Here is a 134,283-nt window from a genome sequence, read left to right as displayed (position 1 = left end):
GTCCACAGGGTCTAAGGAGAGACACAACTAAAAATTACAAAATGTGCCAGGCACTTTGCTAAGTACCTGGGATACAAAGAAATACAAAAAGCCAAAGGAGATTGCATTGTATCCTGAGGGCACTGGGGAATCACAGAAAAATCTTGAGCAAGACAGTGACATGCTCAGACCTGGAGTGGGGGAAGGGAGAGTGGAAAGGAAACAGAAGCATCTTACAAACAAGTGCAATCTGGACTACAGGTGGAGGTGCAAGTGGTCAAGTTAGTAAGTACTCTGTGATGGCAACAACCTCACCACAGATCTAAATGGAAGTAATTGACTAGGAGCTTCTCTCCCTTTCCTTTACCTAACAGCCCTTGATGGGTAAAAGTCACCAGGCCCAGATTAACTCCATTCCAAGTTACCTAAAGAAATGTTAGATATGGGGCAGCTAGGTGGAACAGCAGAAAGAGCAGCCCTGGAGTCAGGAGGACCTGAGTCAAAGTCTGGCCTCAGACACTAGCTGTGTGACCCTGGGCAAGTCACTTAACCCCATTGCCTAGCTAAAAAAAAAAAAGAAGAAGAAGAAGAAAGAAATGTTAGATATGATTGCTGAGCCACAGGTGATATTAAAAAGATCTTGGAGAACAGAAAGAGATAACAAAGGAACATAGGCCAGTGAGTTTGACTTTGACTCCAGGCAAAATTCTAAAAGGTATTATTAAAAGGATGGTTAGTGGACAAGTAGAAAAGGAAACCACAGTCACAAAGAGGTAGCATGGCTCAAGAATAGGTCATGCCAGACTAAGGCAAAATTTTTTTTTCCTTTTCTGACAGCTTTACAAAACTTCAGGATGAGGGGAATGATGAGTTTAGAATCTGGCAAAGAGCTTCACAAAGTGTCTCCTATTCTGCTTAAGGAAAAGATGGAGAGATAAAGGATGGATTATAGTATAATTAGATGGACTCAGACCTGAACAAATAGACAGACCTCAAGTAGTTAGTTGTAAATGGCTTGAGGTCAGCCTTGAGGTCAACCCTAGAGAGTGCCCCAGGAAATCTATACTCAGGCCAAACTATCTGAGACATGTTATCAATGACTTGGATACAGTCATAACTGGCATATTTACCAAGTGTGAAGCTGACACAAGGCTCAAAGGGATAATTAACACAGATTCAGTATCCAAAGAACAGAGAGCCAAATTAAGTAAAGATAATGTTTCATGGGGGGAAACATCTGCTCCTGGGCCCTTTGCTGGATCTTCATCCAGGTCATGCCTACTAACTGTGAGATCTGACACGATTCTGTCATTGGCCTCGTTCTCTTTCTCCCTCAATCCTTTACTTGGTGATCTCATCAGCTCCCGTGGATTTAATCATCCTCTATATATTGATGATTCTCAAATCTACCTATCCTGCCCTCACTTCTCTGCTGGCTTCCAATCTCTCATCTCCAGCTGCCTTTCAGACATCTCACATCAATGTCCAGTAGACATCTTAAACTCAACGTGAACTCATTATCTTCTACTCTCAAACCTTCCCCTCTTCCTACCTTCGCTATTACTGCTGAGGGCACCACCATTCTCCCAGTCCTCCAGGCTCACAACTTGAGTGTCATCCTGGACTCCTTACTCTCTCTCTTCCCCTCCCCCCCATATCCAATCTGTTTGCAAAGCCTACGGATTTTGCCTTCAAAACATCTCTTATAACATCCTCTGACCCTGCCGCCACACTGGCACAGGCCCTCATCACCTCACACCTGGACTACTGAAATAGCTGGGGGTGGGTCTCTGCCTCAAGTCTTTTCCTATTCTAGTCCCTAGCCCATCCTTTACTCAGCTTTCAAAGTGATCTTCCTAAAGCACGTCACCACCATCCCCTTCTCAATAAACTCCAGTGGCTCCCTATTACCTCCAGGATCAAATATTATTTTTTATTTTTTTTAATGAATAAAAATCTGTTTTCCCTCCCTCCTATCTACTCTGTCACTGCGGGGGAAAAAACCCAAAAAACCAAAACCTTTGTAATAAATACTCATAGATAAGCAAAGCAAATTCTCACATTGGCCATGTCCAAAATGGTCTCATTTTGCACTGTGAGCCCATCACCTCTCTCTCAGGAGATGGGTACCATGCTTCATCACTGGTCCTCTGAAATTGTGCCTGGTCATCATGTTCATCAGAGTTCTTAAGTCTTTCCAAGCTGTTTGTCTTCACAATGTTGATGTTATTGAATAAATTGTTCTCCTCGTTCTGTTTACTTCGCTCTGCATTAGTTCATACAACTCTTCCTAGGTTTCTCTCAAATTGTCCGCTTCATTATCTTTGGCTACACAGTGATATTCCATTATACTTATATGCCCTAATTTGTTTAGCTATTCCCCTCAGTTTCCAGGTTTTTGCCATCACAAAAAAGAACAGCTATAAATATTTTTGTACATGTGGGTCTTTTCCCACTTTCTTTGATCTTTTGAGGATCTAGGCATAGTAGCGGGATTGGTAGGTTAAAGGGGAATTTGTCAGATACGTCGTAGAGAGAATGATTGGTCAGATAAGGGCTGGGTGGACTTGATGCCCTCTGAGACCAACTCCAGCTCTGAGATTGTGAGAGTAGACAGTTTTCTAAGAAAATCTGAGAAAAGAGAACACACCATACTACGGTGCTAAGGATTGTTGTTTCATCATTTTCAGTCGTGTCCAACTCCTCCTGACCCCATTGGGGGTTTTCTTGGCAAAGATACTGGAGTGGTTTGCCAATTCCTTCTCCAGGTCATTTTACAGATGAGGAAACTGAGGCACACAGGATGAAGTGACTCGTCCAGGATCACACAGCTAGGAAGCATCTGAGGTCACATTTAAACTCCAGGCCTGGCACTCTACACACTGTGCCACCTAACTCTAACCTTTGTTTCTACCTTCAGGGAGCTCGAAGCCCTTTGTCACTGAATGGGTGTTGCCTCAGACAAATGAAGACCTGAGAAAGACCTTAATTGAGAAAGGCCAAGGTCACCCCCTGCATCCCAGACCTTCACCGGTCATCTTGACTTTTGTCCTGCCCCGAACCTCTGTTGATTCTGAAGGAGAGAGTGAGGCTGAGGACTGTGCAGCTCTGCCTCATTTAAATCCAATTGACTTGTATTACAATTGACTTAAATCACCCTCATGATGTCACTGGCACTCTTCAAGACTGAAGAAGGAACAATTCTATTTGGGGGGAAACAATGTGTAAACAGAAAAGTAAATATGAAATTTAGACAATAGTTAAAAGGTCTAGCAGACTCTACCCCTACCCTTATCCCTCCCCTGCAAATTCATCCCTGTTAGGTAACTTGGTTGCCAATGACCCCCTTACCTTGCTTAGTAGTCCTTAGATGACACATTGTTTCTCCAAGCCTTTCCTGCTTGGTAGGGCTTGTCAGAAGCTGACAGCTTTCAGTGGCCCAGTGTCAGCCCTTCCATGAATTGGTGGGAGATGGTACGGTATAGTAGATGGAGCTGTGGGTTTGGAGTTCAAGGACCTGAGCAAAAAAAAAAAAAACACTACAACAACCACAACCACAACCCTGACTCTGCTAGTTATCACCTGAGTGGCCTTGGGCAAATCATCCTCTAGGCTTGTTTTCTCTTCTATACAAAGAACATTTGGGGTCAGATAACTTCTAAGGCCCCTTCCAGCTCTAAACCTATGATGCTAGGGTGAGGCATGGGAGCAGTGTGTCAGCAGAGAAATGGAACACCAGTGAGCTGTAAAACAAAACAAAACCCTAAAACAATTAATAAAAGTTGACATTTATACGGCGTCTTAAGGTTTGCTTTAAACCACCATGTGCATTTAAATGCTGATTGATTGATTGTTTCAAGGTTCACCTTATCCTATTTGATCCTCATAAGCACCCAGGGAGGAGTTATAATAGGGTGTCCCCAAAGTCTTAGCTCGCTTTTAAGCTATTAAAACTATGAAGACTTTTGGGGCAGCTAGGTGGCACCATCGACAGAGCTCTGGCCTTGGAGTCAGGAGGATATGAGTTCAAATCCAGTCTCAGACACATGACACTTACTAGCTGTGTGACCCTGGCCAAGTCACTTAACCCTGATTGCCTCACCAAAAAGCAACAAAAACAAAAACACCAACTATTAAGACTTTTGAGACACCTTATATCACCCTCATTTTACAGGTGAGGAAACTGACTTGTCCAGGGTTACATAGCAAAAGTCTAAAGTGAGATTTGAATGTAGTTTCAAGTCCAGCAGACTTTATCTATTACACCAGAATCACAGAATTTAAGAATTCAAAAGAATTTCTAAGGCTAGAGTCCAAGCCATACTTGAACAAAAATCCCCACAAATAATAGATGGCATTTATATAGTGTTTTGAGGTTTACAAAGCACTTTCCAAATATTATCTCATTTGATCCTCAGAACAACCCTGGGAGGGAGGTGTTATTATTATTTCCATTTTATGGATGAATAAACTGAAGAAAGAGGAATAGAGGAAAGGGAACAAACATTTATGTGTATATATACATATATGTAGTACATATGTGTGTATAGACACACACATATATATTATATATATATAAAACACTTACTAGGCACTGGGCTATGCTAAGCACTTTCCAAATATTATCTCATTTGATCCTCACAACCATCTTGGAAGGTAGATGCTATTATCATCCCCATTTTACAGTGAGGAAACTGAGGCAGCCAGTGGTTAAGTGACTTGGGCAGGGTCACTAAGCTAGCAATTGTCTATGGCTGCATTTAAACTCAGGTGTTCCTGATTCTAGGTTCAATGCTCTATTCACTTTGACCCCCATAGCCCTCTTCTCCCCTGCTCCATTACAAACCAGGCCAGTGGTCATCCAGCCTCCTTGAAGACCTGCATGGGCAGGGTTGGGGTAGAGAGGTTTCCAAGACAACCCACCCCATTTCTTGACAGCTCTAATTATTAGGAAGCTTTTCCTGCTATCAACACTAAATTTGTCCTTTTTTTTGACTCCTACCAATAGGTTCCGGTTTTCCTCTCTGCGGCCAGACAGAACAAGTCCAGATCCTTCTCTTCAGCCTGTCCCCCATTTCTATTCCCTCCTTTGGATGCTCTCATACAGCTACTCAAGCGGAGAAGAGCCCCTGCCTTGGTGCCCCAGCCTTGGCACCCCTGCCTTGGCACCCCTCCTTTGGCACCCGGGCCTTGGCACCCTGGCCTTCCCATTCACTGTGTGACCTTGGGCAATTCCCCCAACCTTTCTGGGCATCGGGTTCTCCCTCTCTAACACGAAGGAACGGAACCACAGGATTTCTGAGGTCTCTTCTAGCCACGATCTGAAAGGAAGACATGCAAAGTCAAATAAAATGATGCAAATTTCTAAGTATGACACGTGCTTTGTCAACAATGATATAAAATAACAGCAACAAAACTTTGAAACAAGAACAAAAAGGGAACGGGGGGGGGGGGGGGGGGAAGCCAACCACATAGTTACTGTTACCGTTTGGTTGTTGGGTTGATCTTGGTCTAGACTCCTTTTAATTTGGTATTAAGGAAGCTCCTTCACTGACGCAGCTCAGCAACCCATCAACCAACAAGCAATCGGTAAGCACCTACTATGTGCTGGGCACTACAAATAAAATAAAAATAAAGAAAACTAAGGGATTTAAGGGCAGCTAGGTGGTGCAGTAGTTGGAGCACTGGGCCTGGAGTAAGGAAGACTCATCTTCCTGAGTTCAAATCTGGCCTCAGACACTTCCTAGCTGAGTGACCCTGGGCAAGTCACTTAACTCTGCCTTAATTTCCTTATCTGTCAAATAAGCCCAGAGAAGGAAATGGCAAACCAGTCCAGTGTCTTTGCCAAGAAAACCCCCAAACAGGGTCATGGAGAGTTGGACATGACCAAAGCAATTGAACAACAGGAGATATTTAAAAAATAAATACCCGTTAACCCTAGGTAGCTATTGCCTCCTCCCAAAATCCATCCTCGTCAGGCAACCCGGTTGCTGAAGACCCCTTTCTCTATTCTTAGCTTGGTCAGTCCTCCGATGACAGGCATATGGTATGCTGTTCCAAGCCTTTCTTGATTGATAGGGCTTGTCAGAAGCTGACACAGCTTTCAAAAGCTTCAATAAAATTTTAAAAGAAAACTAGGGATTCTGAGAGGTGAAGGTGAGATCATCGGTTCGTAAATCTGAAACTAGAAAGGCCTTTAGAGAACATCCAGTCCACACTCTATTTTGGCAGATAAGGAAACTGAGGCATAGACTGATTAAGTGACTTACCAAGGGTCACACAACTAGTATCTGAAGCAGGATTATTTGTTTCAAGTCAAAATGCCTCTAGTTTGATGAATGTGATGGAATACTATTGTGCCATCAGAAATGATGAAAGGGATGGTTTCAGAGAAACTCTGGAAGTTTTGTATGAACTGATACAGAGTGAAAGTGAGCAGAACCTGGAGAACAATTTCTGTAATTGTAGCGTTGTAACAAAACAAACAACAAAACTAGGAAAGCCTCAGGAACTCTGATTCACCATTCCAGAGGACTAATCATGAAACACACGGCTCACCTCCTGAGACAGAGAAGTGACAGACTTAAAGTGCAGACTCAGATATACATTTGGATGTGGCCAATGTGAGAATTTGTTTGCTCGACTGTCACAAGAGTTGTGGCTTTCTTTTTCCTTTTAAAAAATTTTTCCATTAGGATGGGAAAGTAGAAGGGAGAGAAAATAAATGCTTGTTATTTAGGGAGGGGGGATAATTTATAGTTTTGAATTTATTTACTTTAGTTGGGATTGCATTCTTCATTCTGTTTTTTTCGATTAATGGCTGCCGTTTGTTGAGATCTATTATTGAGCTGATAATAAAAATAATTTCCCTAAAATAGGGTTCCCCTCTGCCTGGAATGTCTGCTCTACTCATCTCTGTCTTTGGGATTCTTCTTCGTTCCAGGTAACACCTACTCTGAATAGCCCTCCCTGTCCCATCCCCCCCCACTTCTCTTTCTCTGCACTTGTTCCTTAGAACATTTTGTCTGATCTTTCTTTGGCCCACTTAAGTAATAGCTAACATTTATGTGATACTTTAAGACGTGCACTTTGCATATATCATCTCATTTGAGATCATCCCAAGTCTCATTAAATTTAATTCGACAAGCATTTTTTAAGCCCCTGTTATGTGCCAGGCATTGGCAGTTAAAAAAAAAAAAACCAACCAACCTCAAACCAAAACTAAGGGGTCCTTGCCTTCAGGGAGCTCACATTCTACTTGAGGGGATATGACATGTGCATGGGCAAATAAAACAGGTGAAGGGCATTGTCCTAGCCAAAGTGGACCACTCACTGATCACCACCAACTGTGCCCCTTCTCTTGGCCTCCCATGACTTTCTTGTATCCTTCCTCCTCTCTTCCATCCGCACTTTGGCCTTTGTTGCCCCAGGTTCCCAAGAGAGACCCGTTAAGAGTGTCTGTTGAGTGGGGGGATTTCTGCCCTGGGAGTAAATTTGTTCAGGCTTAGCCCAGTGGCTGACACATGCTCGGTACTGGCCGCTTGTTTGGTATGACTTGGAGGGGTTGGAGACATGGAGTGGGGGGGGGAAGGCGAAGGCTTGGTGAGGCGCCTTACGCCAGAACTCTCCTAGCTCAACCCAATCACTTACTGGACAGGGAAAGTGAGACTTACAGGGAGAAGAGGAGATGGGGTGCCTCTTCCAAGGTCCTCTGACTTCCTAACCCAAGGCTTTCTGTTTATGATACTATCTGGCTTCTCCTGCCTACAAATGGTGTGGGCTTAATTCCAGGGGCCACGACTGGGGCAGCCACTGTAGGGAGGGGGTACCCTTTGGGCTGTGGTTAAAAGTGAGTCATAGTCCAGCTCGGCCCATTCCCCAGATGGGGGAGGAGAGGCCGGGTCGAAGGCCTAGGATTCCAACCAAGAGCCATGGCCCTGCCCCCTCCCTTCTGGGAGAAACAGCTGGAGGGGAGTGAGCTGGGAGGGAGTTAGCAGCCCCAGGCGTTGCCAGGCAACGTGGAGGGAAGCCCCAGATGGGAGGGGAAGGGGGGGGAGAGCTGGGAGAGGCTCTGAATAGAGGCGTGGGTGACACTTAGAGGAAGCCAGCTGAGAACAGCTTCCTACAGGCGGCCCCCCTCCCCCTTCCCCTCCCAGCCTGGCCACAGCTGGGCCTCCTCATACCGCCCCTGGCACTGCCCAGCCAGGAGGCAGCGTAACAGATAACAAAGGACTGGGAGCAAGGGCGCCAGATTATGTTAGGGTGGGCTTGAGGGCCCACTCTGCTCCTTCACTGTGCTATTGGCTAAGGTCCTTTTGCCTTCTGAGACTCCATTTCCTCATCTCTAAGACAAGGGGGTTAGACGAAGGTCCTGCTCAACCCTAACAATCTAAGTCTACATTGACCACCTTCTCTTCCCCCCCCCCCGGTCCCCAGAGCCAATGGGGACCACCTGGGGAAATATATCAAGGGGGTGTCACCTACTGAGGATGAGGTTTCCCCCTCATCTTAATTAACCCTCATTTTAAAATGGCAGCTTCATGGCTACCTCCTTTGTGGAAAAAGAAATGTATCCCTTCCCATGATTTTGAGCTAGCAAGGGACCTGGCAGCTAGCTTGTCTGATGGCCTCATTCCACCAACGAGAGAGGGCTCTTACTTACCCTGGACACCAAACACCCTCAGTTGGCATTCTTCACACTCCTTCACCAGGAGGTAGCAGCAGGGGAGAAGCCAGCAGCAACTCATATGCCCTCGTAACCAGAGTGGGGGGCTGGTGCCCTGAAAGGAGAAGCCTTGTCCATCTCTTCCCACCCCACTAAGCACAGGAAGCAATTAAGGAATGAAACCTTGGGACTTAGTGATCTCCCTTCAAGCCTGAGGATCTCCAGGCCATAAGATTCTGGATTCCCTGCCACTATCAGCTGTGGGACCCCAGCGAAATCTTTTCATCCCTCTCTCTGGACAATGAGAATTGGACTAAATCAGGGGCTTCTCATCTTTTTGATGTCAAGAGCCCCTTCTCACAATAATGTTTTCAAATGCATAAAATGCATAGTATTTCAAAGGAAACCAAAAGTCAAGTAAGGTCCCTTCCAGCTCTGACATTTTGATGTGTGGATAACAGTGAGGGCAGATAAGGCAAGCAGATATGGCAAGCCTAACTCACAAACTCCAGACCAGTCAGAAATGAGATTTAAAAAAATTTTTATTTAAATACATCAATGATACCATGCTTCCCTCCCGCCCCCCCCTTCAGTCTGTCCCTCCCCCCACCCCCCACCCCTCTCTTCCAACAGGGAGGCCCTGAAGGATGAGCGATTTACACACACTCAGAGACACCCACACAAGCACACCCACCCACAATTGCAAAGGAAAAAGAAAATTCTGCTCCCGGGTGACTCTTGCTAAAAGGAGGTCTTTTTGCTGGGGCAAGGCTTCAGCCCCACTCCCTAGGGATCCCTGTCACCAGACTGGGTCCATTGTAGCTGGATTTAGGGAGCCAAGACTCATTCAATACCAGGTCCCAGTCTTGGGCAGGCCCCTTACCCCTGAGCCTTAGCTTCCTCCTCCATAAGATGGGGGGGCGGTGGGGGAGGAATCTCAAAGGTCCATTCGCAATGACATGTTATCACTCTGAAGGCCCAGTCTGGCTTCAGTGTTGGGTAGCATCCCCACCCCAACCAGCCACTGCTGAGGCGCCTGTGGCCTCCCTCCAAGTTTCTTTCCAGTTCCTCTTTCCAGACCACAGCCCCAAACTAGGCTTCTCCCCTCATCCCTGAAATCTTCCCCACCCCCACCTACTAGCCTAGTCCTAGAGAAGGCCCTTCTCTAGAATCTTATCCTGAGTGTGGAATTCACCCCCTAAAGCTATTCTAAAAGCCCAGGAGGACAGAGGGCTTTAGGACTATCTGGGTGTGTGTTTGGGAGGGGGGATGGCGGATATCCCACCCCTCACTTTATAGCCCACAGACAAGTTCATTCCAACCAAGCTGAAATTCAGGGACACTAAAAAATGAGCCCCATTATCTCTCATTTATCCCACTATCAAGACCTGATTAGTACTGGTACAGACAAGGCTAGATTTGGGTTCTGATCCTGCCTCAGACACCTACTAGTAGTGACCCTGGGCAAGTCATTTCACCTCAGTTTCCAAAAAATGAGGAGGTAAGAGAGTAACTTCTAAGAACATTACCAATTCTCAATCTATGGGCCTCTGATCTCTCAGAACCTAGTAAATTCCCAGTGACTGAAAGAGAATTCAGTTCACAAACCCAAATGGGCCACTCCTCACCCCACTCAATCCCCCATGGCCAACTTTAGGAAAGAATTCTGGCTGAGCTAAGCCACATGGGGACTGACTGATAGGGGGAGCTGGAGAGGAAGAGAACATTTACTATTATCCCCTCTTTGCCCCACAGTGGGCAGGCAGCATGGTATATAGCAGAAAAGACAATAAAACTGTAAGTTGGAAGATCTGGCTTAGAATCCAGCTTCTGCCACTAACTCCCTACGTGGGGAGCTGGGGCGTGTCTCCTGACCTCTCACAATACTAGGGACTCTCAATTACCTGTTGTTATCATGTAGGAAGGCAGGGTTTAAAATGCTCAATGGGGAGTTGCAGGTTAGGGGAACAGCAGAGACCTTACCCTGTCACAGGGGGCGGGGGGGAGTTACAATATTAAAGGGTGCCAGGCACTCCAACTCATCCCTGGCCATGGCTTAAGTGGAGGGGTGAAAGGGAGGCTTGGGTTCCCCGCTCCCAAAACACACACACACACACACACACACACACACACACACACATATATACATACACACACTCGCTGTCTCTCACTCACTCTCCAACCCCCACTTTGTGGAAGACAGAGATTCACTAGGGAAGGCAGGGAGAAAAGATGGGGGGCCACAGTGGAGAAGGAAGTGTGGCATATCCTGTCTTTTGACAACTTTAGTCTTCCACCAGTAAGACAGGTCACCTGGGAAGGCTTCCACTCCAAAGCAAGGTCCTGCCCTTGCCTTCAAATCCCCCTTTCCCCTGCCCTGGGATGCTAACAAATCTTAGGATTTTAGGGCCCGGTACAATTTGCTCTTCCAAGAGCTTATGTCAAATTCCTCGAGAAAGTGGGTGGGTGGGTAGGGGGACAGAAAACAATAAGTTACCCGACAGAACCACAATTACAAAGCATACACACACACATACACACCCCTTCCCTACCCCCTTACTCTCCCCCATAAGACACCAGGCCAACAGCTGGCCCAAGGACTTGGGTGAGGGGGATGGAGGGGGTCAAAAAAAAAGAGAGAGTCCATTTTTACAAAATAATCTATTCTGTCCCAAATCCCCAGGCTCTTATGGAATATTGAAAAAGTCAGTGTTGTCCTGCCTCAACCTCTAGCGACTAAACTCTCCATAAGAAAAAGGCCTTTTCGTCAAGCCCAGCAGCCACACTGTCTGAAAGAAAGCCACAAAGCCGAGCAGCTCGGAAGCAGACGGTGGGGAACTGGATGGAAGAGAAGAGGAAAGGCAGGGGATTATCTGGGGGTGTCGTAGAGCAACTAAGAAGGATGGGGGTGGGGTGGGGTGACCTGCCTTGGAGTCAGGAGACTGACTGTGTTACCTTGGGCAAGCCAAGCCCCTTCATGGCTCAGGACCTCAGTTTCCCCCCAATCTATAAAATGAAGGCACTGGGGCTCAGTAGTCTCCAGGATCCACTTGCATTCTGGGTATTCTTTAATTGAGGACAGTCCTACCTAGTGGAAAGAATGCTGGATTTGAAGTTCAGAGGCTCAGATTAAAATCGACCTCTGACACTTAGGAACTTTGTGACCTCAGACAAGTCACCTAACTTAACCTCTCTGGGCCTTCTTCCTCTGCAAGATGAGAAGACGGACTCAACACTTCTTCCAAAGGTCCCTTTCTAGCTCTAAAACCTTAGGATTCTCAGGGCCCGGTTGAAGTTGGTGACTTTCGGGTCTGGACCTGATCCTAGAAATACAGTAAGATGCTCCCTGACCCAGCCATCTTTCCCCACTACTGTGGGGATTTTTATTGGACTATACGTTAAAACCTTAATATAGCTAACAAGGAGATCCCAGCCTCCCCCAAATAGGTAGGAGGGGAATTTACCATTTGGGGAAGGGAAAGGAGTGACCTGGGCAAGCTAGGGGGGAGGAGGGAGGGGGGAGAGAGAGAGAGAGAGAGAGAAGAGAGAGAGAGAGAGAAGAGAGAGAGAGAGAGGGAGAGAGAGAGAGGAGAAGGAGAGAGGAGAGAGGAGAGAGGAGAGAGAGAGAGAGAGAGAGAGAGAGAAGGAGAGAGAGAGAGAGAGAGAGAGAGGGGAGGGGAGAGGGAGAGAGAGAGAGAGAGGAGAAGAGAGAGGAGAGAGAGAGAGAGAGAGAGAGAGAGAGAGAGAGAGAGAGAGAGAGAGAGAGAGAGGGGCTTTGAAGCAAAGGTGCAGCTTCCAGACATGATTGGCTGTCGCAAGACCATGAGTAGGAAGGAGGCTAAAAGAGCCTTCAGGAAGGGGCAGGGTGGAAGTCAGGGCATGATCCCTGCCCCCCCCATCATGGTTAGCTCCTACCCCCATGCATACCAAGAACAGGGAGGAGCCTGGAAAGACTGAAGATAAGGGGGCAACCATAGGCTCATGCCCTACCAGCACACTGCCTGAGACAGGTAGAAAAAGGAAGAAAAAATCCAGCTGTCTCACCCTCTGCCAACCCTGGGGAAGTGACTTGGGCAAAGGGCATGGGCTCCCATTTAATATAAGCCCTCAGACCCAGGCCTGACTTTGAATCGTTAGTTCTTTGGAAGAAGCCACAGTCGTACCCCGAGTCCATCCTCTCCATAGTTCCCTTCCCCCCTCCCCCCAAGAGATACAGACAGCTTCAGAAATAAAGCCATCAGCCCCCTTGTGGGGGAGGAGGCCAGAGCTGCTGCACATAAACAAAACCTACACAGACACCTGAGATTGCCTGGGGGTGGGGGGGCTGCCCTCCCCCTGCTCCCAAACCCCCATTTCCCTGAACATCTCCAATGGCTTCCCTTGGGCATTTGACCTACCCCAGCCAACCCCAGGATAAGGAGGTGAAGGAAGAATCTGGCAACAGATGCTGCCCAGAGGCCCAGCCCCTGCCCACCAAGTCATTTCACCAGCTATATCACCTACAGGCCTGATGGGTGTTCTCGACATCATCAGTGAGCTAGCTCGAATCAAGGGGCCTGCACCAAGCTAGCTTTGGGGAGTGCTGGCAGGGGGAACCATCCCAGGCCATTCAAGTGACTAGCTGTTTGACCTTGGGCAAGTCATTTTTCCCCTCTCCAAGCTTTAGTTCCCCAAATGTTAAATGAGGGTATTAAGACCCCTTTCCAACACTATGATCCACATCAGCAGGATAAAAACCAGAGGCTGGCAAGGGCTCTCCTCCAAGGACGACGAGTTGGAGTATGTGGATGGTTCCACAAGCAGCAACGGCCTCCCTGCACCCCCAAAATTCAACCCTGAGCCACTGTCCTACCCGCAACAGACAGATAAGAGAGGTGACCCAAAGTGGGTCAGGCTCCCAGATCCTCAGTCCAATAAACCTCTTCCTAGGCACCAAAGGGCTTGGAAAAAGCCCCTACACCTTAGCAAAACCCTGAGGTCTGGTAGTCCAAACTCTCCCGTTCCCCAGCTTGGGAAGACACTATGACTGGATGGGTCTCCAAGCTCTGCTCTGACCCTTAGGGCCGAATTTCTGGCTAGATTTGTCCCAAGAGGCTCCATCCTTGACAAGACTCCTTGGGGGCAGTGGGCTGGGCATGGAAGGCTGGACCACGGCAAAAGTTATGTGCTCTATGCAATGTTACATACACACACTTACAGACTTCAACCTTCTGGGCTGAACCAGTCCACACACCTCCTGCCCAGTCCCCGGGCCTCCATGCTGAGACATCTGAGACACCCTGCCAGCAGAGAGGCACTGTAGGGGTACAGGGGGAGGAAAGGAATGGCCTTGTGTGTCTGCCTCTCACCAAACCTGGATTCCACATTTAATCAATATTAAAAAAAATATTATTAATAATAATAATCATCATCACTATGTACAGAAATAGAAAGCATTATTTTCTGTCTCCAATGTTGCCAGCTGCCTTCAAGGCTCGGGCATGGAGGGGGTGCCCCTCTGCCCCCACCAACCTGGGATGTGTGCTCTGCTTGGGGGCTCGCCTTGGGGAGAGTCCATGGAGCCTCCACAGGTTTAAAAAGGAAAAAAAAAAAGAATATCCACAGAGGCCCAAGAATTCTGACCCTAAAACCTCAATCCCAGAGCCCTTTCCCTCCAAAGGGAAGGGAGGAGAAAGTCCTTCTTTTAAGGACGCAGAAAAACCAGCTGACAACTGGGGTTCTAGTTTTGCTATTCCCCATCACCCAGCCACCCACATGCCGTCACCCCTCAGGGAATCCCTGGGGCAAAGCAGTGGCCCAAATGGATGGCAGAGACCCTGGAGGGGTGGGTGCTGGGAGCAACCCCAGCTTCCCCCCCTCCCAGGCAAATGCTGGTGCTATTCTCTGTCCCCAGCCCCCAGTGGTCCGATATACCCACCCTCCCACCCTCCCATCAGCATGATGGTTAAAAATATAAAATCATGTGGCCCCAGGGGGAAGGAAAGTCCTTGGTGTCCCAGTCTGTGCCCTGAAAGGGGCACAGGGAGGGCCCCCTCCATCTGGTGAGGCAGCCAGCTTCAGGAGACGCAGAAGGTCCAGGGGGAGATGGCTCTTCAGGGAGGCCCAAGGTGGGGTGAGGGGAGATGTTGGAAGAACAAGGGGTAGTGGCAGCAGCTTCCTAGGCCCTTCCCCCTAGAGGAAGGCAGCAGGGCTGGGGGCTGGGCTGGGGCTGGGGCTGCCCGCCAGGCTGCAGGGGGCAGAGGCCAGCGAATCGCTGGGGGAGACACTGCGGGCCCCCTGACGCTTGATCATGCTGGGGTGGAAGGTGGGGTGACGGCGAGCGTGCTTGGTCAGGTGGTCACTTCGCATGAAACGCTTGGTGCAGATGGGGCAGGAGAAACGTTTCTCGCCAGTGTGTGTCCGGTAGTGCCGGGCCAGCTCATCTGAACGTGCAAACTTCTTAACGCAGCCTAACCACGTGCAAGGGAAAGGACGCTCACCTGTGGGGAGAAGGCACAGATGTGTCAGTGAGACCAGCTGCCCAGGTTAGCTCTCAGCCACCAGGGCAGTATCCACCTTCACCCCTCCACATCCCCAAACCTTCACCCCTGGAGAGGCCCTCAGAGGGCATCCTGGCCGATGCTATCTATCAATGCAAGACGCTGAACAACCATACAAGATGTGGCATTTTCCCTCTGAAGTCCTCTGAGAGGATGGGCTGGAAGAGATGATTTCTAGTCCCTCCGACATTCTATTTTCTAAGGTCACTTCCAAACCTACCTGGAGGTAGGGACCTGCCTCCATCTGAACCCCAACTCAGTACAGCCCTGGAAAGTGAATCAGAAACTATTACCACCCTCACCTGACAGGGGAGTGTCAGTTCCTCCTGTAAAACTCCCAAGTGCTGCCTGAACTAGATTAAAATGTAACGAGGAAATGTTTAACAAAATAAATAAAAACACAACACAATGTATTTTGTGGTTTGCTAAGTTAACATGAGGAATGCCTTTCTTTTGAGTTTGACACCACTGACTTAAAGGAAAGAGCACTGAATTTAGAGTTGGAAAGCCTGGGTTCAAATCCTAACTCAGTTTACTATCTGTCCCACTTTTGGAGCTCATTTTCATCTTCTATGAAACGGAGAGGGGGGGGTGGCACTGCACAATTATAAGTGAGCTCTAAATTCCCTTAAGGTAACGATCTTCTGTACCTCCCCCAAGAAGCTGGCTTTTCCCAGCCGCAGTTCTCCCCTTCCCTTCTCAAAGGGTCAAAGGGGGAGAACAAGGCTGATGGCAGTAATGATGGTGGTGGTGGCGGCAGCGGCGGCGGCAGCAGCAGCAGCTGCAGCTCCCAAAGATTAGGAATGAGGATTTCCCAGAGGCCAGATGGCCAAGGTTGCTGAGCCAGACAGGTCTTCAGAGTGGGGAGGGAGGAAGGAGAGTATCAGGCAGAAGGGGTATAGTGGGGAGTGAGGGTGCTCAGGAACAGAGGACACAGAGCTGCAGTTGGCATCTCATGCTTCAAACCTCCCTGTATCACCTCCCATGCCCCACTTACCCCAAAATGGGTCCTGCCTCTGATCATTGGATGGATATGTTCCCTATGGTTGGGGAAAAGCCAGGGCCATCAAGGTGCTGAAGAGATAGACGAGTCCTTAATGCCCACTGCTCCTTTCCTCAGGGTTACTGGAACAGAGCTGAGCCCATCTTCCCCACAAAATACCAGAGCAAACAGCCACAGCAGCCCACGCAGACGCAACGTACGTACAACCCCTGGAGCCCTCCCAGCCCCACTGTACCCCCAAAGAGCCACAATGAGGAGGACGGGAAAGAACCAGGATCACAGGGACAAGATGCCTAACATGACCAATTCAATTTCCTTCATACCCCAGGCCTAGATTAGTCCTTGCTTTCCAAGAGGGATATGGGGGAGGAGAAAGGAAGGGTGTGTGTGTGTGTGTATGTGTGAGTGTGTGTGGGGAGAGTGGGGGGGGAAGAGAGGGGGAGAGAGAGAGGAGGGGAGAGAGAGAAAGAGAGAGAGAGAGAGAGAGAGAGAAGAGAGAGAGAGAGAGAGAGAGAAGGGGGGAGAGAAGAGAAGAGAGGGAGAGACAAGAGAGAGAGAGAGAAGAGAGAGGAAGAGGAGGAGAGGGAGAGAGAGAGAGAAAGGGAGGAGGAGAGGGAGACAGGGGAAGAAAGGGGGGTGGGGGGAGAGGGAGAGAGAGGAGAGGGAGGGAGAGAAAGGGGGAGGGAAGGGGGAGAGAGAAGGAGAAGAGGGGAGAGAGGGAGAAAGGGGGGAGGGAGGGAGAGGGAGAGGGAAAGAGAAGCTCCCAAGCAGTGGGACTTGGGTTACTTTACCAGCACCCTTTGCCTCACTTCCTCCCTAAGCAGCTTCCCTCTGGGACTGCAAAGTGCTCAGATCCCCAAACAAAAGAGAATGTGGAATTAGCCACCTAGGACCCCATATCCATTGGCTGCCCAGAGAATCTGAGAAGCTGCTATCTGCACCATTGAAGAGACCCACACAAACATAATCACTAAATCACTGGTCCTCAAGAGAATGGAATACAGCAGCACTGTGACTAATAGTTCTCTAACGAGGATTCCTCCCATGCCTCATCCTGGAGGCCTGGGCCTCTGAAGGAGGCACTAGCAGAGGCCCAGGTATAGCTGGGCTCCCCAAGTTGAAAAAGCTTCGAGCATTGGTCCAGGAAGACCTATCCCCATGGGCATGGTCTGCCCTCTGACAGACAGCCCAGCCTGCCTATCTCTGGGGCTCAGCATTAGGTTCTGGCCACAGGAAGTCACAAAGGCTTAGTAACAACCACTCCATTCCAACAATCCTGGGTGAGTGAAGTGCTACTGGAATAGTTCCCATTTTCACAGAAGAGAAAACTCAGGCTCCAGTCACAGAGGAAAGTTAGGGCCAGAGGCAGGATTTGAAGCCAGAACTTCTTGACCATAGGTCCAGCTCATATGGCTCTCTGCTCCACAAAGGAGGGATGTGGAGAGAGGAGCAGAAGAAACGAGAGATATTTTTGAAATCAACATGCTCAATAGTATTCAGGTCTGCTGCCACTTCAAGGTCCCAGGAATGGGAGTCAAGGGTCCTGTGCTCTCCAAGAGCTGCATTTGACAAGTCTTGTGACCCTGGACAAGTCACTTGACCTCTCTCTGAAGTTTTCTATGTCTTTAAAATGGGGATATTACTCCCAAAATGGGGGGTGGGGTGGCAAAAAGCATTATAGATGGCTGCCAATGGCCATCAGAATAGGAGGTGTTTTCTTCTTCCCTTGGAATGTGCATTCTCCCGCCCTTCCTGCTCCTAGCCCATGAAAATCCTACGCATCCTTGAGGGTTTAGCTTAAGGACCGCCTTTCCTGAAAAGCTTCTCCTGGCAATCCCAGCCCCAGAACAGGACATCATGTCTTGAGGTAGAATAATCAGAATACCAGAATCTCAGAGCTGGAAGGGGCTAGCCCTCAGAAGAGCTCCCATCCAAGCCATACCCCAGCAAGACATTCACTCCAACACACAAGGGGGTCAGTGGGGAATCTTCATGGTCCTGCCCACTTTCCTACAATATCTCACTGTTGATTCATGTTGAGTTTGTCCTAACTCCACAAATATCCCTAGATCTTGCTCAGATGAACAGCTGTCTGGCCACTGCTTCTCCACATCGTGCTTAGGGAGTTGATATTTGGAACCCAAGTGTGGACACTCGACACATTTATCACTACACTTAATATCACCTAAGTAGATTTGTTCTAGGCCAGCCAGGGCTTCTTAGGTGGGGGGGAGGGGTGCGGGCACCTAGGAGGGGTGTGGTTTCATGAAAAATTTTTTTTAACATCTGGATAACTGTATTTCACTATATTTGATTTCCTTTGCAATCTTATGTATTTGATCTTGTTTATTTAACTTGATTCTGAGAAAGGGACCAGGACATGCAAAAAGGCTCCTGTGTTCTAAGCTACCCAGAGCCTCTTGGATTCTTCCAGTCAGCCAGACTAGTGTCATCTGCAAATAGGGCAGGTGTATGCATCACCTCTGCTCTGAATGACTGAGAAAAATGTAGAATGGCCCCCAGCCCAGCAGAGACCTCTCAGGTATGCCAAGGGAGACCTCTTTCCAAAAGGGCATCAAACTAATAACTCACTCTCTCCAGTATTTAACCAGTTTCAAATCTACCTAATTGCTCTAGGCCACTTGTCTACCATCTTCTCCCTGAGAACAGCACGGGATTTTGTCAAATGCTTTGCTAAAATCGAGGTAACTCTATCTACAGAGTTCATCTCATCTATTAAGTCCTATAACCCAGCCGTGAGAGGAAATAAGGTTAATCCTGACATGACCTGTTCTTTAAAAGAACAAGTTATCATCAATGCTTTTATCACTGTCCTTTCCCAAAGAAAGGCTCTCCAACTCCCTGACCCCTTGCTGAATAGAACTTTCCCCTGGAATAAGTCAGGTACAATAGATGATAATAATAACACTGAACATTTACAGAATGCCAGGTGCTGGGCACTGTGCTAAGTGCTTTATAATTATTATCTCATATGATTCTCACAACCACCTTGGGAAGCAGGTGCTATTTTAGCCTCATTTTACAGGTGAGGAAACAGGCAGACAGGGGTTAAGTGACTTGCCCAGGACCACACAGTTAAGAAGTGTCTGAGGCTGAATTTGAACTCAAATCTTCCTGACTGCAGGCCCAGCTCTCTACCCACTGTACCACCTAGCTGGTTGTCAAGCAAAAAATAAACACACTGGCAGAGTCTGAAAATGTGAGGCATCTCTGACCTTTATTAAAGGCAGGTCCTGCCGCTTCCATTTATGCTGGGCAACACAGTACTTCCTGAGCTTCTTTGGATTCTCCATTTCTTACAGTGTAGCACAATTTGTTCAGCCATCCCCCAATGGATGGACAAGTACTTTCTTGCCAGTTCTTTGCAACTATGAAAAGTGTCACTAAAAATGTCTGTATAGAGAGGCTCTTTCCCTGTGTCTTTGACCTCTCCCTGAACTAGATGCCTAGTATTTGCTGAGCCAAAGTATTTATGTATATGTGTGTGTCTATTTATATAGACACACATATATTTATAGATTGTGTGTCTACACACACAGAGAAATAATTTCAAAAAGCATTAATTACAAATTTTCTTTCCAGAACGGCTGGACAAGTTAACAGCTCTACCAACAGGAAACTAATGTGCCTGTTTTCCCACAGCCTCACCAACATTTATCAGTTTTATCTTTTCTCACCTCTGCCAATGTCATGGGTATTAAGTAAAACCTTAATTTTCATTTCTCTTCTTAGAGATTTAGAGCATTCTTCTATATGATTCTTCATTTTTTTTCTTTTTAGGCAATTGGGGTTAAGTGACTTGCCCAGGGTCACACAGCTAATAAGTGTCAAGTGTTTGGTCTGAGGCCAGATTTGAACTCAAGTCCTCCTGACTTCAGGGCCAGTGTTCTATCCACTGCACCACCTAGCTGCCCCTTCTATATGATTCTTTCACCTATTCTACTGTGTTCACTGATCATCCCTTTAATAACATGTTCTACAATGCTGCTGGGAACTGGAGTCAAATTTCTGGCCAATAGTTTGTAGACTGTATCATTTTCCCAGGTTGGGAGGTGGGGAGGGGAGATATTAGGACAGGAAGAGAAGAAACAGAGACATCTGCCCTTCTCCAATTTTTTGTTGACTTCAGTTCACAAGCTTTCAAACCATCACAAACAATGGCTTTGCTACTCAAATCCACTAGATAGCTGAGGAAGGAAGTGGCAGCTCTGGGCCTGGTGACTGACTCGAGATGCTCTCTTAGGATCTCATTTGGGGCTGCCCCTTTTCCCCTTCTTTGCCATGTGGTATAGGTGACCCTTAGAGTGAAGACACTTGGGAATGAATGAGGTCTGACACCTAATAAGCTGAGTAACTGTGGGCAAGTCATTGGCCTCCAATGGGCTGAAGTCAATAAGATGAAATTTAATAGAACAAATGTAAAACTCTGCCCCTGGGTTTAAATAGTCAACTTTACCAACAGAGGATGGATGAAGATATTAATTAAATAACAGTTCCAACTCTGGAGATTTTAGTGAGTCAAGAGTGTGACAGGTAAAGCTTTAAAAAAAAAAAAGGTTAATGCTACCCTAGGTTTCCCACTCAGAAGCCATGGGATTTTGGGCAAGTCACTTGACTTTCCTGAGCCTCAAGGGAAGGGCAGTGTCTGGAGGTGGGGGATCCCTTGTGTCCTCTTCAAACCACATCTCGAGCCCGGGGAAGCAAACAGCATGTGAACCTGGAATCAGAATGATCTAAACCTACTTTGGACACTTCCTAGTAGGTCGTGTGACCTTGGGTTAAGTCACTTCAATTCTCTCTGAGCCTGTTTCCTAAGCCTAAAGAAGAGGGGTGGGCAGAAGAGGTTAGGATGTGAGAACTTTATTCCAGAAGGAGGATCTGAAGACCCTCAGAGGGCAAAACTAGGAGCCGTCAGAGACTGATTTAGGGTCAATGGAAGGAAAACCTCCTGAACAATAAGAGCTATCCATCACTCAGAAAGTACTGAGACCTGGCCACGGCTTTGCAAAGGATTATCCAGGAGAGGTTATGAGTCGCCATTTAGGGCAATGCTGTTAAACCAATTCTTGGGCCAGGTATGGACTTAGACTAGATGATCTCTAAGGCTCCTTCAAAGATATTCTGAAGTCATTGAGTCACTCTGATCCCTCAGTTTCTTCAACTGTTAAATGGTCATAACAATTCTCACATTAATGATACTAACAGCTACCATTTACATAAATCTTTTAAGGTTTGCAAAGCACTTTACGAATGTTATCTCATTTGATTCTCCCAACAACCCTGAAAAGCAAATGATATTATGACTCCCATTTTATAGATGGGGAAACGGAGGCAGACAGAGGTCAAGTGAGCAGCTCAGGGTCCCACAGCTCGTAGGTGCCTGAGGCTGATTCTGCACTTAGTTATTCCTGACTCCAGGTCAGCTGCTCTATCCACTGAGCCATCTAGTTGCTTCTAGGTTACCTGGGTAAACATACACACACACACACACACACACACACACACACACACACACACACACACACACAACCTCTCTCTCTCCTTTTCCCAGAGGCTCCTTCATCCCCTCTTTTCAAAGGGATCCACAAGGAACCTGCTTATTTGCCTGCTCAGCTCTCTCACCTGAGCTCAGAAAAGGAAGCAGGGTAAAAACTTCAGTCCCAGAACTAGGGCAGTGGCATAAGTACATAAACTTGGCCTTGGCCACAGCTGCAGCTGAGGGCAAGGTGGACCTGTGAGGATTGGCAGGGTCCTCCCCTCCGTCTCTCCAACATTTGCACAAGCAAACACTCACTCAAGTTGGGGTGTGGGGTGAAGAAGGGACATGGGGGGGGAGCCCAGGCCAGGCCATACTTGCATTTTCACTTTCATTTTGACGAGGCTAGCTACTTCCCTGTTCCCAGGCCTGGTTTGTGATGGGGGACGGGGAAAGAGGAACACTCTTTGGAGGCTATCCACGGGCTCCCCAGGTGGGGGCTGTGCCATAGCACCCCCTGTTCCTGGCTGAAACCAGCAGCAGGCTCTATCTCCGAGATAGGCCCTCTCCAGCTGGGTCAGGTAGCAAGAGGCAGAGAGTCAAGGAGAGGAGGAAGGGGAGGGGAGAGACACTGGGGGACAGGATGTGTGAGGGTTTCAAGTTGGGAACAAGGCCCGGCTGGGAACAGAGCAGCAGCACGTACGTGAGCAGACAAAACAGGGAGAATGTCCCGTGGTCGTCGCCCCCCCCCCCCCCCAGCCCCCTGCCTCCTGCCCCTCCTCCTACCTCCAGGCTCACGTTTTCCCCCATGCTCTGGAAGCAGGGGCCCAGCACAGTCTAAACAAACCAGTAGTTCCTGCACCCCCTCCCCTGCTCCCTAGGCCTTCCAGTCTAGGCTCAAAGGGAAGAGTCCCTGGAAACATAGCCATCCTCTCCTCTCCAGCTCCTAGCTCCCAGAGGCTAACCCAACCAGGTCCCCCCCCCCAATCCACAACCAACTGCCATTTAAGGAGGAAATGGTGGGCTAGAGCTCAGACAGAGCTAAGTTAGGACACAGATGGACATCAGCCCCTGCAGAAGAAGGGGCGTCTGGACAAGGGCCCTGGACGTCCAGAAAAGGAGTCACTCCACACTTTGGCAAAATCACTTTCCCTGTCTGAGCCTCAGTTTCCTCATCTATAAGAAGAGTGATTGGAGAATAGATTTGAGTCAGGTGATGTGACAGTACTTTAGAACTGCTTCATCGTGATAACACAAACCCAGGAGTCTTGAAGGAAGGAGGAGGGAGAAAGGGGGACCTTGACATTGCCCTCAAGGGCAGAGATCTAAGCTTAGACCAAGGGATAGACAGAAGGAGCAGAGGGAGATTTCCACTCAAATAACAAAAACAAACCCTCTATCAGAGTACTAAGGAAGAAAGAGAAAGGGCTCTTTCTGGAGGTAGTGAGCTCCCCACCGAGGGCTGAGAAACCATCAGGAATGTTGTGGAGGTGGGGAAGGAGCAAGATCTTCAGGTCCAGGTGGACAAGATGTCCTCTCAGGCCTCTTACATCTGTGGGAGATGAGCCGTTAAGTCCAGATTCTTCTGCTTGAATAAAGTCTCAGCTCCATGATGGAGACCCTCATTCCCTTTACACTTTCCTCATCTTAAGATCATAGGAATTTGGTGACCCCTTCTACAGAGGGGTAAAAAGGAGGCCCAAGGAGGACTGCCCAGCTGCTAAGGGGCAACATCTAGATTCAAACATGGGCCAACCAGAACTCTACATTCCAAGACCCCAACTTCCAAAAAATAGATAGCCCTCCCCTTCACTTCATACCACATAGCCTGTGTGTATGGGGGGGGGGGGAAGAGGAAGACCTGCCTCAGGAAGCTTGAGGAAAAGGCCTAGGATTTGACTAAGTGTCACTCCAAGATCTTCCATGGCTCCTAACTGCCAAAGGAATCAAATGCAGACTTGTTTTGGCTTGGCATTCAGGGCCTTCCACAATCTAGTACCACCTCCCATTTCCAGCTTCCTCTCTTGCTCTGACCCCCTTTCCTAGGCCTGATGTCCCAGCCAACGTCATTGATTCTGGTTAACTGTCTTCCATCCTCAGAACTCACCACCCTCTCATTAACACAGTTCCTTGGGCCTGGAATACTCTCTTCCCTCCTCACCTACAAAATTCTCACCAGTTCTCCAAAAGCCTCACTCAAATTCCGTCTTGTCCAGGAAACCACCTTGTCCCTGTGGGTATGGTCTTGTCCACCCCACCCCACCCCCATATCCCTTGGTCTGCCACTTCAATATGTGCCTTTTATGCAGCACTATGCATGACAGTTTCATCCTGCTACTGGACTGTAAGCTCCATGAGGACAGGAACTCTATCGAATGAGAATGCTAACAGCTGGCATTGATACTGTGCTTTTAAAGTTTACAAAGCATTTTAAATCTATTTTCTCATTTGACCCTAATCATGATCCCATGAGGAATGTGAAATTTTTATTTCTAAGTTTACAAAGGGCCTCAGCATGATAGAAGGTGACCTACCCAGGGTCACACAGCTAGCAAGGATCAGAGATAGGCTTTAAACTCAGATATTCCTGATTCCAAGGCCATGCCCTGCTACTGTGTTATCCAAAGGCAGGAGATGTAGGAATGGCCTAATCTCACAAGTTTAGGCTTTTAAAAGAGGAAAGTGCTTTGTACAGCTTAAAGTGGTACTTAAGCCTCAGTTTCCCCAAGTGAACACTGAAGCAGTTGGATTAGCCGGTCTCTAAACTATAAGGTGGTGATTTTATGATGGGGGGCTTCCTGGGAATACAGGCCAAACTTATACCAAGTAGATGAAAAACAGGGGGACACCCTGAAGCGGAAGGGGCCCTTCCGGACCACCATATGAGTGTCAGGTACAAGCCATTCCCCAAGGGCCACACACTGGGAGGAGTCAGGCCCCAATATCTCAACCTAGCTCAGCAGAGAGATAATCAGATTGGGGTAGAAAAGGAGGGGTTTTATTCCCTCTACCCATTTTCCCCAGGTGCAGTCCTTGTGGTCAACTTAACCCAGGACAGGCAGCAAAGGCCAGTGAAGGAAGCGCTGAGCTCAGCCTTCTGTGACCCGGGACAAATAACCTTTCTGGGTCTCAGTCTCCTCATCTGTAAAGTGGGCAGAAGTGGGGAATCTCCTAAGTTTCATAGAAAATTTCTTCTTCAAGAAAGTCTCTCCTTTTGAAAAGGGGATTACAGACTCTTAACTCTAGAGGAAAGTGAACCGTAGTTCCCCTTTTGTCTTTTAGAAGCAGCTGGTGATGCAGTGGATAGAAAACTGGGCCTTCAGTCATCAGACACTTCCTAGCTGTGTGATCCTAGGGAAGTCTTTAAACTTCTGCCTGCCTCGATTTTCTCAACTGTAAAAATGGGGCTAATAATAGTACCAACGTCTTGGGGGTTTTTGTGAGGATAAAATGAGATATTTGTATAAGTACTTACTGCAATGCCTGGCAGGCACTAGAAAAATGCTCATTCCTTTCCCTTTGCAGGAAGGTGAGGGGCAGGAGTGGAGGGAGCCTGTGACCTTATTCAATAGAGGGAAAAAGGCTATCTAGAATACAAGGTCTCCTACTTCCTAAACACTCCCTTTCTCATTCTCCCACCAAGACCCTGCCTAGTTTCTGGAGAATTTGAAGGGACTCCAGAAATGAATCCATGGGCTACCCTAATGACGCTCTGTTATTAAAAGCAGCTGCTCACTCCCCTCCACCCCCCCCCCCCCGTCTTATCAGGGAAGCTCAGTATAAAGAAAAAGAGAGGACTTATCTCCCCCATTTAGAGGATGGCAAGACACTCCCAAGTCCAAAGAAACATGCCAATCACCACCTACCCCTCCAAGAAACTAATGAACAAACCCGAAAAACAGACTGTCAGAGACCTTTTCCATTCATCCACTAATTCATTCAACCTGCATTTACAACAAAGAGCTGAGCAGAAGCAGAGTGATAGCTGCCCCCACTTAGAGTACAAAGCATACTCAAAATAAGCAGTGGGAGTAGGACTAGTCCCATTTTACAGGTATGGAAACTGAGGCTCAGAAGTTAAGTGATGGTCCAACTAGTCAATAACAGAAGTGGGCCAGGCACCTAGGCCTTCTATTTATCAGGCACCTGCTAGTGCCCTAAGATGGCACAGCTCATCACTCCCAACTTTCTACACCCAAAATTCAAGTTTTGAGGGAGGGAGGGGAGAAAGCATTTACAACTGCCTAGATGGGCGGAAGATGACCAACTAGCTATTCTCTGGCAGGGCCTCCACCCATCCCAGACACCCACCCTGATTAGGGCCTCAGCTTCAGCTCAGCCTGGCACTGCCCCCAGAACATTCAGGCCCCACCTTGGAGAATCGATATCAGTACCTGGCCTTGCCTGGCCTGAACCTCTGCCCTGAGGACTGAAGGCACTTCAGGAGCCATGGGAATCTGGGGCCAATGAGAGAAGGGCACCAGGCTCCCAAAGCCCGAGTACCAGGCCCAACTTCTCTCTCCAGAGACAGCCAAGCAGGACCCGGGCCTGGAGGAGAGGCAGGGCTGTCCCAAATAGGGGACTAGGCTGAAGCCTGAGTCTAGCCTCACTTGCCTAAATCCTAAGATGATGATGATAATGATGACAATAATAATAAAAGTAATTGTACATAGATAGCCCTTTAAGGTGTGTAAAGCACTTTACACAGAATATCTCACTCGATCCTCACAACAAACCCTGAGACGGGTGGTTGTTATGATACAATCACAAGCCCCATTTTTACAGACCGTGAAACTCGGCCTTCCAGGAGGCCTCAGCCTCTACCACCACCCTGACTTCCAGAAAAGGCCTGGTAGGGAGGACCCTCAGAAACCACCAACCCTAGTGCTGCTCCACCATTACATTTCCCGGATGAGGAAAAGAAGCTAAGCAGCTGTCCAAGGTCAAACTGTATGGGGGGCAGAGCTAGGGAGTCCACCCCTGGGCTCTAGCCCCTAGTCCTAGAGCAGCAGGAGCCAAAAAGGAGCAGACACCCAGGAGAACTAGAGCCCAGCAAACAGACAGAACACTGGACCTGGAGTGAGGAAGCTGAGGAAGCCTGTCTCCAGCATTCATTAACTGTGAGACCTTGGGCAAGTCACTTAACCTCTCAGTTTAACTTGACAGATGGGGAAACTGAGGCTCAGAAAGTGGGAGACTTGCCCAAGGTCACAGAGATCTTTCTGATGCTGTATCTGGAGTTCTTTCCACTACCTATCTGGAAGGGTTGCTGTGAAGCCCAAATGAGATAATATTTGCAAACCTTAAGGTGCTATCTAGATGCTAGCTTCTTCCTCTTCTCTACTATGGGGATCACAGTTTCTTAGATTTAAGGTTGGAAGAGACCTTAGAGGTCCATCTGATCTGACCTTCTCCTTGTTTTTCAGAGAGGACAAGTAATTTGTCCAAGGACACACAGGTAGCAAGAGGGAATGGAAGGATGTGAACCCAGGTTTCTTGCTGCCTCTCTAGAAATAGTGAAGAGTAACTGATAGATGCTGGGGTGGGCAGTGCGTAAGTTAATACCCTCACAAGGTGGGAAAAAAACTGTTCAACTGCAAATCAGGTCTCAGATATGGGCAAGTCACCTAACCACTCTGAGCCTCAGTTTCTTCAGCTTCAAAATGGGGTAACAATGCTTACACAGCCTTCTTGGGGGGGGGGTCCTAAGGCAGGTTGCTGAGGCAAAATCTAACTGAAAAGCTGCTATGAAATGTGAGCTATGGTTTGTCAAGTCAAGGAAGGCCAGCTGACTGAACCCAAGGACCCCTCCCCGCTGACACAGGGTGCTCTCTAGGACAAACCTGTTCCTTCATCAAGCGTCACAACATCCATTCTTACCTAACATCCTCCACCCACCCACCCCTCTAATCCTTCCTCGGGAACTCCCAGACCCTCCATGACTAGCCTCCCAGCCTCCCTCCCTAGAGCTCCCCTCTTAGGCATCCAGACAGGCCTGCAAAGCCAGACACAAACAAATAAGGGGGTCTAGCACTTCCCCCACTTCCCAATGGCAATTAACCCAATTATCTCCCCCCCCTTTACCCCTCCTGCAGGGGCCCTAGAAGAAACCACCTGGTGGGGGAGAGGGGAAGAAAAAAAAGGGGAAAAAAATTTCCCTCTAAACTGTACAATTTTCCTTCCGGGTCTTAAAGCCAGTCTCACCTCCAGGCAGGCAGTACTTAACTTGGTGGGGTATTGGCACTTGGTCAATATGGAACAGAACTAGGAGTCAGTGCACCATGAAAGGTCTCTGAGCCCCAGGGAGGCTGCAGGTGGTGGGTGGAGGAAGGAGAGAGAAGAATATCTTTCAGGAGGCCCAGGTACCCTTCAATCTTGTGAGGTAGGAAGGGAAAGGGTTATCATTGGCCCCACTGTACAGATAAGGAAACTGACAAAGAGAAGTGACCTCCTCAATCATACAAGCTGCCAAGCGTCAGACCCAGGAACGGATCTTAGCATCCTGCCTGCCAAAAGAAACAACAGCCCCAGTCCAAAATGGAGGTTGGAGACACAGGCCTGGGATCTACTCCAGGATTGGCCATTAACTCCCAGGGGACGAATCCCCTTCCCTTCTTAGGGCCTGCTTTCTCCTCAGTCAAGTGGTGTAGGGGCCCAGAGGTATTAGGTTAAACGGTCTGAGGTCCCCTGTAGGATTCGATCTGTGTAACCTCAGGCAATGGTCAAGTGAAGTTTAGGCCATTTGGTTTTCCCTATAAAATAGAGAGGTCGGGCCAGATGATCTTGTGGACTTCCCCAAGGTCACATTAATGGCCAAGCCAGGACTGAAACTCTGGTCTCCTGACTCAGAGTCCAGGAATCCATTCAGCTATATTCTGAGGGGCCCTGAAATTTCCTTAGGGCCCTGGCAGTTCACCCCCACCCAGGCTGGGCTCCTGATGCACACTGCTAAAGAAAGCTAGAAAACACAACACACACACACACACACACACACACACACACACACTCACACTCACTCTCTCTCTCTCTCTCTCTCTCTTCTCTCTCTCTCTCTCTCTCTCTCTCTCTCTCTCTCTCTCTCTCTACTCTCTCTCTCCTTACAAGAGGGAAAAAAAGAAAACCAACTCAACACCCAAAGATCACTGAACTGGGGAAAGTGAGGCCTAGAAAGTAATGAGGTGATGAGTAAGTGATCACAGTACAAGGAAAAGCAAGCTGGATTTGCAGTTTGCAAGCCTGGGGTTCAAATCCCAACCCTGTCAACTCAGGGAACTTGGGCAAGTCATTTCACCCCCATCTATAAGAGGAAGGGGGTTGGATTAGGGCAGGAAATTCTTAACCTTTTTTGAATCAGGACCACCTTGGGCAGGCTGATGAAGTATAGGGACCCCTTCTCAGCATGATGTCTTTCAATGCCTTTTTTAAAAATTGTTAGATTACAAAGGAAACCAATTATACTGAAATAATTATCAATTTTTTAAAAAAAATTCAGTCTCCCCAAGTTAAGAACCCCTGGCCTAGATGGTCTTTAAGGTCCCTCTCAGCCTTAAAATTCTACGAGCCTGTGGGCTGGATGCCAGCTAGGAGCTCATTCCTGCCCTCCCAACCCCACCCCCAAGAGCCCATCTCCTCTATCCCTGAAGCCAAGATGCCAGGGATACCAGTCTCACCTGATGCAAAAGAAAAAAAGAACATTCTCTACTCTTGATCTACATAGGGTATATCATCTGGACTCATGGACAATTGGCAAAGGACTGTTAACACTACTAAGGGAATCTGAGCTGAAAGGGGATGGGAACTCTCTCTGGTCTCTAGTGGTTTTTCACTCATAGCTCTTTGTGACCCCATTGGGGGTTTTCTTGGCAAAGATACTGGAGTGGTTTGTCATTTCCTTCTCTAGCTCATTTTTACAGATGAAGAAACTGAGGCAAACAGGGTAAAGTGACTTTCCCAGGGTCACACAGCTAGGATGTTTGAGGCCAGATTTGAACTCAGGAAGAAGTCTTCCTGATCACAGCCCATCACTCTATCATGCACCACCTCGATGCCCAAAGGGAGGTAGAAAACAAGCTACAACAAAGCCTCATCTTTCAACTAAGGGGATCATGGCATTTAGAGCTGGAAGGGCCCTTAGAGACCTTCTACCATGGTCCTAAGAGTCCAACACCTCTCATTTATAAATAGGCAACTGAGGCTTGAAAGGGAAGAGACTTGCCCAAGGTCATGAAGGTCTTCAGATTGCATAACTGGAGTTCTTTCCACCACAACACAACGCAAAGGAAGGCTCCCTCTCTCCCTTTCATCCCACCTTTTCTCTTGTCCATCTAGAATCCAAAGGGCCCTCAGCAGCCATCCAGTCTAATGTCTCCTCATTTCACTGATGAAGGGATTGAGGCCCAAAGAAGCTGATTCACCTGCCCAAGGTCCCCCAGCTAGGGGATGGCAGAAGGGGAATCTAAACTCATTGCATCTGGCTCCCAATAGTCCAGAACTCTTCTGTCACCCCAGACTATGTATCTACTGAAGCAAGTTTCACTCTGGGCCTCTATAAAGTGCAAATGGGGGGAACTCAGAGAGTCATCCCTGACTCACACGTGTTTCCATTTGCTGCCATAAGCAGCTCTAGCCCTCCACATCCTACAGGGAGAAGGTGGGAAAGACCCTTCCCGAAGCCCTCACAAACAACATTCTAGAGAGGAGAGGGAGGATCAGGCAGGAGCAGTACCACCTTTTCATTGCAGCCCAACTTGACACCTTTCCAACTCAGTGAGTGTGTGTATGTGGTGTGTGTGTGGGGGGTGATCTTACTCTTCTGAGCCCCATATGGCACCATTTAACACCAGAGTGTAGTGGTAAGGGCACAGACTTTCCAGCAAGGCTTCTGCCTGACCCAGGTAACTATGAACAAGTACTCTGCTTCTACTAGGAGGTATAGTAAATAACACATCGAAACTCAGTCATGGAGACCTGGATTCAAATCCTGTCTTAGAGACTTACTAGCTGTATGACCTTGGGCAAGTCACTTAAAACCTCTGCAACTCAGCTCCCTCCCTCATCTGTAAATCGAGGGAGCTGGACTCACTGACCTCAAAGGCCCTTTCCATCTCTAAACCTATGATTCTAGGAGCCACGACTGGCCCTTCTATGAAACGGTAGAAGACTCCCTGCCTCCTTCATTAGAGTTTCATAATTTTGTACACTAAGAGATGGACGAGACCTTACAGATTACCTAGTTCAATCTACTCATTTTATAGATGAAGAAACCAGAGAGGTTAAGTAACAATTATGGTCACCCAGGCAGGATTCTGCCCAATATAGATGCATGACTTATCATCTTTCATCTGGGTGTTACTAGAGATAACCTCACTATTCAATGTTACTTTCCTCCCAAGACTGTAAGTGAGGGCTGGCTGAAGGGAGAACAGGAAGGCAGACCCTAAAGTCAGGCCAAGTTCATGGCAGAGCCCTTCCCCTCCCGTCCCAACTTCTTTACCTCTCTTCCACGCTACGAACAGGGAAGTCAAAAGAGAACAAGGGAAAGGCAGTAGCAGTGGGCAGAAAGCCTAAGGGACCTCCAAGTCAGGAGGATGGAGGTCCAGGGTGTGCCTTTGCGATCCTGAGGTTGATTGCAGCTTCTCAGGGACCCACTTCCAACTCTTGAGGGTTTGAGTGCCCTCCACCAAAGAACTCGTATATCTACACCCCCCCTAAGGGGGGGAGGTTCTATTAGCCCCCTCCCTTTTTTTATTGTCCCTGGATGTTCTTAGGAGAAATTGGGGAGGTCCCTGCGTCCTCACTGCCAAAGAAGGAAAAGGATTTGCTCAAACTTGATCACTAACCTTGTGACCCTAGGCAAGTCCTTTCCCTTCTAAGGGCCTCAGTTTCCCCATTTATAAAATGATGAGAGTGTCCAGGGTCCCATTTAAGCTCTCCCAACATTCAGCATTCTTTGTTCTAAAGGCCTTTGGGGGGGCAGCTAGGTGGCACAGTGGATAGAGAACCGGCCCTGAAGTAAGGAGGACCTGAGTTTAAATGTGGCCTCAGACCAAACACTTGACACTTACTAGCTGTGTGACCCTGGGCAAGTCACTTAACCCCAATCGCCCAAACAAACAAATAAATAAATAAAATAAAAGCCCTGGGGAAAAAACTATGTTCACTTAAACTCTTAAGTGTCTACTCTATGAATAAGCAAGCATGTAAGCATCTACTATGTGCCCAGGCACTGGGGATCATCCCGAGACCAAAATGAAACAATCCCTGCAAGGGAGTATCCATTCCATTTCTCCAGATTATTGAGAAAGAGATGAAGTTTAACCAAGAGGCAGGAGGCTGCCCTCATGGAGCTGATTCTCTTGTAGGGGGAAATATGCAGAGGCAGGTTAAGTATGCTAAGATCCCAAGATAAAATCAAAACCTTAAGGGGAAGGGTGGAAAGGAAAAAAAAAATTCCCCATAAGATTAGTTTTGGAGTCAGAGGGCGTGGGTTCAAATCCGGTCCGTGATTACTTACTAGCCAGTGTGAGCTTGACCAAGTCACAACCCCTCAGGCCTCAGCTTCCCCAACTATAAAGTAAGAAGGTTGGACTGAAAACAAGGTCTAGTTCTAGCACTAAATCTATGACGCTGTAGTTGTCACTAATAAAGGACCGATATAGAACAGTGCCCCGCCAGTGACACTGTGTGACCCTGGGCAAGTCACCAGCTCTCTCTGGGCCTAGACTTCCTTCAATTTCTACTATATTCAAAGCATTGTAAGGGATTATGGACAAGATACAGAAAGAGAAGTCAGGTCCTTGGCTTAGGGAGTTCATAGTCTATTGGGAGGATATGCCACACAAGTAAATGCAACAGGAAACGATTCCATCAACACACATGTAAGATGCTAGGTAGCCTAGTACAGATGGAAGGGCAATGAATTTGGGGGTCAAAGGGCCTAGGGCAAATTCCTCCCTTTCCCTCCGGGACTGAATCCTCACCTGTAAAACGAAGGCCCTACCAGATGGATCTCAAAGCTCCCTTCCAGGGCTCAGGTTCTACACCAGCCGCCTCATCCCCCACCCCCAACTCCCCCAGCCCCTAAGTCAAACATTCTCCACCTGGTGTCTCCCAGGCTGCTCAGCCCCACCCAAACAAGATCACCACATATTTGAAAAGACACAATCCGAGAAGGCTTAAAATGTAAAATGGGTTTTGGGTTAACCCCCCCCAACTTCAGGCAGCAGTTTCAGATCCTCCCCCAGCCTCCATGGCCCCACCCCTCCATTCCCGCTCCCCCACCAGCCCGAAGGACCTAGTGAGGAGGGGAGGGAAAAGGAGGCGGGGAGGGGCCGCAGGCTGAGCGGATCAGCTGGGAGGACAGGCGTCCCACGCCCCCCCCCGCCCCCAGTACAGACTCTGGAGTCCACCGCCTCCCAGCCTCCCCTTCCCCACTCAAGTGCTGCCCGCCCGCCTGCCAGCCCGCCCGCCGCCCCCCCCCGGCCCCGCGCAGGGCGCTGTGCCAACCTCGCGCTCCCAGCCGGCTCCCTGGGCGCCGCCCACCCGAGTCCCCTCCCCTCCCCTCGACTCGGCGGGCAGCAGCGGGGGCGGGGGTCGCGCCAATCGCACCCACGTAACAAACTTATTAGTGTCCCCCCCCATACACACATATACATTAATCTGAGCAAAGAGACCCCCCCCAATCCCGCGTCTCAGGAAACGCTAGAAGGGGGGAACCGCGTGGGGGCGGGGTCCCCACCCACGCCCACACAAAGCCGGGGCCACGCGAGCCCGCGGGGGCCACACTGGGTACCCACCGCCACCTAACCCGGGCTCCCCGCCCCCAGAAGACCGAACTGTGCCCGCCCCCGCAGGGAGGGGGGTTGGGAGGGAGGAGAGTAGAAGCCGCGTGGAAAATCACCAATCCCGCCTCCCGACCTTTCTCCCTCCCCCCCAAACCGCCCCCACCCAGCCCCCAGCTGGCGGGGAACAAAGGCGGGGGACCCCCGAGGGAGAGGAGGGTCAGGGAGCCGGGAAGGGGTGGTTCGGAGGGGGGGAGGGGAAGCAATGGTGCTAGGGGGAGGGCGGACAGGGGGAATCGAGGGCCCAGGATGGGGGGGCGGGGGCATAGACCGAGGGGCGCGAAGGCGAACTGAACTGGGGTGATGGGACTGCCAGCGGCGGGGTGCACGGAGAGAGGGTGGCGACAAGCGAACCTGCGGAGAAGAGGGGAGGGAATGGATATGAGGGAGAGAGCGCCGAGCGGAGCCCAGGGGCCAGCCGGGTGCAGCGGGGCAGCAGGTCCCAGGCCAAGGGGGGAGGAGAGCCTAGGGGAAGGCGAACATGCGGGGATGGCAAGTGACTAGATAGGCGGGGGTGGGGGGGCGGCTCTCACCTGTGTGCGTCCGCATGTGCGCCTTGAGGTGGGAGGACTTCCCGTAAACTTTGCAGCAGCCCTCGAAGCGGCACGGGTGGCGCTTGCTGGGAGGTGAAGGGCTGTGGCAGCGGCGGGAGGCGGCGTGGGCGGCGGCCGTGGGGGCGGGCGGGCCGGCCGGGGGGGCGCCGTCGGGGTCCCCGTTGCAGGAGCAGGACGAGGACGAGGAGGAGGTGCTGCTGCCGCTCTCCGAGTGAGCCGAGGCGGGGCGCGGCCCGCGCAGGTCCGTCAGGATGTTAGCCACCGCCAGCAAGTTGGGGGGCTCGGCGGGGCCGGGGCCCGGGGCCGGGGAGCCCCCGCGCGCCGCGGCCGCCTGCAGAGCCTCGCGCACCTCCAGGTCCTCCCGGCTGCAGTCCCCCGGGGCCGGCGGATCCGGGGCTGGCGGGGCCGGGGGCGGGGGTTCGGGCCGGGGCAGGGCCGCCGGGTGCACCACGGCACCCGTGGAGATGGACATCAGGCACTCGGCGGCGAAGTAATCCACGCAGGCCACGGCCGACATGCCGGCCCCTGGGCGCCAGGCAGGCGGGGAGACCGAGGGTGAGAGAGGGAGACCCGAGCTAAAGCCCTCGCGCTGTCGCCGCTGCTGCCCACGCCTGTCCCTGCCGCCGCCGGCCGGTCCCTCCTTCTCTCCCTCCGGCTCCGCGCTCCGCTCTCTCCGGCTCCGCCCGCCCCGCGCGCTCACTCACTGACGCGCCCCTGACGCACCGGAGACCGCGGGGGCGGGGAGGGGACCCGCCCAGAGGGAGGGGGGCCGGGCCACCGCGTGCGCCCCCTCTGGTGGGGGGAGGCGAGGGGAGGGGCGACCCCGCCCCCCTACGCGCGTCCCACTCCCGCTGCGGCGGCACAATGGCCCCCAGGGGAAGGGGGAAGAGAGGGGGAAACGCCCCCGACCTCGGGTCGCTACTGGCCGCCCCGCCCCCCTCGGCCCCCTCTCCACGTGGGCCCGGGAAGGGGTAACGCCCCTCCCCCCATAATTTCCCTCCTCCAGAGGCCATGCCCCACCCCCTCGCTGGGCACTGCCCCTCCCCCTTTGTGGGGCGGTGCCCCTTCCCCTCCCCCCTGCCTCCCTCTTGGCTTGTAGGGCGGTGTCCCCCTCCCCCCCTCGTCCCCTGGGCACTGGCCCTTCCCCCTTCTCAGGCTGGCACCTCCACCCCTTAACTGCTCCTCCTCTCCACTTCATCGGGCTTATTCCCTCTCTGTTCCCCTCCTCCACTCAGGCCATCCCCCACCATCTCAATTCAGACCCCAGCCTGGCTCTGACCTCCTTTTCCTCCCCTTCCTCACCCCCGGCCCCCATCCCCGGCCCGGAATCGCCAAAACCTAGTCTGACCCTGCCTCTTTTTGGAGATGCTTGCTTGTTTCCCTCGCCCACGCCTAGGGCTTTGGGAAGTATTTTCTAGCCCCTGAAGCTGAGAGTTCTTTCCACCACCGCTACCCCGCTCCCAAAAAGTAAATGGGGAAGGGGGGCGCTACAATGACCGTGAGGGTAAATGGAACCCTCCCCTTATTGGTCAGGAGAGTGAATGGAATTCCCCCATTGGCCAGGCGGGTGAATGGAATCCCCCCTTTATTGGCCCTGAAGGGGTTCATTCCCCCCATTCCTGACTGTATCCAGTTCCGAGCCTTTCCAACCGAGACGCCCCTCCTCATCCCTCCGCAGAGCAAGTTGGAGCCGAGTGAGTAGGTGAGGGTGTATGGGATGGCTGATTAGGGTCGTTAAGGATCACAGGAACCTTGGCATGGAAAATTATGGTGGGAGTCACCATAGCATTTACACCCAGACGCCCCAAGAGATAGCCCTCACAAGCCTTCTCCCAGTCTACCACACTCCCGACAGCCAAAGCTCTTACCCAAGCGCCAAGGTGGAGAGGCTGGGTACCATCATTGCTTATCTTCTTACCTAACCTCGTTGAGAGCCACCTGGTACCACCTGCTTCAGAGTTCCAGGCTTAAGCCACAGCTCTCCAGTGGGCACATAACATTCACTGAAGTCCTATAAGATTTCTGTTGCCTGGGGGTGAATGAAATACTGTCCTCTAGTTGTTTCGTCAACTACGTCTAGATTCGACTGCTGCTTTGTCCCTGACTCACTGACTTTGAGCAGATATACTCCCTTCTTGATCCTCAGTTTCCCTACTTGCCAAATGAAGGAGGAGAGTTAGATGATCTCTGCAAACCCCTTCCATTTTGGATTTTCCACATCCTAAAGTCTCTTCCAGTTCTGTCATCCTGGGATCTGTGTTCCGAGAGCCCTTCCAGCTCTGGCAGTCTATTGTATCTTCTAAGGTCCCTCAGAATGGTATAGTAGAAGCCTGAATTTAGAGTCTAAGGAGCTGGGTTTGAATGCAGATATTCTACTCCCTTTGTTATCCTGAACAAATCACTTAACCACGCTGAGCCTCAGTATTCTCATCTGTAAAACATGGCCTCTGAGGTTCCTTCCTGTTTTGACACTCTGTGTCCTAAGGGCGCTTTCTACTCTGCTACCTTATATTTTATACAGCCTTGACAATCTATGGTCCAAGGTTCTTTCCACCAATATTTTTGTTGTTGTTTAGTCGTTTTCAGTCCTATCCAACTCTTCATGACCCCATTTGGCTTCTTCTTGGCAAAGATACTGAAGTGGTTTGCCATTTTCTTCTCCCGTTCATTCTTCTTATTCTTATTCTTATTATTTTAGGCAATTGGAGTTAAGTGACTTGTCCAGGATCACACAGCTAGTAAGTGTCAAGTGTTTTGGTCGGAGGCCAAATTTGAACTCAGGGCTGATGTTCTGTCCACTGCGCCACCTAGCTGCCCCTAGTTCATTCTACAGATGAGAAAACTGAGGCAAACAGGGTGAAGTGACTTGCCCAGGGTCTTACAGTTAGTAAGTGTCTGAGGCTAGATTTGAACTCAGGTCTTCCAGACTCCAGGCCTGGCCCTCAATCTGCTGATCCTCCTAGCTGCCCTCTAATATTTTATGTGACCTAATTCCAATGGCCTTCTAGGTCTTGCTCTGTGTTCTAGCAAGTCTATCTCACCTCCTACCCCTCTTCCCCCTTAGGCCCTGGTCATTCAGGGCAATGTTCCAAAGGGATCTGGGCACATAGCAAGCTCTCAATTAAATGCTAAGTGAAAGGAATAAAGGAATGAATGGTGTGACTAAGTTCTAGGTGGCTTGGGCAGATGTCCATGGCATTCAGGGCCTTCCAAGCCTGCCCTACAAACCTGCCTTCCTGTTCTCACCTAGTCAGTCATAGAATTACAGCAGATCAGAGTTGGAAGGAATCTCTGATGGTCCAGTCCCCCTCATTCTGAAGCAAAGGCTCTTGCCCTAAGTCTTGGACTCATGGGATTGTAGATTTATAGATGGAAAGAGACTTGAGTGAGCATTCATCCAGTCCAGCTTCCTTGAGGTATAATTGAAGAAACAGCCCAGTTCTCTCTTCACCTAGCTGGATGCTTCTTAGCTCCTCATCCTCATCAGAGGCTCCTGCTCCTCTAATTTCTCACCTCCCATCTTCACACCCGCCATTTCCCAATCCCTGGAATTGCCTCCCACCCACCTTCTTTGCCTATAGAAATCCTCCAGACTTCCTTTAAGGCCCAGTACCAGTGCCATCTCCTCTGATAAGTCTGTCCTGATTCCCCCCAGGTCCTCCTTTGAACCCCTCATAATACTGTCTGCAGTTTTTCCTCTGTGCTTCCTCACATCTTGCCTTCCTGTGCCTTGGCTATGTGGACAAAGCATCTGACTTGGGTAATTGGAGGGGTGGGGGTGGGGGAGGATATTTTGTTTTGCTGTGAGAAATTTTTTGCTGTTTTCTGTGGGCCCATTTTGACTCTTATCTCCATAGCGGCCATGCCAGGCTCTAACTCCTTGATCTCCAAGCAAGGAAAAATTAGTAATTCACATTTCTGTAATAAATAACCAACATTTATATAGGACTTTAAAATTTACAAAGCACTTTACCTACCATGTTTCATTTTAGCCTCATAACAACACTATAAGGTAGCATCTATAGGCCTCATTTCACCAGTGAAGGAACTGGCAGTCAGAGGGTTTAAGTGACTTGCCCTGTGGCCAGTAAATTTCAGAGGCTGGATTTGAACTCAGTTCATAGGTTTCTAGACCTGATGAACTCTGAAGCCATCTAGTCCAGCCTGCTTGAGGAAATTGAGGGAGGTATCCACGGATTTGCAAGGGACCAGATAGTGCCCGTGGAAGTGGGGTTGGGGTTTGTACCTGGGGCCCCTCATTCCAGATCAGACATTCTTTCTGCTGCTATAGAGCACCTTCAGTGTCCTCCTCCTCACCACCTGCAAAGCTCAAAGTGCTCTATAAATCGTAACTAGAATTCCTAGACTCCTTCAGAGCTCAGCTTAAGGCCACCCCCCACAAGAGGTCTCTGCCAATCCCCTCAGCTGCTGGTGTCCTCCTCTCCCAAATGATCTGCTGTTGACTTGGTGTACATCTAGGCATACAGGTTCACATCTTGTTTCTCCCAATAAAATGGAAGCTCATTGAGGCTCCGGACTATTTCTGTGATAGGAAGCATTAAAGGCAGTATTTGAACCCTTTGCCTCCAAAGTTAAGTGCTCTTTCCATGGTTCTACACTGCCTTCCTCAAATGCAAGAATATTTGTAAAGCACTTAGCATGGGTGTGTGGTACACAGCAGGTGCTTAATAAATGTTCCCCACCCACTGCTACCTGTGTAAGTAAATAGCTTGCTTCCTGGGTCTGTTTCCTCATCAGTAAATGAGGGTGTCTTTCTGGGGTCCCTAGGGCCCAGACTGAAATTTATGAAATTTATTTCATGCGTGGAGACTGTTGTCTCACTTCCAGAGAGATTAAATGAAAGGGCACAGGTTCCCCCAGCTCAGTGTCCCCCATCTAGCCCTAAGGTAAGGTCCTTGAGGTCAAGACCTAATGTTTTTGGCTCGGTGTCCCAGGGGCCTGTCTAGCACAGTGTCTTAATAGAGGCCTGGTCAATTACATCTAAGAGAAATACCCTGATTACCTTCCCTAGCCCGTCATTGCTGACCCACTCGGGACCAGCACTGAAGAGGTTAAGGGCTGTCATCTTAAGAGGTTTCAAGCTGTCATCTTAATCTCCAGCTTCTCAAACAGCCTACAGCCAGGGAGAGGTTGGAGGTCAGGGCCAGCTGGTGGCTTCAAGTTCACCTGAGGAAACACTAAGGAATTCCCCAGGGTGGGCAGATGACCCATGACTGGGCAGGGTAGGGTAAGAGACCTGGGAAGTGGCTTCCAGTACATGTGTTCCAGATTATGGAATTAAATTGGGGTGATCTAACTAAGGTGTGGCCATGTTAGCCTGAAATGGGTGGCATATCCTAAGTCTGTAGTATTTGCATTTATTAGGTCCCCCCCCCTCCAGATTCTTGGCAGAGGCAATATTGGTGTTAGGAAAAGAAGATTGAATTTAGAGTCTGAAGGCCTGAGTTAGAATCCTAGTTCAGAAGTTTACATACTTTGGATTATGTTAACTCCCCCTCTCTGAGATGTTGTAAGTATCCCTAGTTTATAGATGCCTTCATCCATAAAGTGGGGATACTTATAATACCTACCTCACAAGATGATTGTGAAGAAGTTTAAACCTTACAAGCCGCCATAGAGATATCATCTATTATCTTACATTTGTCTGGAGTATGCACATATGCTTGATTACATGATCATTTACACAGTTACTTATGAGGATGTCCCAGACTATTTATTTTTGTCTGCCACGGGTGTGAATGCACATACATCCTTCTGAAGGACTGTCTCAACATGTACATGCATGTATACAGATAACTGACATTTCTTCAGTCCCTTAAGACTTGAAAAGTGTTTTTTTGTCCAACCATCTCAACTATAGGTAGTTACTGATATTATTATCCCCATTTTACAGATGAGATAACTGAAGTAAATGGGTGAAGTGAGTTGCCCAAGCTGTAAGCTGACCCACACTCAGGTCTTCTGAGTTCAAGGTCCAAACACTCTTTCTACCTTCTCATTCATTCAACAAATATGTTTTAAGGCCCTACTATGTGCCAAATACTATGCTTGGTGCTGAGGATACAAGGACAAAACCTGAAACTATAACTGCCCAAAGCCTAAAGGTACAAGGGACCTCAGATGTCATTTAGTTCAGCTCTTTCACTCTGCACAGGGAAACTGTGACCCTAAAAGGTTAAGTGATTTGCCCAAGAGCTGGACTCTTTTATTCATGTTTTATACAAATTTATTATTTCTCCTTACCACTCCCATCCCTTATTGAACAACAACAACAAAATAATTAAAAATAAAACACTCAAAACAAACATGCCTAGCCCAGCCAAGCAAATTCCCACATTGGCCACGTCCAAAAATGTCATGTTTCATTCCGCATTTTCGTGTCATCACCTGTCTGATTCCTGCCAAAGAGGTGGCTGGTGTGTCTCATCTTTGCTCCTCTGGGCCAATAGTTGGTCATTGCATCAATAACCATTCTAAAGCCTTTCAAAGTTATTTCCCCCTACGGTGTTGTTGTCATTGTCTAAATTGTTCTGCTTTTATTCATTTCATTCGGCATCAGTTCATAGAGGTTTTCCCAGATTCCTCTGAAACTGGCCATTTCGTCATTTTTTATGACACTGTAATATTCCATTACATTCCTGTATCAAGATTTGCTTAGCCATTCCCCAACAGATGGGCAGCCCCTCGGTTTCCAGTTCTTTGCCAGCACAAAAAGAGCTGCTATAAATATTTCTGCACACGAGGGTCCTTTTCCTCATTCTTGCATCTCTTTAGGGTAGAGGCCTAAGCGTGGGATCAGTGGGTCTAAGGGCACCCACGGTGTAGTGACTTTGTGAGGGCAGCATTCAGGGATGGAATTTGAACTCGGGTCCCTTGACTCCTAAGTCTGAGGCTTCTGGTTCAGCACTTTATGACCAATTCAACTGGGCTTCTTCAAGGAACTTACATCCTGTTGGAGATGAAACAACATTGTAGCAGGCATATAGAAAAATAAATGCAGAATACATGCAAAACAGATACAAAGTCATTTCTTCATGGCTGGAGGTAGGATCAGGGCTAGGCCTGTAGGAAATGGTGCTTGAGCAGCTGCTGGATGAAAACTAGGGATTCAAGAAGATGGAGAGGGAGGTGAAGACTAGGTAGCTTCTAAGGCCTCTCTTCTTACCTCCTAGAATCCACCAAATCTTGAGATTAGGTACTATTATTATCCTCATTTTGCAGATGAAGAAACTGAGGCAGACAGGTTAAGTAACTTGCCCAGGGTCACAGAGCTGGTAAGTGTCTGAGGCTGGATTTGAATTCAAGACTTTTTGACTCCAAGGCCCAATAATCTAACCACCAGAGTGAACCTATGTCAGGCATGAAGGACAGACTGCAAATGGAATGACAGGTAGTCCAGTTTGAGTGGAATATAGAGTTCTGAAGGGGGAGTTGTGTTTAAGAGATGGAGAGAGAGAGAGAGAGAGAACACTATATTTCAGGCGCCGTTTTAAACACTAGGGATAAAAATAAAAGCAAAGATAATCAATCTCTGCTCTCAAGCAATTAACATTTTAAGGGGGACAGACAATATATAGAGGGAAGCTGGAAGGGGTGGGGAGGCAGAGAAGCCCAGAGACAGTTGAGCTGGGAATTTTGGGAGGCTTGGGAGTCACCATTCAGGAGAGCAGAGCAAGACTGAGTCAGGTTAGAAGGCCTTTAAAAGCCTACCTGGGGGAGGAGGGGGGGGCGCCTTGCAGCTTGGTTACACAGTGGATAGAGCACCGGCCCGGAAGTCAGGAAGACCTGAGTTCAAATCCAGCCTCAGACCAAACACTTGACACTTACTAGCTGTGTGACCCTGGGCAAGTCACTTAACCCCAATTGCCTTAAAAAAAAAAAAAGCCAAACGGAGGAGTCTGTGTTTTATCTTAGGGTCAAGATGGGAACCACCATAGCTTCTTGAGCAGAGAGGAGAGCTAAGTATAAAGCAGAAATTTGGGGAGGAGCCTTTAAGACTCAGGAAGCAAAGTGTCAAAATGGATAGAGTATGACATAGCATCAGGAAGACAGGTTCAAATCCTGCCTGAATCAGTAGCTACGTGACTTTAGGCAAGCCACAATGCCTGGTATTTCCATAGCATTTTATGCCCTTAAATACTTATCTGAGTCTCAGTTTCCTCATCTGTAAAAGAAGATGGTTGGACTCAAGGGCTCCTAAAATCCCTTTCTGCTCTAAATCTGTGATCCTACAATTCCAGAGATTGTTAGTCATTGTTAGAAATGTTAAACTACTGGCTAGACTGCCCTGGGCAGGGAGGCTTGGCTTTCCTCTTCCTTCTCTTCCTCCTCTTCTTCCTCTTCCCCTCCCTCCTCCTCTTCCTCTGCTCCCCCCTCCTCTTCTTCCTCTTCCCCTCCCTCCTCCTCTTCCTCTTCGCCCCCCTCCTCCTCCGGTCCAGGCTTCTGCCAGATGTCCATGTGTGGGGGTTGGGGAAGGACCCCCTCTGAGACCACAGTGGGTCTGAACCCCAGAGTTAAGGTCCCTGGCTGCTTCATAGAACAAGTAATCAAGCAGGAAGCATTTATTGAGCACTTACTAGGAGCTAAGCATGACCTATAGCATCACTCTTGCCTGTTGAGGAATAGGGAGATAGTGTACCCCTCATGGACTGAGGTGGGAGTCCATTCTGCTTCCTGGTTGGTACTTGGTCCTTGTTGCTTTTCTCTCTATTCAGTACTTTGTTTCTCTGCTTCTTAGGACAGAGCATCCTCCCACCCCCATCCCAGACTCCTAGGCCAGCCTGTGCAATGGCCATTTCTCCCAGGGTGGCCACCAGAGGGCAAACCTTCCCATCTTGTGGATGTCTTGGAAGGAGTCCTAGACCTTTACTTAGAATGTCAGAGCTGGGAGGAACTTTATTATTATTATTTTTTCACTAATAATATTTTATCAGGGGGCAGCTAGGTGGCACAGTGGGTAGAGCACCATCCCTGAAGTCAGGAGGACCTGAGTTCAAATGTGGCCTCAGACCAAACACTTACTAGCTGTGTGACCCTGGGCAAGTCACTTAACCTCAATTGCCTAAAAAGAAAAAAAAACAAACAACACTAATAATATTTTATCGACTCCTATTTTGGGAATTCCATTAACTTAAAAGTGTCATCTTTATGGTGGACAAATAGTTTCATACCTTGTTTGTAACTGGTATCTTTGGTTTTAATGAGGGCAGTTCAACATTTCCATTTTTAATGTCTACATATGCCCCTCAGTCCCATTCCCTCATTGGAAAAGGAGTAATGAGAATGAGATTAAATTCAAATGTATATTGCCATAAAATGTATCCAACATATTTGAATGTATTCTTTAGAAACTTTCCTTTTAGATTGATGGTCTTAAAATATACAGATATGTCTTAACTTTTAAGTAGAAAATTTGGAATAGACAAATGGCTCTTAAGAATTTACTTTAATTATCTAATTCTCCACTGGAACAGGCCTGGGAAGAACTTTAGAACAGAGAATGTCAGAGCTTAAAGGGACTTTAGAACACAGAATATCAGAGCTGGAAGGGTCCTTAGAACAGACTGTCATTGGTAGAGGGCCCTTAGAACATAGGATGTGAGAACTGGCAGGGGGAGGGAGGGAGCTTAGAACCCAATAAGCTGGGAGGGCCCTTAGAACCCAGAATATCAGAACTGGGAGTGCCCTTAAAACAGAGAATATCAGAGCTAGGAGGGCCCTTAAAACACAGGATGTGAGAACTGGGAGGGCCCTTAAAACAGAGAATGTCATGACTTCATTTGTATAATGAGAATTGAATTTCTTGCTTTCTCAGTGGATGGGGGGAGAGGAGGGGTGGAGAGAGGGAGAGAATTTGGAACTGAAAATAAAGATTAAAAATAAATAAAAATAAATAAAAGAACACAGAATGCCTGAGGTGAAGACTGTAGAACATAAAACAGAACATTTGAGCTGTGTGGGCCCTTAGAGCATGGAATGGCAGACGTAGAAAGGATTTAAATGGGAGGCAGTTGTGGCATCGTAGTAGGAGTGGGGGATTTAGAGTCACGGGACCTGGGTTCAAATCCTGGCTCTGTTACTATTTGTGTAACCTTGGACAAGTCACTTAGCCTCATCTTTAAAATGAGGGGCTTGGCCTAAATGGCCTTTTGTCTCCCTTCTAACCCCAACTCTATGATCCTGTAAACAAAGAATGGAAGAGCTGAAAAGTGGCTGGAACAGACTCTAGAATGGCTGAGGCTGAGGGAACTTAAGACCCCTTCACCCTCGACCTTTTCCTCTCATCATTTTTCCATTTCATGAGCTCATGGAAACCAGGCTGTGTCTCTCAGAGCCTGAAGATCCTAGGTCGCTCTCTGCAGTATTGAGTGTTCCTTCTCTCATGTCCCTTGAGAGCCCCGCTGAACCATCAGAAAGAGCAAAATAGACTTCCCCTGCTTCCTCACTTCCACTTTCAGCCCTCCCCTTTGACACTCACATCCAGTAACTCTGTGGGTTTACACCAGACAATCTTCTCTCCTTTTTTTGATTTTTTGGACACTAGGTCTCCCTAGTTCCCTGAGTCTGGAGACACACTGGTCCAAACCCACGGTCGATCAGCACAGAAGCTTTAATCTGCTCTACTTCCCACCTGAGTCAGTTTGCCCCTCCTTAAACAGCCTGGTGCCTCCAGCTACCCAGGGATTCACCAAAAGGGCATCAGCTTTACTGTGGATGTCCAGTTAGCTCAGCCTATTGTATCTTAGGAAGATCTGAGTTTAGATACAGCCAATCTAGCTGTGTGACCCTGGGCAAGTCATTTCACCTCTTTGTCTCAATTTCCTCAACTGCAAAATGGGGATAATAACAGCATCTACCTCTCAGATTTGGGGAGGGGAACAGTGTTTTATAGCTATTGCTTTTATTATATGCCATTTTAGTAAATGCCTCTTCTTTGAGTCAGTTTTCTTTAACCAGGTAACTATTATTATGATAAATATTAACAATAACAATCATTATCATAAAGGTAAGTTCATTTGTAGACTTGAGAGCTATAGTTTTAGGAGTCTGGAACCACAGAATAACTTGGGAACCCTGAAAGAGAAGTAGTGAACACCCTGGGTACACATCTTGCAAACCTAAGAGTGCTGAACTGGGGAGGGAGCCACATGGAGCTGCACTGATGAAGTGACTAAAACGTCCCTGCCCTTTGACCTGTATATGCTAGGCATATACCCTAAGCAGTTTGATAATAGAAGGGGCAAAAAAAAAGGTCCTTATACATCCAGATTTTTATAGCAGCATTTTTAGTAGCAGCAAAGAATAGAAACAAAGTAGATGCCCATTGACCATCAGGAGATGGCTTAACAAAGTGTGGCATGTGAAGGTGATCTAATATTGTTAGCGTTCAGTCATGTTTGACTCTTCGTGACTCCATGGCACACCAGGCCCTTTCATCCTCCACTATCTCTCAAAGTCTGTCCAAGCTCATGTTCATTGCTTCTTGACACTGTCCATCCATGTCATCCTCAGCTGTCCCCTTTTCCTTTTGCCTTCAGTCTTCCTCAACATCAGTCTTTTCCAATGAATCCCATCTTCTCATTATGTGGCCAAAGTATTTAAGCTTCGGTATTTGACTTTTGAGTGAATAGTCTGAATTAATTTCTTTAAGTACTGACTGACTTGAACTCCTTGCTATCCAAGGGACTCTGAAAAGTCTTCTCTAGCACCACAATTTGAAAGCGTCGATTCTGTGGCACTCAGTTTCCCTTATAGTCCAACTCTCACAGCCATACATTGCTACTGGAAAAACCATAGCTCTGACTATAATGGACCTTTGTAGGCAAGATCAGGTCTCTGATTTTTAGTATGCTGTCCAGATTTGCCATGGCTTTCCTTCCAAGGAGGAAGCATCTTTAATTTCAGGGCTGTAGTCACCTTCTGCAGTGATCTTTGAGCCCAAGAATAGTACCAAGCCATAAAAAATGATGCCTGTGAAGAACACAGGAAGCAATGGGAAAGCTTATGTGAACTGATGCAAAGTGAAATAAGCAGAACCAGGAAAAAGATGTATGTAATTGTCACAACAATGGAAATGGAAATAATAATAATAGAAAAAAAGAGAAATTGAATTCTGGATGCTTAAGTTTGGTCCCAAAGAAGAGGTAAAAGAATGCATATCCTTCCCTTCTTTTTTCAAAGTAGGCACACTGAAGGGCCATGGTTCCACTATCAGGATATGTGGGAGCCAGGACAGCAGGTGCTGTTGGACTTGGGTGATGTGCTGGTTGGTTTCTTGAATGACTGTATAGACCTCTCTCTTTTGTTTTCTGTTATAAGTGATGGTTCTTAGGATGGAGAATGTAATTACCCAATCTGTCAACAAGCTTTCACTTATTGACTGCTGTGTGCCAGGCACTGTGTTCCATGCTGGAGATACAAGGACAAAATGAAATAGTCCCTGCCCTCAGGGAGATGACAGTCTGTTAGGGGAAACTATGTTCACATTTAAGTATGTGCAAAACAAATAGAATAAATTTGGGAGGAAGCACTAGCATCTGGGAGCTCTGGAAAGGCCTCATGTAGGAAATGGCACCTTAGCTGAGTCTTGAAGAAAACTAGGGGGATTCTAAGAGGCAAAGATGAGAAAGGAGGGCATTCCAGGCATGGGGGACAGCTAGTGCAAAAGCCCAGAGGTGGGAAATGGAGCATCCTGTGTGCAGAATAGCAAGTAGGCCAGTACAGCTGGACCAGACAGTATGTGGAAAGGATCAATGTGCAAAAAGATTCCAAAGGTTTTGGGGGGCCAGATTGTGAAGAGCATTAAATACCAAATGAAGAGTTTATATTTGGTCTCAGAAATAATGGGGAGCCACTGGACTTTATTGAGGAGGGAGGTACCATGGTCAGACCTTTGCTTTAGACAAATCACTTTTGCAGCTATTGAGAGAATGGATTGGATAGAAAAACAAAAGATATCCAATTTTTTTTAATAAGATGGGGTATTCAGGTGTCTAGCAGGCAACCAGAGATATAAGATTGGGAGTTGAAGAGGGAGAGATTAGGGATGGATGCATAGATTTGTCAATCTGCATAGAAATGATATTTAAACTCATTCTATCCCATTTAATTCCACAAACATTTATCAAAAGTTTGATGTACACAATAACTACCTTTGGGAGGACAATATGAAAAACAAACCTGGAATCCAAGCACCTTCCAGGGCACTGAGTAGACATAACATTTGGAGAAGTTAAGTCCAATATCACGTGAGAGGAGCAGAACCATACTGATGACTGAGACAGGCTAGATAAATAGAATATGAGAGGGCCCAAGACAGAGCCTTCAGGAAGCCCGAAGTTAAGAGTCATGAGATAGGTGATGAGCCAGCAGAGGAGACTGAGAAGGCCCAGTCAGATGGAGAAAAAAGGCAGCAATCGGTGGGAACAGCTGTGGGGTGAAAACTAAGGGAGAGAAGAGTATCTGGAAATGGGGGGTGGTCAGTCGTGTCATATAATGCAGAGAGATCAAGGAGGATGGAGATGAAGGAAAAGCTATCAGCTTTGTCCATTAAAAGAGATCACTGGTAACCTTGGAGAGAACAGCTTTTGTGGAGCCGAACGGAGTGGAGCTAACAGAAAGCAGATCGTCAAGAGTTGAGGAAGTGAGTGAGAGGGAAGGAAGGAGACACAAGTGTCGGCTTTTTCTAGTTGACCATCTCCTTTCCCCCTACCTCTCTCTCTCTCCTTCAAGCTTTCCTTTTGTAATGCCTTCTCTGACCACCCACAAACATATATGACTCTCTCACTTTAAAAAAATTCTTCACGTGATTCAGCCATCCCCTCAAGCCTCTCATTGCAAAGACCAATCATCCAGCAGTTTAAGAGAAGCTTTACTACCATGGGCAAAAACATTAGACAAAGAAACTGATCCCACTGGACAGATGGGGAGGATTTGAATAGGAGGAGGAGAGGAGAGAGCACACCTCTGGTGGAGGGACTAGTATGAGCAAAGGGCAAGGTGAGATGTAGTAGAGGAATTCCAGTAGAATGGACACTTTGGGGCACAGGGTTTTGTCCCAGTATCTTCAGCATCTCACCAAGGGCCTAGCACATGATAGATATTTAATAAATACCTGATGAATTGAACTGAACACATGTTCAGGGAATGGTGAATTAGGTACAGCAAGAAAGGTAAGGTGGGAGCCCAGGCGAATAATGGTTTTCTGGGTCCTGATTATTGATGGTTATACATAGACAAGTGCTGTCTTTGCCTCAAGAGCTGATAGGCTAGTGGTCAGAGACAGCTTCCAAATCACTCTGGCTCTCATTGATTGACCAACAATAGGTCCCAGGCCAAGCCCCACTTGGTCACTGTTTGGGTCACGATTGTCTCACAGTGAATATAAATAGCAATTGTTTCTGTTTTGGCCAGAAATCCTGAGCATCTTTCCCTCTCCATTCTCTGCCCATTTCTTACCTAGCCTTAATCACGGGATAGGCATTGCCTCGGTCAAACTAAGGCCTGTTAAAGACCTAGCTTAAAAAGGCCAAGGTCTCCCGCTGCACGTGGGGCCATGTTCAGTCATCCTGACCTGTATCTCACCACCGGCCCTAGAGGGCTCTGGATGAGAAGGTGAGGCTGGTGCCTTTGCACAGCCCTGCCTCACTTAAATCCAATTCACTCGCTTGTCATGGCATCGCCTCCTGAGGTCATGGTCCTCTTCGAGAATGAAGGACAAATAACAACAACATCCCATCAAACTCTTCTCATATCTCTCTTCCCTTGAACAGCCAAACTCCTAGAAAAGGTTCTTTACAGTAGCAGCCCATTCCCTTCTCTGTTTCCTGGCGTGGCTTCCTAACTCCACATTCCACTGCCACTCCAAGCTTATTGGTGTCTTTTAACGGTTCAGTTCCAGTGGCCTTTCCTCAGTCCCTATCCAGCTTCTCCCAACTTCTGACACAGCTGACCACTGGCTCACACCTTCCAGATACTTTTTCCTCCTTTGGCTCCAGTGATGCTTATTTCTCCTAGGTCCTTATCTCCATTCTCACTTTGGAATCCTTATCTATTTCCTGCCCTCTTGCTATGGGTGTTCTCCAGTGCTCTTTTTTGGGGCCCTTTTTTCTCTGAGTGATTTTATCTGCTCCTGTGGGTTCTCACCTAATTTTATGCAGATCCAAATACAGGCAGCTTCAGGTTTCTTGCCTGCATTTCAGTCCCACATCTCCAACTATCTGCTGGACATTTCCACCTAGATAGCCCCGTCTTAATCTCAGCCTCATCATGTCTGAAGCCGAATTCATTATCTTCCCACCTAAATGCTAAGCCCAGTCCTCCAATCTTCCCTCTTGCTGCTGAGGGAACCATCATCCTTTTAGTCTCTCAGACTCCCAGCCTTGGAGTCATTCCTGCCTCTTTCCTCTCCCTTCTCCCTTCCTCCAATCGGTTGACAGACTTTATCAGTTCTACCAAGATCTTGCATTTGCCCCCTCTGCTCATGGCACACATAGCCACCACTCTAGCTTAGCCCCTCCTCACTTTCATGTGAGCTCTTTGAGTGACCTCCTAATCCACTTCCCTGATTCCAATCCCTCTCCCCTCTAACCCAGCCTCTGCACAGCCCCCAAGAGAATCTTCCTAAGACACAGGGTTAACTATGGCATCATCCTGCCCAAAATCCAAAATGGCCACCTTGCTTCTGAGGATAAAATACACAATTTCCCAGCCTGGCATTAAAAACCCAGCATAATCTGGATCTGCCCCATTTTTCAGATCTCTGCTTCCCAGCCAAACTGGACTACCAGCTGTTCCTCAACCTTGTGATACCCATTCTTCTCTCTGTCTGTCCCCCATTCCTAGATAAGGCCTGTCTCCCCACCCACACCTCTTACATCCTTGGTTTTCTTTAAGGGTCAGCTCTGGGGTCACCTCCTACAAGAAGCCTTCCCAGATCCCCCCAGTTGTTAGGTGATTATTTCTATTTGCTTTCTCTGTACACATGCTGTATCCTCCCTGCAGTAAAATGGAAGCTCCTTTTGGGTGGGCCTTGAGGCATTTCATAATAAATATTTGTTGAGAATATCAGACACTGCACAGAGAACATCAAAGCTGGGAAGGGCCTTAGAACACAGAAGGTCAGGGCAGACAAGGACCTTAGAACACAGAATGTTAGGCCTTGGAACATAGAGCATCAGAATTGGAAAGGCCCACAGAACATCAAATGGTCAGTGGAGGTTTGGAAGGCAATCCCTGTGTGGGAAGCTTCATATTACTTGTCAGTTCTAGCTTCAGAAGAGCTCAGAGCAAAGCTGGGGCTGAAATTCTAAAATATGAATTGCAAGAAGCCAGCTGGGGCCACTCTATTGAACTCCTGGACTGGGAGATCTCCAGGGCCCTACATCCCCATCAGGGACTGCCTCCTGTACCTCAGCAACTTAGAGAATTCTCCCCACACAGAGTCCCTTCCTCCTTAACCCCTTGGGCAATCACTAGCCGTTGAGGGCCCTGTCTTGGGGCTGCCCTGGCCAGAGGGGGAAAAGAAGGAAGTGGAGGGGGAGGGGAGAGCCTGGGGTGTGGATCTCTGAGCCCCAGATAAGGGGCAGGAAGCTGGAGCCTCAGATGAGGCCTGAGGCTCTCTCTAAAGGAAAGGGGTAGGTACTCAGAGGGAGTTGTGTATCTCACACAGCACCCACACTGAAAGACAGACAACGGAGAGAAACCTAAACCCAATATTAATGCAGCAGATCCCCATGAATGCTGAAAAACACCGACACATAAATACGCACTCAACAGATTTCCATGGGCAGTGTCACACAGAGACACAAGCAATTGCATACTACACGCACAGAAACACAACCTATCTTCTGTGCTATTACCCTCTCACACACACTAATACAATGAAGACACACCTGCACCGACAGGCCACACCCACTGACATAAAAGACCCTGGAAACACCCCGCAGATAGATACCCAGGCACCCTGACACAGACACACATGAATTCTTTTCCCTCTCCTCGCTCTTCCAGCCTAAGCCATCTGGTTCCTTTTCCTCCCTAGGGGCTGAGCCATGCACTGGGCTTGCTTCACTCATACACATACACACACACCATACACAGACCATATACACGCACACATCACACACATACACACACCCCACATATACGCATACGTACACACACAGTACACCATATACAAATCACACACAACCCATATATATGCACACAACATACACATACATTCCCCCCCACACCATACACAAAGCACACATATACCATATATACATATTACACACATACACACATGCTACAGCATGCCCACATCACAACATACATACACCATATATACACACATCACAGCATATACATATACTACCCACATACACCCCCCCCAAGTTCCCACAGATGCTGATGGCAACTGAGACACCTGCCCCTGCTTAATCTTCAAGGATGAGGCCCCGCCCCCTTGTAGTCCCTGGGGTCTGAGGGGTCTGTGGTCAGCCCAACAGTTGCGTCCCTGTAGCTGTTCCAGATGTGTTCAGCTGTGATCCAGAGATTCCAGTGAACAATGTTGTAGTGGATTGAAGCAGAGAAACCCTGATCTGGTGGCAGAGAGCCTTTGTTGAACCTCCTACCTGTATAGACTTGTGCAGATTACTTCCCCTTTTGGGGCCTCAGTTTGTCCTTCTGTAAAATCAGGGGGCTGGGCAGGTGATCTTATGCTAAGGCCTCTTTCGCTTCTGAATCCTCTGTTCTTTCCTGCCTACTCACCACCCAGATTTAGGATGCTAAAGGAAGACTGAGAGGAGGCAGTGGGGTGGGGGCTGAGGTTGTACTTGGCTCCCCCCACACCCCATGAGTAGTCCTGATCCCCAAGGAGACCCAGGATTCTGTGTTCTTTCTCTCTTCCGAAAACACCCTGCCTCTCATTCCTCCTACCTTCCTTAGGCAAAGAAGGAGAGGGAGAGGGTAAGGGAGGGGGGGAGAGAGAGAGAGAGAGAATGAGAGAGAGAGAGAGAGAGAGAGAGAGAGAGAGAGAGAGAGAGAGAGAGAGAGAGAGAGAGAGAGAATGAGAATCTCAGGCTGAAGGTGAGGATGTCAGAAGTGCCTCACCCCTCTCTGAGCTGACTGGCCACAGGACTTCTGCCTTAGCAGTGGGTAAGACCAGGGGCAGCGCTTCTTCCCTTCACCTTCTTTTTCAAGGACTGATAATGCAATGCAATGCCTATTGCCTTTGCTACTGTGGAGGGTGTGCCGATCTGCTGTTCTATGGCTCCATGAGGAATCCTTGATTCTGAATTTTAGGCTGCCTGGGTCAAAGCCCCCTGCCATGAGCCCCACTTTCTGCTGTCTTCGGGCCCATCCATGGCAACTCCAGGCCCTATTCCAATCCTTCCTACCTTCCCATTATGCTTTCTGGAAACCCCTTTCTATTGTTAACACGGTGCCCTTCACATCAGATCTAGTAGGTTTACTCTGTATATATTTTGTATTTTCTTACATGCATACATGTTGTTTTTCCTCAGTACGATGTAAACTCCTGGAGGGCTGACCATTTTGGGTTTTTGTATCCTTAGCACCTAGTTGCTACACATTCAATAAATACTGAATCAAACCGTCTCTTGCTGGGGGAGACCTCTGACTTGGAAGTGTACCCATTTCTCCTTCCCTAAGGCAATCTTCCCAACCTTCCTCAGCCTTGTGGGTTGGGGAAAAGGGGAAGAAATGGTATAGATTGTGTGTGCAATGGAAAGAATTCTGGACTTGGAGGCAGGATTTGAACCCAAGTCTTTCCCGAAGGCACTTTGGACTTGGAGTCAGGAAAGGCATGGGTTCAAATCCTGTCTCAGACACTTACTAGCCCTGTTAGCTCAGTGACCCTGAGCAAGTCACTTCACTTGGGTTCAGGTCCCCTTTATAAAAAGTGGCATATTTCATCTTTCTGGGTCTCAGTCCCCTCATGTACAATAAGAGGCTTGTACAAGATGACCTGTGAGGTTTCATCTCTGATCTACCCATCTCAAAGGACTGTTGTAAGGAAAGTACTTTGTAAAGTATTAAAGAATTTGGAATTTTTTTTTTTGGTTTCTTTTTTACTAGGCAATGAGGTTAAGTGACTTGCCCAGGGACACACAGTAAGTGTCAAGTGTCTGAGACCGGATTTGAACTCAGGTCCTCCTGACTCCAGGGCCGGTGCTTTATCCACTGTGCCACCTCGCTGCCCCTCAGAGTATTCTTTATGCTGTCCAGATGCCCAAGGAGCTAAGGCAGCCAGCCAGAAGGGGAAGGAGAGGTCTTTAGGGTAACTCTTGGTCCTAGCATCCCCAGATAGCAGGAGGGGCCATCTCAAGGTAGCTGAAAAGAGCTGGCAGGGCACTGATGAACAGGCTAGGATGAGTACCTTCAGAAAAGAAAACCAGGTCCAGATCAGGAATGCCTTTGCCCTTCTCCATCCCCCCCCCCCAAGCTGATGCTGTAGACACCAGAGTGGCTCCTTTCACCGATTTAGATCTAGAAAGAGGCCTTAGAAGTTATCTAGTCCAATCTCATTTTACAGATGAGGAAACTGAGGCCAGAGAAGTTAAGCAATTTGCCCAAGGTCACAGAAGTAGTGAGTGGCTGAGCCTGGAACTCGAATCCGGGTCCTCTGACCCTAAACCAGGAGTTATTCTCCGATGCACGACTTATCACCTTTTATCTGCGTATTTCTGGAGTTAATCTAAGCATTCCAATTCCCTAGGAATCTTGTTTCTCATAGTTACCAGGCCGAGGGTGAGGACACCCAGTATGTGAAGCCTTATTGAAGGAGGAGAAGGGAGGCAGGCACCACACAGTCAGGTCACGTTCACATGACAGGGTGGATTTCCTTTGCTTTCCCTCCTCTCCAGCTCTTCTATTTCTCTCCCTCCTTAAACACTCCTAGCTGGGGGAAGAAATTAGACTAAGAGAAAGGCAGCAGAGGATAGTAGTGGATACAGAGCCTGTGGGGCCTTAGAGTCAGGATGGCCTTGATTTCCAACCCAGGTTCCACCAAGTCACTGGTGGCCAGGAGCATCTGCAGAAGCCATTCAAGCCCACTCAAGGCCCATCTATCACCACTGAATCCTCGAGGCTAAGTCACAGCTGTGGTTCCCTAGACAAGGCCAGGACTACAACTCCAGGCTTTCACTCAATTTCTAGCCCCATCCATAAAAACGCCCACTTGGCCTCCTCATCCTCCAAACTACAGGCCTTCCAAAAACTCGATCTGGGGGACATTGCCCAAAGGCCACCGGATTTGGAGTCAGACCTTTTACCAGACCTACCTCTAAGGGGCTCAGGACACGGAAAAGGCTGACAAGCTTTGGTCTGGGGGAAGCTGCCCCAAGCTGGAAGGAGCTCACCATATGACCTGGGGCCTCTCTCTGGACCTTAGTTTTCTCATGTGTCAGAAGAGTATCTCTTGTGGGAGTGTGGTAAGAATCAACAAAAATGAATGTAAAAGCCTTTAAAAAGTCTAGAATCCTGGACAGAAGGAAAGGATAATCATTGAACTTTAGAGCTATAAAGGCCCTTGCAAATTAATCTAGTCCTCCTTTCACTTTATAAATGAGGAAACACAGGCTCTGAGACCAGCCTGTCACACAGCTAGGGCCCTCTTCTCAGAATCATGTTTTTAAATGTATAAAATAAAAAACATACGATTGCAAAGGAAACCAACTGTGTAGAAATCAAAAGTTTTTCTTTTTTTTTTTTTAATCATGGATCCAAGGTTAATAACCCCCACTCTAGAACAACTACCAGCTAGGTGGTGCAATGGACAGAGTACCAACCCTGAAGTCAGGAGGACCTGAGTTCAAATCTGGCCTCAGACCAAACACTTGCCACTTACTAGCTGTTGTGACCCTGGACAAGTCATTTTACCCCAATTGCCTAAAAAAAAAAAAAGAACTACCTGAGTCTCACCTCATTAACTTGATGGAGACAAAGTAGTTAAGTCAACAAACACGTATTAAATGCCTACTGTGTGCCAGGTACTGGGTTAAACACTGGAGTAAGATGACTGTCCTAAAGGGCTGAGCTACAACTCAGAAATGGTATCCTTGGGACAAACAACAGGAAATAAGGGTGAGACTCAACCCTGAGCTGGAGAAAGAGACCCTGCAACAGTATCATGAAACTGTTACTTTGGAAGCCAAGGAAAGATATGCAGGAGTGTGGGGGGGCAGTCCTCTCTAAATTTGGTGGTGGTTTAGTTATTTTAGTTGTGTCCAATTCTTTATGACTCCATTTGGGTTTTTTTGGCAAAGATACTGGAATGGTTTGCCATTTCCTTCTCCAGTTCATTTTACAGATGAGGAAACTGAGGCAAATGGAGTTAAGTGACATGTCCAGGGTCACACAGCTATCTGAGGTCAAATCTGAACACAGGTCTTCCTGACTCCAGGCCTGGTGCACTATCCACTGTGCCACCTAGCTGTGCCCTCTAAATTTGGTACCCTGAGGCAAACCCCCAGTCACTCCACCCTAGTTAATGTTCTAGTGAGGGAGAGGTCTGGAGTATTAGTCTTTGAGGGTAGGAGTGGAGAAGCTGCTGAGGCCTTAGCTGCAGGGATACACCACATAAGGTGGGAAATGTGCATTAGCCATTAAGGCTCTTCATGGCCCTTCTAGCCTGTCTTCATATGAAGGTCCGTACTTTCCTTTCTGTTTCTTTTGTTTAGTGTTTGCTCTATGCCTGGATTGTTCTCTGGCCCCACACTTTACAGCCCAACTGAAACAGCAGCTTCTCCAGTAAGTCTTCGTGACACCTGTGCTTTGGAATAATTTTGTCCCTTGTAACTCGTGTAGCATTTTGTACTTTTATGATATATTTATCATCTAATGTATATATTCACGACTATATTGTGGACTCCATCAGGACAGAGCTCTTCTCTTAACTGTGTATCTCCTTCCACTTCTAGTGTTCCGCATACAGTGGATGATTAATGTTCAGTATTCGTGGGGCTTGGCTGCTTGTTTTCCCTGGGAAATGGGAAAGACTTAAGCTCAGGTATGAATACCCATGAGACCAGCTGCTCTCAAGCATCTTCCAGATACCTAGATCCAAGACTCCAAATCCCACAGCCTGGACTCCAAGATGGAACCATGTACCAAACCCAAGGTGCGCGTGCGTGCGTGCATGCATGCGTGCGTGTGCATGCGTGTGTGTGTGTGTGTGTGTGTGTGTGTATACACATTAGGCAGAAAGAGAAGGCACCTCTGAAGGGTCTGAAGCACTGCCTTCTTTCCATTCACCCAAGTTTGCAACCTTAGATTCATCCTGGGCACTCCCTTCTATCCTCTCCTTCCTCCATATCACATCAGTTGACAAATTCCATTGGTTTTACTCCTAAAACATCTCTTGAACTCATCCCTTTTCCCTACTCATGTGCCTTTTACCTTAGTTCAGGCTCTCAGTAATCTCATCACTGTTGCAATAATCTCCTTCCCATCACAACCAAGACAAATACTGCCCCCCCAAAAAAAAGAGGTAGCCCAAGGACACATCTGCACAGAGGAGGGGATGGACAAGGATGCTGCTGCTCCCCTGAAGACTAATGAGAAGAAACAGTTTCATAAGAACCCAGGGAAACATGGAGATCACCCTTACTCAACATGGCACAAGAGATGAATGATATGTACTGAGAAGAGGCCATCAGCTTTTGCAATTAATAGATCACTTGTAACTTTGGAGAAAGCGTTTCAGTCAAGTGATGAAGTTGTAAGCCAGAAGGGGCTGGGAAGTGAATATGATAGGAGAAAATGGTGAGTGTAAACAGGTCTTTGTAGGAGTCAGACTTCGAGAGGAAGACGCTGGAAGAGGATGATGGTAACTTGAGGGGCCATAGTATCAAATTAAAGTTTCATCAAGATTGGAGACGATGCAGTATTATTTGTAAGTAATAAGGAAGGAGTCAGGATTAGGAGGGACTGAATCAAAGAGAGGGGCTAATGCAAGGGGTATTCTGTTGGACATGGAGGGGATGGGATCGACGGCACTGTTGCCCCATTTGCACAACCTGATGGATGTGGATGACGTGGGGGTAATCTGCCTGAAAGGAAAAGGGCCATGTCTCCAAGGCTGAAACAATGGAGGAGAAAGTGGGAGATAATATTGAGGGGCTGTGTTGTACAGAATTGGGGAAAAGAGAGTTCAGGATTGTGGTCTTCATTTTTTTCAGTACTTTGTGATGTCCTCTACTGGAAAAGAGTGGGAAGAGGTTGTAAATAACTTGTGGAAGAAAGAGAAGGTTTAATACAGATGCTGAGAGAAGTGGGAGAGTTAGTCAAGTACCAGGTGAAATCAAGAGAATGATTTATGTGATGACCACAATAAACAAAAGCAACTTTGGATATCTCAAACTTTGAAAGAAAAAACCCTGTTTTCTATAAAAGAATCTGTACGGAACATTTCCCCGCCTCCCCGATTTCAGGTTCTCCTCTTTCAAGCCACCATCTACACGGCTGCCAAAATGAACTTCTTAAAATATACTTGACCACATCTTACAAATTTTACTTACTCTTTACTTACTCACACATTTTCAATGACTCCTTCTTGTCTCCAGGATTAAAAAAGAAATCCTCAGCCTGGCTTTTAAAGCCCTCCCCAACATGGCTCCCCACCTGCCTTGTGTCATTTCATAGGACTCTGGTTACAAATGGGAACATGAGCTAGTGCCAGCATGTTCATATTTGGGCTTCTGCTTCCAAGCACTTGCATAGGTCATCCCCACATCCAGAACCAACCCTCTCCTCACCTCCAAGTCTTAGAATCCACCGCTTCCTTCCAAGCACAGGCCCAGGGCTCGCTGAGCCCCACAAAGGCTTTTCCTGAACCTTCCCCCACCTCCCAAGTTGGAAATCTCATCTAGGAACTGCTTTGTATAACTTCCTATGTACCTACCTGTGGGCCCAAAGTTGAGGAAGATAACAGCACAGTAGGCACTCAGTATGTTGGATTGAATGGATGGGGTTGCAGTGGAGTTAAGAGGCTTCTTCAGACTCAACTCGCCTTTTTCACAGGGAGGCCTTTTGAGTTAGTGGGAAGTATGAATTTCAACCCCTAGGATCTCCCAACTCCAATCCACCCATGCCACTGCCAGAATGATCTCTTATAAATCACTCTGGTCACGTCCTGTTTAAAAGCCTTTGTGTCCCTCTTAGTCTAGTGTTATCCAGCCTTCCCAACACTCCCACCTCAGTTCCTCCCACCTGCTTTATTTATGCCTAAGCCCTCTCTGAACCCTCCTTCCAACCCTTCCTTTTGCGGTCATTCCGCTTGCCTGTTACGCTCAAACTTTCCTCTGCCTGTTGAATTTTGATTCCTCCTTTCACATTCAAGTCAAATGCCACTTTTTCTGGAAACTTTCTCTGACCCTGGATTCCCAAGACCTTTCTCTTCAGATGTTAGTGCAGAGTACTTTGCCCTTCTGCCATCCATTTATCATGTAATATGGTATGAATTGTGAGCTCCATGAAGGCAGGGCCCATATCTTATATAAACTTTGTATGCCTCCAGGGCCTAGCCCAAGCAGGGGTTTAGTAAATGCTTAAATGATGAACAAATGAACTAATCAGTGTCCCATGGTGAGGGAAAGGGGGCACTGCCCTACCCCATGAACAGTTCTTTACACCTGTACTTTTCAAAATATTTCCACACCAATTATCTCTCACTGCAAGGTCAACGTGGTGTACAATGCTGATGTGACAGATGACTCAGGCATCCCACAGCAGCCTGGCTCAGGGCAAACAGGCCTTGAGAGGCAGGGGGACACGTGTCTGACAGCCACTGACTAACATGACCTTGACGTCACTAAACATCTTTTGTAGTTCTTGCACTTCCTCGTTCACAATATGGTTATGTGGAAAGTGGATTGTAGACCCAAAAGCACCACGGAAATGCAGCAATAACTTATCCCTCTAATTCTGCAGAGAGGGAACCTGAGGACCAGACATGGGGTCTTTTCTGAGGTCACAAAGGTAGGGGACCCAGGGCAAGAGCTTTGGTCAGCCCAAGCAGAGACTAGGCCAGCCTCTGACCCACATCTTCTCAGGATTCTCCTTGTATTATGTACCCATGAGGATTCCTTCCTTAGAGCTGCTGTACTCCTTGGACCAAGTGCCCCCAGGGGATATGATGTTCACCTCCAGAAAGCATGGCCCAGAGTGGCCAAGGAAATTCCTTTGTCCCCCCTGAGGTATTCTGATCCTATCCATGAGCTACCATCTTTTGGATGGCCAGTCAAAATAGGCCAGGGAAAGGAGGAGAAAAGGTATAAAGAACATAAGGCAATTTCTCCTACACTTGAGTTCTAGATCAAGTTCTTCCAAAGCTCTTTGCCTCAGTTTCCTTATCTGTTAAATGGCAATAATACCTGCTGTTGTGTTGACCCAGTAGTGATCACTTTGAAAAATTACCTATAAGAAAAAAGTTCAACAGAAAGAAATGTAAAGGGGGGGGGACTGTAAAATTTTAAATCTTTAATTTGTTTTGCTTCCAAAATGAATGCAGATATATTTCTGTCTATCTGTATATCTGTACATATTGGGGACAGTTGGGAAGGGAGTTTGGGTGTCTGAAATCATGAAGGGCCCTGCTGGGAGGGAACCACATTGGGGCTTGGAGTGTGGTAGGAATACCCCTCCCTGATTGGCAGAGAGAGCTGTGGGGGGAGGGAGGGCAGGTGTTTCTCATGCAGTCACTGCCTTCCCAGGAATTTGGGATTTGGGGGAAGGGAGGTGGGGAAGAATGAGGTCCACTGAGGTCCTCCCCTACCACACTTGGCAGATGGATTATTGCTATTGTCCTGGTAGAGGGAAGGGAAGCAGGAGAGGAGGGGTTTGGACTGCCCAGCCCCTCCCAGGTGGTGGGGGCGCCCCAGTATTAGCAGCGGTTTGGGGTCATCACTGCGGACTTTGTGGGGAGAAAGATGGGGGTCATTCTGTCCCTCCCCTCTCCTGGAAGGGGAGTGGATGTCAGAAGAGGCCATGGGCACCAGATCGGGAGGCAAGCCCCGGGGTGGGCAGTCCTCCCCACTTCCCAGTCCTCCAGCGGGCTGACCCTGTTGAGTTCTCCCTCCTCAGCAGTGCTCCCAAGCTCCCAGGAGCTTCCCTGGGCCTGTCAGCTGTCGATGCCCGTGTTGCCTCGAGGGGCTCACTGGGGGCATCAGTTGCGCTGGTTTGTCAGCTCCTGTGAGATGAACTTTCGAAGACGCTCCAAGTATTGGCTATAGAGCTCGATGTCATTGTGCCCAGCACCCTCCACCCAAAGTGGCTCCACCGCTTTCGGGCAGCGCTCATACAGTGCTAGTCCATGGGAGAAGTCAATCACCTCATCCTCAGTACCGTGGATTATCAGCACAGGCGATGTGATCTTGGAGACCTTCTCAATGCTGTGGGGAGGGGGATAGATGGGTCAGGCTTGGTTTGGGGGTACCTCCAGGAACCCAAAATACAGACCATCCCCCCACCCCATTCTGTACCTAGATTTGGACGCTAGAACTCCCCCACTGTGGACTGTGGGGACGTTCAATCCCCAGTTTTATTGGCTAGGTCTCCCTTCTTATCACTCCACCCCCACTCCCACCCCCCCAAATTGTCTTTTCCCCCTACGGTGGCAGAAATGATAAGATAATTGAAATGTGCTGGTGTTAAGACGGTTCTAGAGCCCTCAGATGTCAACAAGTTCGATGCTGGGTTTGTAGGTAAGGAAAGATGAAGCCCAGGTCCTCTGACCCCAAGTCCACCATGCTTCCCACTGGCTTCCACTGGCTCACCTCATTTGCCCTGCCCCATACCCTGCATACGGGGAAATAATGGGGAAAAGTGCTGGGTTTGAGGCCAGCTGAGCCATGGGGTTGAATACTAGCTTAGCTACTTACTGGAGCCGTGTGACCCTGGGCAATTCATTTCTCTTAGATCTCAAGTTTCCTTATCTATAAAATGGGGATTTTACTTGCATTGCCTACTGCACACTTGAGTATGTTAATGTGCTATAGAGCCATGTGCTGCTATTATGACACTACGGCCCACCAAGGCTGTCTAGCTCAGGGTCATGCAGCTACTAAGATGCAAAACTGGGACCCAAACCTAAAGCCAGGACTCAAATATGCTAGGCGTTTCATGAGTTAATTTTTTTTTGGGGGGGGGCACTCTGCTCTGGCCACTAGGTAAAAATACCACCACCACCCCACCCTTCCAAAGAGAGCTCCAGGTTAAGAATCAGACTGACATATGGAGACCCTCAGCTGGAATCGGACTGGGCCGGGGCTTGGTGCAACTATGACGTGGGGGGGCGGGGGGAATTATCTCCAGATGTCTCAGGGCATCTAAGGATGACGGGATGCCAGCAGGGCCTCCATCTGCTTTTTTAGGGCTATGGAGATTCCCCTGATGCCAACCTGGCCAACGTCCTTTGTACTACTCACATTGCTATAGCACTTTAAGGTTCACAAAGCATCTTCCTGAGGTGCTGGAGCTGGGATTTGAACCCAGGGCCCTCCAAACCCTAATGTTGGCCTCTCTGGGGAAGAAGCAGGTCCCACCCCACCTGGCCCCAAGATGCCCTCTGTTGGGGGAATTCCCTCACTTGGGAAAGGCATCAAAGCAATAGGTCTTCTTGGTATCGGGGAAGGCAACCCTCATGCCTGACGTGAGGGGGGAATGCAGCACCACAGCAGCACACTCGTAGCGCGAGGCCAGGTCCACGGTGGGCACTGTTCCGATGCTCTGCCCATACAAGATGATGTTCTCTGGGCTGATGCCATACCTGGTGGAGAGGGGTGGCCGAGTCATTTGTTGGGCCCAGATCTGCCCTCCCCCAAATATAACAGAAGCATTGATCGAGAGCTGGAAGGAACCTCAGAAGTCATTGAGTCAACCCCACCCAGTGTCCAGATGAGGCTCAGAAAGGGAGGTCACCCAGGCCGTAAGCAGCAGAATGGGCTCCCCACAAGGCCCTCTGGACTCCAAATCCAGCACTCCCTCCACTACACCAGTCTCTCTACTGGCTTCTCCCTGCTTTAAAGACCTGGGCTCTCTTTGGTGTGGGTCCACCAGTCCATCACCAATGCAGATCAGAACTCCTCTGGGATTAGCATAGGGTTGTTGAGGTTGCTGTAGCTATTCTGGTAATAAGCCCCAACAATACATGGGTATACGTGTAAGTGTGTGCACATACACACACACACACACACACACACACACACACACACACACGCGCGTGCGCGTGCGTGCACTCTCTGCATGGCCAGCTAGGCCTGTGCTTGAAGCTTTCCAGCTTAGCAGGATTTACCAGAGTGGGAATCACCCTGAGAGCCCAGGGTTACCTCCATACTAGGAGGAGGCATCAGAAGAGGATTCTGGTAGAAGGATGATAAGAACAACAATACCCCTTTTATTTGTACAGCTTTTTAAATCTCACATAATACTTTATACCCATTTGAGGGTATGCAGAGCCACACAACTACCCTGTGATAACAAGTGTGGGTGACCTCATTTTATATGTGAGGAAATGAAGGTTTGGAGAGGCTAAGTGACTTGCCATGGTCACACAGGGAGCCAGCAAGGATTTGAACCCAAGTACCAACTCCCAGCGCTCCTCCTGTAACGTCATGATGCCTGGTGCATCCTTCCAAAGGACCAGGGGAGCTGACCCGCTTAAGTCCACAGCTAGCTTCACAGCGGCCAGAAATTCCAGCTCTTCAGACTGTTAAGACTACTTTTTATTTCTATTAATAATGATGATGATAACAACTTCTTCATATTTTATGCTGCTTAAGGTTTACAAATAAACCTTTCCTTACAACCCTATTATTATCACCATTTTACAGATGAGAAAACCAAGGCTCAGGGAGGTATCCTGATGTGCCTAGTACCATGACCATGAAGTATTAAAGCTGCCTTTCATTCCTTCCTGCCCTGCAAAGGAACAGTGGGCTAGGCAAAGGGGAGATGGGGAATGCTACATCCAAATCCTCGTTTGGAGGGCAGCGCCTCCTCTTTTCCTGTACACATCTTTCAAGGCCAGCTCAGATCCTGTTTCTCTGGGACGCTTTCCCTGACCACTTCAGCCCCCAAAGATCACGCCTTGAGCTACAGCCCTTTTGTTCGGCCAGTCGTATGTGTTGCCTCAAATGGTTAGTTGTTCATGCACGTGTTTGGGCAGAAATTTTAGGGAAGGAAATTTCACCTCAACATAAAGAACTTCCCCAACAAACAGAAAAGTCAAAAATGGAAGTGGCTTCCTCGTGAGCTCATCATTTCCCCATCAATGGCAGTGGTTAAGTGCAGGTTACACAGCTTGTATGTTGGAAAGATTAGGCAAAATCACCCCCGAGACAGCTTCCAACTTCAGTTTTCTATAATTAGGTATAATTATTAGACTGGGAGCTTCTCCAAAGCAGGGCCATGTCTTATTTGTAGGACAAAGGATGTGAGAAGTAAATGCTTGAGGACTGCCTGCCTGCCTGATGAGCTCTTTTGTGAAAGGAACGAGTCCTCTCTCAGGATCACCAGTAGGCGGCGATATTGTCATCCCCAGCTGGGGTGGAGAACATGGTTTCACTGTAACCTAGCCTGTCTTCCAAGGATCTCAAAGCCCTTGAGGAAGATTGGGAAAACCCTCGGGATTAGGCAGCTGGGGTAGTAGAAATAAATTTCTGTGCCCACTGAATAAATGGAGTGGGTAGTCTGCTGTCTTTAATAGTCACATAGTACACTGGAAAGAGCCAAATTGTAGTCATGGGACTGGGGTTCAATCCTTGGCTCTGCCACTGACTCTGTGACCTTGGTAAGTTCTTTTCCCTATGTAGGTATTGGTTTTCTCAACAGCAAAATGAGGCTAACACCACTTACTCTGTCAGCCTTGAAGGAATGCCCCAGGGACCCAATTCAGTAATGAACATGGCGACACTTTGTAACAATCAGAATGTGAAGGGTGATCATTACACGGAGGACAGTAGAGATATAATGGGGAAAAAAACGTGGCCCTTGTAGATGGGCATTCAAGGCCCAGGTCCCCCAATTACTAGCTGTGTGCTGCAGGCAGGGTACTCCACCTCTCGGGGCCTTGCTTACCTCCTTCATGAAATGGAGACGATAAAACCTGGGCTGCCTACCTCCAGTCATCTGTTGTAAGGGAAGTGCTTTGTAATAAAGTGCTATAACAGCCATGCGCATTTATGGTCACAATCAGCTCTAGGACCTGTGCTGTTGCTTAAGCTTCTATTCAGGTCTCTCAAGACTCTGAGGAGGCCTGCCAGAGATGAAGGAATTGAGCCTCTCCCAGGACCTCTCTCTCTGATTCCCCAAAGAGAAAGGTTTGAGGCTGAGTGAAAGGAAAGGAAGAGGCGTGAAGGGAGAAGATGAAAGATCCATTTAGAGGATGAAGCGCCCAGGCTAGGACCACCTGCTGCCCACCATGGATGGAGTGCCCAGGCCACCTCTATCTGGCTACTGAGTCAGCTCCCAGCTGGGGGTGTGGCCTAGGCTCTGGCACCACTCTCACAGCCCTTCATATACACCCCCATAACTACAACAGCCTTAGGGGGAACTTCTGCTGACGGTGGTGGTGGTGAGCTGGTGCCTAGGAACAGTGCCCAGCAGGTTTCCTTGGCAACGGTGGACTTGCCAGCCTCCCCCACCCTAGTCCACCCTCAGGCTCCAATTGCCAGCTGCTGCTTCCCACCCTCTGCCCCCTTGGGTCCTGGGAGCTAGTGGAACCGGTTGGGGCAGGGGGTACTTCCAGCCTTCAAGTTGGGTGCTCAGGAAGGGCAGGGCACTGGGTATGCTCCTGCTGGGGGCTGGGCCCAGGTAGGGGAGACTGGAAGGGGGAGGGTCAGAGAGAGGAAGCGATTTGGAATCCTTAAAGGCGCTCATGGGAAAAGCAGGAACCTGACTAGCTCTATTTTTTCCACTCCCCTCCCCACCCCACCCTGCCCTCAGGCCGGGAGATTCAGTCTGTGAACTGGACACTGGTAACTGAGAGTAAGGAGGAATCCAAACTGACAGCCAGAAAATGAGATCCAGAGTAACCTGCCAAGGTCTCACAGCTAGTAAACAGCACAGCGGGGTCTGTACCCAGACCTCCAAAACTCAACTGCAGCAGTCTTTCTACCATGCTGCCTCTCTCAGCAGCTATGCTGAGGTAGGTAAAGCCTGCACAGGGGAGCCAGTACAATGGGTTTAAAGGCAGAGGTCCTGGGTTCAAATCCTAGTTCTCCTTTTTACAACCTGGGTGACCCTGTAAAATGAAGGGGCTGAACCAGATGGCCTTCTAGACTCCTTCTAACTCCAAATCCAGGTTCACCTACAGCAGAGGTTCCCAACTTGTTTGGCCTACTGCCCCCTTTAAAAAAAAATTAGTTAGCAGGCTCCCCCCACCAAAAAAAATCTTTCTTTAACCCTTTAATGGTACTTTTGAAATTTGCATCATTTCAAAAAAATACTTACCCCCCTGGATTGTTCCAGCACCCCTCAGGGGGCGGTATCACCAACTTGGGAACCTAGACCCTAGACTCTGAACAGACAACCCGGGAGTCACTCCCAGCAGAGGGAGTGGTGAGACTCTGATCTTTTGCAGTGGCCTCTTCACAGGGGGGTCAGCTGATTTTCCCCCCTCTACTAGCCCTGATTATGCACCTGGAAGCTGGCTTTACCTGCAAAGATTTCATTAAACATTGAAGGTGTGAACTAGAAGGGAAGACCTGGGTTCAAATCCTAGCCTTACTGATTACATATGGAATTTAGGGCAAGTTACTTCTCTAGGGGCCTCAGTTTCTTGCTTTGAAAAAAAAATGAAGGAGCTGGACTCTCTCCATATATATATATATATATATATATATATATATATATATATATATGCATACATATGTATCCTTATAATACTAATAAAAATAACGAGATTGACCATTGACTAATATATTGATTTTTGAGGTTTGCAAAGTGTATGACATCACCTGAGCCCCACAACAACCTGTGAGGTAGGAACCTCAGGTACTATTATCCATTATGCCCATTTTATTAGTGCGGAAACTGAGGCTCAGCAAGGCAAAATGATTTGCCCATGGTCATTTGGTCGGTTGGTCAGTCACATGGTGAGAGATAAGATTTGAACTCAGGCCTTCTTGATACCAGGACTTCTACTACTACTACTATACCGTACTGCCAGCTCTAAAGCTCAAAGTACACTGACTCTACCAAGTCTGTGCTCAGGCTAACCGAATTCCTAGCCTCAGGAAAAAAGAATCCTTGCCCTAAGGGGGCCCATCCTCGAGCTGGAGGTTGGAAAGGATGCCAGTGGCCATCTGGGCCCTCCTACACCCAAGGCAGCACCTTTCTACACAGTCCTCCCAAGTGGGACCCTCCCTCAGTCAGCCCATTCCAGTGGGTGGGTGGGTGGGGGTGACAGCTCTTCAAGCTGGCCTCTTTTCAGCTTCTAAGCTGTTGCCTTCCTCCTCCAGCAAACAGCCATCCAAATCCTCGAAGGCAGCTATGTCACCCCGTGTGAGTCTAAACACCCCTGTTCTTTCGACAGATCTGCAGTCAAGGCCTTCCTGTGGAGTACTGATCCTCTTCCTCAAAGGTGGCGCCCAGAAGTGAACCCAGCACTGCAGGACGTGGTTTGACCAGGAGCCAAGCACAAGGGGACCCTGAGCTCCCGGCACCCAGACCCCACGTCTCTCCTAAAGTAGTCCAAGACTACATTCACGCTGCCGGCTGCTCATGGTAAGCTCAGAGTCCCCTAAAATCTGTGCTCTATCTTCAGATGAACTGCAGCCTAGCCAAGCCCCTCCTTCATCCTATACAATAAAAAGGTGACTTTTTGAACCCGAGTAAAAGGCTTTCTGTTATCTCTAGGCTACATCATCCGGTGTAATTCCACCCACTGTCCGGGCCTGTCAGGATCACCTGACCGTGTCTTACAGGGTGCTCACGACCCCTCCCAGATCCATCACCCACAAATATGATGAGCATGTTGTCCATGCTCTTGTCTCAGGAACTGATGAAGCTGTTCAACCCGGAACTAAGAACAGATGAGAAACCCTACCCGAACGGCCCTCCAGACTGCCTCCAAACCTCAGCCAGTTCTAAACCCATCTAACTGCTGTCGCCCGGCCCACATCTCGCCATCTCTTCCAAGAGAAGAGCATGAGAGACTCTGTTCAATGCCCTGCTTGATTCCCCCTAAGCCCGATCTCTCATTCCCCTGATGGCCCAGTTTGGGAACCAGTGAAAAAAGGAATAAGGTTAGTCTGGGAGCGTACCAACTGCCCTGCTGTCAACTTTCCTCTCACCACCAGGAGCCACGCCCATCAGCAGCATCTCTAGCAACCCTGCCCCCAACCCAAGTCTGGGAACTCGGGGAAACCTCCCCTCAAACCCTCAATCTAGCCAGCACCGCCCAACGACACATCCCAGGAGGACACAGAACCTAGCCAACACGGGGATCTCACCAACTGTCCCACCATCAAATGCACAATGCAGCCACCATTTTCCATCATTTACTTGAAGAATAATAAACGTTACCATTACTAACGGGAAGAGCATGACAAACTACTTCCTTATGGCTCTACACCTAATTTCTATGAGTCTAGGTCACAAACTGCCTAGATCAAAGCTGCCTTATCTGGCCCCCGACTTTTCTTTCTTCATACCCAGCCATGCCAGGCCTGAGCCTCCAGGGTCCCTAACCATCTCTTCTACTGAGCCAGCCTAAGCTGATTATATTTCACCCCTTCTCCTTACCTGCTCTATTTGGCCAAACAGGCCTATGTGCTGTTTACTCTATGGGACATCCCATTTCCAGCTTCTACTGGGGATGTCCACACTGCCAGGAATGTTTTCCTCATCTCTACCTCTTGGAACTCCTAGAACTTCTGAACTCCTAGAACTAGAATTTCAGGCTCTTCAGCTCAAAGGCTACTTCCTTCAAGATATAGATATCCTTCATTTCCTTATCTGTGAACAAGTTATATCCTTCTAGTAAAATATAAGCTTCTTAGGACTGTCTCATTTCTGAATTTTTATTTTTCTGGGAACACAGTAGATGCTTAATAACTGTCTGTTGATTGACTGGTTCTCTGTGATAATAGATTTCTAGATGTCCACTAGCTATATTTTTAATATGGTTAACACATTTAACTTAATAATATATACTTTAATAATATATTCTAGAACCTTCCCGGAAACCAAAGGCAATCAGGAAGTCAGGCTTTCTGGCCTGCAATTTGTAAACTCTAGTCTCTTTTTTGAAAATGGAAGCAGTATGTCCTTTTCCAACCCTGAGGTACCTCTCCCTTTCTCTATAATATAAAGTAGCATATACACAACACAAATTTAATATGTGTTGTCAGAGTTTAGAAGAAGGAGGACACAATATAGTCTGAGATGTTCAGGGACAACAAGGACTTGGGCCCAACTTGAGGTCGGTAGGGTTTGGAAGAAGACAGGATGGAGAGAGTATTCCAAGGCAGGGGAAGATGTACAAGGGGGTGGGAGTCAGGATGATGCTGGTGATTAAGGGACACATGAGACCAGCATGGCTAGGGTACAGCATGGTGGGGTGGGAAGCAGTACCTATCAGTTTGGGGCTGGGAGAAAGGCCAACTAGCTAGAATGGAACAATGGATTAAATCCTAAAAGGTATTAAGGGTGGAGAAAGAAAGATAAGAGGCAGCATGGTGTGGGGAAAAAAGAACCAGATTTTGAATCACCAAGACTTGAGTTCAAATCTGCAGTCTGCTAGCTACTAGCTGTTTGACCCTGGGCAAATCACTAAGTTTGCTCCTCAGCTCCTTGAAAACAACTCCTCTGACTGACTCCGCAAGCTGGGAGTCAGAGTGTTCCTGGGGCAAGTGGTGTTCCTGGCAGTGTAGCCCTATCCTGGCTCTGCTCAGTGATCTGGGGTGCCCTCTTCTTCCTGCCACCCCACAGGGGATCCTCCCTCCCTGGAGCTCCCGCCTGCAGGCACTCACCTGGTCCGAAGGGCCTGCCAAGCAGCATCGATATCAGCATAGAGATTCTTCTCCGAGGGTTTTCCTGAGCTCACCCCGTAGCCTGAGTAGTCATAAGAGAAGATGTTGCAATTGATGCGGGTGCCCAGGCCAATGTAGAAGCTGCTCATCTGGCCCAGGTCCACTGCATTGCCATGGGAAAACAGAACTGTGAACCTGGCAGGGATGAGAAGGAGAGTCCTGGTCACTGCAGGCTCCTGCCCTTCAGGAGAGGCACTGACCTGGAGCAGAGCAGACCTGCTACCCACCTAACCTCAATGCCTCCAAAGACCCAAAGCAAAGAATTCACTTTCTCTGGCAGCTGCTCTTCCCCCTCAGCACTTTCAGCTCTTACGGGGTCCCAAAGACAAATAAGCAATTTAAAAACCTCCCTAACCAAGCCCGAGGAGCAGGTTAGTAGGTGTCAGGAGGTGGCTGGCCCAGACATGTGCCCCACATCCAGATGCATGCTGGTTATCAGCGTAAACAACAACGACGACTCCAGTCTGTAGGCCACCTCAAGGTGTACAAATCTTACTTTGCCGTGAGATAGTACAAGTTTCACTATAGCTTGGGAGGCAACTTACGTGACTTCCCAAATTCCGATAGCCAATAAGTGGCAGAGCTGAGATTAGAAGATAGGTCTGCTGACTCCAGGTCCCACCAGCTAGCTGCTTAGGCATGGATTCTCTGCACATGCGCACACACACGTGGGCACACATGTATGTATGACTGAGCTACATGCCACTGGCCTAAATGTATCCACTGCCTTTCTCTCACTCATCACCATAAGCATCTAGTGCCCAGGCTACCTGCCAGCTCCCCTCTCCATATTGCCAATTCAGTTTCACCAACACTGATTCAGCACCAACTAAAAGAAAGGGAAGGAAGAAGCCCAGGGAGTCTGGGACACCCCAGAAGGTGCCAGTGCCCTATCTGGGACCCAGTGTTCTTCCTTATGTCTTGTTTTCTTCTGTTCCCAATCAGGCTGGACTTTTTCTCTGGCTGCTGGGGCCGAAGCCAACTGGCTAGGACCAATCCTGGGGACAGGTCTAAGGGGATGGGAGGGCCAAAAGGACTCCAGCATCACTGTAAAGAGAGAGCCTCTTCGAAGGGGCATGTTGTCCCAGGAATAGGGGCTGCTGCTGGAGTCTGCTCTGGAAGGAATGGACTGGCACCGACAGAACTGCCTGCTAAGTGAGTAAAGCAATCCCACCAAGGGAAAATATGTGACAGAAAGAGCACTAGATCAGATGTAAGGACAGAGAGCTAGCTCTGGTCTTGGCTTGGCCCACTGACCCAGGATTTGGCTAGGCCTTAGTCTGCTCCACTATTAAAATGGGAATATTCGCATTACTATTGGTATGTGACTTTACAAGGTTATTGTGAGATTCAAATGAGATAAGAGCTATAAAATGCTGCACAAATGTGCCCTGTTCTCTCCAAGCCTCCGGCCTCTCGTGTCTCAGCACGGCTGCCAAAACAGTCTTTCTGCGGCACAGTCCTGACTAGTCAGTCCTTTGCTCAAGAACCTTGGGTGGCTCCCTATGCCTGTGAGATCGAAGCTAACCCCAAGGCTTGGAACGTCAGGGCCTCTCCAATGGAGGGCCGATCTACCTTTCCAGCCTTATTCCAGTTCATCCCCTTTTTACCTAGTCAACGTTCCAGCCTGGAAAAACCTCTCTGTTCTTTGAAGGCTCAGCGTAGGGGCTCGTCTCCTTCACAAAACCTTCTCTACTGCCACCAATAAAAGCGATCTTTCTCGTTAGATTTTCTTAGAATCATCTTTGTATTTCTCTTCCACCCCTATCATGGCCTCCCTTATAGGGATGGGGCTTGCCCTGTGATATTACTGGTATAGTCAAGTCCGCACCTCAGTAGAAAGCTGCCTGGAGCCCTGCAGTTAATGAAATGACTGGACGAGGGTTACCCAGCAAGAGTGCGCCAGAAGTAGGACTCAGACTCAGGCCTTCCTGGGTGGCTCTCAGGCGGCTGCGCCTCTTCCACCTTGTATCACGCCCATCTTTCACCCTATTAGAATGTGAGTCTCCTGCATAAAAGGCCCTGAGCCAAAGTCTTCAATTTGTTGACTGCGGAAGGCTTTGGCAAAATAGAAAGCTCTCTAAAAATGACCAATAATCACCGAGAACTTCTGAACCTGAATGCCCAGCCTTGGCTCACCCATTAACTAATGTGAGGCCTTCATTTGAGCTAGGAGAAGGTAAGTGATTTGCCCAGGACCCAAAGCCAAGTCTCTCCGTCCCCTAAAGGGGCTGGCTCCGAGACACCCACGTGCAGTGCACACACACAACGTAAACAAACTACGGGCCCCCAGCGCATCCCTCTCCTCCTAGAAAAAGCCCACGGAGCCATGCCCCAACACTGGCAACGTCCATCAGGTACCAAAAAGGGCAACAATGCCTGAAGGGGCAGAGGGAGGGCAGAGTCCCAAGGCAGAAGAAACCAGTGCCTTGGATGAGTGACACACATCTTTTATTAATAGAAACACTGACTAATGCTATGCTCCATTGGTGCCCCCATCACAGGGCCAGGCCAGATGCCACTCATCAAGTCTTCCTCACACCTACAAGCTTCTAACCAGAAAAGCAGGTGCCCGGGCCTTTCTGGGCATCCTCATCCTGGCGTAGATAATTGCTAAGCCACGGGCCTCAGCTTCTTCATCTGCAGAGCAGGACAACCCTACCTGCACTACCCACACTTCACTGGGTTATTGTTAGGAAAAGACTTTAGAGAAATGTGAGTTACTTTACCACACGTTTTCAAACTGAATGTTTAAAACACATACATACACACACCTTCAATGAGGGTTTAAAGCAAGAAGAAGCCAGCTCCATGGAAACCCCAAATGGCCAGAAAAGGCCCCAAAGCCAATCAAGGCTGCCAGGCTTTCTTGAGGACACTTACCTGGCCCCTGGCACACAGCGGACATACATACAGGAAATTCTGTTCCCCCGACTGCTCTTGGTAAAGAAGACTTCAGTCGTGTCTAGATCACGCTGTGTATACTGGAAGTCAGCTCTCTCTGTCAGGTGCAATTTCCAGCGGCCCAGGGCCCCCCCAGAACCCCGCCCCGGGGTGGAGCCCCCTCCACTGGAACCCGGCTCGGGCTCGGCCACAAGGGAGTAAGTAGGCTCTGGAGGCAGGAAGGCCAATTTGGCTGCGATTCGGCCAGGACAGGGTGGGCAGCAGAAGAGGCAGCAGAGTTCGCTGATGGAGAGGCCGTTCATGGCGAAGAGAGAGTCACGCTTCTGTGAGGGAGGACCCCAGATCCAAGGCTGCGGGGATACAATGTCTTCAAAGCAGAATTTGCTTTTTATTTTTTGTTTTCCAAAACACAAATGGGAAAGACTGTGCGGTGCTTCCCCTCAGCCTCCACCCTGTACAAAGTGCCTGTTAGGAGAGCTGGGCAGGGAACCATTGTGGTCCGAGCCCAGCCAGAAGGGGCACCCGGGCCGTTCTCCTCCAAGCTCCGGCTAGGGAAGGCCTGTGGGGCAGAGGAGGAAGAGAGGAGGCCATGAGAACAGTGTCCGAAAAGACGCACTATGCCCAGGGTGCTCAAAAGCCCAAACCCAGGCAAAAGCAGGAGCTCTTGGGCTCTTGTCTCCCACCCGGGTGGCGATGGCAGGACTGTGAAGGAATCCGGAGGCATTCACCATCCACACAAGGAGACTAGGGGGAAATCTGGGGGAAGGAAAGCAGGAAGGTGAGAGCTGGCACACAGGAGAAAGGGTAAGAATGAAGCCTTGGGTGACTTCAACTGATTAGGAGCAGAACAGAGGCTTTCGATCTAGAAGGGGCCTTATGACAGAAGGGGAGGCTGAATTCCAAAGGGAAGGGACTTGCTGGAGATCACAAAGGCAATTAAGTGGCGGAGATGCAATTCGAACCCAAGTCCTCTGACTCCAAATCCACCACTCAAGATCTCCCCTGCCTCTGAGCAGCAGTAAGCTCACAGGAACTCCTGGGGGGTGGCTCTGAGCTAAGGGAACTCCATTACACCCTCCTGCCTCAGCTTTCCAAATCAAGCAATGCCTGCTGTTTAGAGACCACCCCCCCAAGTGCCCACAAAACAACTAGCACAAAGTAGGGAGAGCTTCCCACAGAGAAAGCAAGAGTGTTCAGCGCCAGCAGACAGATCTGTTACATCTACCTGACAGAGATATCGCCCCCGAACATGCCGCATCCCCCAGATGTCCAACACATTGTACTCTTCACAACAGAGACACGCACCTCATTCCCAGATCGATATCCTCACAAACACATGCTCACAACAGCTGCACACAGATGGAGCCACACTTTTCCTTACACAAACATACTTCCTCAAACACACATGCAAACGCTGACATATTATTCAGCTTCCATACGTATCTCTCATATGCACGCATTGTACCCATTCACACTACATGCATCTCTTTCTCATGCACACACAAACCACAGAAACACTGATCACTTTTCCTCACACAATCTGCCATGTAGATTGCATAGAGCTCCTGCTCACAAGCAGTCTCATACCTAGGGTACTTTTTTTCTGTCATAAACACACACACACACACACACACACCACACACACATCCATACAGGTGCATACACAGGGCTTCTCTCCCACACATATATGGCTGCCCATCACCTTCCCCTCACCACACACATTCTTATAACACTTCACATGATGTACACAAATCTCACAGGTTGTATACCCACATACTACATATACCATACACTATACCTTATACATATATACACACTGTGTCCAGGCTTCATGAATACTGTGAACTGTACCTCTTATAGACATACTGAGCACATCTCACACACACACACACACACACACACACACTTGGACACACTTACCTCTCCTGTACACTATGTCTCTCACATACTGTTATATACTGTCACTCATGATGTCACTTGGCCTTTTCTCTGTCATACAGCCCCTATAGCATCACCCATGAAATCTCTCCTACAAGCCCCCTCTCCTCACAACACTCATATAAAATCACACACAATCTCTCTCAAATAGGGTCTCCCAGCCACACACTCACTCTCAGGATCTCACAATCACATATAACTTCCTGGTCAGTTTTACATTCTGTCACACACACTGTCCCCTATAGTCTATCTCTTACACAGAGCAATTGGCACAGTCTCCTTAGACAACTGTTTCATATACATGTATCATCCCACAGTGTGTTTGTCGCATACCCAGTGTTCTACACACATTGTGTATCACACGCATTGTATCCTGCACAGACTGGCAAACGAGCTCCTGGAGTCTACTACACAACACCCAGGGATTTGCACACAGGGCTGCATGCAAGCAGTGAGTATCACACACACCCTGTGTCTGTTCACACAATAAATGTTACCCAGTGTGTGGATCACATACCCTGTTTCTCTCTCTTTCTCTCTCTCTCTCTCTCTCTCACACACACACACACACACACACACACACACACACACACACACAGAGTCCTATTGAACTGTCTGCTGCCCAGCTCCCTGCACCACACACACTGACACTCTGACACAATGTCTTCATGTCTTAATACACATTGTCTGTCACACACAGCAATGCATTGTTATACAATGAGTGTCCCACAATGTCCACCCCACGTCATGCTGTATCCTACATCCTGTGACATTCACAGGGCCACACAAATGCAGCATCTCGCAGTCAGTCAACAAGCATTTATTTAAAGGTTCCCTATCTAGAAAGCACTGTGCTAACTTAGGCTGGAGATACAAAGAAAGGCACAAAACAGTCCCTGCCTTCAAAGAGTTTACATTCTAATAGGGAAGACAATGTGCAAACACATACCTTGCACGAACAGTAGGCATGTACAAGATACATAAGGAGTAGACAGAAAGTGATCACTTTCTGATCTCGGAGAGGAAGGCCCTAGCAGCTGGGGGCACCTGGTAAAGGCCTCTCTGGCAAAGCCCAGAAAACCAAGGGGCAGAGGTGAGGAGCCATGGAGGACAGACCGCCAGGGCAAAGGCTGGGCAGCTAGGTCCCCGAAGCACCACCTTAGAGCCAGACCACCAAGGAAGGAAGGGGCCCCGCTTGTTAAGCGCTTTCTTTAAATGCAGAACCAAACCCGTTTCTACGGGATCCTGGAGCTGCGGGGGGGGGGGGGGGGGGGGGGACGGCTGGACCAGACCGGGCCTCCACTTCAGAAGAATCACAGTTTCTGACACATAAACAATGTCCTGGTCACAGTCCGTGTCTCACCCCCCACGGAGCTCCTCGCATGCAGTGTCTCACACACAAAGTCACACAAGGAGTGCCTCATCATACGCAGTGACTCCAAGCCGTGTCTTGTCCCACAAGGAGCTTGTCACCAGCGCTGCCTTACACACCCTGTGATACACCCTGCCCCGGATTGGCCTCCAGGCCAGCTAGGCAATAAGCATTTATTATGCACCTACTGTGTGTCAGGCACCATGCTAAGCGCTGGGGATCCAAGGAGAGGCCCATGGGTCCAGGGCTGTCATGCTGGGCTGCGAATACTAGGGGCGGACGACCCCCCAGCCCGGGGCTACCCCTGGCCATCGGGGTCTCCCTGTCCCACAAGGGAGGGCCCCCCCACCCCTCGTGGGTCGCGCACTTGGGGCTTTACATGTGTCCCACCTCGCCCTGTCGCTGGGACACGAGGGGGGGGGTCCTGTCCCGTTGCCCCCCCCACCCGCCCCCATCTGTCTCTCCGTGTCACACTCTCACACTCCGTGCGTGTCCCCGGGGCCGCGGGGCTGTCCCGGGGCAGCATCCGGCGGCCTGGCCTCGCGCCCCCAGCCCGGGAAACGGTCGGGTCCGGCCGGCCCCCCTCCCCAGCCCTCGGCCTGGTCCTTCCCCCGCTGGACCGCTGTGGGGAGGAGGAGGAGGGAGAGGGAGGAGGGAGCCCGCCCCCAGGCTCGGCCGCACTCACCGCTCCGGGCCGCCGCCGCCGCCCCCGCCGCGCCCCCCGGCCCCGCGCTCCATGCCCGGCCTGGCCCCGATCCCGCCCCCCGGCCCGCTTCGCTCGGCTCCGGGATCCAGCCGCTCTCGCCTCACTGCTCCGGCGGATGTGGAGGTGAGGAGCTGCCGCCGCTCCCCCGCCCGTATCCCCCCCTCAACCTCGCTCCCCAGGAAGTGACGTGTACGAGGGCGGAGTCTGATAGAGAAGGGCGGGGCGGGGCGGAGCCAGAGGGAGGTGGGGAGGGGAAGAAACCGAGAGGAGGAAGGAGGAGAGAGGGAAAAAGGGGCGTGGAGGGGATCACTGAGGAGGAGGTCTGACGAGAGAGGAGTAGAGGGCATTCAGAGGGAAGGGGGGAGGGGAAAGAGAGGGAGGGGGAGGAGGGAAGGAGAGAGGATTTGGGAGGAAAGAGGAAAGGAGTCAGTAGAGAGAAAAAAAGAGAGGAGGGGGTCAGAGGGGACAGGGAAAGAGAGGAAGGAGGGGAGGAGGTCAGAAGGGAGAGAGGGGAAGAGGAAGGAGGGCGAGGGTCAGAGAGAAGGAGGTCAGAAAGTGGAGGTCGAGGAAGGGAGTCACTTGAGAAAGAAAAAGGAGAGGAGAGAGGGGTCAAAGAGTAGAAGAGGAAGGAGAGAGGAGACAAGGTAGAAGGTCCCTGAAGACGGAAAAGAAGTGGGGAGGGAGAAAGTGGGAGTTAGGGGACCAGGGAGTAAGAGAACAAGTGAGGGGAGGGGGAAGGAGAAAAGGGTCGAGCAGGGAGGCAGTCAGAGGACCTGGATGTAGAGGAGGGGCTCTTAGTGGAGATAGTAGGGAAGGGGTTAGAAGACAAAGGAGGGGAGAAGAGAGCTGATCAGAGGGGAAGAAGTCACAGGACAAGGGGATGACAAGAGGGGGCCAAATGGGGGTGGGGGGGAGGGTGAGAAAGAAAGAAGGGTCAGGCAGAAGTCAGATTAAATGGCTTCAGAGGGTCTCCTTCAGCTCTGAGATTCCATTCACCCCTTTTTCATTTTTTATTTTATTTCATCATCTAAGCCCAGGCCTGGTCCAGAGCCTATAAGAGCTCCCAAGTTACGAGATGATCATCATAAAAGAGCCTGAATCAATATCAGGCCATAGAATAGAGTTAGAAGGAGCCAGACAAATCAGAGGTAAGCTCCCCACTTCCCACCCCCAAATGCTACTTAAACCCATTCAGCAACCCCCACAAATGACCTCTCCCTTCCCTTCCCAAGCTGCTTTTCTCCCCTTCCTCCTCCCCCCTAACTTCTCCACTGGTCCCTTCCTCCACTGACTCCTCTCTCCTCAGTTCTCCAGGGACCCAACCCAGATTTAGAATCATACAAGTTTAGAGAAGCTAAAGGAGATCTTAGAAACCATTCAGTTCAACCCTCCTCAATTTACAGAGGAGGAAACTGAGGTCCAGATAAAGGGCATAATTAGTCTGAGGTTGTCAGCAGGAAGCCAGCTCTGGCACCCAGGCATAAAATGCCTGGTTTGTGGGCAGACTCCTAATGCCCTAGGCTGAGTGGACCCCTGACTGAGGTGGAAAGACCCAGACTGGTGTTACACGGTATAGGCTGAGATCTTTATCTTTGGAGAGGATACCCACAATGGTGAGATGACTGAACTGGCCAAGAATGGCAGGGGGCACTCTGCTGGGAGCTAGAGGTATAAAGACAAAAACAAAACTGCCCCTGCCTTCAAGGAGCTTCAATTCTCCTGGGAGATGATACAACTTGAGCACAAGTAGGTAAATACAGAGCACAAACAAGTGATACAAAGTTGTTTTAAGAGGAAGGGAACTCTAACAATGGGAGAGAGGGTAGGTGGTAATGTAGTAGAGGATAAAGAAACTGGCCTTATAGCCCAGAAGAACATGGTTCAAGTCCTGTCTCTCACACACATTGGCTGTGAGACCCTGGACAAGTCATCTAACTTAGCTAGGCTAGTGGTGTCAACTCAAATAGAAATGGGGCCACTGAAGAGTATATAATAGGATCCTTGTGGGCCACATATTGACTTAGAAAACTACATATTAATATTATATCTTTTTTTTTTGGTTGCTAAATATTTCCCAGTTACAGTTTAATGATTTTCTGGCCTCATTCAGAAGGGACTGTTGCATCTGCAGACCCCACCCCCCACATACAGGTATACATGAAACACATATGAAGCAAAGGGATGGTAAGGGATGCTATGCTAAGTGCATAAAGCAAGGGCCCCAGCCAAATACACTGGGAAACAGGCAGCAGGGGGGAGGGATGTCACCTGGGAAGGCTTCCTTTGGAGGTGACTCAAATGCTAGACCTTAAAGGGAAGGAAGATCTCTGAGGCCGGAAGGGACATTAAAAGCCAGGGAGTCCCCTGGAAGCCAGGAGGGGACAGGGCTGCTGAGCATGGCTTCAGGCATGCTGGGGAAGAGGAGGGAGGATGAAGGGGAGAAGGAGGAGTTAAGGCTGCAAAAGGAAGTTGGGGCCAGCCCGGAGGCCTGGTGTGCTTGGCTCAAGAGTCTGTGGGCAGTGCGAGCCTATGCCTGAAAGCTTTGTGTGCCAAGCAGAAATGATGCAAACCTCTAAACAGCTCAGCCTCGGCATTCACCTGGCAACCAGCCCCTCCCTTGGGAGCACGAGGTTCACTTACTTGTTACTTCCTTCAGAGCAAGGTACATCAAAAGAAACAGCAAAGCAGGAACTGAGGACCAGAGGCAGCCTGACGGGGAGAAGAAAGAGCCCTGGAGGTGGGGGCAGGAGACCTGGGCTCTAGTTCTGGTCTGAAAACAAATTGCTACTCGACCACAGGCAGGTCCTGTTCTTAGCCTTAGTTTCTCCCTCTGTCAAATGGTCCTGACAAAAAGTAAGCACTTTTGTCAACACTTTAGCTATTCTGGACTGATTACCTTGAGCAAGTCACTTCCCCTTCTCAGAGCCTCAGTTTCCCTATCTGTAAAATGAGGCTGGCCAGCTCCCTGGGTTATTGTGGAGAGGGCAGTTGATAAATTGTAAAGCATTATACACATGGGAGTCATTGTAATCCCTGCCCTGTGCTTTTCAGGGATGTTTTATTGATGGAGAGCAGATGGAGAAGACTTTCTTCTCTGCATTACCAAAGAATTTCTCACCTAGTGGCCCAACCTACTGGTAATGAGGCTTTTCTTACTCCTCTTCGAATGTGAGCTCCTTGTGTCTTCAGGATCAGACCAGAATCCTTCTCACCCTGGCAGTACTTTCCAGAGGTGGCACTCTGCTGGCAGATCTTTTAAGAGTCTCAGTGTCTCCATTTGTCAAACAAAGGGGGTTAGACTCAGTGACATCTGAGGACCTTTGCCATTCTATTGTGCCATGATTCTATGCTCCAAGTCAAGATGAAGCCAGCCTAGGGTTCAAACAGTGCCAGCTGGCCATAGCAAAGGGCATGGAAGAATGCTCTCCCAATGACTCTTCTTCAGCTGGCCGTCAAACAGTTAATGGCTGGTGGGCACAGGCCTGGGCACCCCACCCCTGATTCACAGCAGCATCTCCATTCTCCAGATGAGGTTCTGCCCTTTCAAGGTGCCAGCTGGAACCAACCCAGCTTAGCCAGAGCTTCTTCTGCCCAAGGTGAGGTTGTTGCTGCCTTAGAAAGAGGCCCCTCAATACAGAAAGGGGGGAGCATGTACCCACGGTAATATGCACCAGGGCCTGTATCATATAGCAAGGGATCCCAGCCACTATGGGGTACTCACCCTGATGAGTTCTAGGTTGCAGATTATGTCCGCAAAATAGAGGTAGTGACTCGCCTAAGGTCACATGGCCAGTAACTAGGAGATCTGGGATTCAAACCCAGATGTTCTGATTCCAGGTTCCAGGTTCTTTCTGTTTCACCTTCACCATGACAGGACCAGGTTGGATTAGACTAAGGACCCATCCAGCTCTACAAGTATGTGATTGAGGAGAAAGTGGGGTGGAGTAGAGCACATCGTTTCTTTGCAAATTCCTCTGTTGTCCTCCTCAGATCCCACTGCTAAGCTGCTGGTCCTGCCCTCTGGAATCAAGGAGAGCAAGTCACATGACAACCCTTCAGATTCTTGAAGACAACTATCCTTTCCCCCCTGAGAGTCTTCTGGCTTCTTTAGCTGATGCCCCTATCACATGGATTCAAGGCAAGCCTTTCCCATCCAGGCTGCTCTTGTACTGTTCTGAACTCGGAAGAAGAAGACAGCAGTGCGGCCTAATGATCCGCGTAGGTTTCACAGAGCTGATGATACTCGGGCTGAATCTTGAAGGACTTGCCTTCTCAAGAAGGCTGTGGTCTCCTCTGGGAGGGGACCTGATTCTTCTCTTACGTTCCTTACAAAGCGGCTCTCCTAGGAGGCACGTGATAAACGCTTTTTCTTAATGGAGGCATATTCAAATATTCATTGAAGGCAAAGGTTTTTCATGGCAGTCTTTGAGGCTGGACTTGTTTTTGCCTTTCTTTGTGCCACCAACACTTAGAAAACTGATACATAGTAGGCACTTACTGAATGCTTGTTTACTGATTAGCAATCCAATAAGAACTGTTTTAAGCTCCTACTGTATTCGAAGAACTGAGTTAGATACCAGGATCAACACAAAACACTCCCGTCCTTAAGTCCACTGAGGATAGCTACTTCTTGATTTGAGTGTTCTGAAATTCTCAGGGGACTGAACACCCAAGAATCTTTAGTACTAGCCGGGTGACCCCTAGGCTTCTCTGTCCCTGCTGGGATCCTTTGAGGTACAATGGTTTGGGGATGGTCCAAGGTCTACGTTGGAGGATAGTGAAACTCACACTAAGGAAGAGATCTTGGCTTGTACACCTCTGAGGACCCACTGGGCTTAACAGCCTCTAGCCCACAGATCAGACAGGCAGCTGAAATTTTGTGGAGGCCCTGCCTGGGGAACATCCACCATCCACTATCCTCAGGCTCCAAGGAGGAGAAGGATCCTCAATAGATCCTAACCCTGGAGGATAGTGCCTGGAGATCCTCAGATTACAGCAGCCAAGCATGAGAGTTGTCACTAGGAGGTAATAATGAAGATGAGAGGGTATGGGCTCGGCCTGCCCCATGCTGGCACACTGGGCAACTGTGGGCAAGGACCCAGACTCCCTAATGTGCCCTTGCTTTCCTGCAGCCTGCCCAGCTGTTGCCCTGGCAGACAAAGCCTCCTGGAATCTCTGTTAATGGGGGCAAGGAGGTGGGGAAAAGGAGAGACAAGCTGGGCCATACTGCTTGGACATCCCCATCTCTGTCAAAGACCCAGCCATTTTCCTAGTACCTAAGCCCGGTTTCATCCTATCAGTGACAAGATCCTGTGAGCTCATCCTTTCCAATGTCTTTCTCCCACTTCTCTTCCCATGGACTTGTTCCCTACCTTCTTATTAAGAGTGTCTTTAGAAATAATCTATTCTTAAAGTATAGTTCAGGGACTCCTGAGGGTTCCCAAGACCCCTTAAGGCAGGATCTGCAAGGTCAAAACTATTTTCCTAACAATACTAAGACATTTATATTTCTTAATATCTAATATCAATCAACATGACCAACATAAACAAAAGTTCTTTGAGAGGGTCCTTAATAATTTTTAAAGGGTTCTTGAAAGCAAAAAGTTTGAGGACTGCTGATTTAGTCCATTTTCTACCCCTGACTTTTCTATGTGTATAAAACAGTGCAGAAGGGACACTAATTGCCCAGAATCTCATAGGTTCTAAATAGGAGACCTTGAACTTGAGACTAGATTCTCTGACTCTAAATTCCAGCTCTCTTTCCACTATTCCTCCCCCCCATCCCAATCCCCACCCCCACCTCCATCTGTGGCTCTTCTCAGGCTCCAAGGAGAAGGAAGAGAGCAGAGATGGCTTATGCTATGTTTCCGTCTTTTATTTGCCTGTTTCCTACATGGCCTGCCAAGCACTGGGGTTTCTAGGCTCCCCATTGTGGGAGTGCCTTCCCTCCCCCAGCTCAAGGGGTCTAAAGGGCAGTCACTGATAGGGAGCTGGAAGCGACCCAAGAGGCCATCTCACCCAACACCTTGATTTTAAGGTAAAGAAACTGAATACCAAGAGAAATTGAGTTGCCCAAGGCCATACAGGTTGCAAATGGCAAAATCTAGATTCGAACCCAGGGCCTCTGACTCCAAACCCAGTGCTCTTTACCACCTCTCAGAATGAATTGTTCTCACAGAATTACAGAACTTGACAACTAGAAGGGAATTTGGAGGACATTTCATCCAGCCCAAATCTGAGCAGCCTCTCTGCAGCCTACCAAACAAGAGATTAACCCAACTGTGACATTAGCTCCTCAGCCCTCCTCAGTCCCCACCACCATACCAGCCTCTCACCTTTGCACGCCCAGCAGCTGAAGGCCTCAGCAAGGCACAGGTGTCCCCTGATCCGGGCAGCTGCTTATGGGTTGATGGGGGTAGGGAAAGAGGAGGGGAACAGATAAAGGGAGGAAGAGGCACTGGTATGGGGAGGAAGGGCAGGATATTCTTCAGTCACTGGGGATCCTGCACCAGGAAATCCTGCCCTAATATTTATCCTTATCTAAGCCCTTTGTCTCTATGTGGTGGAAAGCGCACTGGGATGGCAGTCGGGAGAATTGGGGTCTAGCATTGGCCCCTTCAGTAACTTTGCTAGAGGACCTTGGACAAGTCCCTCTTTTTTCTAAAATTCTCCATCTATAAAATGAGGGGGTTGGATGAGGTAATCTTTCAATTCTCTTCCAGCTTAGAGAGTCTAGGTTCTGCTTTCTAAGGGCCTGCCCTACTCTGACTTTCTGTGTAGTCAGGACCTTCCCAGCTCTGCCATCCTGTGTTCTAAAGACCCTCCCAGCTCTGATAAAGGGTCTAGAGTTAAAAGGAACCTCAGGGACCATCAGTAGTTTTACAAATGAGGAATCTGAGGCTCATGAGAGGGAAGTGATTTGTCCCAGGGCTACACAGCTAGTCATTATCTAAGGTAATATTTGAACTCAGGTCTTCCTGACTCCAAGACTAGCTCTCTGTCCACTACACTAGCCACTGTCCCACTTCTCTGCCTCATGTTCTGTGTTCCCATGGCTGTTCTGGCTCTCACAGTCTATGTTCTAAGGGCCTTTTCAGTTCTGGTGTTTTATAAATCTATAAAGCTTGGGGCTCATGATTACTCTTTATTTTTGTTTTTGTTTTATACTTTTTCCTGGGAATAGGAGCCCAAATCCTGTAGGACTAAGAAAGCCTTGGGTGACCAGCTGTTTGTCACCTTCACTGGGATAACAGAAAGTTGCCTAAAGCTGCAAGAGATACTTAGGTCAGACATGTGAAGGAATTTCCAGACCAGAATGGGTGACAGGGGAACTTTTATTAGTATTAGCTCCTACCTAGAAGTCTGGGAGTAAGTGGGACAGATTTCTTGGATTTCAAAAGGTACAGAAGAAATAAAAGGGTTTTGTGTGTGTGTGTGTGTGTGTGTGTGTGTGTGTGTGTGTGTGTGAATAGAATTGTATAGTAAGAAGGTAAACTCCTATGAAGAAATCTAGGAAGCATGGTAAAGAGATTTTGGGTGAAGATCATTGGAAGGAGAAAGAGGACAATATTGTCATGGAATCCTACTTTAGACCAGTTGGACAGGAGGAGTTAGAGAAATAGAAGCCTGGGCATGAGCTACTACTAGTCAGACAATTGATATTTATTAAGCACTTGCAACGTACCAGGCACTGCTAAACATTAGGGATATAAAAAGGCAAAAACAAACAAACAACCCAGTCCCTGCTCTCAAGGAGCTCACAGTCTAATGGGAGAGACAATAAGCAAACACTTGGGTACAAATATGCTATGTAATGGATAAATTGGAAATAATCAATAGACGGAAGGCACTAGATTTAAGAGGGACCATCAGGAAAGGCTTCTTGTAGAAGGTAGGATTTTAGCTGACTCTTGAGAAAGCAACCAGGGAAGCCAGAAGATGGAGATGAGGAGGAAGAACATTCCAGGCATGGGGGACAGTCAGTGAAAAATGCCTGGAATCAGGAGCTAGAGTGTTCTTGTTCAAGCAACAGCCGGGAGGCCAGTCAGGGTAATTGGATCACAGGGTACTTAGGTCTGACCACATCACTCAGTAAACTCCAGTGGTTCCCTGTTACTTCTAGGCCCAAACACACATTCTTCTGGTTGGCATTTAAAGCCCTTTACCACCCACTTTTCCAGGCTTATTGTACATTTCCCCCTTCACGTACTCTATGGTTTAGCCAAAGTACGGTAGACTTCTTCAAATTCCTCATACACAACACTCCATCTCCTGTTTCCAAGTTTTTACACAAAATGTCTCTCATATCTTTTTTTTAGGGGAAAATTGACTTTAAGAAATTATAATCGAGGGCAAAGGAGATAGGATTACAACCAAGAATCACCTACCCAGCAAAACTGAGTATAATCCTTCAGGGGAAAAAATGGTTATTCAGTGAAATAGAGGACTTTCAAGCATTCCTGATGAAAAGACCAGAGCTAAACAGAAAATCTGACTTTCAAATACAGGACTCCAGTGGAACATGAAGAGGTAAACAGGAAAGAGAAATCATAAGAGACTTATTAAGATTGAACTGTTTACACTCCTGCATGGAAAGATGATATTTGTAACTCATGAGAACTTTGTCAGTATTAGGGTAGTTGAAGGGAAAAAACTGTATATATGTATAGATAGATAGAGGGCACAGGGTGAGTTGAAGATTAAGGGGTCATATCTGGAGAATAAAATTAAGGGATGAGAGAGGATGATACTCGGAGAAGAAGAAAGGGAGAGGTAGAATGGGGTAAATTATCTCACAAAAAAAAACAGAAAAGAAGTCTCTCACAGTGGAGGGGAAACAGGGGAAGGTGAGAGGGAATGAGGGAATCTTATTCTCATAGGATTTGGCTTAAGGAGAGAATAACATACACATTCAATTGGGTATGGAAATCTGTCTTACCCTACAGGAAAATAGGGGGAGAAGGGGACAAGAGAGCAGGGGGTGATAGAGAGGAGGGCAGATTGGGAAAGAGGGTAATCAGAAGCAAATACTTCTGAGGAGGGACAGGCTCAAAAGAAAGAATAGAATAAATGGGAGGGCAGGATAGGATTAAGGGAAATAGAGTTAGTTTTTCACAACATGTCTACTAAGGAAGTGTTTTGCATAACTGCACATGTACAACCTATATTGAGTTGCTTGCCTTTTCAATGAGGGTGGGTGGGGAGGGAGGAAGGGAGAAAATTTGGAACTCAAAGTTTTAAAAACACATGTTTTAAAAAAAAATGTTTTCACATGCAACTGGGAAATAAGAAATACAGGAAATGGGGTACAGAAGCTTATCCTGCTCTATAGGAAAATACATGGGGAAGGGGATAAGAGAAGGGAGGGGGGAGAGATAGAAGAGAAGGCAGACCAGGGGAAGGGGTATTCAGAATGCATGCCATCTTGGGGTGGGGGGAGGGGTGAGAAATTTGGAACTCAAAAACTTGTGGAAGTGAATATTGAAAACTAAACTAAAAATAAATAAATTTATATTTTAAAAATTATAATCATTCTCTTTTCTGTTTGTACATATTTTTGTGTTTTGTGCTATCAGTGAAATAATGTATTTGTTGTTCAAGCCATACAGTCTCCCAAATCATCCAGTATTATTTCCACCACAACATGCTATCTCTAGAATTCTTCTGAGCCTCAGTTTCCCATCTGGAATTAGGAAGTAATATACTAAGAAAATATTATCACTGAACATAAAGAATTGCTGCGAGCAAATTGCTTAGAACACTATTTTCCCCCTTCCTCCCTCCTCTCCCCCCTCCCCAAGATGGTAAGCAATCTGATATAGGCTGTATGAGTACAATCATATTAAACATATTTCTACATTAGTCATGTTGTGAAAGAAGAATCAGAACAAAAGGGGAAAAACACGAGAAAGAAAAATAAGAAAATAGTATGTTTCAATCTGCATTCAGACTCCATAGTTCTTTCTCTGGATATAGATAGCATTTTCCACCATGAGTCTTTTGGAATTATCTTAAGTCATTGTATTGCTAAGAAAAGCTAAGTCTATCAAAGTTGGTCATTGAACAATGTTGTTGTTACTGTGTACAATATTCTCCTGGTTCTGCTCACTTCAGTCAACATCAGTTCATATAAGTCTTTCCAGGTTTTTTTGAAATCTGCCTGCTCATCGTTTCTTGTAGGACGATTGCATTCCATTACATTCGTATACCACAGCTTGCTCAGCCATTCCCCAATTGATGGGCATCCTCTCGATTTCCAATTCTTTGCCACCACAAAAAGAGCTGCTATAAATATTTTTGTTCATATGAGTCCTTTTCCTTTTTTTACGATCTCTTTGGGCTACAGGATGTCTCTCATATCTCAAATACGGTCCTTCATTACTGCCTCTTAGAAGCCTCAATTTCCTTCAAAAGTCAGCATAAATACCACCTTCTACATGTGGCCTTTTCTTTTAAAATTTTTATTAAGATCTTTTGTTTTTACATTCTTTTTTCCAGAGGGCTGTCCCTTGTGCCAAAAAATTAAAAAGAGGGGAAAAGAGCACTTCAGCAAAACTTAACCATGGATCAACCAAGTGTGACAGTATATATAGTATATACAGTAACCCATAATTACCCACCTCAGCGAAGGAGAGAGGTACATTTTCTCATTTCATTCTGGCAGGGGCAGACAGGGGAAGCTTGGTTGATATAATCACAGAATTCAGTTTTTTCTTACTGTTCTTTCAATGTACATTGTTGTAGTTGTGTATATTTTCTTAGTTCTGCTTAATTCATTTTGCATCAGTTCCTTATGTCTTCCTGTGCTATTGGAATTCTTCATATTGTTTTTTGTGCAGTGGTACTCATTTAAATCTATGTATCATAATTTATCTAGTCCTCAATTAGTGAGCATCTGCTTTGTTTCCTGTACTTTACTATCATAAAAAGTGCTGCTGGGATTATTTTGGTATATGGGTCCTTTCTTCCTGTCTTTTACCCTCTTGCCTAGTAATGTGATTTCTGGGTCAAAAAGTATGGATCTTTTAATCACCTTTTTAAGCATAATTCCAAATGGCTTTCCAGAATGATTGGATCAATTCACATTTCCACCAACAATTTATTAGTGTGCCTATTTTTCCACAGCCCCTCCAACATTGACAATTCCCATCTTTTGTCATCTTTCCCATTTTGCTGGATGTTAAGTGAAACCCACGAGGCCTTTTCTGATTCCCTCCAGTGCCTCCTCCCACAAGTTGATTTTGCACATATTTTGTAAATACTTATATATGTACATTCTATCATTCTTGATAGGACATAGGCTCCTTGAAAGCCAAGGCTGTTTCATTTTTGTCTTTGTATCCCATAGTGCCTGGTACATAGCAGGGCCTTAATAACTATGTGTTGAAGCATGGCCCCAAAGAAGGGATATAAAAAGACACCACTACCCCACTCCTTTACAGAGCTCGGAGGTACATAGGTGTTATGCACTGCTTATATTTTCAGATATTTTTGATGCATTGATTAGTTTTTGCTGGTTTTTTCCTCTTTTTTGTTATATGGGATGAGTCTCTGGGAGGAAGGGATATTGAGAAAAATTTTGGAGATCTAAAAGCAATATATTAATATTTCATTTGAAAAAGCAAAAGCCCTTTATAACTTGGTTTCTCCTACCTTTCCAGTCTTCTTAAACCTTACCCCTCACCAGATACTCTGTGATGCAATAATTCTGGCCCCCTTGCTGTTCCTCACACAAGACACCCAGTCTACTCCTGACATTGGACAGTTTTTTTCATTGGGCGTCCTCCATGCCTGCAATTTTCTCTTTCATCTTCTTCTCCTGTCTTCCTTCAAGTCTCACTTAAAGTCCTACCTTCTGCAAGAAGCCTTTCCTGATCTCCCTTAGTGCTAGTATCTCCTCTCTGTTAATTATTTCCAATTTATCTTGTCTATATCTTGTTCGTACACTTGTTTGCTTGCTGTTTCCATTAGACTGTGAGCTCCTGGAGAGCAGAGACTGGGGTTTTTTTGCTCTTTTTCTTTTTTTTGTATCCTTGGAGCTTAGCACAGTGCCTGGCCTATAGTTGTTGCTTAACAAATGCTTGTTGCCTCGGGGGACTTCAACCATATAGACTCAGAAAGATGAGTCTTCCTGACTTCAGGCCATACTGTCCTGATTTCCTTCCCCCCCTACCCCCCCCACAAAAAAAAAAAAGGTAGAAAGTGGAGAGGATAAACTATAGGCCAGTGGACTTGGCTGTGATTTTTGGTTGTTTGGTTAGTGAACATTTAGAAAAGGAAGTGATCACCATTGGCTTAAGAACAGGTCATTCCAGCCTCATCTAATTTCCTTTTTAAACAGGGTTACTAGACTAGTAGATCAGAGGAATTCTAAATATATACACACAAACATATACATACTTATACACACATATATGCATTACACACATACATATATATCATACCTAGATTTCAGTGAAGCATTTCAGTCTCTTCTTTGGGGGAGAATATAATTTAGAGGATTATACAGTTAGGTGGATTCAGAAACAACCAAAAGAATCATAATGCCTGACCCCACGTCACCTTGGAGGGAAATTCCTCGTGGATCTTACCTTAGTTTTTTCTTACTCAACTTTATAAAAACAACCAACTCTCCCCCCCCCCCCCCGTATTTGAAGCTATAGATGTTACATCTGCAGATAACAGGATACTAGGAGAGGTAGTTAACATGTAGAATGACAGTGTGAGGATCCAAACATTTATTGAATTTGAATCTTGACAGGCTAGAACAATGGGCCAGACTTAATAAGAAATTATATGGAAATGTGTAAAGCCCTACACCTGGATTCTCAAAATCAGCTCCAGAAATTCAAGATGGGGGAGGTAGGGTTAGACGATAGTTTGTATGGAAAAAAAAGAAGGGCCTTGGAGGATGTACTTGACTGCAAGTTCAACATTTGTCAAACGTGAGGCTCAGCAGCTCCAAAAGCTAACACGATATAAGCCCTCATTAAAAGAAAGCGTTCAATACACAGGTGATGAGAGTCCTGCTGTGCTCATTTAAAAAAAATTGTTTTTTTTCCCCAGTTACACGTAAAGACAATTTTTAACATTTTTTTAAATGGTTCTGCTCTAATTCTTTATTTGGAACTTCCCTTTTATTTCCAGGTAGAGAGCCTTTGCAAAGGCTTGGAGGTGGGAATTAAGAGAATAACTTGGGGAAAGCTGCCTGGAGAAAGTGGTATTTGAATTGAGTTTTAGAAGGTGGTATTCCAAAAATAAGGAGCAGCCCAAGGAAAGATTTGAAGTAGGAAGATGTAGGGGCACATCAAAGAGGGCAGAGTGTCTCTTTTGTTTGGAGGGTGGAAGGGAATAAAAAGCCATAAGGAGAGAGGTAGTGGAGCCCCATTTTTCAGAGGGTATGGAGTATTGCATATGATTTCAGATTTTTTTTTTCCATGTGTTGGAACACACCCTCTATTTACCTTCCCTCATTTAGAATCCCATTTGTCAAAGATGACCCCAGGGGCCACCATCTCCATGCTGCTTTCTTTGATCTCCTTAAGGGTTAACCTCCTTTGCCTTCGGCACTTTGTATAGACTTACCTGCACTGCCCTCCAGAATAGAATGTAAGTGTTTTTGTCCTCCTCCCCTCAGCACTTGGCACGCCATAGACAATGAATCGGTCCTTTGCTTGATGACAACCTTCTCCCAAGATCTCACACAGGATTGTACTATGATCCCTGTATGTATCTTGTAATATTGTGTCTTATCTGTCTTACTTCCTGCCTCTTAGAAGCCTGGGTGCTCCATGAGGGCAGGCATTGGTGTCATTTCCTGCCACCCCCAGAGCAAAGTGTGTTCCACGCCAATAGGTTTTCACGTTTTTCTAATTCAACTTACAGAATTTATTTTTTCTAACACTCTTGCCTTTGATGGAAACATCAAACCACTTTTTTTTTTCCGAGGTGGGGGGAGGACACTGAGTACACCTGCCTGATATTATCTTTTTGTGTGTGTTCGAGTCTTGAAGGCAGACCATCTTTGCTCTCTACCCCCAGCTACCAGGGCCTTCTAAGCAGGCTCAGCAGAGTGAGGACAGACCCACAGCTTCCTCCCTCCTCTTTGCTCACCTTGTTTTCTTCTCCATCAAATCCAAACTGTATCCATGTCCAAACCAAGCACCACTTCTTGGAAAAACTCAGTACTTCACCAAGCAGAACACCATTTGGTTGAATATGCAAGCTTGAGAAACTTTTTATTAAAAGAGGAAATAAAAGTGAACTGTCTCTTGGTGTGTGGGATGAAGATAGTTTGTATGTACCTGGCAGACTAGGGAAATGATCCAGAGAAGCAGATCTTAAGGATGAGGACAGAGTAAGGAGATCAAGGGGGCGTATTTTTGAGAATGTCTAATAACCCTTCTTCCTCTCCCAGCTCCTGCAAGTCTAGGACCTGGGTGCTAGGGTCCATCAGAAACTCTAAGAAACTCGGAGCCAGAAGGAACCTTAGACCATAATGTTAGAGCTGGAAAGGTCTGTAGTTATTTTACCTTCAGGCTTGCTTCCTCATCTTGAAATGAAGGATTTGGATGAGATGATCTCTAAGGTCCCTTCTGGCTCCCCAATTCGTAGTGAACATAGCTAGCTCCCAGAGCTGAGAAGAAACTTAGGAGCACAGAATGTCAGAGTTAGGAAGCCCTTTGGAGACTGTTTCAGTCCAACTCTCTTTTTATAGATGAGGACATGAGATTCTTGAGTTCCCACTCCCTTTCCTCCACTGCAGTTTCCTGGTCCCTGACAGAACTGGTATTCCGAACTAGAATTTTAGCTCCAAACGGGCTATTTTGCGGGGGCGGGGGGAAAAGAGGAAGAAGAAAAAGGAATATGGTCGTGTCTGGGGCACTGAATCTTATTTCCTCCTAGACAACCCCAGTCTAATCCTCTTATGGCAGATCACAGATCACAGGAAGGGAACAAGTTAAACTGCCTCACTTACAAGGGATCACAAGAAGAGACCTAGTGAGGGCTCCAAAGAAGTCAGGTGGAACTAGCCAATCTTAAGGCACAGAACTGTGATAATGCTGTTAGAAGTGGCCCATTAAAATGAGATGTTTAACAGGGCAGCAGCCTCTGAGGACCTTCCTGGGCCTCGGTGGCTATCAGCCCTGATGGACAGGAGTGGTTGATCCCAAGGGCCCCCCCATTCCAGGTCCCTTCCTACATCTACTGCCACCCCACCAGGCTCAGAATGAGGGAGATCAAGGGTAAGACCAAGGGCAGAGGCTACATCCTGACATCTAATGTCACTCAACCACAGAGGTGGCATCATGGCCACTCTATACCTGAGCTGGATTTCTTTCTAAAACATCCCTGACAAGTGATCATCCAGATGCTGCTTGATGACTTCTAGTGACGGGGAACTCACAAGCTCCCCAGGCCCTTGCTCTACTTTTGGACAGCTCTAATTATTACAGAAGTTCTTCCATACATGGAGACTGAATCTGCCTCTGTAGCTTCCCCACCAATGTACCTGGTTCTGCCCTCTGGGCTCAGGCTGGATGTGAGACACAACACACCATGGAGACAAATGGAATATATTAATATTTACACAGGCGGGGCACGATGCTGGGGGACGGGGAAAAGAAAAATAAGATCAAACTGGGTCAGCAGGAGGGAGGGGCAGCAGGCCGGAAGCCACACAGCCCACCATTTAGTCCCTGGGGCTACAAAGGGTCTGCATGGTCAAGAGGTGGCGGGTCAGCAGACATGGGGGGTGGGGCAGAATCTAATCCTGAGGGGGTGAATGGGCTGTGGCTGTGCTCCTGCCAAATCTGTCTGTAAAAGTTAAAACAGAAAACTGGGAGGACATGTTGATGGGCTCGAGGCAAACGGGACTATGTGCTTGAGAAGACAGAGGAAATCAGCAGCACTCACTGAGTCCAGAACAGCCATGGCAGCTGTGGGAGTCCTGAGATGGCACCCTGGTACTGCCCACTGGCCTCTGGGAAGGGCCTGGAGGGCTATCTTGAGCCAAGACCCCAGTGCAGATCTGGCTCAACTCCCTGGGGAGGGGAAGGTGCAGAGACTAGATTCAGAATCCAATTGGGCTGCCAGACACTTACTGTTCTGCTGCCTCTCAGAGAGGTTCAGGCAGCTATTTTAAGGTGCTGGGTGTCCTGGACTCCAAAGGAGTCATCTAGTCATTTCCTTCGCCCTAGCAGGGCTTTCTCCTAATTGGCTGCAGGGCCCTTTCTCCTTCACAGCATTACAGGGCACCACTCCTTGCCTCTGAACCAAGCTGATTTGCTTGTCAGGTCTGTATCCCCACAAAGATTTCCCAAGAAGAAAGAGGCAACACCAAAGTCAATCACACTCCATCCCACCCCCTAAAGATCCACTCAAGATGCCATGTGACCTGAGGACAGGTGGTTGTGTACCCGATGGATCAGGGGGCCAACGCTCAGTACATGGAAAAAGCAAAGTGAGTCAGCTGGACATGGGCAGGGACACAGGCACACAGGCTTGAAGGAGTGGGTGCCTACAAGAGCAAGGTGGAGGGAGGTATTGAATCAGAGCACCAATCTGGTTCTGCCCTTCACCCAGGCTTGCTAACTATCAGCAATACCTTAACACAAAGCTAAGGTTCCTCTGAGATTTTTCCCTGCAAGGGGAGACAGGGTGCTGGTCTGAGCGGGATATGCAAACCTGAGAGCCAGGAATGCACAGTAAGGCAGACATAGGTAGCAAAGTGAGTGCATGTGCCAGGAAGAAGGACGGTGGGGACAGTGGCAGGGGAAGGGAAGGGGCCCTCTTCAATGCATCTCTTATGACTGGGTCACAAACAGCTCCTGTGGTCGGTAGGAAGATCAGAGTTGAGAGGGGACACTCTTGACCATCGGAAAGTAAGACCCCGCTTTGCTGGGGGTGCTAGGACATCCTGGGAAATGGCAAGGGAAGGGAGGAGATACAGAAATGAGGGCAAAGCTTCCTGCTGAGACATGAGGGGAACTGGTCCCACTATCTTCCCTGGAGCCAGGGAGGGAGAGGACACAAACAAGTCTAAGGGCTTTCGAGCTGCAGAGTTCTTTATCTTGGGGAATACCCAAACCCCAGAGATGGCTTCAGAGCAGATTCAGCCAGATTCCCCCGTCTGGAGGGAGAGGCCTGGCTTCAGGGTGAGGAGTCAAGGACCTCTTAAATGGCATGGATGACCATGCCCCTCAGGGATGCCACGCCTGTACAGAGAGGAAAGGGGCCTCAGTGGGGGCAGAGAAGGACCGGGGCTCCCCGCTCTCACCTCTAGTCCCTGAACCATTCTGGACTTCCAAGAGGAGGGCCTAGGGGGAAGGGAGTCAGCAGACAGGATTCAGATATACCCACTGACTCAGCCCATTTCCCAGGTAAGCCAAACTAACTAGTTCCGAAGATGCTCTACAGCTGACAATTAAGGGTGAAATCTCAAAATTCTGGACAGAGGAACTCCTCCCTCAATCTCTGCTGCCCAGGTCTCAGTCCTGAAGGAAGGGCTGGGGCTGGGGCTGGGACAGAGACAGGGACAGGGGGCACATTTCTCACTTCACAACTTCCGAATCTTCTCGGCCACAATGATGGGGTTCTCCTTGCGGATCTTCTCAGCGGCCTCAGCCTTGTAGTCAAAGGGACAACTGTGCTTTTCTGAGTATCGGTGCACGGCACAAAACAGATTTCCACAGCGGCAGTCAAAGCCTGGGCAGGGAAGAAGAGGACAAGCTGGCAATCAATCTGATCCAATTCAAATCTAACCTGAACTATGATCATAGGATTCAGAGGGGAAGGCACGTCAGACACCAGGATACCTGACGCCCTCACAAGAGAAGAGGAAACTGAGACACAGAGGGAGGATGGCATTTGACCCGGATCATATGCTTATACGTAAATATCAGGGCTGTGACTCAAGCCTAGACCCTCAAAGGCCCAGGGGATAGTGTTGTACCTGGAGTCAGGGAGACCTGAGTTCAAACCCATCTTCAAAAAGTGATTAGCTATGGGACCCTGGGCAAGTCACTTAACCTTTTTTTGCCTCAGTTTCCCCAACTGTAAAATGGAGATAATAGTAGTACCTACCTCCCAGGATTGTTATGGGGTTGAGATAATATTTGTAAAGTACTTTGCAAACCTTAAAGTGCTATAGAAATGTTAGTTATTATCATTATTATTAAAATCAGTTTTGGGTGGCCGATAATAGAGAAATAGGCTCTTTCCTGTGATCCCCTTCAAGGGGGGATCTCTAGGGAACTCTAGATGCAAGCTGGGCCCACAGTTACCAATGACGCTGGGCTTGAGGCTGTAGCACCACAAATCCCATGGGGACCTTTACGTAGACTGTGCCTGTGGTGATTTAGGGCATCTGACATATCCCATAAACACAGGGACCAAGGTAGGGCAGCTGATTCATGCCATAAATAAGGGCAGATGTCCCTGATCAAGCCTAATGGAATAGGTTCCCTATCAGACAATGGACCCTTCTTTCCAGCTTCTTAAGCTAAGCTGTGTCTGCTGAAAATTCCCCTAAATTTCAAGAACAGGAATGTACTGGGCAAGTCCTAATAACAAAGTCAATTCAATTCAAGGAAGACTTAGTGTCTCCTATGAGCGCTGTGAGCCTAGTCAGGCTGGGCAGGGCCTTGCCTGGAGTCCCTTCATCCCACTTACAGTCCTGGGCAGGCCCCCCATACATACTCCAATGGAAGCCCCAGCTGACCCCCAGCCCAACCAAGGAAGAGCAGGGAGCATCACACAGGCAGATGCCCAGGGGCTCATCACCTCAAACCTCCTCCCAGGCCCACAGACAGTGGCATCATTTGAATCCAGCACTATGGACACAGAGACAACTTCTGTGCCTCCAGATTCTCTCTCAGGTCTGTCACAGGGTAGCCAAGGATTCGGAGCTAGAAAGGACCCATTCTTCCCAACAACCTTGTGGAGAAGGGATTATCAGATTTAATTTGTAGGGGATGATTTGGAGCGCTGGGGGAGACCCCAAGATGTAGGGGGGATGACCTTGCCCAAGGTTACACCTACAGTGTCAGCACCAGAACCGGAGCCTCGGGCTCCTGCCTGAAGCACTGCCCTGCACTGTGCTGCCTCTCAGTGTAGACAGAACATAGAGAGTCGGGACCAATGGCATGGTAGACTGTGCAGTCCAAGCCTTTTAATTTACAGATAAACAGAGACCCCCAAAGGATAACTGATTTGCTCAAGATTTCACAATGAGGGGATGGGGGAGGAAGAGGCTTCCAAGCAAACAGTGGATAGCTGTAGTCTTACTTCCTGCTTGGGGGAACTTCTGCCCTGCTCCTCTGCCCTCCCAGATGCACTATAATAACAGCAACTCACATTTGTAGTGTGTTTGAATTTTACAAGACACTTTCTTCACAGCAATACCTGGAGGCAGCGAGCACATTATGATACCTGCTGTATAGATGAGAAAATTGAGGCACAGAAATAGTAAGTGACTTGCCCAAGGTCACATATTTATTCACTGAGGGAGGCAAAATTTGATCCAGGTTTCTGGACCCCAAGCTCAGCTGTGTTTCCACACCACCAAGCTATCTTCCTCTTAACAATAATAATACTAGTAACCTGATTCTATAGTGCTTTAAGTCTACAAAGTACTTTTCCTCATAACAACCTTGTGAGGAAGGGAACACAGATCTCATCCGAAGCTTGCAGATGAAGAAGGCAAGATGCAGAGAGGCTGTGACTGGCCCACAGCCACCCAGATGGCAAGTGATGGAGCTGAGACTGAAGCCAGGTCCTCCTGGTCCTCCCGTCCCTTTCCCCTCCATCCCTACACTAAGGGGTAGAAGGTGCGGCTTGGACGTGGAGGGCACTCTGCCTTTTTTTCTTAGTTTGCGAGGAGGCTGCCCTGAGCAGGGCTCCTCCAGCATCTCAGCACGCTCAACAAAGAACAGAGGTGAAATCAACTTCCAGAAGCTCCATTCCATTTCTACCTGCTGAAAATGAGAGAGAAAACCCCAGGCCAGAAGTAGGTTAGTGACAAGGTGCTCGTGGGTGATTTTAGGAAGTACTTGACAGGAGTCCCTGGCGGAGTGCAGGGGCTCCCAGAATAGAACTGCACCTCGGTCTCCTAGGAGCGCTGAGGAGCTCACTGGCTCTTCCTGGGGGTGGGGAGCTGCCTGCTGGAGGCGGAGAACAGGAGACAACTGGAGCCCAGAGAATGGATGCTCCATGCTCCAAGATGCCTAGACAGCACAAGTGGGAAAGAGTCAGGCTCAGCACACAGCCCTCAGCTCCTTCTCCAACACCTAAGCCTGACTCTGTCTCCATCAGGGGTGCCCCTGCTTGGAGCCCCATATTTGTTTTTTTGGGTTTTTTTGTATTTTTTTGGTTGGGCAATGGGGGTTAAGTGACTTGCCCAGGGTCACACAGCTAGTGAGTGTCATGTGTCTGAGGCCAGATTTGAACTCAGGTCCTCCTGACTCCAGGGCCAGTGCTGTATCCACTCTGCCATCTAGCTGCCCCCATAATGGTTTTTTGGGTTTTTTTTGTTTTTGCTGGAGCCCCATCTTTGGAATTCTTTCCCTCTTCTCTGTCTCCCTCCCTGGTTTCCTTCCTCCCACGAGAAGTCTTTCCCAATCCCATTAACGCTAATGCCTCCCCTCTACTGCCAGCTTCAGTTTCTCCTCTCTGTAGCTTGTCTGTACAAGGCAGTTGCTTGCATGCGGTCTCTCCCATCTGACTGTGAGCTCCCTCAGAACGGGGGGGCTGTCTTCTGCCTTTCTCTGTGTGCCCGCCCAGGGTTTACCACAGCTTCTGGCATACGGCTGCCACTTAATCACTGCTTGCTGACTGAGTGACCAGCGCCCACGTAGGGAGCCTGGGCATTAGCTTTGCCACTTCCCTCTGCCTCCAACCCTCAGACTGCTGGTCTTCCCCTGTGTCCCCATCCCCCCCAAGCTGCCTTCTCAGGCATGCATCTGGTCACGTCCCGCCTCCACTCAGCAAAGTGTCTAGAGGCTCCCCTCTGCTTTCCAAGTGCACCTCCAATTCCTCTGCCTCGAACTCAAGGTTCTCCCCAACCTGACGCCACGCTCCTTGATCTGACCTTCCATTACTTTTCTCTCTGTGCCTGGAAAGCACCTCCTTCTCCACCTTCTCCTGGAATATTCCTATCCACTCTTTGAAGCCTCACTCAGACCCCAGGCCCTCTATGAAGTCTTCTCCTAGAGCTCCCTCTCTGCTAAAAGCAAAGCAGCTGATTGTTCTTGCCTTAATTGATCTGAACTTGCCTTAAAAATAATTTTATCTTTTAAAAGATGGAGAAAGCAATGAAGGAAAATGCTATTTTAGATCTGATTGTCACCTTCAAGGAAAAACTGGGGTGGGAAAAATGGGAATCTTGGCAGGAAATGACCATTCCAAAAGCAGAACAAAGACAAGAATCGTTCAGACTTGTGCCCTTGACTGTGGGCTGGACCCTTCAGAAGGCTTGGAGAGAGGAGAGGCAGGAGGGCTGGAAAGCTCAACTGTAGGCAAAGAAAGGCGGAAAGAGGGGACCAGTGGGGTGCACAGGAAGCAAGAGCAGGGAAGGAAGGATACAGAAGCGCTAGTCCTGCACAGGGTCAGAGGCGATAAGGTGCAAGAGAAAAGGAGGCTGGTGGTGAAATCTAAGGAAAACAAAAAGGTTTTATAAAGAAGCTGGTCTGGCCAGTGCTCGGGATAGAAGGGACCATGTAAAGGAACCAAAAAGGAAAGGCAGAACACCCCAAGGAGAACTGTCTTTGGCCTGGGAAGGACAAACTAAAACTGGCTCACAGAGAAGTGAGATTCCAAGAACTCCAAGATGTGATCTGGGAGAATGGGAAAAGGGCAAATTCGGTATCCAAATTTCCAAAAAAGGAAAACAGTGGAGTCTGCAAATTCTAGATCAGTAAACGTGAATTTAATTCCTGGAACAATTCTACAATATGCTAACGTGAACATGCAAAAAAAAAAAAAAGAAGCAGTAATCACTAAGGCCCCCTAGATAAAAGTTTTATCAGAAACAGATCCTGCCTGGCGAATTCATCGTCATCTTCCAAAAGGGTCACTAGACTACTCTATTTGGCATATATGGTTTACACAGATTTTTAGCAAAACGTTTTACCAAAGTTAGAGATACAGGCTAGACTAAAGCACAGCTGGGAGGGTTAGGTCTGGCAGCCCTTAACCGATCTGTGTCCTCTCTGGAAGCCTCTTGTAAAGTACCCCAGGGATCTGCACTTCGCTCTGTGCTTTACATTTTATCAACATTTTGGATAAAAGGATAGAGATGGGATAGGATAGGAAGGGACAGATGACGCGACGGATGACACTCAGATGAAAGAAGGATAATGATGAAGTCTCAAACTGAGGTTCAAAAAATCAATTTCTTAAGTACAAGATGAAGGATGATGGTTCCTGATGTTCTTGACATGCGCTGGAAGGGGTCCTGCACGTGCAGACTACAGTCAATCCTAGGGCTCTGGAAGCACAAAAGCACACACGTGCATACACACACATACACACACACAAAGACACAGACAGGTGCCTGCCCCCAAACTCTGGACATCTCTTCTTAGCTCCCACAAAGACTCACAAATACAGGGAGGAGTCAATCAGTCCTGAAGCTCCTGAAGTTTCAGGTGAGTTGGCCTATAAAAGCCCTTTAGAGGGTCTAAGAATCTATGGTAAGTCACCCTTCCAGACCAAAGGGCACGTATTTGAGAAACATCAGTGCTGATGCTTCACCAGACAGTGGCCACTCTCTAAGCTCAAACGTGACCAGAAGCCACCCCTCCTGAAGCCGAACGACTCCTTCAGCCCTGCAACAGAGAGGCCTCAACAATCCTGAATAACTGAGACACAGGACGGGCTGCTCCTACCTGTGCTTGTTGGGCTTCCAGCCCCAGCTTTTCCTTCCCTCCACTCTAGAGACACTTTTGAATGCACTGTGAAGCATGGAGTACTAACAAGGAAGAGCACTGGATCTGAACCATGCCCCTTCCCCTCACTAGCTGTGTGACCTTGGACAAGTCCCTTCCCCTCTCTGGACCTCAAGTTCCCTCACTCATCAAGGAGGGGGGTTGTTCCAGATGATCTCTAAGGTGCCTCCCAGTCCTAAGATTTAGACCTCAGCCTTTCCATGGCTTTGTGCCTAACTCTCCCAGCACCAAGGACAGAGGTCTGCACACAGTCCTGCAGGGACTCTGCCCAGGGCCTCCTGCTCGTACCTGTCAGACCCACTTTTTTCCGACAAGCAAAGCAGCGGTTCTTTTTCGGTTTGGGTTTCTCAGATGACTTCTCTTCCTCAGAGGAGCTCTGAGACGTCTCGAGAAGAGAACCTGGAGGAGAAAAGACATGCGCAGAGTAAGGCCAAATAAGAAGACTGATTCCCAAGAAGCACACCAGAAGCCGGGTAAGCAGTGGGTGGTCCTGTCTCACTAAGCTGTGTCATTAAGCTCCAGGTAAGTGTGGGCTCATTTCAAGGATGTGGCTGTTAGCCATGACAAGCCAGATCTGGATTCCTCTTAGGAACTAGACTTTATCACCGAGGCCTACACTTGGGAATGTTAATAACTGGGGGCAATCTTCATGCTTTAGGGGCAAATTTGATTTTGGAAAGAACTGAATTCCTAGAGAATGGCAGGGCTCTTGATCTTTTAAATGTCATGGACCCTTGGGAAATCTGGTGAATTCTAATAATATTGTGGTTTGCTGCCTATATTTATACTCAAAAGAAATCCTATATTTCAATTAGAGGTTAGTGAAAATAAAGATGTAAATTTTTTTCTATTCAAGTTCATGGACCTCCTGAAATCTTTTAAGGGGTCCATGGACCCCAGGTTAAGAACCCCCAATTTAGAATAAAGTCTGGTGAATATGGTAAGGGAAATGAGTTAGAAAATATCATGTGGGTGTCAAAAATGAGATATGACTATAAAGTAATGATATCAATACATTTTCCCCCCAAAAGATGTCTTCAGTACTTCACTGTGTCATGGAAATGACTCTGGGCTCTCAGTGGCAGTGCCAGACAAACACAGACAGACTCTACCAAACTATGAATGCTGCGACTATAGGCCTAGAGATGGGCTGTTCCAATCAAGTCAACCTAACAAGCATCTATTAAGTGCTTACACTGTGCAAAACAAAAAACAGCTCCTGCTCTGAAGGAGCTTACAGACTCTACTGGGGGAATACAAGAATGTAAACAGGTAAGGCTGGAGAATGACAACGTACTGGCCCAAAACTAGACTAACCAGATTTAGAGTAGCTCATCTCCAGAAGTTTAGATACTAAGGCATCAATTTTTGGAGGACGGGGTGGGAGTGTACAAAAACTAATGAAGACCACCTATTAAGGCATTAGTTAAGATGACAGTTAAGGTGACAGTTAAGAGGGACTGTGGTCATTGGATTGTAGCTTCTGAGCTGGAAGACACCAGTGAGGTGGTGTTAACCGTCTCTTTTTATATATTCAGAAACCAAGACCCAGAGAGGGTTAGTGACATGCCCACAGTCTTAGAGGCAATAAGGGACAGACCCAGAATTTGAACCTTTGTCCCCTAACTCTATATCTGACATTCTGCCCATGAGATCATGCAGCCACCCTTCCTCAGTAAAACAAGATCTATAACTAGTGAAATCATGGATCCTAAAGTACTGAAAACTAAGTCCTAATTTTCCCCAGAAAGCAGTATTCATCTATTGATTATTTATACATGGGGCCTTCTAGAGACAACATGCTCACCTTAGTCAGCTAATCCAGATAAAGGCTGGGGTTTCGGTCTGAGCAGGGGGAAAGAGTGGTATCCTGGCAGGGCCACTGAAGCACTGTCAGAGGCCCTGGAGGGGCCCCGCGGCCCACTCTGCTATGCCTTTGAACTCCAAGTCCAGTGCTCTTCCTACAATTCCACACTGCCTTGTGTTTCATTAGGAAGAAAATGAGTTGCTACCCACCACCTACCTTAAAGTTGGGCAATCAGGTCCAGGACTGGATCATTTGCTAACTGGGTTCAGCTCTTGCAAACACAAGATTCCACTTTGGAAAATCTGTGCTAATGTCTGCCACGGACAGTGTCCATAGAGGCCCCCTATTCTTGCTGGCTGCATCAAAAGTTACTTCAGAATCAATAGCTAATCCCCCTCCCCCGGTGATGCTATGTCTGATGATTTTGGGAATTCACTTTGCAATGGAACACATTTTCATACACAGTCACTGAATCATCTAGATCATAGAAGCTCCTTTGGAAGGGAATCAGAAAGTCGTGTATCTGTCCAGTTTTACTGCCCCTGGTAAGGGGAAGAAAGAAGTCCCCTTACAACATCCCTGACATGAACACTCAGCCTCACTGTGCCTCAAATCCTGAAGCCGCTGCTCTAGGCAGGGCAGCCTGAGGGGCTGGGTAGATAGAGATAAAAACAAACAGTCCCCAATCATGGGCCTTCCATTATGCTACCCTGTACTCAATGATCTCCAATGATGGCTAGTTCATTATCTTTTAAGGTACACCAGGCAAACTTTCTTCTGTCTTTGTGCTTTGAAGCAGAGTCTGAAGATCGTACAGTACTTTATTTTGTCCTGGAAGTTTTGCAAGGGCCTTTGATCAATCTCACCAAGTCCCACAGAGTCATCACAGAACATGTGAATGAGAAGGGACCCTACCACGGTGGCTATCATCCCAAAAGAATTCCCACAATTGCATGCACCTAACATTCATCCTCTGCCTGGAGAGCTCCAATAAAGGCCCACCTTGTCTTGAGGCAGTCCATTCCACTTTGGGACAGCACTAATGGTGAGATGGTTTACGCTGACGTCAAACCTTAATTGCCCTTTTTTGCAGCTTTGACCCTTTACTCCTGGTTCTGCCGTCTTCAGTCAAACAATACAAGTCTAATCCCTCTTCTGCACAACAACAGCCCTTTGAATATCTGAAGATCCCCACCATACAGTAGTCATTCATCCCATAAGCTCCTACTACGTGCGAGGTACCAGGAGGAGGATGCAGGATACAGTGGGAAGAGATGAGCTGGGAGGCTGAGGGCCCTCAGCAAGGCATTTATCCTCTGGGTCACAGCCTCCCCGTTCTCCCATCTGTCAAATGAGGTTCAGTGGGAACTATATGGGAATAGGCACCAGGCGCTCCACTTTCTAGTCCCGTCTTACTAGCAGTGTGACCACGGACGTGCTGCATTGCCTTTCGGGCCTAAATTTTCCCGGTGGTAAAACGAGCCGGCTGGCCTGGATGATTTCCAAATGCTACAGCCCACGACTCCGTGTTTGGAGGCCTGCCAGCCCCTGGGCATTACAAGGCCTCCAACCGTCTCCCTTCTGCCCATTACCTGCTGAGGGAGTCGGGGAGAGCGCCTCGTCTGCCTGGACACAGTTGCCTGTCTGGCTGTGGATGTCGTCCTTTGATATGCTCATAGCTGTCATCTGGCGGGTCACAGGAGTCTGAGCGCTCGATCTGGGGGCCCATCAGGACAGCACACGTCAGAGAACGGGGAAGAGAGATGATCAGCAAGTATGGAAGGTGATGGAGAATAACAGTGCCTCGTCACTGGGAAAGGCAGGGGTGGGGATGTGGGGCCAAGGGGAACACAGGGATGGGACACCCAGGAGGACTGCCCTTACCTGGCTAAGACATCATCAGGTGTAGCATCTGCCTCCTCTGCACGTGCTGCAGGGAAAGTCTCCAGAGCAGCAGGACTGGGGCTGCTGGCTACTGTAGAGAAAACACAATCAGGCCCCGGAGGGTCATGTTGGTTTGCAAGTTTGGCCTAGGTCTCATTATATTTCAGCCCCGGAGAACTCGAAGGTGGAAGAGAGGTGGCTGGCCCTATTGGACCCTTCCAGGTGCTCAGCACTATACTGGAAACTGCAGGCGCTGCAAGAATATTAGTCTTGATCTCTGCCCTCTAAGAGCTTCCGGTCAGGTTGAAAACTGGTACTAGAACACATAAAACAATGAGAGAGCGAGCAAGTGCGGACTTGTAGGACAGACAATAAGGCCCGTGCAAGTCAAAGCCATGCAAGCTGGGATGGGCGGGAGAGCCCTCATGAAAAACTTAATCAACACACTTTGAGGAAGTCCCTTCCCCTCTTGGATTGGATAATCTCTAAAACCCTTGGATCTGTGACAGACAGCATCCCTGGAGCCTTGGGGCAGCCGGGAATGTACCCACTTTGGGCAGGTGAGGGATACACATTAAGCCCACTGTAATCTCTCCTCTAGCTAAAAAACAAACCAAGCCAGAGGATTATGTTAGCCCTGCCTTTAACTGCCTTGCCATTAGGGAGGTAGGAGGTGGCAATGAAACGTCCCAGAAGGTGTGAATGACATGCCAGCAAGGTATTTTGGAAAGAGTACTGGACTGGGAATCAAAGCACCTGTACCCTTCACCTGCCCCTTGGCATGAGTTTCTTTATCTGTAATAACACAGGGTCTTCGCCCTTCTTCATGCCTCCCTCACACCAAATTACCCTGTGTTTATTTATTTATATGCAGACATGCTGTTTCCTCCAATAGAATATAAGCACTTTGAGGCACGGCCTCTTTCATTTTTGTCTATATCCCAAGTGCCTGACATGTAGCAAGACCTTAATAAAAATTCCTACTGGTTGACTGATCTCAGTAGGAGAGGGAGAGGACCAGGAGAGAACTTTGAGATGACTCTGGTTAGGAGGTTATTGTTAACACTTCAGCCATCAGGGCACCTTCTCCCCATTCCCACTAATGTTCAGAGTAAAAGTCAGTGGCAATCCAGTTCTGTCTCTCATTGTCCCCAAGTTCTATGCTCTCTTCAACATCCACCATTGGCTAACTGCTGACTTGGAGATGCCCTTAGGGAGCAGGTAGTCTCATGTCCTGATGGGGAGGACAGGGAAAAAAGAGTCAACTGACTCCCCAAGGCCCACACCGATGAAGCCAAGGGGAGCTGGAGAGGAATGAAACAAAACAAGTTTTAAATATCTTCCAGGATGGAAAAGATCTGGGAATAAAAATACAGGCAGATCCCTGAAAAGGCACCAGATGTACCTTGGCAGTGGGCTCTTTGTCGCCAAAGAAGAGCCTAGATTAGATCATAAAATTTAGAGATGGAAGGGACTTTGAAATCATCTAATCCAATGCCCTCATTTTATAGGGGTGGGGCTGGGGAGAAGTGAGGTCTGGAGAGGGGATGAATCTGCAGGAGGACACAGACATAAGCGGCTGGTGCCAGAGCCCAGGCAAGCCTCCCTCCCTGCTGCACTTCCTGCCCTGTGTATAGGACCTCTCTCTAGGGACCCAGGGACATGCCCTCTCACCACCAGGGGCAGGTAGAGAACATGCGCCCACAGACCAAAGTTCATCTGGTTTGGAGTCGAAGGTCCTCTAGCCATCAACTAGTCTAGCCGCCTCATTTTGTACATAAGTGCACCCGAGTTTCCTGATTCCAAGACATTCTTTAAGCCCTTGTGGCTGCCTGGTGTTCAGATGACCAGATGGCTGGGCCTGGTACACATTTCTCCACAGAAACAATGGGAAACTCTATCCTCTGCAACATCCTAGGTTAAGAAGTCTTCTGGGGGACAGCTGTGAGACATCACTACCACTTGTAACACTGTCTCTGTAAGAAGATACGTTTCAAGTTCTCTCCCTTGCTGGGGAAAGAGGTGGTTTTCAGCCCGAGCAGAATTTCCACTGACCTCGGTACTGCCTAGAATGGAAGCCCACACTGCCGGCCCTGCTATTAGAGAAGACCAGTGATCTTTTGGGTTTATAAAGCACTTGCTTCACAATAACCTTCTGAGGGACATAAGGAAAACAAAATGATTCCCATTTTACAGTTAAGGAAATGGAGTCTCACTGAGATCAAATGGCGTGCCCAAGGTTTCTCCGGGGAAGGCTGGGAATTCAGAAACATGAAGCATCTGAGCTGGGATCGGAACCCAGATGCTCTGATTCCTAAGCCCCTCCACTGGGGCTGCTCTTTACCACTCCCCTGTAAAGCTGTGAAGATGAGCAGTCATAGTGCACATTTCCATAGTCCTTCAGTGTTTACAAACCACTTTTTCTGTCACAAGGGCCCTGAGAAGTTGAGAATGCCAAATATGGTCATTGTGATGTCCCCGTTCCCACAGATTCCAATCCCTCTCTCAGCCTCCCCCTCCCAGGCTCTTTTCTGTCAAATGAACACTACTGGGGGCTCAGGACAATGCCATTCTGATAGAATATCTATTAGTTTTCTTTTTGTCCCTCAAAAGCCCAGATTGCTGCACGGGAGGGCAGCAGGACCTAGAGCCAGACGGGCAGAGCGTGCCAGGCTCCACCAGCCTCAGCAGTCACTGAAAAGCACAAGCCACAATCATCCTGTGTCACATCTGGGACCCGCCAACAGCACACTCCTCTCTAAATCAACTCAGTGCAGTTGAGTCCTCAAACCAGGCCTCCGCCCACACTTCAATCACCACTCTGTCCATATTCCACATGCAAGGCCTAGATCTCCCTGACTCTCCTAATGCATCGTGAGTCCATGGAGTAATTATCAGAGAATCAGAGGCAGCTGCTAACATCTCTAGCCTTCCAACTCAGAATCCCCAGAGTCCGACAATCATCTGCCTCTCACAGATGAGGACCCAAGAGGCTCTTCCCAGGGCCTCCTGGTTGGGGAGAAGCTGAGACTTCTAGGCCTTTGAGTCCCAAAGGCAGGGCTGTTCTAAAAGGGCCACAGCCCCCATCTAGGGAGTGGTTGTAGCAATGAAAGTACTTCTTAGCAGGAAGGGCAAAGGGATGAGGCCCCTCTCAAGACCAGGCCCTAGGCAGGACTTGCCTTCTCTTGCACAGGAAGGCTCCCAACCCACAACACCCTTTTGTCTCCTCATCTGGGCAGCTCACCACCTCCCTGAGTCTCATTGTTCTCATATGTAAAATGGGCACGGCAGTACCCACACCACAGAGCTTCTGTTGTACTGAGAGGATTGTATTTGTAAACCTTACAGTGCTAGAGAAATCAGTTACAGTGCTAAGCCTCCTGATGTGGGGAAAGGAGACGTCCCAGAGTCACACAACCTGCAGATACACCCCTTACACCCTATCCATCATTCAGCTTCTACTTGAAGACCTACAGGGATAGGGAGCCCCACATCCCCATGACAGCTCTGGAAGTTTTCCATATATTGAGCTAAAATCTGCCTCTGCAGTACTCCCTGACTCCCAGGTCTGTTCTCCAGGGCTAAACAGAATAAATCTCATCTTTCTTTTGAGAAGCAGCTTAGCACAGTGGATAGAATCAGGTGGTCAGGTAAGACCTGGCCTCAAATTCCTCTGACGCTTATAAGCTGGGTAATCATGGGCAAGTCATTTAACTCTTTTAGGCCTCAGTTTCCTCATCTATAAAATGGGGATTATAAATGCCTGCTCCATTTCAAGGGCTGTTGTGGGCTCAAAGAATGGCTGTAAAGCACTCTGCCACCATCTGTGTGATACAAATGCCAGCTGATATCACTATACCCCACAAAAGCCCTTCATCTTCCTTAAGTCTGCCCCACCCCAATCATTCTCTTTGCCAGAGTAAACATGTGCAGTCCCTTCCACTGGTCTTTTCCTGGCTCTTTAGACCTCTTACCATCCCATCAGCAAAGTCCTTCCTATAATGTGGCGCCTAGAACTGAACGCAGTACCCCAAATGTAGAGGGCAGCATCCCCACCACTACCCTCCCTCTGGCTATCCTCAATGATGTCTAAGATACTTTAACACTCATTTCACTGAAGTAGGGACTCCCACTTCTGATGCACAGATCAGACTGAATTGTCTGCCCCTTTTCAATGTCCGTGTCCTCCCAAAAATCCTCCAGATAACCTCCATTGGGGCCTTCAGCATTCTGAGAAGACCCACTTTCCCCCTGCTCCTATCCTAGCCTTGCTTCCTAACTGGCTCACCTCAGGCATCTTTCCCACCGTTTCTTGTGTACAAGTCCCGGCTGGGGACCGGCTGCAGTCTCCTTACTCTTAATCTATCGTCTCTCCTTTGCCCGCGGGACCCTGCAAGTCTTCTTTAGAGTCTGTGGTACCATCCCATGATGCAGAGTCATTTTCATCAGGAAAAATATTATTGTTAAGCAAATGGGTTTTTGTGCCAGGGAATGGCTTGGCTGCCATGCCATACTGGATCTTACTGAGAGGGTAGCCCACTAGGTCCTCCTGATCTTTTTCAGATGCTTTTGATCCATCTGGTGTCGGCAGCCTACTTATCACCTATTGTTGGGAACTTGAAAGGAAAGTGATGTGTCCACCTTCCCTCCCTATGACTTCTTACCTGGGGGACTTACTCTCCCACTACTCTGCTGCCGCTGGAGGAAATCCTTATAGCAGACCGAGCACATGCCGTTGGTTCGAGGGTTTCCATAGAAGCCACAGCCTGTGGTGCATAGCAGGGGTACCTGCGTCTGGTTGGTCTCCTGGGCCATGGCTGTGCTGAGCTCAGCTCCTGACATCAGACAACAAGGCAGATTGAGTCCTTTCACTGAGATGGGGAAGGAGTGCAGAAGGAGAATAGCTTGCATTCTTTAAAGTTTAAAAAACATTTTAAAAATTTCTTTTTTATTATGAAATTAACAATCAACAAACATGAATATACAAAGAATAAAAAGGAAAGGTTATATATGACACTGAATTTCTGTTACATAAATTTTAAAGTTTATAATTACATTTATAAAGCATTTTCCTCACAGTAATCTTGAGAGGTAGACAAGGCAAGTGTTACTATCCCCCTTTTATAGATGAGGAAAATGGAGGACAGGAGGGTGATTCCCAGTGGTCACAGAGCCCAGTAAGCATTAGTGCTGGGACTAAAAATCCAGATCTTTCTGGAGTAGCATTTCTTGGACTATACTATTCAACCCACAAAGGAAACCTTGCTGGGATGAGTGGAAGGAAGGTACATTTCTGCATCAGTTTTCCAGGGTCAAGACTAATCACTGCATTAATTCTTCTTGGGGTGTCTATGTGGTTTCCCTTTATGCTGCTATGGTCACTGTACCTTGATCCCTCTCTGGTCTGCATCAGCTCCCCTCCCACCTCCACCCCTACCTCATTTTACAATGAAGGTAACTGAGACTGGAAAAGGGAAGTGACTTGTCCAAAGTCACACAGGCAGGAAGCAGCAGAGCTGCGATTTCAGTTTGAGGGATTCTGACTCCAAACCCAGTGCTCTTTGTACAGTGTCTTTTTTAAATTTCTCCAGAGCTGACAGTTCAGGTCTCCTTGATGAAACCTCAGCACAGACTGCCTGGTAATGTTTTGTTTTGTTTTGGTTTGGTTTTGCTTAGGCAATGGAGTTAAGTGACTTGCCCAGGGTCACACAGCTAGTGTCAAGTGTCTGAGAGATTTGAACTCAGGTCCTCCTGAATCCAGGGCCGGTGCTCTATCCACTGTGCCAGCTAGCTGCCCCAGTAACGTTACTTTTTGAGGTAATGTTTAGGTCTCATTTTTTTGTTTCCCTCAGGACCTAACACAGGATTGTGAATATAGGAAGTGCTTAATAAACTCCTGTTCCCAAGCTGGACACATTGCAAGGATGAAGCTGAACTCTCCTGTCACTGTTGGGCCTGAGGTTGGAGATTTTTATGTCTTCTATGATGGTTAGTCCCTGGGTCTCTGAGCCTGTCCTTTCTTCACAGTCCCAGGTGACCCTGCAATGATTCAACCCAGCATCCCCATCCTCCTCCACGCCCAAGCTCTCCAAGAGTCTGGGTGCACAAAAATCAGGGCTGCAGCTGTGGGGCACTCAATGTACCCAAGACATTCCTGAAACTGTCAAGGGACTCACTCAGGCTGAACCAGGGCCTGGGTGAATGTTTCCCAAGGGGAGTCCTGAACAATGTTTATACTGCTGGGCACCTGGAACTTCACAAGAATCTCCTAAGGCTCTTTCTACCCTCCTCCCCTGGTTCCAGGTGACCAGATTCAGGCCCCTAAAACCGAGCTGACTGTGCTCCTGCCCTGGTCAGCATAATGGATTGAAATACCGCTGGATCTGGAACTAGAAGGCCTGGTTCAGGCCTAGGTCTCCTACTTACCATTTGTGTAAGTTTTGGCAAGTCAGTTTCCCTTTCTGGGCCTCAGTTTCCCCACCTAGCTCTAAAGGGTTATATTGCTGTGGCTCCCTACTGCCCACAACATCTCTAAGATTGAAGGCTATCCACAATCACTGTAGACATCATATGATGTAGAGTTACAAGTACAAGCTCATCTGGTCACACTAAGACTCAGTATGAGACCCAGGCAAGTATTTACCCAAGATTCTAAGTGGCAGATCCAGGACCTGAGCCAAGGACCTCTGCCTCCACCGTCGTGTGCCTTGCTGAGCCCGCCTTTCTCTTTCCCACCCCCTCTGCTCTTGGTCAGGTAACCCGAGCTGCAGCCAGGCGTCCCTCACACACTAGGCCCCTCTCACCACCTTTGCTCAGATGCTCCTGAGGGGGCGCCTTCCTCCTTGCACTTCACCTGCCTAACTCTGCCCTGACTGAAATCTCCAGCTCCAGCCTCGGCCCCTCTGTGACGCCCTGTCTGTCACCTCAGCTCCCAGGCATCTCCTTCTCCTGAGGCTCCAAAGCACTCATGCTCTCTCCCTCATCTGACCCTTGGCAAATAGCACCTTTTGTGGCATGAGCTCCTGCTGCCCTCTGCCACGGCCTGATGAGTGGACGGTGCTCTGCACTGGGGAGTCTGAAGAAACCTGGATTCAAATCCTGCCTCCTATATTTATTAGCGGTCTGACCACAGGCAAGCCACTTGAGCTCTCTAAGCCTCAGTTTCCTCATCTGTGAAATGGAGATCATCATAGTGTTCGCCTTACAGGATTGTGGGGAGGATCACTCTGTAAACCCTACGATGAGACATAAGCATTAGCTATTTCTTTGATGGTGGAGACTATCTTGTTTCCCTGTATTTGTACACCTATCACTTTAGTGCCGTAGCTGGCACATAGCAGGGGCTTAACGAAAGCTTGCTCTATTGAAGTTTTCAAAGCACTCAGCACATAGCAGGCACTCGATAAATGCTTCCTTCCCTCCCCTGTTGAAGACAAATGAGAACAGGGACCTCTGAATCCCCTCCCAGTGTCTAGCCCAGGGCTGGGCCCACAGTAGAGACTCAGTAAGTTCAGTGATAGATTAACAGAAGTCTAAGAACAGGGTAATACATTTTTTGGTACACTCCTGTGATTTCACTGGTACAGTTTTCCCCGTGAGGAAACTCCCTCCACCAATGCAGACTAACAATTGCTCAGCAGCTTAGGACAATTGCATGGGGCCTGCTGAAAAGCAAAAGGAGTTGCCTGGGATTATACAAGGCTTTTTTTTTTTTTTTGCTTAGGCAATTGGGGTTAAGTGACTTGCCCAGGGTCACACAGCTAGTAAGTGTCAAGCGTCTGAGGTTGGATTTGAACTCAGGTCCTCCTGACTCCAAGGCCAGAGCTCTATCCACGGCACCACCTAGCTGCCCCCAGGATTATACACTCCCAAGGTGGGGCTTGAACTGACTCCATTACTTTATGTTGCCTCTCTGTAACAGGGAGGTAGAGGGGTAGAAAGTGGAAGAGAAAAAAGTAGCAGGAATAGTAGTATACAAGGAAAGAGCATGAGATTTGAGGTGGAAGATCTCCTGGCTGTGCCACTAATTAGCCGTGTGACCTTGGGCAAGTCTCTTCCCCTCTCTGAGCCTCATTTTGAAGTAGAGGGCTAGATGTGATGATCTCAAAGCTAACTTCCATTTTCTAAAATGGTTCAAATCATATTCTCAGAGCTACAAGAGCCCTTAAAGATTCACAAAAGCAACACTCTGATTTTATCAATGACAAAAGTGAGCTCCAGAAAGCAAGTGATTTACCCAAAGTCACATCAAGCACTTATTTATGACAAGAAACTCCAGAGAATCACTAATACTTCCTTTTGGGAAGCTCAGTGCTTTTAAGCTTGGGAGGCAAACTCCCCAAGGAGCACTAGCCCTTTTCCTGACAAAATCAAAGAGCTGGTACCCAAATCTCAGACCTCTCTCCCCACCCTGTTCCTGTCTCCTTTCCCAGCCTCTTCCCGCAAGGGAGCATCCTTTGCTTTCAAGGACAATAGTTATCTGGACAGGCAGTGTGTCTAACTGACTTTCAAAAAACTTATTTACCCTTTCTCTAGCTTCTTGCCTTGAATGCAAACTACTTGGGAGGCCAGAAGAGATGCCTCCTGGGGTCTGGGAAATTCCATCACCTTGCCCCTATCTCCAATTTTCTTATGTGTATATTAAAAATACCGTGCTGTTGTTCAGTCCGACTCTTTGTGACCCCATCTGGGGTTTTCTTAGCAAAAATACTGCAGTGGTTAGCATTTCCTTCTCTAGCTCATTTTACAGATGAGGAAACTGAGGCAAACAGGGTTAAGTGACTTGCCCAGGGTCACACAGCTAGTAAGTATGTGAGGTCAGATTTGAACTCAGGAAGAGGGGTGAGTCTTCCTAACTCCAGGCCTAGCACTCTATCTACTGGCCACCTGGCTGTGCCCCTCCCCCCAAAAATTGTACCCCGTAGTTATATGTATATGGGTCTTATTTTCATACAAGACTGTGAGGTCTATGGGGATAGGAATCCTGTATTATCCAAACTTTGTCAAGCAACCCAGCACAGAGCTCTGCACACAGAAGGTGCTTAATAAATGCCCTAAGAAAGAACGAAGCTACAGCACTGGGCAGTAGCAGAAAGAACACTAGATTGTTGGTCAAAAGGCCTGGGTTCGCGTGCTGGGTCACTCGATGACCTTGGGTGAGTCCCTTTACTTTTCCGAGCCTCAGTTTCCCTGACTGGCCTAGATGACCCCTTCTAGCTCTGAATCCTGGCCAAAGCTCAGCTCACCAGAAACTTTGGGTTTGCCTCCCTGTCCATCACGCCCGCCCCCGAGACCCAGCCACCAATCCCGCCCGCCCCTCGCCATCCCGCCGACCAATAGGCAGTGCGTTCTTCAGCGAGGGGCGGGATTTGGTCCCGGGAGGCCCTGGGCCCAGCTGCGCGGCCTGCGGGGTAAGGCGAGGCCGGGGATGCGCGGCCTAGTTTAGGCTCCGCCGCTCAGTGGCGCGGCGCGACCCGGCCTGGCCTGGCGGCGTGACCCGACCAGCGCCTGGGCGGACGAGTGGGTCGGTGGCCGCGGCCTCGGGGCACGGGGCGCGGGCGGGCGCCCCCCTCGAGCGGCCCCGCCGCGCTCACTCACCTGTCGCGGCCCCGGGAGGCCGCCCGGACCCGGCCCGGCGGCAGCGAGGGCGGGCTCGCGGCCTCCCGCCCGAGGGAGGCGGCAGAGCGGGGCGGCCCGGGGAGGGAGGCCGGCCGGCCGGCCGGGGCGGAGGGCTGGCGGGGCCGCTTGTCGGCCGCTCACACGCGCCCAGGCGGCCCGGCCCCGCGGCGGGTACCCAACATGGCCGCCGAGCGCCGCCCGAACCCGCGGCTTCCCCTCCCCCTCCCCTTTCCCCTCTGCCCCCCCGTCCCCTCCCTTCCCCTTCCCCTCTTCCTTGCCCCTCCCCTCCCCCTCCTTCTGCCCCTCCCCAGCCTTCTTCCCCTCCCCTCTTCCTCGCCCCCTCCCCAGCCTTCTTTCCCTCCCCTTCCTTCCCCCTGTTCCCCCTCCCCTCTTCCTTGCCCCCTTCCCCTCCCCTTCCTTCTGCCCCTTCCCAGCTATCTTCCCCTCCCCTCCCGTCCCCCTGTTCTTTCTTCCTCCTTTCCATTTTTGCCTCTTCTGCCCCCCTCTCCCTTTTCCCCTCCTCTTCTCCCACCACCTCTCCCCTTCTCTTCTCTTCCCACTTCTCTTCCCCACTCCTCACCATTCCTATTCTCCCATCCCCCCCTCCTCCCTCTTCTCCTCTCCATTTCCTGTCCCTTCCCTATCTTCCCTTCACCTCCTCCCTCTTTCTTTTCCCTTCCTCACTTCTCTCCTTCCCCCTTCTCCCCTCCCCTCTTTTCTCTTGGCCTCTCTTCCTCCAGTCCTCCCCCGTCTCTTCAAGCAGCTTACATTCTAAAATGGAGGAGACATGCAATTAACCAGGCACATACAGGATGCATTATGGTGCAGCCAGGTGGTGGGTGGATAAAGCATTGGGCATAGTTGTGAAGCACTGGCACAGTGCCTCACCCGTAGCTATTCTCATCATCCTTATTATTAATACTATAGTTATTGTAATTACTATTATCATCACCTCCTGAAGAAGGTGAAGTTTGAGCACAGGCTTGCAGGAAGCCAAGGGGCAGAGGTGTGGGGGGGGAGGGGTGCACAAGGCATGGCCCTAGCATTGGAGGGGCCAGGAGGCTGGAGATGGAGTGGGGTGTGTGAGGAACAGCAGGGAAGGCAGTGTATGAGGATCTTAGAGCCCAGACTAGAAAGGCTGTGAAGGGCCCCCTTGAACAGGATGGTTGGACACCTCAACACTTAGAGAAATTGAGAGGCAAAGATTCCCTCCCTCCCCCTAGGAGAAAGTAGGGAAATGGAGACAGACACCCATTACTAAGGGATTAAAGGGCACAAACTAGGAAATACAGATGCCCTCTCACAGGAGGGGAAATTAGGAATTGCATTGTCCTACCTTAAGAGAGAAATTTGGGGAGGGGGACACAGACTCCTCTTTGATGGGTGAAATTCAAGGAACCAGACCCTTTATTCATGGATCTGTGGTCTCATTGTCATCCTAGTACAGATCACAACCCAACCATGCCTGCCTAATCTGTATGACTCATCCATGAGGGAAGGAGAGGAAGAGAATAAGCATTACACAGCACCTACTGTGTGCCAGGACAAATATCTCATTTAATCCCTCAACAATCCTGGGAGGCAAAACAGAGGTTAAATGACTTAGGGTCACACAGTTAAGTGTCTGAGGTTGGAGTTGAACTGGCGTGTTTTTTGCCTCCAGGTCCAATTCTCTGTCCACAGCTCCACCTAGCTGCCTCTTAATTATGGCACAAGGGGTCCATCCAGTATGCTAGGGCCCTTCCTCACTTTCTCTTGACATCCCGTGGATACCAGTGAAGCTTTACCCCTTGCCCTGGCTTCATGATCAACCCCACCTTTATCATTTATGCATTTCTGTTGACAACACCCATTATACACATTTCTCCTTAATTCCTTGTAATGTGTTGTAGTCTGCTTACAGTCACCTTGCACCTCTCCATTACTGGTCAGGAGATCCTCAGTCTCAGTTCTTTGGAGACTAGAGTGTTCCATGGCCACAGCACACCAAAAGAACGTTGATGTTAAAAAGGAAGGCAAGGGAGGCCATTGCAATTCTTTGATGGACCTATATTTCCAGGAGAAACTTGGGGCCCACTAAAAAAGTTTTGCAGTTTCCCCAAAGTTACCCAACCTATTTTCTACTTGTTTACTCCTGGGCCCAACTCACTGTCCGTTTGCAGTGTTTGTCCAAGATATATAGGGTATCCCAAAAGTCCTAGTATAGTTTTAAGCTACTACACTCTGTATACTGCTTAGCATAATCTGTATGATGGGCATTCTTCATCCATTTGGTTTTTCCCATGTGGTTAGTTAGGTCAGATTTTGGTGTCAGGTTCTGGATCTTCTCCAGCACTAGTCCAGGATTTGATACAATCAACACAATACCTTCTGTCATATAATCTACAGCAGTGATGTCAAACTCAAATAGATATGGGGGTCACTGTTATTGGTACAATTACATAGAGCTAAGTGGCTCAGTGGATAGAGTGCTGGACCTGCAGTCAGGAAGACCTGAGTTCAAATCCAGCCTTAGATACTTACCTAGCTGTATGACTCTGGGCAAGTCATTTAACCTCTGAATGCCTCAATTTCTCCATCTGTAAAATGGGAATAATAATAGCACCTACCTCCCAGGGTAATTAGGAGGCTGCTAGGTGGTTCAGTGGATAGAGTTCTTGGCCTGGAGTTAGGAAGACCTGAGTTCAAATACGACCAAGCCGTGTGGCCCTGGGCAAGTCACTTAACCTCTGTTAGCCTTAATCCACTGGAGAAGGAATGGTAAACCACTCCAATATCTTAGCCAAGAAAATCCCATGGACAGTATTAATGTGCCGTGGTCCATAGAGTTACAAAGAGTCAGACAGGATTGAACAATAATATAGGTACAAGAAGATTGCTGCAGGCTGCATGTTGACTTAGTTTTAAAATGTAACGTTATCCATGTTTCTTCGTGTTTTTATTTATTTTACGAAATATTTCCCAGTTATGTTTTGGGCTACACTGGGGAATGTTGTGAACTACACGCTATGTTTGACACTTGATCTCATTCTGGTTCTCAAGAAGTCCATGGATAATAGATTTCAAGGGGTCCATGCACTTGGATGGGGAAAAAAACGACCTCTTTATTTTCACTGACTGAAATTTAGCATTTCCTTCAACTATGAATATAGGCAATAACCTTATTCTGCGAAGGGGTCTGTAGGCTTCTCCAGACTGCCCAAGAAGGCCCAGGACACATGAAAAAGGTTAAGAATCCCCGATTTATGGGGAATCCTTTGAACTTTGTGCTGGATTTCCTCTCTGATGGTGGTAAATATCTTTGGCAAGCTTACACTTCTCTGTTTAATTGCTTGCTATTAATAATGAGAGGGTCATTGAAAAAGGTTCTCTCTTTCAAGGAGTCTTGTAGAATTTTGACATATGCAAAGGAGACGCCTTGTTAGTGGCCTTTAAGATTGCATTTTGTTTTATAAAATCAAATGTGTTTTGTTTTTGTGTTTTTTTTTTCTTTTTAGGCAGTGGGGGTTAAGTGACTTGCCCAGGTCACACAGCTAGTAAGTGTCAAGCGTTTGGTCTGAGGCTGGATTTGAGCTCAGGTTCTCCTGACTTCAGGGCCAGTGCTCTATCCACTGCACCACTTAGCTGCCCCTTAAATATGTTTTTATAGTCAACAAACAAACACAGAAGACTGTAATATAATCTGTATTTTTTAAAAGGTATTTACTTGTTTTGACATGCAGTTATTATCTTTCCCTTCCATTGTCTCCTTCCTTCCATTGAAAAATTAAAAAAAAATTCATAACAAATATGCATAGTCCATCAACACAGAGTCCCACACAGGCTATGTCCAAAAATACACGTCTTATCCTGCATTTTTAAGTCCATTGCCTCTCTGCCAGAATGGTAGAATGCATAATTAGTGTCATTCCTCTTTCCACCTTCAGTTTCCCAATTTTTTGGCATCAAGAATTTGTTTAAGTTAGTTGGAATTGTCTTGTTTCTGCATAGCACATTTTTCTTTTTTATTCTTTTATCTTTGCACTAATTTTTATATTCTAGCAAATCAGTGTTGTGATTGTTCAGGAATGACTCACGTAAGTAATGCCTTATTTCCTGTATGTTAAGATAGAATCAGTGTCCATTTTTTGTGACATTATTTGGTGCTTAATCATATTTAGAGCCTTTGGATTCTTGAATAAAGCATTCATGATATATTATTCAATTCAACAGGCATTTATTAAGCACTTACTGCGTGTGGGTACTCCACTGGTGTCCGGGGATCATAGGACCATAGATTTAGAACTAGGAGGGACCTTGAAGGCCGTCTGGTCCCTTTTCCTCATTTTATAGAAGATGAAACTAAAGCCCAAGAAAGGGAGGTTGACTTGCCTGAAGTCACAAAGGTGACGGGATTTGAACTCAGGCCCTCTGACTCCAGAGTTACTGCTCTTTCTACTGTATCGTTCTACCAATTCAGTCGTGTCTAACTCTGTGTGATCCCATGGACAGTTTTCTTGGCAAAGATACTGGAGTGGTTGGCCATTTCCTCTTCCAGCTCATTTGACAGATGAGGAAACTGAAGGAAACAGGTTAAGTGGCTTGCCCAGGGTCACACAGCTAGTGAGGTCAGATTCGAACTCAAGTCCTCCTAACTGCAGGGCTCAAGCTCTATCCACTGCCCACCTAGCTGCCTGCCTTCCCCCATCCCCCCGTTGAGGTCACCGTGCCTCTTGAGGTCTTCATAGAATTTCTCTTCCCCTTTATCCTTTGTAACAGTCGTTGGAGCATGATCTGCACTCATTTTCATGGTGGTCCTTTTGCAAATGCTTATTATTAGCACTGTAATGATGCTTCATATCGCCTTGGGACAAATGATAAAAATCAACTCCTTCACTTGGCTCTTAAAATAGAGCCTGAGCCATTCTTCCATTTAACTGCAAGTTTCTCTCATCTGGTTTCACTCATGATGAGAACATTAAGATTGATCACTGTTCTAGGGAACATCTTTCTGCTTGTTCTGTCCAACGGGTCACCGGATGAGGATTTCCCATTTAGTAGGGCTGCAGCAGCTAGGTTAATTTTTCTAGATGGCCAAATGATTAAATTGCATGGTTCTTTGCACCCTCTGCCCCTCTTTCCACCACTGCTGCTATCACTGCAGAAAGGGAAAGAGCCACGAGGAACCCTTTTGTAGAGGGAGATTGGGAGGCACCCATCCCAGGGGGAGAAGTTGGAAGTTACAGAGCCCCTAACCCAAGGGCAAGTGATTGGCACGCAATTTTGTATAGCTGGGAAAGTAAAAAAGTTGACCATGTCACTCTCCTAGTGCAAATCCAGTGGCTTCTTATCATTTAGTTATGACCAACTCTTTGTGACCCCATTTAGGGATTTCTTGGCAAAGATACTGGTGTGGCTTGCCATTTCCTTCTCCAGCTCATTTTACAAACGAGGAAACTGAGGCGAACAGGTTAAGTGACTTGCCCAGGGTTGCACAGCTAGTGGGTAGGTGTCTGAGGCCAGATTTGAACTCAGGTCTTAGTGACTCCAGACCTGGTGCTCTATCCACTACACCACCTAGCTGCGCTGATAAATTGCTTGTAGAATAAGTGTATAAAATCCTTTGTTTGGCATTTAAAGGCTTTCACAACTTTCCAGACTTATCATACGATTCCCCTTTATATATACTATGGAGCAGCCAAACGGTCCTCAGTGCCTTCGCACTGGCTCTCCCTCAGAGCCTGCAGAGCACTCCTTCACCACTAGTAAGCCCTAGTTTTCTTTCAGCCCACAATATTTCTGCTCTTGTTGAAGAAACAGTAATCAAATGCATCACGGCTGCTCCGGCAAGGCTTTACAATAGAACCTCTCTGGAAGAGGCAGTACCTATAGGGGAGTGGGCTGAGCAAAGGTGTTTTGGTCTGAGAGGTCTGTTGTCTCAGAGTGGTACTGCCTCTGCTACTTAGAATGCCATTTCCTTCAGGGCAGGGATCGTAGTATTTCCTGCACTTAGACATGCTGCAATATACCCCAAGTATTTGCTTAATAAATGCCAGTGGATTGGATAGTTGATGGACACAGACACCCTGCTTCAAGCTGATAGAGGAACCGTTCCTTTATTAAGCATACTAAGTGCCAGCCCTCTTGGGCTGGGCTTGGCCCTTGCTCCTTAGTCCTGGCCCCAGTTTGGCTTCTGGTCTTCTCTCTGCTCTCTTTTTAGGTAATCCCATCAGTTTATTTATTCATCCAGCCCAACCTTTCTCTGCAGCTCCAGGCCTATTTTTCCCATTGCCTGCTGGGATATCTTATCCTATCAGCCTCTCAGACCTATCCCAAAGAGAACTCATTTTCTTTTTCCCAAAGCCCATTCTTCCTCCAAAGGCCCCTATGTTTATTTGGGGCACCATTATCCTTTTAAGAATTCGGGTGTATAACCTAGATCATTCCCATTCCCACACTGACCCATCCACTGTTCCTCCATAACATTTCTGAAACCAGTGTTCTTTTCTAGTTCAGACTCTTATTACCTCTAACTTCAGTTTTTGCACTAGCCTCCTCAAAGCTCTTCTCCCTTCCAGCCTCTTCTTTTTCCAATTTATCCTTCACCCAGCTGCTAAATTAACGTTCCTTTTTATAAAAAAACAACAGATTTTTATCGATGCTTTTTGTTTTAATCTCACCTAAATTTCTCCCACCCTCCTCCTCCTCCTCCTCTCTCTCCCAGAGAGCCATCCTGACTCTGTTTCCTTCACTTTGTATCAGTTCATGTAAGTCTTTCCATGATTCTCTGCACTCATATTTTTCATAGCTTCTTGTAGCCCAGTAATATCCCACAATTTATTTAGCCAACCCCCTGTTCAAAGAAAATCTTTGGGTTTTGCCCTCAATAATGAAGCAAGCCCAGGAAGAGAAAATTGAAAGGGATTTGTTGTAGTACCCAAGGCAAAAGCCAGTTGATGGCCAGGTGATAAATTCAAACCAAATGCTGTTTTTATATTTGTGATAAGGGAAAGGCAATCCTGATACCTGCCCATTTCTAAAAGGAAATGGGCTAGCATCATTATTGCCACATCATAGGGGAGTGAGACTAGAGAGAAGGAGATGGAATGAGAGCCATGTGGCTACTTGCCAAGTAGCAGGTACAGCAAAGGAGAAGGGGATGGGATCAAAGTACGTACTGCCTTTTCCTGCAGGACTGGAAACAGTGGGGTGATGGGCTGATTCAGCACAAACTTCGATCACTCCCAGCTGTGCTGCTAACCACACTCATAACCGCACCACGATTGAATCGATGTCAGTCCTCTGTCCCCAACTGCATTATCCAACACTGTAAATGTGGGAGTTGGCTGGGGGATCAGTTCTTTGCACCAAGGGAGGCACTGTAAACATAAACAGTATGCAATCCCTATGAGGACACACAAGAGAAAACACACAGATATTTTAATCAATGAAAATTCTGCACCCCAAAAAACACCTGTAGCCCATAGACTTTGGCAGTTCGATGTAGTCCCTCTGTGGGTGTTTGAATGGTAGGGTGTCTATTCCCCACCTCCCTCTCCACCCCCACCCCTACCTTTTATCGCAGTTTCTTTCTCTTAGAGTCAGACTCTTAACAAGAAAGGTAGCTAGAGACCTGGTAATGGCACTCTGTGTAAACACTGGGGTTAAAATCACAGTAAACGGGATAAACAAAGGCCTCAGTCCAAGCAGAAGTGATAAGCAGATTACAGAATGAGTAACAGGTCCATCACATGCACAAGACTAACATAGCGAACAAGGTTATAATAGGTGAATAGGGAAACCCAAAATAGCAGTCGCCTGAGGGGTGTCAAGTCCTTTGGCAGCATCCAAGATCCTCAAGGGTCTAATGAGCACTTCCTGGCCATCTCTCAAACATGTTTATGCATCAGGGCAGACTTGTGGAGGCATTTCCTCAACCATCTTTAGGTCCTTCGTCACTTGTGGAGATCCTCTAGGAAATGCTGCTAAAAACTGCCATAAACTGTGACAAAAATCTGATCATATTGGCCTTCCAGCAACTAGTTCATTAGTGGGGAAAAAACCCACTTGGACCTTATGGAACGAGTCCTAATAACAAAAGGTCTATAAGAAGACTACCAAATCAGGAACCTATAATTAACCTGAAACCTCAGAGAATTTCAGTTTTTACATAGCACTTGCCCCTTCTACCTTCACCCAAATCTTGTATCTGATATGGACAACGCCATCAACAGGTTGAAGGAGGAATGAATCTGATGAGCCTTTCTGTCCCTTAGTATTATCAGACAGAGACTTCAAAATGGAGAAATGATGACTTAAAATTTCTTTACAAGTATTAATGTGGTTCTGTGTGTAGAATCCTTAATCTAGTTTTTAGAACTTATTACTAAAACATCTTTAAAGCCTGTATTTTCCCATGTGAAACACTAGGAAGCCAGTCATACACACATGCACACACACACCCCCCTTTAGATTTCTAACAGCTTAATCTCCTTTCTTTTTAAAAGTTTACTGCCTGCCCCAGTAAAATTTTTCTTTTTCTTTTTCTTCAAAACACTTTTACATGTTTGACTTATTCCTTTCTTTGAGGATATGTATTATCTTCATATTATCCTGAAAGAGTGAAATATTTCAATGGCCTAATGTTATATGAATTTATAACTAACAATTAGCAAGCAGATGGCAAGCCTAAGAACTCATTTACTTAGATGCTTAGGATATGAAGTTGACCGTGAGTTCAGATTAAAAATAGTAAGATCTTTCATACTTGTATCTTATTATAACAACTCAGTTATTTTAGTATTAATATGTAAATTAATAGGTTTAGTATTGTAATGACAAATTTCCACTGTTTACTTCCCCCTGATAATAGAAATTCGCTATGAAAGAAAAAGAGAGTGACATGGTTATGATGATGTCAAGACTGTCCCTTTAAGGACACAGAGTGATCTGATATAAGCCATAGTAAGGGGGAAACTCCCTTAGCTGTGTTTGATTTGGGCACGAGTCATATATAATAGCCACTTGTACAGCCAAGTACGACATTATTCACAAGATATCGTAGCCAGGCTCAGAATTAACCAGGTGGGAAAATTTCCTGTTTAGAGAGTATCTTACCTTTGCCTACACAAGGTTGTCCCCTCAGCTTTTCCCAGGGACAGATACCCACCTATAGTAGGCAGTTCTCAGGCTGCACGCCCTTTGGGCAGCACATGGCATTCCCCATGAATGATGGGACTATTGCTTTAAGAGCAATGCAAAAAATCACACCTCAAATCAAACTCAGAATAATATTGAACTACAGTCCCACGTGAGTTTGCCCCAAGTAGAAAGCTTACACTAATCATAGCTTAGTGGGTTAAAGTATTATGATATGTAATATAATATTATTGTCACATATTACAATATAATATAATTATATATTATTATATAAGTATTATAGTTTTTCTCATGTTGCAAGAAAAGTTAGCAATGAGTACATATAAGAACATCTCATTTGCCCTTCATTTGTAATATAAGAATAACTACATTCTGGAGTTTCACAGATACAGCAGATACATGATAGTTGACTCTGAACCCCAGAAAAACATTGACTACAGCAAGCTTCCGATTTTGTACACTTGTTATCCGCTCAGGCAAAATGAAGTCTTTAAACTTAAGGTCTACTGTTATGAAGTTGGCTCAAAGATGTAACTTTGATACTTGAGAATTTTACAATATATGGCCAGTAGGATTGATAAGATCTTATGACTTTGCCCAAGTAGAAAGTCTCAAGGAACCTCACAGATAAGGATGACTAACTTAAGAAGGCCTTTGCTATTTTTTTCTCCCAACAGGAAGTTATCAGTATTATCCATTTTGAAAGCAAAATATATTCAATTAAAGATTTAACAGTTTTAAAAACATTTTGACCACATTCTTTTAACAGCTCAATTCAGAATCTAACAGTATCCAAAAAAAAAAATTTTTTTTCTAACGTCATTTCAGATACAATGGTTTCCCAAATTTTACATTATAAGAAAAAATTTAGAAACATAATATTGTTTATTTAAAACTTGAAACAAAACTTATTACTATTCAGTCAAATGCATTTCCAAATTATCTTACATAGAATATCATTCTTCTTATCACTTTTGGCATTCTATACTAATTACATCTAAAACCCAGTATAGAGTAATCCAGTATGGAGTAATTACATTCAATAAAAAAAAAATAATAGTTAATATTTATATAGTGCTTACACAGTGTGCCGAGCACTGTGTTAAACACTTCATAATTATTCCATTCTTCAGTCCTCATAACAGCCCTGGTAGATAGTGCCATTATTATCCCATTTTACACATGAGGAAAATGAGGCAAACAGGTGAAGTAACTGGATGAAGATCACACAGCTAATAAATTTCTAAGACCAGATTTAAAATCAGGTTTTCCAAACCTGTGTATTTTCTGAGCATGTCTCATTGCCAAATATCAAATGTATTTTGCATTAAGTTCAAATTTACCACAATTAACCTAGTAAAAGAACACATCTCACTGTAAATGAAACCACATAATTTAGTTTCAGGAGAAAAACTTCAATCAAATCAAATTTGGGTTGACAATCTCAAATAGTAATATTTAAAACCTCAGTTTTCCTCCAGTGGCTGTAAGCTGTTCACACCTCAGATTTTAAAGTCCATAGCTTTCAGTTAGTAAACATTATAACTTGATAGAATATTGTCCATCTGAAATTACTAAGGCATTTCTTTAAGTCTTTGCAAATCCTTCTTAACTCAATGGAATCAAAACCTTCTCTAACCTCTTTCCAAACTCCAAACCCTTTAACCCTCAAACTCCTAGTTACACAGTTAGTACAAACTGACATCAACTTCCTTTATCTTTCTACCTATTTTCTTTTATCCTTACTTGTTTAAACTTTCTTCCTTTCTTTTTATAACTCTCCAGCAGACTTAGATTAAAGCCTGTCAATTTACCTAAACAATTAAATTCTGTTGAATCAATTCAAACTGGTTTCTACAAACCAAGAGAAAAAGAAAGACAAAGAAAGAAAGAAAAATTTCCTTCCTTTTTCTTATCTATCTTTATCTCTTCAATTTGCAACCTGGTCAGGGTTGTGAAAGCAGAAAGAAAGAATATCAAAGTTTCCCTTCTTATCTCCCACTGATAATTTGACCAAAGGTCAGTGGGAGTAAATAAATTTATTCTGAAATTTCATCAGTCTCCCTCTCTACCCTTCTAGGTTTCCTTTCTGTGGTGTTCCACTGCAGCTTTTTATGGGTGATTAGGTATTCTACTTCAGCTTTCCCAAAAGATATCTCTAATTTCCAACCACCTCCATCCTCCTGTCATTGTGAATCCACCTTACCCACAACAGGGTCCAGGCCCGGGCAATGGTCATGGTGGAGTTGAGAGGTCCCATATGGCTCATGGTAGAGTGGTAGCTATTTCCTCTTGGGCCCTTTTTGTTTTCCAAGTCTCCCTTTCCATTCCTTAATCCCTTCTCTTTGGTCTTTTCTCTTGATGGTATTCTGGTCTTGTATGATAATGTAGGTAGCTTCTGTTTCAAAGTCACTCTCAATAGCACTAAAAATCCCATTTTTTTCCTAGACTATTCTTGAAGTCTTGATTTTAGTATCCAAGGTCCTGACTTTTATCTGGTTGAATTTTGTTACCATTATTTTCCTAGACCCTACTGAGCCTCACAGCTCAGGTATGGACATAATTGGTGGGATTTCTTCATCCCAAGCTTTAACAGCTTGTACAGTAGGGAGTCAATAGGAGGTTCACCTTTCTAGCTCCTTTATGAATGCTGGTATGCTGTAGGGGAAGCTAGATGGTGCAGTGGATAGAGCTCTGGGCCTGGAGCCAGGAGCTCATCTTCCTAGTTCAAATCTGGCCTCAGACACTTACTATCTATGTGACCCCGGGCAAATCATTTAGCCCTGTTTGCCTCAGTTTCCTCATCTGTAAAATGAGCTGGAGAAGGAAATGGCAAACCACTCCAATATCTTTGCCAAGAAAACCCCAAATAGGATCATAGAGTTGGACACAACTGAAATGATTGAACAGTTTCCTTGCAAATAAATGCCACTTCTATGCCTGCAAGACCATTTTCTTACCTGCTTCATTCCTTTGCTTCTTCATGCACAAATGAGAAAAAAAAAATCAAAGTTAGAATTTTGGGACCTATTTCTGCTTCACCTTCCTGAGCTTAGGGAGTTAAATTCTCCAATCACTTCACCGTTAACTGACCTCCAGAGAAGTCTGCTCTGGCCTGCTGTAGGTCAAAAGCGTCAGTGCCAACTGGCAGTCAGAATAAAATTCCCCAGTGAGAGCCCCCAGGTGAAGTAATTCTCCTGGCTGAGCTCACCAAAAATTGCTAAAAGAAAATATTTTTCAGGCTTCACCTTCAGTAATGAAGCAAATCCAGGAAGAGAAAATTGAAAGGAGTTTACTGTAGCACCCAAGGCAAAAGCCAGTGGATACAGGTGATGAAATTGAAACCAGTGATGTTTTTATAGACTTTTGTAATAAAGGACAGACAATCCTGATAGGTGCACATTTCTGAAAGGTGATGTGCTAGCATCACAGCTCCTGCATCACAGGGGAAATGAGACTAGAGATAAGGAGATGGGATGCAAGCCATGTGGCTACTCTCCAATTGCAGGTACTACAAAGGAGAAGGGGATGGGATTAAAGTCTATGCTCCCTTTCCCTACAGACTGGCTGTCACAGACTCTGGAAGACAAGCAAGTCTGGAAACAATGGGGTGACTTGAACCAGCTCAGCACAAATTTCAGTACCCCAATTGATGGGCATTCACTTTGTTTCTAATTCTTTGCTCTCAACGAAAAAATGCTGCTATAAATACTTCAGTGTATGTAGGACCTTTTTTTTTTTTTGTCAGTGATTTTCTTGGGATATACGTCCAGTAGTGGATAAATTGTTCTTGAAACACAAATCTGACTTTGTCACTCTTCTACTGAAAAATCTTCAGTAGCATCCTATTGCTTCTAGGATAAGACAGAAAACTCCCAGCTTGATATTTAAGCATTCCACAATATAGTTTCCACTTATTTTTACAGTCACGTCTCAAATCACTCCCCTTCACGTATTGTACGTTCCAGCCAACCTGAACCACTATGTGTTCTTTGTTATGTGACATTCCATCTGCCTTTCTATGACTGGTCCCCTTTGTCTAAAACTCACTGTCTCTTCACTTCAATATCTTGGAATCTCAACCTCCTTCGAGAGAACAGCTTGAGCAACGTCACCTACATGAGGCATTTTCTGACCTCCCCAAATATTGGCTCTTCCAGTGACATGGAATCCCTTTGTATAGACCACTTTCCTTCTACTCACCTAGGCTGTCAATCTTAAAGACTTCTTCCTCTCCTCCCCTCTCTCTCACCCCACATATCCATCCAAGTCAGTTACCAAGTGTTGGTAACTTGGCCTCCACTGACATTTCTTGTATCTGCCTGGTTCTCTCTACTCACTCGGTCGCCATCCTAGTTTGGGCATGCATTTCAGGCCTTCTCACCTGGACTATTGCAATAGCCTGCTGATTAGTCTTCCTGTGTCAAGTCCTACCCCTCTCCTGGCCATCCTGTACCCAGGTGCCAGAATGATCTTCCTAAATGCTGACCTTGTCATTCTCCAGCTCAAAGAACTCCTTATCACCTCCAAATTAAAAAAAAAAACAGACGTTGAAAGCCTGTTTGACGTTTAAAGTCCTTCACAATCTAGCTCTGTTTAATTTCCCAGGCGTATACACTCTTCCCCTTCCTGCACTCTGTGGTCCTGCCAAAATGACTTATTTGCTGCTCCTCACATGTGACATTTCATCTCCTATCCCTAGGTTTTTGCATTGGCTGTCCTATGCCTGGGGTGTCCTCACTCTTCATCTCTTTTTCTTGTGAGGGAATTGAGGGGATTAGGACAGCAAATGGTTAATTGTGGGAACTGAGTAAGCCACACTGACATCTTGTGACTCAACTATTAATTCTATTAAATTATGGATCTAATCCAATTTCTGAACTTCATTCCACTGTGGGAATTAGGAGAAAACCTTATTGCTTGAATCTAGCCCTGCATGGCTGAGAAACTGGACCACCTCTGCCTATTGCTTAGAGACCCTTAACTAAGGACCTGGATTATGCTGACCAGAAACCCAGTCATATCCAAAGACTGATGCAAGGAGCTTTCTTATAATTGTCTATCTCAAGCAACCCATATGTTTTGTATGAAAACTGGCCCCATACTGATCAACCAGTTATTGTTTCTTTGATTGTATACAGATACCGGGGTGGGGGTGGGGGAGTGGAACACCTCTTTTTCTGATTGCATCTGTTCACTCTCCCCCTCCCAATTTGGAAAGTCCCTAATCTTTCCTCCAATTCTGAATCAGATTACCTGATGTTCTATCCTGGTTAATTATTCCTAAGTCTTATTTGATTAATTGTTTTTAATGTATAAAAATCTTGTCTCCCCCCTGGATTCAGGATCCAGGCCTAAGCTGAACAGGTCTGGTCCCACTTTGCTAGGCAATCGATAGGCATTGCTTAATAAATTGATATGCTTGGAAGACTGAACCTCAGTCATTTCATCTTTCACCTGCCACACTTAGAATATCTAGCTGAGTTGCCACCTTCTAAGTGTGTCCTTTCCTGACCTCCCCTGTGATGCTAGCATGGTTTAGTGGATAAAATGCTGGCTGCCAAGCCTGGAAGACATGAGTTCAGCCTTTGATTCTCAAAGGTTTGAAGTCTCTGGGAATATCTGTTAACCTTTCAGTGTTCTTGGTAACTCTCTAAGACTGAAGAGGTGAGAATCTGCACTGGTACAAAGAGTCTTCTCTGGGAATTTTCTATGTCAGTGATATCACAGTCCTGATCACTGCCCTCTATTTTGAATTTATATGTGTACATGTTATTTCTTCCAATAGAAGGTAAGCTCCTTGAGGGCAGGGACAATTTGGGTTTGTATTTGAATGCCTATCACCTAGCTTAGTGCCTTGGGCCTTAAGGATGATTAATGTTTGTTGAATTTGAATCAGAAGACATTCTAAGTCATTGAGAAAGCACCTGGCCCATAGTAAGTGCTTCATAAATGCTTGTTGACTTGACTCATTGCTGTATAGTTTAGTGGGTGACTGCAATGTTTCATTACTGTGGAAGCTGGAGGGACCCTGGGGGTTCCCACAGGGGAAATTGAGTCAGTGAGAAACCAGAAACAGGACTACCTTGTTCATACTAGGGAAAAGGAGAAGGAACAAGGTTAGATTTTGTGTGTGGGTCTGCCCTTCCCTTTTGCCTTTCATTCTATTATTGACCTTCTATTAGATTTGGGATACAAAAGAAGGGAAGAAATGTTGCAGCAGGGGACAGCTAGGTGGCTCAGTGGATAGAGCACCAGTCCTGGAATCAGGAGGACCTGAGTTCAAATCCAGCCTCAGACACTTACTAGCTGTGTGACCCTGGGTGTGTCACTTAACCCCCCTTGCCTCCAAAAGAAAAAAGAAATGCTGTAGCAGAACTGGGGCTCCTTGCCTGCTGTGATGGCAACGAGGAGCAAGGTGCTTCTTGAAGCACCACACTTCCCTCCCCCATCAACTGCAGTGCCTGGGAAGGGGTCAGGGAGGGAATATACTACATGCCAGGCCCTGTACTAAATGCTTTAAAACTATGGTCTCATTTGATCCTCACAGCAACCCCGTGAAAGAGGCACTGAGGAAACTGGAGCAGACAGTCATTAAGTGACTTGCCCAGGGTCTCACAGCTATTAAAACTGGATTTGCACTCACCTCTTCTAATATTTTGGAGACCCAGCCTGGGAGCAGAGATGCCTGAGCTTACAGGGATCATTGCTGCTAAGGGGAATTTCGGACTACCTGATGCTGTCAGCTATCACAGACCACACAGAAGCCATGAACAGGGATGGGGAAATGGACCTTTTGCCACACTGCTCTCTTTCCTCCCCACCTCCATCCTCCAGCCTTTGCCTTTCTCTTTAAGCTGTAGACAGACAGACAGACAGACAGACAGACACACACACACACACACGTGCACACACACACACCCCAATCTTCCTTCGTTCCCTTCCTATAACCTGAGGTTATGGGGTGCATGGGGTGTTTGAGGAGGACTAGTACCTGTAGCATGAAGGCTGCTCATCCACTTTTTGAGTTTGCCTGGCACTTAGCTCTCACCTGTGGCTCTGAGAAGCCGTAGCATGTGCGGTGGCCACACCCTGGTAAACCAGGCTGAGGCTAACCGAAGGGCCTCCAACCCATTAGTGAGTTCAGGGGCATCCACCCTAAGTATGTGAAGACTTTCCCCAGCAGAATGGATGGATGAGAACACTTTGTCCCAACATCCAAAAAGGCAGATGAAGCAAGTACTGTGGAGGGCTTAGAGCTTGGTCAGACACTGAAGAGGCCAAGGTCACCTACTGCATCCTGGGCCATCATCGGTGGCCTTGACTTTTGTTCTGCCACTGGCCGTCAGTGACCCAGAGGTTGATGACTGTGCAGCTCTGCCTCACTTAAGTCCAATTGACACGTGAATCTAGACGCGACCCTGAAATGAAGGACGAATAACAGCCTGAGGGCACTTCCAAGACAAGGGGACAGTTGGATGGAAGGTCCACGTAGAAACAACCGATGTATTTCATTGGTATTTTTTTTTTACATCCTATAAAGGTAGTGGCCCCAGAGTACTACTTGCCTGAATCTTCTGAATGTGTGTGTGTGTGTGTGTGTGTGTGTGTGTGTGTGGGGGGGAAGGGTCCTAAACTAAGAAAAGGAAAATGCTAAATATTGGGTGAAGGTGTAGCAAGCCATAGATTTCTCATGTTTTAATGATTCTTAGTAACATTTTTATTAGCCCCTAGACTAAAACTCAGAACCTGGACAGCTTAAAAACAACCACCACAACAGCTGACCCCTTATCAAGAAGACAGTAAGAGAGGGAATAGTTTGAGAGTTCATTGCTTGACCATTGACTCTTCCTTAGTGGTGATTCTTTTAGGAAGGCATCACATAGAGCACGGGTCCTGGAGTCGGGAGGATCTGAGTTCAAATCTGGCCTCAGACACATAACGCTCACTAGCTGTGTGACTCTGGGCAGGTCACTTAACCTCAATTGCCTCACAAAAAAGAAAGAAAGAAAGAAAGACAGAATGGCGTCTCCTTCCACCCAGGCCCAGGGCAACTTGGCTGGTGGTTTGACTTTAGTACCACCTGGTGGGCAAAATGTGTATTACATTCCATTGCTGGTTAATTAATAAAGTGTAACTCTGCCTTCCTTTAGGCCAGGAGTTCTTAATTCAAGGAGTCTGTGGATAGATTTCAACTTGGATGAGAAAATATTATGTATTTATTTTCAGTAGTTACTAACTGAAATTTTGAATTTCCTTCCATAGGTTTTATTGTGCTGGCAAATGGGTCCAGCACACAAAAAAGGTTAAGGACCCCTGCTTTTGGCCTTAGGAATATGACTCACAACTCATTGTGGACTACTTGTACCATTGCAATGTCCCAAGTGCAGAGCTATGCTGGTAACTGGCTCTCTAAAAATGCACAACACACTCTTAAATTTAATCTGCATTATTCACATTTTCCATCATTTTCTTAAGCCTAATCCATCAACAAAACAATAAACCAAGCCCTGATTTGTAGCATTTTCAGATTTTAGAGGTGGAAATGCTTACACTGAAAATTTAACAATTAGCTCTCTGGCTCCAGGATGCCACTGCCTAAGTGTTACATGGGATACCCATCTAGTATACGTATAAACCACACCCGGCTTTCCCTAGACTCCTTTGTTGATTCATTGGATCACAAAACTAGAGGAACCTTAAAGATCATTATCCAAACCCCTCATAAACTAGCCTATTATAGATGAAATTAATTGTCTCTAATGTCCCCAGGTAGTGATGATCTTTAACCCCTCAGCTTTGAGGAACATTTTGTGCCTCTTATCCACTTAACATATTCTATTTTCCTTTATAATAACATTATTAATATGAAAATACTGTCTTTTTAAATAAAAAAATCATTTTCAGCTAATAGGCATTTATCTTCTGCATCTAGGTGGCATAGAGGATGGACCTGTACCCAGGACAACTGCATGCAAATTTAGCCTTAGATACTTATTAGCTGTGAAATCCTGGGCAAGTCACTTAACTACTGTCTGCCTCAATTTTCTTATCTGTAAAATGGAGATAATAATAGCACCTAGTGAGGATGAAAGAAGACAATATTTGCAAAGTGCTTTGCAAACCTTGAACCACTACATAAATATTATTAATATTATTATTTTCTGTCCTCTCCAACTGAAAAGAGAAAGAAATCCTGTAACAAATAATACGTATTTATGCAAAACAGAATTCCACACTGTCCATGTCATTTTGTATGTTGAGCCTATCACTTCTCAGTCACAAGGTAGGTAGAAAGCTTCATTCTTACTCTTTGGGAATCACAGTTGATCATTAAACTGATCAGAGCTCTTAAATATTTCAAAGTTCTCTTTAAAATATTGTAATTGTATAAATTGTTCTGGTCCTGCTTACTTCACTCTGCATCAGTACGGCCAAGTTTTCTCAGGCTTCCCTTTTGCCACTTCTTAGGGTGAAATGACATTACATCACTTTTGTAAACTATCATTCGTTTAGCCTTCCCACCACTGATGGACACCCTCTTCATTTCCAGTTTTTTGCCACCACAACAAGAACCACTATAAATGTGCTTGTATGTATGAGACTTTTTCCTCTTTCTTTGATTTCTTTAGGGTAGGGGCTCCTACACTTTCTTGGGTTCTGATCCCTTTGGCGGTCAAGGGAAACCTATGGATCTCTTCTCAGAAAAAATGTTTTACAATACATGACAACATAAAATACATAGGATTACAGAGAAAGCCAATTATATTGAAATAGCAATTATGTTTTTAAATCCAGGTTCATGGACCCCAGGTTAGGAATCTCTGCTTTAGGACCTAGGCCTTGTTATAGTATTGCTGAGTCAAAGGGTGTGCACAGCTTAGCGATTTTGGGGGATAGCTCCAAATTGCTTTCCAGAATGGTTGGTCCTGGGACAGCTAGGTGGCACAGTGGATAGAGCACCGGCCCTGCATTCAGGATGATGCAAGTTCACATCTGGCCTCAGACACATAACACTTACTAGTTGTGTGACCCTGGGCAAGTCACTTAATCCCATTGCCTAAAACAACAACAACAACAAAAGCCCAGAGTGGTTGGTCCAAGCTGTCACAGCTCCATCAACAGGAAGACCTTCTGGCTCAGTAGGACACATCTGCCAAACCTTGGGTCCTCTTGTCACAGCCTTTGGAGCCTTGGGTCAAGCCTTTGCCTTGGTGAGGCTTTGGACAAAGATTTTAGCAAATAATATTTATTATCATTATATACTTGATATAACATAGTTGACTAAAGTCTGTAGAACATCTTAGATATATAGCAAGGAGGGGCCATCCCATGGATCATGGTCAAAGTTGTCATTCCTGGATTTGGGGGGCAGGGGTCTGCTTCCAGCCAGGGCTCAAGAGCTTGCACATCCAAATGATGAAGAGTCCGTATTAACACCCCCCCAATCATGTGAGTATAAGTAATCATGAGTCATGTAATCCATGATTCAGTGATACAAAGGGGACCATATGGCCCCTCCACTGTTTTCTTCTTTTCTGATTGTAAGTCAAGTCAGGATTGTTTTGAAGTGGAGCTGCCATGGTGGGAAGAGTGGTTTGCCATTATCCCAGCCCCTATGCATCCATGAGCGCATGATGTCAAAAGTACATTTGCTGACGGAGCAATTCTGAACTTATATCTGTTTCTGGACTATGTGCCTCCACTCCCTGCTTGATGCAGTATCTCCCAGCTGTCCAGAAGTTCCCCTTCTAAGATACATGCTGATGGAGGTGTAGGAGGAGAGAGAAATTCCTTTGTTGCCCCGCCCCCTCCACAGGGAGCTCCCAGCTTGAAATTTCTCCAACTTTTTGAACTCTGAAGTTAATCTAGCTGTTTAGCTATTTAAGGACCCAGAGGAGTGACTAATTTGTTTGTTTAGCCAATCCTTTCTTTACTCAATGAAACTAGACATAGCTTTATAGTTAACTTAATACCTCATTAACACCTTGGGATTACATTCTGGTCCTTCTATGACTACATTAACTGAGGCAGAGCGGGAGAATCCCCTCCTTACATAAGGAACCCGACTCAGAAAGGGCAAGTGATTGAGCCAGTCCCAAAGCCATTTATCAGAGATGGGATTCTAATATAGATCTTCTCAATTCCAAGTCCACTACTCTATTCACGATATCACATTGCTTTTCACATGTGTGTTACATGTGTGTATTATGTGTTTAAACCTTTAAAGCACTGTATAAATTTGAGTAATATATACACTAAAAAGTAATTACACAAATTAGAATCAATATGTGCTACAAAGCTTTTAAATACATTTAAATTCAGATAAAGATGTCCTTCATTTTGAATCATCTCTGTTCTCTTTGTCTTGTCACTTATTATATTCTTTCTGATTCTCCCCACAGTATCCCACCCGCATTCCCACCCAATGGTGGGAACACAATTACAGGCCACTCTCAAGTTTTTTATAAGCTGCATTTGGGGTAAAAGGGTGTTCTGTGTTTGTACCAGTAAGGCATGTGCCCTAGGTGAGTAGTCTTAAGAAGGGTGATCAGGCTGGTGCATGCCATAAGAAGTTTTTGAAAGGACTACATGTGTTCACCCTTGGGAGAACATGGTATTTGGAGGGCCATCATGATGAAGAATCAGGATTAGGATAGTTGCTCCCAGAGGGAAGAACTAGAAACTGTGGGTGGAAGTTACAGAGAGAAAGATTTTGATTTGACGTAATGGAGGCTTTCTGATAATTACAACTATTTGCCCTCTTCCCCCTCCCCAGATGCTTGGACAATTCACTAGGTAAATACTGGTTAAATTTTAGCTGCACTTTAGTATGGTTGCATCCAGCCAAAGCCTTCTTTCGCCAGCAGGTGGCGACAGTACCTGCCTAAAATGAGGACCCACTTTGACTTCCTCCCTTGACATGTTCCTTTAAACCTGTATCCCAGGTTCACAGACTTTCCAAGGTGGAAGAAACCTCAGTGGTGATCTCACCCAGCAGAACCCTCTCTGCAGCATACCTGGCCAATGGTCATCATCCTCTGCCTAAAAACCATTAATAGGGCATCCTCCCAGAAGGATACTCGCTCTTCTGGTTTGAGCAGTCACTGCAGGGTTCTCAAAGAGTGCGCCATGCAATTTTTGCTATCGTGTCAATTTCACATAGAAGAAAATTCATAATTCTTGATATAAATTTAATATATATGTTTAATATATTTTAATGTAAGAATTCCATTTAACATTTTTAATTTTATATTTTATATTTACATGTTTTTTATTTTTTATATAAGTTTAAATTTTTTAATATAAATTTTGTTTAATACAATTTTTATTCAGCATGCATTGTATGATAAGTATGGTGCTTGCAAAACTTGTCTACTTTGTTCTCATGGTTGTGCAAAGAACTTTCCCCTCCTCTTTTAAGAGAAACTGCACATATATGAGTTCCCCCATTTTCTCCTAATGCTGCTGACTTAAGCTTCAATGTATCTCAGCTTCTTATGGCAAAAAAGACTGTAGGAAAAAAAATAGCCTGAGTGCTGGATGTGAAATTCAGAGACCTCATTTCAGATCCAAGCTGTGCCCATGTCCCTTTGAACAAGCTGTAGAATGACAGAATCGTGGAATTTTATGATACCTTAGAGGCTGTTGACCCCAACTTCTACTTAGATCTAGAAATTCTCTCTAAAGTACCTCTGATAAATGGTCCATTTATTCTATGCTTGAATACTTCCATTGGGACAGCTAGGTGGTGCAATGGACAGAGCACTGGTCCTGAAGTCGGGGGGACCTGAGTTCAAATCTGGCCTCAGACCAAACACTTGACACTTACTAGC

General features: G+C 47.3%; 3 protein-coding genes and 2 long non-coding RNA genes across 14 annotated transcripts; 2 read left to right on the top strand and 3 right to left on the bottom strand.

Annotated features, from left to right (window-relative positions):
• Nucleotides 1-12,674: 12,674 nt before the first annotated feature.
• Nucleotides 12,675-34,894, bottom strand: KLF16 (KLF transcription factor 16). The gene is made up of 2 exons (XM_021009026.2): nt 34,057-34,894; nt 12,675-15,123 (listed from the first exon to the last, which is right to left on the bottom strand). Exons 1-2 carry the CDS (start codon nt 34,592-34,594, stop codon nt 14,816-14,818), a joined length of 846 nt encoding a protein of 281 aa, XP_020864685.1. The 5' UTR covers nt 34,595-34,894; the 3' UTR covers nt 12,675-14,815.
• Nucleotides 34,895-35,197: 303 nt separating this feature from the next.
• Nucleotides 35,198-57,637, top strand: LOC110223436 (uncharacterized). 2 transcript variants are annotated; one of them, XR_002328695.2, is made up of 3 exons: nt 35,198-35,779; nt 56,022-56,221; nt 57,282-57,637. It is a non-coding gene; the product is annotated as an uncharacterized LOC110223436 (long non-coding RNA). The 2 variants fall into 2 exon arrangements; XR_002328692.2 differs by having other exon boundaries at nt 35,200-35,771; nt 57,282-57,635.
• A 1,923-nt stretch (nt 57,638-59,560) lies between these two features.
• Nucleotides 59,561-91,519, bottom strand: ABHD17A (abhydrolase domain containing 17A, depalmitoylase). 2 transcript variants are annotated; one of them, XM_021008977.2, is made up of 5 exons: nt 76,034-76,130; nt 72,018-72,597; nt 69,075-69,269; nt 61,688-61,867; nt 59,561-60,491 (listed from the first exon to the last, which is right to left on the bottom strand). In XM_021008977.2, the coding sequence occupies exons 2-5, from the start codon at nt 72,338-72,340 to the stop codon at nt 60,266-60,268; spliced, it is 924 nt and encodes a 307-aa protein (XP_020864636.1). In that variant the 5' UTR covers nt 72,341-72,597; nt 76,034-76,130; the 3' UTR covers nt 59,561-60,265. The 2 variants fall into 2 exon arrangements, with proteins under 2 accessions (XP_020864636.1, XP_020864637.1); XM_021008978.2 differs by lacking the exons at nt 61,688-61,867; nt 76,034-76,130 and adding an exon at nt 89,639-91,519.
• LOC110223435 (uncharacterized) lies at nt 76,302-84,888 on the top strand. 5 transcript variants are annotated; one of them, XR_002328689.2, is made up of 3 exons: nt 76,302-76,374; nt 77,087-77,202; nt 80,045-83,199. It is a non-coding gene; the product is annotated as an uncharacterized LOC110223435 (long non-coding RNA). The 5 variants fall into 5 exon arrangements; XR_002328690.2 differs by lacking the exon at nt 76,302-76,374 and adding an exon at nt 76,562-76,698; XR_013486443.1 differs by lacking the exon at nt 76,302-76,374 and adding an exon at nt 84,373-84,888 and having other exon boundaries at nt 76,987-77,202; nt 80,045-81,079.
• Nucleotides 91,520-91,613: 94 nt separating the features above from the next.
• On the bottom strand, nt 91,614-113,100 carry LOC110223433 (AN1-type zinc finger protein 5-like). Of its 4 annotated transcripts, none has more exons than XM_021008981.2 (7): nt 113,078-113,100; nt 107,356-107,526; nt 102,692-102,782; nt 102,400-102,524; nt 99,289-99,399; nt 93,611-93,760; nt 91,614-93,270 (listed from the first exon to the last, which is right to left on the bottom strand). In XM_021008981.2, exons 2-6 carry the CDS (start codon nt 107,504-107,506, stop codon nt 93,612-93,614), a joined length of 627 nt encoding a protein of 208 aa, XP_020864640.1. In that variant the 5' UTR covers nt 107,507-107,526; nt 113,078-113,100; the 3' UTR covers nt 91,614-93,270; nt 93,611. The 4 variants fall into 4 exon arrangements, with proteins under 4 accessions (XP_020864640.1, XP_078010250.1, XP_078010249.1 ...); XM_078154124.1 differs by lacking the exon at nt 113,078-113,100 and adding an exon at nt 112,289-112,512 and having other exon boundaries at nt 107,356-107,562; XM_078154123.1 differs by lacking the exon at nt 113,078-113,100 and having other exon boundaries at nt 107,356-107,617.
• Between the last annotated feature and the right edge of the window lie 21,183 nt (nt 113,101-134,283).

The sequence above is a fragment of the Phascolarctos cinereus genome, unplaced genomic scaffold (assembly GCF_003287225.1).
Source record: "Phascolarctos cinereus isolate Bilbo 61053 unplaced genomic scaffold, phaCin_HiC Scaffold_4;HRSCAF=312, whole genome shotgun sequence".
NCBI classification, from domain to species: Eukaryota; Metazoa; Chordata; class Mammalia; order Diprotodontia; family Phascolarctidae; genus Phascolarctos; species Phascolarctos cinereus.
The sequence above is the reverse complement of the archived record's forward strand: the minus strand, read 5'-3'. Positions and strand labels throughout refer to the sequence as shown.

Excerpts from the sequence above, each read along its gene's own strand:
- KLF16 (XM_021009026.2), bottom strand. The coding sequence starts at position 34,594 with ATGTCGGCCGTGGCCTGCGTGGATTACTTCGCCGCCGAGTGCCTGATG. Across the intron at positions 15,124-34,056 it reads GCACATGCGGACGCACACAG|GTGAGCGTCCTTTCCCTTGC; the intron begins GTGAGAGCCGCC and ends TTCTCCCCACAG.
- ABHD17A (XM_021008977.2), bottom strand. The coding sequence starts at position 72,340 with ATGAACGGCCTCTCCATCAGCGAACTCTGCTGCCTCTTCTGCTGCCCA. Across the intron at positions 69,270-72,017 it reads CGCTGTGTGCCAGGGGCCAG|GTTCACAGTTCTGTTTTCCC; the intron begins GTAAGTGTCCTC and ends CATCCCTGCCAG. Across the intron at positions 60,492-61,687 it reads TGCTTTGATGCCTTTCCCAA|CATTGAGAAGGTCTCCAAGA; the intron begins GTGAGGGAATTC and ends CCCTCCCCACAG.
- LOC110223433 (XM_078154123.1), bottom strand. The coding sequence starts at position 107,602 with ATGCAAGCTATTCTCCTTCTGCACTCCTTCCCCATCTCAGTGAAAGGA. Across the intron at positions 99,400-102,399 it reads CTCCCCGACTCCCTCAGCAG|GTTCTCTTCTCGAGACGTCT; the intron begins GTAATGGGCAGA and ends TTTCTCCTCCAG. Across the intron at positions 93,761-99,288 it reads GAAAAAAGTGGGTCTGACAG|GCTTTGACTGCCGCTGTGGA; the intron begins GTACGAGCAGGA and ends TTCCCTGCCCAG.